Source organism: Miniopterus schreibersii (assembly GCF_964146895.1).
Source record: "Miniopterus schreibersii genome assembly, chromosome: 19".
Taxonomy (NCBI): domain Eukaryota; kingdom Metazoa; phylum Chordata; class Mammalia; order Chiroptera; family Miniopteridae; genus Miniopterus; species Miniopterus schreibersii.
In genome coordinates this window covers 10,010,308-10,154,486 of record NC_138119.1, presented here as the reverse complement: position 1 = coordinate 10,154,486, position 144,179 = coordinate 10,010,308, and the positions used below count along the sequence as shown (strand labels likewise).

Sequence of the window (144,179 nt, the reverse complement as noted above, 5' to 3'; positions counted from 1 at the left end):
CACACACACATGCAAATGTGCAAAACCAACCTCTTGTCATTAGAATCATACCTCCAATTTTACTAAAGCAGGATTGTTTGTTTTGATCAGCACTGGGTTCACTGGCTTACACAGAATGGCAGTACTTCCCAGAGAAGCATGTTTTGTTCCATTAATGTAACTGAAGACGTGTTTCAGGCTTCAAAATCAATCCCAAGTGAGGTGCATTTTCTAAAGCCCATGGATAGCTGTGAGTAATAAAAAGAGCCCCAGTGTTGGAGTTAGTACTGGGTTTGAACTCAGGTCTGCCACTTCCCAGGTTTGCTGCCACCTTGAACAGGTCTCGGTTTCTCTAGATCTTATTTTCCCAAGTGACTGACCTTTAAGAGTTGGCTCATCTCTAAAATGGTCACTGGAAGGACCAAATAAGAATGATGTGAAATTACTTTGCAAACTGTTATACCCTGTGTAAATGTAAGAGTCTTAATTCTAAGCCTAGGAAGCTTAAGTTGCATTTCTTTGATAAGAGATCAGGCTTTGGGGTTAGAAATCTTTGTATCTCCTTTCTAGGACTGCTTGCTGACCCAGACAAGTAATGTCTCTCTAAACTTTGCTTTCCTTAGCTGGAATATTGAATTAGTCATAGTATCCACCTCTTGATGTCACAGTAAAGGGTTAAATAAGATTAAGCACGTAATACTTAGACCTATCCTTGGACATAGTAAGTACAAATAAATGTTTATTGTTGTTATGTGCAATGAAAATCCTTTCTTGGTCTCATCCACACAAATTAGGCATTCCCTTTTCCTAAGATCATGAAAGTTTACTCATGAAATTACTAAAAATAGTACTCTTCTCAAAATTGAAAAATGAAAGGCCATGGCCGCACATATATAACCATATCCCAAAATCACTTATTTAACACATTGCTACCACTGTTGAGCCTATATATTAGGGGCCAGGCCCTGGCTAGACATTTTACAAACATTAGTTAAGTTAGTCTTCACAAAAAGCATACCAATTATTATTGCCAACTTTTAGAAAAGAAGGCTCCTCAGGGAGGTTATGGAATTTGCCTGAGGTCACACAGCAAGCCAGAATTTCAACTTAGTCCCAGAATAGTCTTTTCTTTCATCTTCTTGTCTTTCATTTTATTTTCTATCTTTTTTTCCCTTTCTTTCATTGTTCAAAGTTTTAATATAACAATAATATAACTCGAATGCAAATAGTTTATACTGAGTAATGCAAGCAAAATCAGCTTGTCCTAAATCTTTTGTGTTGTTGAATATAAGTGAACTGCTGAATGAAGTAAAGACTAAACAGGTACAAATATAGGCTGTGCTACTCCAACAGCGCATCCTTCCAATGGGAACATTTTTCCTGCTGTGGATGCTACTTATGAATGAGGTGTTGGCGTGGGATGGGGCAGGGAGTTGCCTTTATTCCCTGCAACAACATCTTCACATTCAGACCCATCAAGTCCCAGCTAAGCCACTATTGATTCCATATACTGGGGAACAGGACTTTGGAAATTTCTGTTCTACTCAGAAGCAGCAGGATATCTGCACGTTTTTGGAGAGATTGTTTCACTAGCAGATAGAAATGTCTTGAGCTCACTCTGAGGATCCTCATGCTGCCGTGGAAGGCCTCGTGTGATGAAAGGGACCAAGGTAAAAATTCTGTCATTCTCCATGCTTGTGTCATCAGCAGTGAACGTACCTCCTCCACTAGTCTCTGTTCCTTTCAATCAGCCCAGAGGCAGGTAAGAACATTATGAATCTTTTCTTTTACCAGCCACGGTATCTTAAAACAACTCAGGCCATGTGCTTACACATTTACCATTCTGTGACTACAGCAGTCATAACAAAGATGTTGGAAAATGCAAACAGGTGCTAAAAGACCTCATCAAGATTACTCAGTGAGAGTCTTTCACATATAAACACCCAATTTCAGTTTGTCGAATAGCTTGATGGAGCCAGGGAGACGTGAGTAGGTACTTGTGGACAACTTCTCCTTGGTGACTGATCTCAAGTAGTCCCTTGACAATGCTACTTTCCTCATCTTTGAGACCTTTGGTTACATTCAGCAGTGTATCAGCATTAAACAGGTTGGCAGAGAAACTGAACATGACCCAGAAGAAGCTGAAAGGTCCATTGTGAACTTATTAGAAATGCAAGATTGATTCTTAAATAGGCCCTGTGGTAATGGGCAGTCTCACCTCATCCACAAGTAATCAAAAAGAGCCAGGTCTCTCATTGAGAAACCAGATGTCGGCCATAGACGTGGAGGAAAATGCTTCATCAGAATGGTAGGTCAGATGCTTTCAGTTGGGCAACTCGGGACTCTGCCTCCACAATGGACTGAATGTATCCCCCAGAAATTCAAACCCTAGTCCCAATTAGAGGGTATTTGGAGGCAGGGCCTTTGGGACAAAATTAGAATGAGGTTCCCGCCCACATAAGAAGAGGCCAGAGAGCTAGCTCACTCTTTCTACCACGTGAGGACAGAGCAAGGAGTCAGCTGTCTGCAGCCCAGAAGGAGCCCTGTGATCTGGGACTTCCAGCCTCTGAACAGCGAGAACTAGATTTCTGTTGCCTATAAGCCACCCAGTCCATGGTTCTTTGTTATAACAGTCCGAACTAAGTCAGGACCCTACTGAAGAATTACAAAAGAAATATTTAGAAACTCAGCATCATAAACCCATTATTTAAAAGTATGATCTATATTTTAGAAATAATTAAAATATTGTGTAGAAATTTGGGGGCAGGGGAATAAATCAGACCTGGATCCCATCTTCCTGATCTAATAGGGAAGATAAAAGACATAAATAAATAGCTATAACGCATAATGGAAATAAAAATGACAAAGGATAATAGAGTTAGGTTCTGTAGAACTACAGGAGAGGAGAAATTCCTTCAAGCTGGAGGAGTGAATGGGAGGCGTGAGGGAAGGGGCATTTGATCTGGGCGTTGAAGGCTATTAGGATTTGCTATGTGGAGAAAGGGGGAAAGAGAACAAGGAAAGCAAAGGTGCGGGGGGCACCATGGCTTTTACAGAGCAGACCAGCGCTCTGACTAGGCTGGAAGGCATGTGAAGAACCTTAGTGGGACACTAATGCAAGGGGTTAAGCAAAACTAAATCACAAGGGACCTGGAGCCTGGTCACAACATGGCACAAAGCTGCCCTCCTCCAGCTCCCCTTTAGCCCTCCTCTGCTTCTGACAGGATTCTTTCCAGAAAGTTGCCGTTTCTGACTCCCTACTCAGTGCCATGGCCTTATACAAATCAGGCCTGACACCCAACACCTCTCTCCTTTCTTTCCCAAGACTTTCCCCAGAGCCCTGACAGGATGCGTGGCCACAGCGCAGCCTGAGCACCAGGCTCCCACTTCTGTGGATCTTGCCGAGAGACTTGTGGTGTGGCAGCCTGCCAGGCCCTGATCACTTAGCCAGGGGAGCCCGCATGGGGGAGTTAATCTGACATACGGAACGAGCCCTCTCCAAAGGCTCTGCTGGGGCATCAACACTAAATCGTACCTGACATTTAATTCCAGCTTTGGGCAGTTCCGTGTGAAACTTGACTTCAGTGAGACATTGATCAGCCTGCAGCTCTTCATGAGATTTGACACAATCAATTTTCTCCAGTGGATTGGACGATCATTAGCCGACTTACAGAGAAGCCTGGGTCACACACAGCTTTCGGCAGGCCGCAGAGCTGCACGCCGGGAAGAAATGATGAAAAATTGCTGCTGGCAAGCGACTGCCCCTTCCCTGCAGAACATAACCCACAGTCTATGAAGAGCCCTGGCTGGTGTGGCTCAGTTGGTTGAGCATGGTTCTGTACACCAGAGGGTTGCCGATTGGATTCCAGGTCAGGGCACATGCCTCCATCCCCAGTAGGGGGCATGCAGGAGGCAGTCGATCAATGTTTTTCTCTCTCTGTTTGTCTCCCTTCCTCTCTCTCTAAAAATCAATTTTAAAAAACATCTTTGAAGAGCAGATCCACCTTCAGTCTCATCACCTTGGAAGTCTGGGTCTTTGAGAGGGTTAAGGAAACCATTCAATTGACTTAGGAAGAGGGGACAAAGTTGGATGAAATACTGCTCACTTGAGGTGTCCTTTACAACCATGTCTTATGGTCCCAAACTTACTTTCCCCATCTTTCTTATCTTGAACTGTATAGAGATGGAACAAAAATGAGGCACTTGATTAATATGAGTCCATGTAACTTCCTATGAGGTTTTGGTCAGTGAATCAATAAGTACTTATCGTGTTCTTGGAAACACTGTGAATGCGAAACAGATTTTTAAGCCACTAACTCCCACTTTTATATGCAGAACTGCCCTGCACCAAGGAGGAATAGATGACTTCCTGTATTGATACTCATAAGATAAAAAAAGGCTTGCTTCTCCCAAAGCATGAACCTTATTATCAGAGGCCATGTCAACATTTGCCCCATCTCTGTGCCTGCCATGCAGTCAGCACTCATTAAAAAAAAAAAAAAACAATGAATGAATGAATGAGTAATGCAGGCATCATATTTCTGATATTCAAATTTTTCCTGTGGTGAAAGTGTTACTAGAAGAATTTCTAGAAAATTCTCATAAAAATAACATAAATACTAGCTTATTTGCACACCTATATGTGTTAGCACAGCATAGCATAAATTTGTATTTCCTGAGTGACCGAACTTTGTTGATTCAGGCATTTGGCATGTGAAATAGGATAGGTAAATGTTAAGGGGAAGGGGGAGTCTCAGAGCAGGACTGTCTGTGTCTCCAGAGCGTGCAGAAAGGGAGAGTCACCTGACTGCAGCATTGCAGGGGGGTGCGCGCTGTCCTCCCTACCTGGACAACTGGGTGCTTTACGGTCGCCCACTGCCAGCGGTTTGAAAGACTGTTAGTTAGTGTTCTCTGAGCGGGTCTCCTGTTCTTGCTCACCTAAGCCCACAGGTACTTCTGCATCCTCACCCAGGATGCAGCTTTCCATCCTTTGAGGGAAGATCTGTGGGCCCTGAACTAAATGGGCTTTGATTAGCCTCCCCAAGGAAAGCGGGCACTTCCTAAGGCAGAATTGATCTTCCATAAACTGGCAGATGGTACGAGACAAGCCAAGCTCAGCTCTACCAGGCACCGGGATTCAAGAGGGTCTGGAACATACCAGGCACTTGGTAGGTATTCAGTCAAGGTTGCTGAGGGAATTCATTTCATTTCATTAGGTATTTTAAAATCTATTTTATTACATATATGACCGATGTTCTCATATTACATGTCTTAAAGCACATGGGGAAAGAGCTTCAGGTTTGAAATGAAAACACATAGATTTCAATCCTGGCTCCACCCATCTTGGACATGTCTTGAACTTCTCTGGCTTCAGTTTCCTTGGCTATGAAGTGGGTATGATCGCTTTGCTGACTTGCTTGCAGAGTTTTACAGGGATTGAGCAAGATAATAAATATGAAAGCTCTGTGGAAAACTGTAATTTACTCAATAAATTAAATGTAGCTTTCATTAATACATAAATGATATAGTTTAACAGTACAAATACTTTGTATTTGAGGTTTAAATGGTACATAATTTTACGTAGACTGCTGAAAACACTGGTTAGCATAATAAGCACTCTGCTTAAGGTTAAGGGGCACAGTAGGAAGTCAGACAGGTTTCTTTCTGATCCCAGCTGTCCTGTTCTCAGTATGACCTTGAAAAAGCCACTTAGCTTCTTCTAGCCTCAGTTCCTCTATCCCTGAAAATTGACAATACCTGTCCTGTTTACCTCACAGATACTGGTGAGAGTCAATTCAGATGGTAAATAGAAATACACTTTGAAAAGTATTAAGAACACTTGTGTTTTTCTTTTAAAAAATGTGAACTTTTCCTTGATAGGATCCAGTGGAAAAAAGCACATTTCCTGCCTCACAAACTGTCTGCCTCCAAGCACAGCTCTCCTGTTTGTTTAGAAGGCTAGGAAGCATGCTCATCAGTATGGAAAATATCAGCTATAGGTATTAGCTGGAATTTATTAAAAATACTCGATGCAGTGGCAATAAAGTAATTACTCTGGCTTCCATGGTCATTCTCAGGTTACCACCCAAGTCCAGTGCGTCCCTCAGAAAGGAACAAACTCACCAGCCATGGCCCACTGTGTGTACCAGGACAATACCACCAGCAACTATATGTAACCCCCAACTCCCAGTGGTTTAATACAACTGAGACTTACTTCTTACTGATGTCACATTCCAACACAGGTCAGATGGCTCTCCTTTAAGCATAAGTCTGTGATCAGATGGGGGGGAAAGAGAATATGGAAAAGCCTATCAAAGACTCGCCCTCTCAGCCCTGAAGTAACAAGCATCACTTCTCACAATCCATAGGCTACACTAGTCACATGCCAACTAACTGAAAGAGAGATTATGCAGTGCAGAGGAGAGCACAGGGACAGCAGTGGGCACTGTCTCCATGGGACCCCGTGATTACGAGTCCTCCTTTCTGGTCCTGCAGTCATAACTGCAGCACATCCACCCAGATGGAAACACTCAGTGGTGCCATTCTTCATGAAGATGGGATGGGATGGGGTAGGAAGTGATGACATAGCCTATATAGACCAACTCCTTACAAGTGTTTGTGTACCACCAGCATCTGCACAGTGTCTGGCTCATAACCAGTGAGTAATTTGTGTCTGTTGGCTAACTCAACAGAAGAATGACAGGAGAAAGTGACTATCTAAGGAAGATGTCTCTTTCACCAAACGTAGGCTTAAGTTGCGTGGTTCTCAGCAGATTAGGATTGTGAAAGCATCACGATTGGGATGAGGGGGAGCAGCGGTCCTCCTTTCTTGTGCCTCAAAACTTATTTCTGTTGTATGGTGCTGAACTACAGTGCAGCCTTTTGCCTCCGCTAAAGTCCTTTTTCATGCCACAGTACTGTTTTCATCTGCTTTGTCCATTTGTTTGCTTGATTACTTTCTTCAGCACCAGTCACAGCCTAGTCGGGACCTCATCGCTTTTGTCAACCTTAAGTCAAATGGAAAGATCTGACCATCCTGCTGAAGTGCAAATCTGAAAACACTGCTCTACACAGAGGCAATTATTTGTGTACCCTCCTTGTGTCTGTCTAGTTTTGCCCAGCAAAGGTATAGTGACCTTCGAGCTTAAGCTCCATGTTCTAACCTGCCTCTCATACCGAACATTTTGCTGGGCTTAATGCCTGCTAACTCAGTGGGAACTCGTGTGCAGGCCAGGTCCCAGCCAGTGCCAAGGCTGTTTGCCTGTCCTCGGAAAATCTGGCCCCATGGTCCGGGGAGTTTGTTGTTACTGAAACAGGAAAACAAATGCTAGCCCAACTACCCAGTCTTCTCTCCCATCACCCCCTGCTTGCTTTGTCATCTTTGCATTGAGTTCCTCCTTGATAGGAACTGAGATAGGAAAGAGCTCATAGGGCTTCAGATCGGTGCCTTCAGTTCCACTGTGAACTCAGAGGGAAGGATAAGGGGGAAATTCCCCTAAAAGGAAGGAGAGGAGACAAGCAGGGGAGATGCAACTTTCTGGCGCTGTTGTCTTGCCTTGTGTCCCTTTTCTTGGCTTCTCACTCTCTTTTATTCTGGCCTCACCCTCCCAGTCTATTTTGTTCTCAGTACTTGTCATTACAGGTTGGGTTGGTAGAAAGGAAGAGTAGCTATTAATACAGCCAGAATCAGAAGCTATCTCGTGTACACAGACCACTTGCCTACTTTAGCCAGTAGGACAGCCTTTGGGTCATACAGAATCTGATTGGCCTACTGAATGCAAAAGGCGCGATGCTGTGAAATTCACCTCATACAGCCAACCCTGCAACATCACCGCCCTGTGACATATTCAAAAGTGTTTGAACCAACCCTGCATTCAGAGAAAGTGAAAAGTCCATGTTCTTAAGGAGATTACTTCTGTACATGATGTCCTTGGAACTCCAGCCCAGTCAGAGATACCTGATCAGTAGTTAGCTGTTTTACTTTTATTAATTTCCATCTCACTGATCCTGGTTGTAATCCCTTAATAGGAGCTTCTCTGTTGTAAGGTCATGAATTAGAGGTTACGTTGCCACCAAGGAGTATCATCGTCATCAGGAAACACTGCCCTTCTGAGTTTCTTCTACATTGTAGGTGTCTTGTGATACCCCTGTCAACTACTGTTGAGTGCCCCTTTTACTTTTGCAGTAACTTCAAATGGAAGTATTTTCTTAAGACACATGTTCTGAACCTTGCAAAGGAAGTCTGGGTGTGTTGGCTGAGTAGGCATTTGCCCCTCCTTCAAGATTTATCCAGTGGAAGCACAAATGTTGTTCACTTAGCAGCCACTGCTCCCCTTGACCCAAGAAATGAAGAACAGAGGTGATTCTGGAGAAAGAGAACCAGTCTCAACTTAGCTAATCAGAAGGATTTTATAGTCTAAGGATAAACCTAAATCTTGCCCCTCCCCCAAAACAACAGACCCTTCCCAAATTGTCACCAAAACCAGGCCATAAAAACAACAGCTGTCACCTGGGTCCCTACCCTGCCCCCCACCAGCTTCTGCATGCCATCTTGGGTGATCATCAGCCACATTTTGGCCCAGACTCCAAGGGCCCCAGCACATTCTCCTCAACATTCTGTCACGTTACTCCCAAGTGCATCTGTCCAGGGGCATTAATGTCTCACTTTAACTCAAATCACTTTATCCCTGCTTTACTCTGAATAAAAACAAGAAAGGAGGTAAGAGGGGATGGAGGGAAATAGGGTGGGTTTGTAGCAGAATGCAGATGTTATGTTACCATGTGACTAGCTCAGGGAAGGGGGGAAGAAGGAATAATCGGTATTGAACCCTAGCAAGCAAATTTGCTGAATTATCAAACAAGGTAAGAATAAGTCTTGATTTTACAGAAAGCGTAAAACAAAGAGTATAAATCCACCTTTTAGGACACTATTGGGAATTTAACTCTCTTGGCCCCTTAGTTTTAAATTACTTTATAACAAGTTACTCTAAAATTTAGAGTCTTAAAAAAAAACCCAAACATTTATTATTTCACAGTTTCTTTGGGCTAGAAATCCAGGTATGGTTTAGATGAGTATGTTTGGCTTAAATTTTCTCATGAGGTTGTAGTCACAGGGCTGTGGTCTCATCTGAACACTTGGCTGTGGGGAATCCACTTTTAAACTCATTTATGTGATTGTTAGCTGTGCACAATCCCTCACACCAAGGATTCTGCTAGGCCCAGTGTATGGTCACTCAGTGAGAATCCCAGTTCAGGACAGGACACAGCAAATGCTGAGGCTGTCCACCTGTCCTCCGAAGTTCTGGTTTGGAGATTTAGTTGTTATTAAAACAGAAAAAAATTACTAGTCTAACTACTCAGTCTTCTCTCCAGTCCCAGCCTGCTTTTTATAGGATCTTTATATCAAGATCTCTTCACAGGGATGCCTCATAACATGGCAGCTTGCTTTTCTCAGAGTGAGCCATCTGTACGACAGCCAAAGAGTGTTCCCCAAATGGAAGTCACAGTGTTTTTTCTAACCTAATCTTAGAAAATTATAAAAGGTTATAAAAGAAGGATGTAACTTATAAGTATATTTCAACACATCTGCCACATTCTGTTCAGTAGAAGTAGATAAATTAGTCCAGGCCACTCTCAAGGAGAGAATTAAACAAGGACATGGAAATGTGGGATCATGAAGATCATCTTGGAGGCTGCCTATTACATTCCCTTTCCTTGATTCATTCTAATGTAAAGCGTTTTGGTTTTATGTGAATTTACAGAATGTGTTTCTTAAAGTTTTATAGATCAATTAGAGGTAAGACATAAAAAATACTACCATGTGATGATTTAGCCAAAAACAATTTGGCTAAAAGCAGTCTTATTAAAATAGAGTGGTTCAACAACAATTGGGTCAAAATAAATCCTAGTCACACTAGAGAAATAGAAATATAAAAGCAAGTAAAAGAAGAATCTCCCAAATTCTGAAAGGTAGATGAAAATTTCTAAAGATCCATAAGGAGCTACAAAAAACTTTCCATGACATACCAAAATAAACCATACCTTAAACCTAGAGACAGGCTATTTATATTCCAAAAAACTATTGTAGTGGTCAGCTTGCTTCATAAGAAATTGCATTTGGCCAAATTACCATCAACTGAATCACCCTGTCCCATGGAGGGGGGTGGGTGGGGAGGTAATTCACTTGGGAGCAAGCTTGTTTCATTTCATATCAAGATTTCCAGGGTAGGTGACTAGTTTTGGAAGACTGAGAGATGGTGCTAAGTAACAAATTACCCCCAAACTTAGTGGTTTAAAACAACAACAATAATTTATCATCTCTCATGGTTTCTGTGGGTTAAGAATTTGGATAGGACTCAGCTGAATGCAGTTGTAGTCAAATGTCAGTTAGGGCTGCAGTCATCTGAGGGCTTGACTGGGGCTGGAGTCACTTCCTAAGTGGCTTAATCACATGGTTGCCAAGTTAGTTCTAGCTGTTTGTGGGAACCTTGGATTCTCTCAACATGAATGTATCCATGGAGCTGCTTGAGTGTGCATTGTATGGCAGCTAGTTTTCCCCAGAGTAAGAGAGCTAAGATACCTCGACACTAAGGTAGAAGCTGCAATACCTGTTTTGACAGTCTCAGGAGTCACATACTTTCACTTCCACCACATTCTATCAGTCACACAGAGCCAGCTCTGATTCAAAGTAGGAGGACACTACACAGCGTGACTTCCAGGGGGCCATTGGATCATTGGGGGCCATCTCGGAGGCTGGCTGTCATATAAACAAAGAAGATGGGCCACACCCAACATAGTTTTCTATAGATCTTTTTCTCTAGAGCCCTCTGTCTCATCACAGAGATAAATATTGGCTGCCTTGGTTTCCATGGAGCCTAAGTCAGGGTGAGTTCAGGCTTTTGGGTCACATCCAAGATGGAAACTCAAGTACAGTTCATGGTAAGAGCCAGTCTAATACTTAAGAGCTGCCTGGTGGAATATCAGGGACATCAAGGAGGGCTTTTACCTAGTAAAATACCAATCCCACCATGTGGTGAATAGAGCTTAGATTCCTCTAGAAATAGGCAAAATGTTTTTTCATATTTAGAGGAAAAATCTTAAAGTGCATACACCCCAGGGAGGGGTAACATACTGGTCTAAATTTGCATCAAGGTGTGAATGATTGGTGACAGATCTTTTCCTGAGAATAAATTTTCATAGAGCTTGGGCAACAAATAGAAAATGGAAAGACTCTACAGAAAAATATGGGAGAGGCTTCCAGGGAAGTGGAAGTTAAATCATTGACATCACTGTTTTTCCAGGACCCACACTTATCCCACAGCAGTTCAAAAAGAGAATTACAGAAAATAAGATACAGTAGCCAAAGAATAGTAATGGATCCTAAAATAGAGTCCAGTTAGAAGCTAGTAATTGGAAGGAATGTAATTTTTTAGGGATTATAACTTATTTTTGCCTTTTGATAAATGGTCTCTCCATGCATGCTGCTCTACTATGTCAGACCTTTAGTGGCTCTTACCTAAGGAATTATTGATAGGCGAAGGACAGAGATAGAGGAGACAACATGGAGCTCTGTAGAGATGCAGTCATAAAACCACACTTGGACCAGAAATAAATTACTGCTGCCATGCTTCTGCTGTTTCTATACACCACCTGGAAGAGTCCCAGATGGAAAGAATAAAAGTACACCAGCCTTGGCCTGTATTCCCACAAATGACTAAGAGCTGAAGTGTAAAGACTGTTTTTAGGTCAAATCCCATGACGATGAGCTTCAAGGAACAGGGAAGGGTGCTCAAATGCTTCTTCCAAGGTTCTGCCATTTGGTTGTACCAAATATTGCTCAAGATCATTCCCAAATACCTGAAAACCATTCCAAGGCAACAATCTCTGTTTGGATTAATTATGACTTAAGATTTATAGCTCACAGACTATAATTTTCAAAAATGTGGATATTGTAATGCTTAATTCCCTTGCCATGTCTCCCTTTTTCCTACCAGAATCAATTCTGCTACCACATCCTCTCTTTATTAGCGGTGGCCACAAATACCATTTTTACCGTTTTTATCATTACCAGTGAGTGCTCTCATGGACTGCCTTGCCCATCCATATACAACACCATGCAACCCAGTGTTTTACATTTTGACTTCAGAGGAAAGTCAATTCATACATTTAGAAATTCTACACATACCCCCCCCCCCCCAAAAAAAAAATATCTTAAACTTAGTGCTAGCCCAGCGTGTTTTCCTCAGTGGAGGAAAGGAGACACTACCTGTGAAATATTTGTCTCTGGTCAGAGACTACAGAATATAGAACTTGATGTGGGAACAGATTTTAAAACGGTGTCCCTTTGCCCTCTTCTTTCAACTGGGCTTTAAAGAACTGTATCTGACTTTTTCACTGTTGTATTTTGGTAAGTAATGAAATGTCTAACATACGGCAAATACTCAATAAATATTTATGGAGTGAATAAAGGTGGATAAATAATGAAGTGTATTATGACTCTTCTCTTTAACTGTGAACTGCTACCTCACAAATTCTATGGAAAACCTATTTTTTCAAACCCCAGAATCCAGCTCTATACCCAAAATTCATCTAGATTCCCACACTCTCTCCCATATTCCTGCTAGCTGGCCCTGGTTTCCAGATACCCAGATACATCCCCTCTCCCTTCCCAACCTCCTTCTAGTCCTTACTGATCCCCACAGATAAGGCATACAGTTTTTATCTGCAAGTGCAGAGCAAATTTACCCATGTCCAAGAGAAACTAGAGTCCAGGAAAAAAACAACACACCTACTTGTTGTATTATGCGTCCACTCAAACACTGATTTCACACACTCATGTATTCACTCATTCATTCTTTCAATAAATTCTTGAGTGATCTCTCAGTGTTATTATCCATATTGATTACAAAGGCACATCCACGATGGAACCTCCAGGAATTACAGCTTGGTAATCAAAATCTGGCACAACACAAGAAAAGTATTCCTATGCTGAAATGCCTAGTTGTTCCTTGTGCTGAATCCCATTTCAGTAATGGTGATTATAGGAAAACCAACATTACTGAGTCTCTAGTATGTGCCAGGCACTGTATTGGACACTTTCCATATGTCATAAAGAATCATTACTATGGAGCATGGGTGATGTCCTTGGATACAGTTTTATTACTTGGGTCTGTGTGTCCAAGACTTTCCTCCAGCTCCCCACACTTCCAGAGTCCCCTGGCTGTTGTGAAGCCAATAACTGAGTCACAGCTAATAGCAACAACTGTAACTATCAAGTCACATATCTTACTTGAGTTTGCAGAATTTTGATCCCAGCAGAGTAAACATTGGTTTGGGATATTATTTGATGTTAGAAGATTAGATCTGCATTACTCCCAAGTTTGGCAAGAAACCTGATTTCAAGTTGGTCACAAGGGAATGACTATCTGAGAATGAACATTAATGAAATCAAGTATAACTCACTAAGATAAGTCTTTGACTTGACTGAATTTTGACCAAATGAGTATTTCCTTATCTCGTTTTCTTTTCTCATTCGAGCCTCTTGTCTCTTTTCTCTTCCCCCACTTATCCTCAGCCCCATCTCTCCATCTCCAGATGTCAGTGGTTGTTTTCATGCCGCTTAGATTTGGGCACAAGGAAACATAGCTCAGCATCCAAAATGTTTCTAGGTTTGGAGACCTCCTTCTGAGCGTCAGGAAAGTCGAGGTGGTTTGCCAGGTGTGTGAATTCTCCGTATGTGCCAAAATAATGTGCCAAATCACTTGGGAAAGAATATAAGATTTTCCAGTGTCCAGATGAGCCAATAAAATATGTTTTAAATTCCTGAAATATAAATTCACTAAGTTTTGTGAAAAGATTCTCTGTTATAACAAACCTGGCAGAAGGGGGAGCAACTTGAGGGGACTTTCTCCTCTCTGACTTGAAACCCCTGGGGAAATGAGGTTTCACCTTTAAGCTGGTCTGGTTGCCAATGAACCCAGTATGATTGGACTTCACATTTTAGATTCCATGAAATTCCCTTTAACAAGAAAATATTTAAAACTTGACCTTTTATGATCATAAAATTCCACACCATTTAGCACATTTACCAGCACCTGAAATGATGAGTGAACATCTTGATTCAGTTTAGCATAATAAGCATCTGATAAAACAGGACCCTTAGGGGCATCTCTGAGGTCTTATAATTAGCTTGAGCTGTCATCAAAACATTATCTCTGTTGTCTTCTTGATTCATTATGATTGTTACAGCCACACTCACTGTGGGTAAAATGGTGAAAATGAAAGTATCTACCAAGTATCCCATTTAGACAGATAAACAGAACCAAAAAGGGCACATAAAGGCCAAATGCTAAATGTAAGAGACAGAAATGATTTAGCTTTCAGCTGGAGCCCTCTAGACTGGTACCACTTCACAAAACCTATTTCCCACCACTCTTCCTCCAAAAGCACAAGACGCCAAAAGGAAATAAGGGTAAAAAAAGTGATATGTCAGAAGGTTTCATAATTATATAGATGTTTGTTTACACTAAGTAAAATCATAATTTTCCCATTCTTTCAGAGTTTCAAAATCTTTTTTAAATTTATTGATTTTAGAGAGAGGAAAGGAGAGAGAGAGAGACATCGATTTGTTGCTCCACTTATGTATGCATTCATTGGTTGCTTCTTGTATGTGCCCTGACCGGAGATCGAACCTACGACCTTGGTGTATCGGGAAGACACTCTAACCAACTGAGCTGCTCGGTCAGGACCTGAGTTTCAAAATATTCTCATCTTGTTTTTATCTCAACCAAGCCCTGACATATAAATACTTACAAAATCACAGAGCAGGTCTATTGTAGGGGATTGAAGAACTGAGAAAATTCTCCAGATAATTTATTATAGATTCTTATCAGTAATATGTTCTAACTCCTGAACTTCTCTTCTACTAGAGAAAATATGTTTGGATGATGATGATGACCCACACAATCCCAATTGGTTACATTCTACTTCTTTGTGCCTATACTGATCACAGATACTAAGTCCTTCCTTCCCTCCTTCCTTCCTTCCTCCCTTCCTTTCTCCATATACATATAAAACCCTAAAGGAAATTCATCCAAATATTGACCACAATTAACTATGGATAGTTACTTGTTTTTAATATTTTCAAAATGTTTGACTAGAATAGTGTACCACTTTTCAAATAACAGGGACAGGGTAAAAAGGAGAATAGACAAAAGAGAACAGGCAAAAAATCCACATGAAATTTAAGTAAAGATTTCCATTTAATTGGGCTTTCTCCATCTAGATGCTGTGAGACTCAGTTCTCTGGGGCTCTTCACACAGATAAAGGATGCTCCAGTCTGAGTATTCACAGCCCTGAGTTCTTTCCACCACCATTCACCATCTGTACTTCTCCATGTGCTGACTGCATGAAGTCTGCTTCTGAATTGCTTTGGACCCACATACTTCCCCAGTGAGGGTGAATGTAGGTAGCTGGAACCCTCTCTTCTCCATCCCTTACCAATGCATGCAACAAGACCCTGAATACAACCTTCATCATTTGCATATGTTCAGCTCTGACTGGTTGGGTAATACTAGTTTAGAAGGCTTGGCAGATTCCAATCTGGCAACAGTATATTCCATTCCTGTCTCCTAAACTATAGAGGGAGTAGGATTCAGAATTCTTCGTTCCCTGTCTTCAAGTCTTCAAGGGAAGCCTCTCAGAGTTAAACAGCTGCCACATTCCACCTCTAATGTAGACACAATGTAGTGCAAGGTAAAATGATTCTAATAACAAGAGCTTGTATTGAGCACAGTGAAAATTTTGAAGTGCTTTGAGATTGTCAAGGGTGGAAACATGCATTTATTAATAGCCCCTAATTAAAAGAGATAGGCTTTGTTGGATATGAAACTTCAACATTCTTCTTAACGGCCTTACCTAACAGCCAAATGAGATGGATAGAAGGAAAGCAACAGAAACTGATTCAGCAAAGCATTGGATTTCAAAAAGACCTGTGCAGCTGACTAGCCCTTTTGACTTTGCTTTGATGTTAGTTATATCTATTCTGGAAGAAAATGGCAATTAACTTTATCTGAGATAGACTAAGGCCCCTTAGCACTTGATGAAGTGATATTTGTTACGCAGCAGTGTTGCTACAAGGGGGCCAACCAGTCAATAAAATTTACTGGGAGACGCCTTAGAAGTAAAATGATCTTCCCTTTGTTTGTATCCATGTTGGGCACATTGGAATGGATAAGAACAGGGGAGCTAGCCTCTCCATAAGGTCTTTAATATTTTGTCTGATGTACCCAATTTGATTTTCAAAATATCCCAGAATACTGACAGATCTTAGAAATTACTATAGGATATTAATCAACAAGCCTATGAAAACTAACTTTTAAATTTAAACACCATAAAGTGTGCATTTTGGTCTCGTTCAAGATTTCTGGTCATTAGCCTGTGGACCACAGAAGGATTAAAAACCTGCTGGTTATCCTGTACAGTGAGAAAAATCCCAATAAAATGTAGTGCTATCTAAATGTGATTCAAATAAGATGTTTAGTTTTAATTAAACATTAGAAGTAAATCTCTAATTCAGAATAGTAACTTTAAATGTATTTTTAAAAACATAAATGCTACCTAAGACCAACCTTTGGGCTACCTGGAAGCTTCTCAAGACAATATTACAAGGATCATGGATCTAATGGAGGACATATAGGATCAAAAAACTAGAAAACAGATCTGTGTTGGATCTCACCTTGTTTATGACCTCATGTGGGTCACCTTGCTCCAATCAAATTGTCTCTATATGAACACTTAAAGTCTTTGTACACGAAGATGGGTATTCTACTTATAATGAGTCAAAAAGGTCCTCTGGTCCCAAGTGCCACATTTGGATTATATTTCCTTTGAGTAAATATCAGCATGGAAGTTGGAAATTTCTACAAGTCCGACCTCTCCCACCCAAAGCCAGTTGTTAAACATTTACCAGCACACCACTAGAGGGAACCAAGAGTTGTAAACAAAACTGTCTACCATTGTTTCTTCGACAGTCAGAGCCTCTAGGTGCCCAACAGTAGCAATGGATGAATAACACCTAAAAATCCTTCCAGGCATGTCTCTTCTCTGTACCAAGAGGTCACAGGGCTGGTTTTTGCAGCTCACAGGAAAGAATCAGTGTCATTTAGACCCTCTCAAATCACCTCCTGGCACAGCAAGTTGAAGCAAAACCAAGGAGGTAAAAACTCATTCACCCTCCCCTATCTTTAATGAGCTCAGTTTAGGGTCTTCTGTTTCCTTGGCAACATACCTGACACTAAAACTACTTCCAGTTCCCACTTCTCTCAGCTACTCTGAGTGTTTCCAGTAAAACACTTCCATGCCTTTCTGCTCTCTTGGCATGCTCTACTGCTGTCGCCCCACATAAGCTCCCAGGATGGTTTCCAGGCTGGGCCCCCTACTTCAGCACACAGCCCCTTCCTTAAACTGGGCTCTAATTGAGTCCAACACTTTTTTTCCTACAGTGTGGGCTGGATAGTGCTAAGTGCTGTCACTTAAGGAACCACAGGTGCAAAGCCCGGGCCTCCCCCAACCCCACACTGTCATCTGTCCACCTCCCACACTCACCAATTGACCTACACTGTCAAGATTTCCTAAGCCAGTGCCTGAAGTCAGAGGTATTTGGGGATTTCCCCAGAGACTAGCCCATCCTAAGTATGATGAAAGGATTACGGAGAAACCAGCTTGAAAGGATACCAATAGGTTTTGGCAGAACGGCCCCCAGAAAACACCAAGGCTATGTTTCTGCGCAAAATCCGTGGCCATTGGCCTCTTTTGTCCTTCTGTTTCTCCCAATTTCCCCCTCTCGGGCTCGGCCTCGGCCTCCATCCCCCCCACACCTCCACCGCCCCAGAGGGCTGGTTCCAATTGCAAGGCCGTTCCTGCAACAATCTCTGGCAACTGGAGTGAAAGGTGCCGACAAAGAGGCCCTCTCCACGGCTCCCTTTTCACAAGAAGCATGTATCCAATTAAAGGATTTTAATTAAAATGCTTTCTGTAGCATCCTGTTTCTACTCACTGTTATAAATTAAACTTGACATTCTCTGATTTAACAGGTGGGTGAGATTATTCTGAAAGCTGCCAGATGAGAGGAAATAGAAGTTAGGCCGAAGGAAGCTGTGTGCCTGGAAGCATGAGTTTGTGTGTGTTCACTTGCGTGCACATATGCAAGTGCACAATTATGTGTGCATGTGTCTGTCTTTAAATTGGTTTGGAATTGTTCAATTTTAAATGTAGAAGTCCTGATACAGCAAGAGGCACACAAAAAGAAAACAGAAACCCAATTTAAAAAATTAGAATCTCATGCAGCATCCTTAAAGTCTCAGCACTGCCCATTTGCACATTTCTCACTGGTGACGCTCCTCCTCTAAGGGCCAGCTCAGAAAGATCTGTAACCTCCATTCGTTTGTCCCTAGAAATGATGTTGGAATCTGCGTCGCTCCCTCATGCAAGGGAGTTTTGGCGTTGACCGTCACAGGTTCCACCTCTTCAGTACTCTACAGTCAGTCCTCAAAGTAAATGCTCCAAGGACTCTTATAGCCTGCACATTACACCGCTGATGCAAATTGGCCACCTCAAGTGCCCTGTACGTTGCTGCCAAAGTAGTTTACTCACAAACCCTAGACGTGAAGTGTATGATCTAAACGCCATGCTGTTGCCCGTGACCTTCTCCCTGCCTAGACCTCTTTTCTCCAAACTCCATTTCCTTCCAGATTCTGCTCCTGTCTCTCCTTCCCCATGAAACTCTCCCCGACTGTTCCAGCACATTCTTTCTTCTTTATCTATCACACTCATTCATTTAGTCCACAGGACCAGGCAGTGTTGTAGGTGCTGAAGGTAACGCAGTGAACAATAAAATAGCCAGATATGAATTTGTTCAGTCATGGATAAGTACTAGGGAGAAAAAGAAAATGAACTGAGCAGGCAGAGTGTTTTTCTCTAACTCTGTCGTCGTTATTTAGAGTTTTATATGTTTACATCCCATTTCTCCATTCGGTTTGTCATTTCCTTGGTGTAATGTATATAGGGTATCGGGGGGGTATATATTAAAATACTTTATCGTCCTACTGAAAATTCAGGAAGCACTAAGGGACCACAGCTAATGAGATGCCCTTGAACTCTTGCCATAGTTGTCTCTTACTTATCCTAAGGCCAAGCCTGTGAGCATTGATTGATTAAGTTCCCCCCTGCTCTGACCCTGCACAGTGCTTGGCCGTACCCACAACTGGAGTTAACTCAGCTGCCCCCCGTCAGATGTGCTGGAGTGGGTGGAACAGCCGTCGGGCAGGCCGGCCCTCAGTGCGGCCAACACTGTGACGCGTGGCGTCCGTGTAGGGTGCTGGGAGTGCGTGAGCCGAAGCGGGGAGCTCAGCTGAATAAAAGCCGCGAACGCTAGGGATCCGTTACCGTGTCTCTCAGTTACTTCTCCCAGCAAACCTACACGGAGTTGTTGGCAAGGAGCCAGGCGGGCTGATGGGGGTTCCGCACCCTCTCACTCCTTCCCCAGCCCAGGTCCCTGGCTGAGGTGCCAGTGGGGAGTAAAAAGGCCAGAAGGCAGCGTGGAGGAGGGGCAGAGAGCCTGGAGTATCCGTGACCTGTGTCATCAGGCCCTGAAGATTTGGCTTACCTAGATTTTCAGAATACCCTTTCTACCCCAGAGCATGCGGAAATTCAGAAGAGACGGTAAAGTCCCGGGAGCTGAGACATGGCCTTGTTAAGAGTGTGCACACATTGACACGACTGCCATCAAATGTGACTCGGGAAATGAGGATGGGTATTAAGTGTGTGTCAATGGGAGTTCTCTGGCTGCGGAATTTTTTATAGCTCGTTCAGTCACAAAAACTAGTATGACATAGTTCGGCAAAGGTTTCTGGAAACTATGTCTCTTCACCACTCCCATGGCTCCGTTCTGTGATCTTCCTCTTGAGAGAAGCAGTTTAGCACAGTCCAGCATGCAAAGTGGTAAAATCAGGCCTCAAAGGGGACAAAGGCATTTGTAGGGTGTGCAGATTTCCACGGTGTCAATACAGGATTTCAAACTACCAATGTGAGGTCACTGAAGGCAGGGTTGGGAGGAGGTTGGCAGAATCAAGTCACAAACTAGTATGAGCTACCTCCGTCACACCACCGATACATGCATGGATTTTAGGAGTCAAACAGATCGAGCCCCAGTGCCGGGGCTGCCCCTTACTGGCTGTATGACCTTGGACAAGCTACTTAACCTCTCATATACTTCATCTTTTAAATAGGGATAAAGCAAATCAACTACTTATTAAGAATATAGGTATAAGGAAAACAGTACCAAGCATATAATAGGGGCTCATTAACTGGTAGAAGATGGTGGTATTACAGATGATCATTTACGTCAGCTAAAAGGTCCATGATTATTGTAGCCGAGGGTTCCTGTACTGGAAAGACCCATATAAACCCCAACAAACTAAACTGTTGAAGCACAGTGGCCACTAGACCACAAGCATCTTTCTTGAGAAAGAATTGAGGAAGGAAAACTGCAATTTTTTACTAGAGATATCGTTTGAATTTGTACAGCAAGAAACTATTTATGTTTTAAATATATAGTTGTTTTGAGTTTTTAAGAAAAGCTATGGAGAGAAAATTCCAGAAGTAACACTTTCAGAGTAGTAGAAATAAGCACTGAACTTTTTGTCTGAAAGTTGAAAATTACATACAGCTCATTTACTGCGATCCTCTAATATAGACCCAGATAAAATTCCTGGGAAATCTTACTGGAAACTGTGAACTTGGACAAAGACATAGGTTCAGTGGAATCCCTAGAGTGAATTTTCACAGATTTATTGAGAGGATTAACTCTATGGAAATTGTAAAAAAAAAATAAAAATAATGATCACAAAACAAATTGAAAACTAAATCCAGTTGGAAAACTACTCATGGTAGAAAAAATGTAAAGATAGTATGGAGTGAATACATTAACCTTCATAAAACTACTCTTGACAGATATCCAGACTTATCTAGCAATAACTCACTAAGTTTAGGAAAGGATTGTACTGTTTATGTGGACATCTTACAAAAGGAAGGAGTCAGGATGGTGAATTGCAGTGACTGAGCAACGCAATTAGGAAAAGTTGACATGTCAACTATGTATGTTATCAGTAAGGCTTCCAGTCAATAAGTGCAAAAACTTGTTAGATTGCATTGGTAGGCTATTAGTAGTTATGTTCTTGGGAGAGTCAAAAGTTATGCCTGAATTTTCAACTGTGTAGGGGCTCAGTGCTCCTAACCCCCCTGTCGTTCAAGGGTCAACTGGACTTCACAGCAGGAGTTCAGTGACAAGGGAGGCTGTGAGGAAACCAAGATCAGCCCGACCCAGGGCATTGATGTGTCTACATGCTATGCTGGTGGGCCCACTTTAAGAAAAGCCAAGATATGGAACTCTTAAATTGATTTACAAGATAAACCAGGATTTAATTACTCTTATCACAAATCTTTCTCTAGAAAACTATTCAGAATAGGGTTGTTGTATGTATGCCCTCCATTAAATCCATGAATCCTTGTAATATTGTCTTGAGAGGCTTCCAGGTAGCCCAAAGGTTGGTCTTAGGTAGCATTTATGTTTTTTTAAAATATAGCATAGCTGAGAAGTAGTTTGGGCAGCTGCTAGACAGGGATTAAGAACACAGATTCTGGAGTTCTACTGCTTGAGATCAAATCCTGCCTCTGCTTGTCTGATCTCAGCAAGTGACAACATCTCTGTGCCCTGGTTTCCTCATTCATAAATGGAGAAAATAATAGCTCCTTGCTCATAAGGCTATTGTGAGAATTAAGCCAAATATTGAAAATTAGACACTTTCAGTGGTGTCTACATTCTTATGGTGCCAGTACCTCTGTCTGCTGCCTCTGTCCACATCTGTCTGATGGCCCTCTGCTCAGGGTTTTTACTCCCTTAGATCAGGAGCATTTATATCTCAAACTCTCAAACTCCCCTGGAAATTCTAACTAGTCAAAACCATTATGGCAAAAGCCTTAAGACCAGTTATCATGAACCAATGCAATCTAACAAGTTTTTGCACTTTCCATAAGAAAAAAAGTGTTCTATTTAAGTCCACCCATCTTTCCTCATGGAAATTAAACCTGAAATTCTGGTAAGCATGATATTCTTTTCATTGAAGCACTAATTATTTTCTTTATATGGCAGAGGTAAAAATGTTGCCTCCATACAGGCAAGGATCCCTTGAGGAATTTTTTAAAAGAAAGTTTAGTTTACTTTAGTTCGGTTGCAGAGAGCTTCTGTGATTTTTGTTTTCACGCGCTGACCCCTTAGCCAGCAGTCAGCTAGTCAGCACCCATTTCCTGAGCACTTATCTTATGCTGAGCCCAGCGATAAAACTGCAGATTCAAAGATAAGTGAGAAGTGGTTCCTGACATCGTGCCCAGAGGGAAATTGGAGAGGCAGCTGCCCCCTAACTGGGTATCCACATGTTCCTATGAGTAACCTCGTTTGAAGAAATCTGATTTGGAAATTTGAAAATCGCATGCTGAGCTCACTTCCTGTGGTGCTTGAAGTAAGTTAAACGTGCCAAGAAACTGATCAATCTTCTAGGTGCAATGACCTCCACGGCAAACAAGAAAGTAATGGACCAATTCTGCCTGTAAAGTCACAGAACCGGGGGGAACCCTGAGCCTCATGTACAGAATGGGGAGATGCTTTGGCCAGGTGGGGAGCCCCTTGACATTGGCAGAATGTCTTGCAGTAGGATTCTCAGACCCAAGATCCATGTTCTTTTGGCAAAATAGCCAATTCCTGCTTCAAAGTAAATAGGCTTAAAAGGCTAAAGGAAATGGTCCTGAAAGATGCTTGGCTAACCAAAATTTCTTACAAAATAACATTTCGATAAGTTAAGTGTGAAAGAATCAGAAACAGATGGATTAAGTTTCCCACAGAATACCCAGGATTTAACAATTAACAACAACAAAAAATGGCTTAAAAAGGGAAGAAGGAAACCATGTTTGGCAGTTGTCCAAGTCAGAACCCTTGAAGAATGTTTGGGGATGTCCTGCCAAACACCTACCTCTGGCGGGTCCTTCATTTCCTAGCTCACCGCAACTATGGAGCGTAAACGCAGCTAAGTCTGTACGCCCGCGGCCTGCTCCCAGTATGAACCATGGAAAATGCAGTCAAATGCCCTTTAGTTGTGTAGATCTGTTTTCCAGCATGTGCCCTGTGGACCAATGGTTTTACAACATTAAAGCCCGCATGCCCTTCCGCATACCATCCTCTCTGCCAAGGAGGCCCTTCACTGCCAAATGAAATTCCTCGTGTCTCTCAAGGCCCACCTTCAGTGCTCTGGAGACATTTTCTTTGACCCTCATTTGATCGGGTCTATCGCACAGACTGGCAACTGCATTTCTGTTGCATGGCTCCAGACAGCTGTCACCAAAGAGAAATCCTAGTTGTCCACAAACCAAAGAAAAAGCAAAGGCCAGTGAGCACCTCTGAGAACTAGGTCTGCACTCCAGTACTCTCCACTGCACAACTCCAGGGGCCATTGTTAACATTGTAGTCTATGACAATGGCACCCTTTATAGCACAATACAATGTGCAGGATGCCTCCTGGGCAAGAAGGCAGCCCTGCTGTACTCCTTCATGGCCCAACCTCCTCACACTTAGCCATGCGCATTGATGGCCATGCTACCCAGACACAGCAGAGACGGAAGCACACTGTGGTTTGAAGTGGAGAGAAAAGTAAGACCCAGTTTCCATAGGAGAAACCAAAATATGGAATGGTCTATACCCTTGGTCCAGATTTGACATAGCTCAGTGTTTCCCAAAGTACATTCTGTGGGATGTTTGAGGTGTTATACAAAAATAACATTCTCTGGTCAAATTAATTTAGGATTTCTCCAGATTTCTTAGAGTATGTAATATGCTATTTTGCACCGTGAATTTCCTAAGTGAGAGTGTAGAGAGAACTGGGAACAGTGCTTCCCAAACTCATTTCACCAAGGAACCTATTTTTGTAAAGCATCATTGTGGCTTTCTTTTTTTATACAAGTATAATTGGCATACAGTATTCAGTTAGCTTCAGGTGTACATCATAGTGATTGGATATTTATATAATTACAAAATGATCACCACTGGCACCCTACAGAGTTATTACAATATTATTGACTATATTTCCTATACTGTACATTACATCCCTATGATTTATTTATTTTATAACTGGAGGTTTGTACCTCTTAATTTCTTGACCTATTTCACCTGCCCCCCAACCCCTCCTCCCTCTGGTAACCACCAGTTTGTTTCCTTTATCTATGGGTCTGTCTCTGTTTTGTTTTGTTTATTTGTTTTGGTTTTTAGATTCCACATATAAGTGAAATCATATGATATTTGTCTTTCTCTATCTGACTTATTTAATTTAGCTTAATACCCTCTAGGTCTGTCCATGTTTCGCAAGTGGCAAGATTTCATTCTTTTTTATAGCTGAGTAATATTCCATCTTTATGTAATATACCACATCTTCTTTATTCATTCATCTATTAATGGACACTTTGGTTGCTTCCATATCTTGGCTATTGTAAACAGTGTTGCAATGAACATAGGGTGCATATATCTCTTCGAATTAGTGTGGAATTGCTGAATCAGATGGTAGTTCTATTTTCAATTTTTTGAGGAACCTCCATACTGTTTTCCATAGTGGTAGCACCAATTTACATTCCCACAGTGAGGAGGGCTCCCTTTCTCCACATGCTCACTAACACTTGTTATTTTTTGCCTTTGATCACAGGTGTGAAGTGATATCTCATTGTGATTTTGATTTGCCTTTCCCTGATGATTAGTGATGTTGAGCATCATTTCATGTGCCTGTTGGCCATCTGTATATCTTCTTTGAAAAAAATGTCTGTTCAGATTGCCCATTTTTTAATAGAGTTGGGTTTTTTTTTATATATAAACTTGAGTAAGTTCTTTCTAAATGTTTGATATTAACCTCTTATCATATGTATGATTTGCAAATGTCTTCTCACTCAGTAGACTGCCTTTTCATTTTCTTGATGGTTACCTTTGCTGTGCAAAAGTTTTTTATTTTGATGTAATCCCATTTGTTATTTTTGTTTTTGTTGTCCTTGCCTGGGGAGGTGTATCCTCCCCAAAATATTACTTAGGCTGATGTCAGAAAGTTTACTGCCCATGTTTTCTTCTAGGATTTTAATCATTTCTAGTCTTACATTTAAGTCTTTAATCTCTTTAGAGTTTATTTTTTAATATGATGTAAGAAAGTGGTCCAGTTTCATTGTTTTGCATGTTGCTGTCAAGAGACTGTGTTTTCCCCATTGTATATTCTGGTCTTCTGGTCCCCTTTTTCATAGATTAATTGGCCATGTGTGTTGGAGGTTATTTCTAGCCTCCCTATTCTATTCCATTGATCAGTTTTTGTGTCAGTATCATACTGTTTTGATTACTATAGCTTTGTAGTATAGTCTGAAACCAGGGAGTGTAATGCTTCCAGCTTTGTTCTTTTTTCTTAAGATTATTTTGGCTATTCAGGGTCTTGTGTGATTCCACACAAATTTTAGCATTTTTTTGTTCTAGTTCTGTGAAGAATGCCATTGGTATTTTATGGGGATTGCATTGAAACTGTATATTGATTCAGGTAGTATGGACATTTTAATAGCTTTAATTCTTCCCATCCATGAGCATGGTATAGCTTTTCCATTTAGTTGTGTTGTCTTACATTTCTCAATGCCCTATGGTTTTCAGAGTATGACACTTTCACTTCATTGAGGCTTTTAGAGAAATATATAAAACAAGAAAAAAATGTGGTTTCTTGCCTTTTTATAGTATCCTACCTCAACCTGACTGCCTTACTTTGATCCCATAATAGTTACTGTACATCAGTTATCCTTAATGTGAGGTCCATGGATGGATTACAGGAGGTTTATGAGTGCTCTGAAATTCCGTGCAAAATTTTATTCATGTGTGTATTATCAGGAGAGGGCTTGTCAGATTTGGGGAGGAGATCAAGACTCCAAAGTAAGGCAAATTCTCTGCAAAGCCCCTCTTCAGTACCCCGGTGCAATGCTGTTAGGGGAGGGGTGTTCTCTTATATGCCCAGGTAAATAAGCATGCAGAAAAAAAACTCCAAGAACATAAATGTTTATCTTAATATCATCATCCCTTGGTCTGTTACAAGGTGAGTGATGTTCCTAATTTGGCCCAGAGTCTTTTCCTAGCAGGATGTGAATTTCTACTTTGAAAGGCAACCAGGCGTTTAACCTCATGATGAGAATTCTGGTTTCCAAGGCCCTCACTTTCTGCCATTCCACCATCAGGCTGGCTGGCAAGAGCCTGGATGGCAAACCTATTGAAGGGGCCCCAGATGCCTTCAGGCATCACAGAAATGGGCTTCAATGTACAGGAAAAGGATCCAAGAAAAAATGAGAGAGTTCAAAAGATCAAGATGCATTTTCATTGATCTTGGACTTGTAAGAGCTACACCATCAATCACAGTCATTTAAAAATTTGTATTAATGGCCCAGAGTTCTGGGGTTCCCATATGGTTTGTCTTTGTAACATTTGGTTTGGGCATCTCTTTGGAATCAGCATGAAATTCTGTCAGTGTCAGGTTCAGACCCATGCTTGCTCACTCCTGGGCATCAATGTAAGGGAGAAATGGAAGAATGTATCCTTAAATATATGCTTCGGGACAATGAATATTGGGGGCTCTGGGAAGGAGCCAGAAGACCGAGAATCCATTGTCTCTGGGAGAAAGCAGAGAGCTGGAGCAATGTTCAGCCAGGCCAAGGTCCTAGAACATAGAAAGCAGCATATCTGGAAAGGAACTCTGCCCCATCCCATCTATCCCAGATGTGCCAGTGGTACCAGGGGCAGGTCTGGACCTGATGCTCCCTGGTAGAGGAACAGTGGATATTTGAGAAGCTTTGTGTTTAGGACAAATCAATAGGAATTGAGAGAGCACCAGAAGGCACAGCACAAAGGGCAAAGGTCTACCATTTTGCTCTCTCTGGTCTTTAGTGGCAAAGCAATGCACACCAACCTGACCCAGGGAGGGGAGAGCTCAGCACTACCACCCAAAATGGAAGCCACTAGTCACGTGTGACAGTTACATGAAAAATACACATCAAATTTAAAGACTTGATTTGAAGAAAAGATTGTAAAATATAGCATTACTAATTTTATATTGATTATGTTAACTTTTTAAATTTTTTAACAGTTTTATTGAAGTGTAATTGATAAAAGAAAAACTGTATATATTGACTATATACAATTTGATGAGTTTGGACATATGCATATACTCATGAATTAATGAATGACCCAGAGCTTGCCTGCTTCTGCTAGACTCCCTCTGGTTGAGTCCCCAGGATTGGAGTAAGGCAAAATAAACAGATCTTAGTTGATGAAAGATTTGAAAAATTGTCTGATGTTGGGAGGAGGAAATGGGCACTATGCTACCTGGAATATGTGCAGCCATTCAGAGGAAACCCGGGCCACCTAAGCCAACTGTGAATCAGGCGCAATCAGCTGGGCTAAGAACAGCGACTTCTGCGAGACCAGGCTCCAAGGGCCCATCAGAAAGAGGAGACCTAGGGGAAGCCTGAATTAGAAACACTTGCCATTTCTCATTAGACCTAAGAAAGTTATTTATTTTGTTTTTCCCAGGCTGTTTGATTTGGCAGATCCTGGGTGAAATGGCATTCTCTTTTCCCAAGGTCCTCAAAGCTGCTTGTTTGTTTTTGCAATTGGCCATTTTACAAGGAAGGGTCATAGGCACTCACAAGGAGACCTGATGCCACCTGTGACCACATGATTCCACTGAAGTACAGGGCTTGGTAGGGTCCGCTGAGCAGCAGAATGCTGGGCCCAAAAAGGGCAATGCATTTCCCACCTTCATTACTGATGGCTACTGTTTGCAGCTCTGCCAAGGTGCCTTCCAAAGTCCCCCTCCCTCGCTATGCACTGAGAATCTCTAGGTCAACTGAATTTGCTATTGATGCTGCCTACGTCCTTGGCAAGATTCTCCGTCCATTCCACCTCCTCCCTACAAATCCCAGTGCGCCAGAGCCATGCCATTCAGACTGTTCTGGGAGAAGCTAAGCCTGGAGGGTGACCAGATGTCCCCAGTTTACCTGAGACATTTCTAGTTTACACTTGTCCTGATGTAATAGCGCCCCCTTTCCTCTCAAAATGGACCTAGCTTGAATGACAAGTCATAAAGACACTCCATTACAAATTGTTTTCTAAAGAGGGTTCTTTTGAATGATTGTAGCAAAAGATGCCCAGAGCAGTAAGTTTCCTTAGGCAATGAATTTCCTTAGGCAGTGAGTTTCCTTAGGCAGTGAGTTTGGAAAATGCCACACATCTTGTCATAGTCACAGTTTATGTTAGCAAATTAAGGGTTCTGAGAAGTCCCTGAGTAAAGCTGTCCGTTTAACTTTGTTTAACCCAATGCCCCCAATTATTAAACCACAGCTCTGATTTTTAATAAACACCTGTTAACAGTTCATTGGAAAATGCTTCTCTGAAGTGTTAGAAATGCAGCATGCTAGTCCTCTCAGATACCAAATTTCAATGAGATCCCTAGGGAGAAGGGCATGATCACCTGAAGGGTAGATGGTGCCCTTTGCAAACTATCCATGTTGGTCAGAACCATATTTTTTGAACTGAAAATCAGACAGTGTGATCTGACACATAGTCTAAAAACGAGACGAGAGATTTGAAAGCAGGACAGATCTAAACACATCTGAACCCAGGGCAAACATGAGGTACCATCGCTTCTTCCCCAGTCTCGCCTGCTATACTGTGCAGAAATCAGCCACCAAGAGGCTAAGTGATCAGACACAACGGGAAGCTTTGGATGGGCTGGCTCGTTCATTTATTTCTTATTCATTAATCACTTAATGAAATTTTACTGACTTGGACACTGCAGTCCTGAAGCTTATGGAGACCAGGAAGAACAATTCCAGCTCTTTGGATATTCATGGGCTATTTGGGATGACAACATGTAAATGAATGATGACTGTGTGTTAGTACTAAGAGAGGGGGATAAGACCCCAGAGGATGGAGCAAGCAATTGACATTTCTGAGAAACATCTTAAAGAAGTGGCTGTTCCTCACAGGACAAAGTAGACAAGGGCATTCCAGGCCAAGCAAACGATCTCCACAAGAGTAAACAAGTGTAAAACAGTATGGCATTAGTTAGCACAAAAAACAAATGGGGAGGTGGTGAGAGATGAGGCTGGTGCTAGATTGCCCAAAGGCACAGGGATGGACAACTGAGGTCCCTACCATTTAATAACTCTAAGATTCATGACTATTTTCCTCCAGGTTGTCACCAGCTTTTATGCCTTGAAATGATAGAGTAGCTCTTGTTAACCATGTCAAAAGCTCAAAGTGGAAGGTCAAACCCAAACAGGAGAGGACAATGCTGATGGATTTCCCTGCCCAATTTAAGAGGATCCGTATGCTCACTGGAAACTAACTGCACCAAAGACCAGAATCGAGTGCAGATACACACACACACACACACACACACACGCCTCATGCTGCCTTAGAAGGAAGCTCATGTAGGTTTTTCCAGACAAATGGATGCAACCAGAGATGCCCCAGCCACTGGTATGGAGAAATCATACTAGTGTTTTGCCTGCCTTAAAATGTCATAATCATACTATATCCAGGGACTCTTAATGAGGCTGCTTTAATCTAAAGCACAGAACCATGGAGCCACCAGTCTGCAAAGTGGGTGTGAGTTTCTGCCAGGCCAAAAATAGGATTTGCCCCATATTTGAAGAAAGCAGCATTGCCCTCAAGAAAGCAAGCTGCCTCAAAAACCGAGCCCAGAACTAATTAAGAAGGCAGGGCTCTATAGAGCTCAGTGGGGAAGGCAGCAGGGCCTATGCCTTTCCATGAGCTTAAACTTGGAGCAGAGGCCCCTGGATGTCTTTAGAAGAAGCCTAGGCATCCAGCCCCAGAAACAGTGGAGTTGGTAAGGAACTACTACAGGCACATCCTGCCCTGTGTCCCATGCTTTCTCATAAACATTATTGAATCCCTTTGGCTCAGAAGTCCCTATTTTGTTTGAAATGTGTGGTGACTTCTCCCAAAGACAGCCAAAGATCATTTCTGTGGCACTGAGAGTCCCAGGGAGCTGCGAAATTTTGTCTACATTATCTCTGTGAGAAATCAGCTTCTTGACTTATTCTTCTAGAAAATTCCCTACAAGCTCAATTTGATGGCCCCTGTATTGACAGTTCCACTGTTAGCAAGGCTGGCTTCAAGGGCCCCATATTCAGAAGGGCCCACACTTGGTTTAATTAATTCTCTGCTGTGCCATCTTGAAATTCTCAATAAATTTTTCTGATCCTCAGCTTTCTCTTCTGTAACATAGTAATACCACCTGCTATACAGTAGAGTTGATGTGGTAACTATTAAATAAATGTGTGTGACTGGCACATGATAGACACTGAGTAAGTCCACTCCTTTCTTCTCACTGTTCTCTCTTTCCTCTAACTCTCCTAATTTGAAAGATATGAGAATGGAAACAGAGTTTTCAGTGATCTACCAAGTGTGTTATTCTGGGTCCTCTGAAAAGCAGAACTCGGACTCAGATTAAATGTGCAAATATTTTATTAGGGGAAATGCCTATCTCCTGTCTCTCAAGGAAGTGAAACCTTTTCATAGAATGCTTCTCTCACTGCTCAACTCAAGTCTGGGTTTTGGAGCCCCAGAGAGGAGACTCATTCAGTCATGGAGACATGACTCCTTCCACACATTAAAGGTCATTCTGGGGAAATTGTTTAAAAGTTAAATAACCTTTGGCTATAATGGTCCATGAAATAATCTGAAAAGAAATGGGTGGGGACAGGGAGAAGGAAATGAGGGTGAGAGAGGAGGAAAGCAATTTCTTACTTACAAAGAAAGTTCACATACACTGCAATGTTGACCCTTTGCTCTGAGCAGTGTGTGAAGATTGGCTGGATGATCTTACTGTTCCCATTCTAAAAATGTGGAAACTGATTCAGAAAGGTTAAACTTCTTGCCCAGATTTCCATAGCTCATGAAAGGCAGAGCTGGAACTCCAGCCCATGCCTTCTGCCCTCCTCCAGTAAGAGTGGGTCTACTCAACACCAATAAAGTTCTTCAAATAAATCATAGAAAATGTTAGTCATTTCAGCAAATCCTTATTCTGATAGTTCAAGGCCCTCCCCCAGCTTTCTTAGGGCTCTAGAGCCCAGGATATATGATCACTGCCACCAGGAAAAAGGGAAGTTCACACAAAAAACCACAAAGAAAACACAGTCAGACTCAATCAAGAGGTAGCAGATGGTGGGCTAAGGAGAAGAGGAAGGAAGGAAGGAGAGGATAAGGGGTCCAGTCCTAATTAGGCATGAATCCAAATAAAGGATGTTTCCAGAGTAATTCAGTTTTACTTTCCTATTTTTACCTAAGTGAAGTTTCAGTGGGAATCCTTCAAAGATTTGCCCAGGGAACAAAAATTACTTATATGCTTCTCATTCACTCAAATGGCCCTAATTCAGATGGTCCTAAAATTTGCAGTTTTTTAATGCTTAGAGCAGGGCCTGAAACTTACATTTTTAGCACATTTTAAGAAAGATGCTCTAAACCAATTAGTGGAGGAAAAATACAAGAATGTGGGGAATTTGCTATTAACTCACTTGAATAAAAAGTAAAAACCATTTACCCATTTATGAACATTGATTTATTTGCCTAAAAAGGAACATACATAATAAGTTAGGCTTATTCATTAAAAACATGTAAAACGAGGTAAGATTTAGTTGAGTTGAAAATTATAGGATAAAACCAAGTTGCTTTCAAAAATATTATCTCATTCTTAATACCTAATTCAGAGCAGCCTTCTTATGCCCGACCTAGTTCCTCTTGACCACCACTCACACAACTTCACACATGCAAACCCTGCTCAGTTCATCTAAATTAAAGACATTTTACTGTGTTTGCATGGTCAATTTGTAGAAGCCTGTTTCCATCCAAGATGCCAAATGAGAAAGTGGAGGCCCATGGCAAACATTTTAAATAGGCAGAGTGTCTTTTTTTTCCCCCCACCTCATAAAATCATCAAACCAAAGCTTCCACCAGATTAGGGAATCCTTTTAACAATATCTTTCAAAGATACTCCTCCTGTCTCCATGGGAACTCTCCAGGGACCAAGAGCTCTTAGAAGCAATGCCAGGAATCATGGCTTTATAGAATGACTTCAACTTCTAGAAAGTCATTTCTTTGATTTCAAGTTCAAATCCACTCTTCAACTACTGGAAGATATTTATCCCAGCATCCATCTTTTCCTTTCCAACTTTCACATAAACAATTCTGAAAACTCACATGACATCTAGAAAGAGGGTGGTCCCATTTTTTTGAAACATGTAACTTGTCATTCCTCCTTAAGTATGACAGAGAGATCCAAACTGTGCCACCGCTGAATCTGTCTCCCGTCTTTAAAATGGGGTTAATAGTAGTATCTACCTTATAGGTGTGTGTTGAATATTAAAGGGAATAATCCGGGCTGAGTGCTTACCAGCAACTGTGTTCTGGTCATCGTCTCGGACACGCAGCTGGAGTACACATTCCAGTCTCCCTTGGAGTCAGCAGAGGCCATGTGACTGAGTTTGGGCCATGGAAAGTGGGCACGAGTGATACATCCCACTTTCAGATCTACTCTCTCCCCCCAACAATGTTCTTGTGTGACTTCTCTTCTCTACTTTCATCTGCCTACTGGAATGGAGATCATTCCAAAGACCTAGAGGGAGATGGAACCACAAGATAGAAAGAACTTGAGTCTCTGTATGACTGCATCGCCTACCCCTTCTCCTCTGACCCACACCAGGGCAGGACACAGCCAAGGATAAAATTTTATTATACAAAGCCACTGAGATTGTAGTTATTTCAGACATTAGCCTAATACTGCTATGCGTGTTCATTCATTCCTGCCAAAACACAGTGCCAGGTGTAGATAAAGTGCTCAACAAATATTAGCACCTTTACCTCTAACAGCACCTCAGTCACTACTAGTACTGCGATTACTCCTACTGCAGACATAGTCTGACTGGAGTCCAATGTATTATCTCACTTAATCTCACTTCAGCCTGAGATTGAATCCACAATTTTGGGAGTCACAATATACTTTGACTTATATTAAAATTTTGTCAACAACTCCAAATACAAAGAGAAAAACAGATCTTTTCTTACATGTGTTCCTTTCAGTATAATTCTCCTTTTTGTACTTTCAAGAACTGAACATTCTAAAGTTTAAAACTAAAAATAAATAAGCACCTCTAATGACTTTGCTGGTTTCCATCATTGGCCCATTTTGAAGATTAGCAATATATTTTTGGATCTTGATTCCTCACTCAGTGCGTTATGTACTCTCTTGGTTTTTATATGAACTATGAATTTGTCTGACATGTAATCTGTTTTCATCTGTTTGTCATGAGGATAAGGCCAAGTAGAGATTCCTGTGGTGTATCCCAGGGCGGGCGGGGGATGGGAGGGCCCCCTTGAGGATTGAGAGTGATCTCCTTATGAACAATATTTGAGTACAAGCTTTCAACCCAAATCTCACCATCTTGTCAACAAAATATCTTGAAATCTTTGTCAAATGTCACACCAGTGGCGTGATTAGCTAATCCAAAGTGTTCTCCTAATTAATTAGTCACCAATTTTGACAAAAGTTAAAGTGAGATTTGCTTAGAATAACTTTTTTTTAAACAACCCTGGGCTGACACCTAGTAACCATTGTTGTCTGTTCTAAACCATCTGTTGCTTTTTCTAAACCATTTGCTGTCTTTCTCTCAAACCATCTGCTTATTAATATATTCCAGAATGTTGTCTGGGTTTGACACCAAGTCTCTCATATTTATACTCTCTTCCTTCCAACTCTTCTTTCAAAATAATGACATCTGCCCTTCTCCAATTTTTCTAGGGCCTTTCTCAATATTCATGATTTCTTAACCATTACCAAGGGCAATTCCCTCAACTCATCTATAAATTCTTCTGGTACTCAGGGTCTGATTCATCTGGTTCTAAAGAACTGAACTCACTGATATCTGAAGTTCTCTCCTCAAGTCACAGAAAGTGCTTGCAGCTACCAAATACTGTAACCATGACTACAAATAATCCCAGAGATAGGTCAGGAAACCTAATCTTATTTATGGAGCACTTCCAGGCTGGGAAACCTGCGTGTCCACTCAGCTATGTGCTGAGGGTCTGCTATATGCCAGGCATTTAACACACATAACTCATTTAATCCTAACCATGAAAACTGAGGTTCAGAGGAGAAAGTTGACCAAGGTTACACAACTAGAGTCAGGCTGAGTCATGAGTCAGACCTAACGCTGTCCAAGTCCAAAACCTAGGTTCTGTCTACCCACCGGTTCATACCTACCTTGTTATTAGGACTCTCGTTCTGTCTTCTCACCTATCTTGGCCTTCAATTCCCTTTTAATTATGTCTGTTCTCCTTGGTGAAGAAAGTGGGAACTTGTCAGAAATTGAGGTACTTTGCTCCCTCTCATATCCTACATTCTAAGCATTCACCAAATGATTGAGCGTTTTCTGGCAAAAGGAGTTTTATCATTTTTTATTGATTTTTAAAGATGAAGGGAGAGAGAGAGAGAGAGAGAGAGAGAGAGAGAGAGAAACATCTGTGTGAGAGGAAACATCGATCAGCTGCCAAACCTGCAACCCAGGCATGTACTGTGACCGGGAATCAAACCCATAACCTCTCAGTGCACGGGATGATCCCCGGCCAACTGAGCCACACCAGCCAGGGCAAGTTTTGTCATATTTTCACAAACTTCAACTTATCTTGTACTTTTTTTTTTAAGATTTTTAAATTGATTTTTAGAGAGAGAGAGAAATAAACACATCGATGTGAGAGTGAGACATCCATCGGCTGCCTCCTGCATGCCCCCTACTGGAGACTGAACCCTGACCAGGAATCGAACCTCTCAGTTCACAGGATTATGCTCACCAACCAGGGCAACTGAGCCGCACCAACCACGGCAACTTATTAATATATCATGAATATTGAGAAAGGCCCTAGAAAAATTGGAGAAGGGCAGATGTCATTATTTTGAAAGAAGAGTTGGAAGGAAGAGAGTGTAAATATGAGAGACTTGGTGTCAAACCCAGACATCATTCTGTACTTCTGTATCGACCTCAACCTCAGTCCCCATCTTTCACCTAAAACCCCTTGGTCGTGTTGGTGATCCTTGGTTCCTTTAGGTCCTCAGATTATGCATCCTGCTCTTTATCAGAAGGCGGTATTTCTTGCATCGACACTGTTCTTTGAATCCCACTCTCCTAAACACCAGGGCTCTTTCCCTGCCTTTCTTTCTGTGCAATTCTAATCTTCACCTGGAAGATTCTTCTCAGTGCCCTGCCCACCCTTAACTTCAGGCCCATTCTCTACCCCCTTAGGTTTATAAACAAAAGACATAGCTGTCAACTAACTATCTTTTGGTATCAGTTGAATTCTCCAAGCCTCCCTTTACCTGGAGGCATTTTCACCTTTGAAGGGACTGGTGAAGTGTGAGGCACAGCTTTTGGAGAGAAATTGCCTGGGTCCAAATTGCCTGACTCTGTGACCTTGGGCAATTTACTTAACCTCTCTGGTCACAGTTCATTTATCTGTAGGATTAGGATAATAATTTTGCTAGGATAAATGTTGGCTATTACTTATCACGAAGTGAATCTTAATGTTGGCATTTTTGCCCTCTGGGTAGGTGAAAAAAGGAGACATTTGGGAGTCAGGAGCACTGGAGGTTGTCACTAAATTCATAACTGTGTGAGTGGTTACCTCTTCTACTTAGCAATACCCAGCAACATAATTTCTGATTTGTAAATGTCACCACATCCAGGCCAGAGGCCAGAAGTTACAGACTCAAATGCCAGGGAAGCAGACCAGAGGGAGGCTCTGTCGAACCAGAGTGCTCACCACCCTGCTGAAGAGGGCACCCATGTGAAACACCAGCCATAAGGTTAGCAAATCTTTTTTAATTTTTTCCCCAAGAGATACCAAAAGTCCAGATTTTTAGGTAAAATCTCCCAATTTTTAAATATTGGTAATCACTCTTTAAATATTTAACACTTTACATGTTTACTAACAACATACCAGCAGTTTGCAAGCTCTGGTCTAAACTCTGAAGTCTGAAGCCCCTCTCTTCTCATCACAGAAAGGACTTGTAGCTACCACATGCTGTAACTATGACTACAAATAATCCCAGAGATAGGTCAGGAAACTTTATCTTATTTATGGAGCACCTCCAGGCTGGGAAACCTTCGTCTCCACTCAGCTATGTGCTAGAGTCACCCTTTTTTTGTCACAGATATTAATTTACCGCAAGACTGCTCTTGTCAGATCCCCCAGAATCTCCAGGTCAAATTCCTGGCCCATCCCAAGATTCCAGGCACTCACCGGTGATCTTATTTATGGTGTCACTTACTAATGGTGCTGAGATTAAGAACCTGGTGAAACACATGCCAGGCAAGCTGTTGCTAAAATTGTCTATGTGTGGTTAGAAGTGGGAGAGCCCACCCCTGCCCTCCGTGTCTGTGGAGGCGAGGCTGAGGTTGTTGGAGCCAGCACCCACTGCGTTCACGGTCAGGTCTGCTGAAGCCCACAGGATGATCCGTTGGGGGATTCCGGGGCTGGTGGCAGCTGTTGAGTAGGCCTTGCTCATTTGAGCATTATGAGGGAGCTGAAGAAGCTTTGATAAGCCACTAAGAGCCAAGTCTATCTTTGGAATCCAACATAATTTTCCAACAGATTCAACCCATAAAGGCTAGAGCTAGGGTAAGCTAAGATTTCATGCCTACAAGTAGCCAAAATATATACTTAAAATTTTTATTTCAGCATTCTTTAGATTGGTGTGATAGATAGATGATATAGATAGATAAATGATAGATGATGATAGACAGACAGACAGACAGACAGACAGACAGATAGATAGATAGATAGATAGATAGATGATAGATAGATAGATAGATGTGACCTAAATGTTTATTTATAGAGAACTGGATAAAAATTATAGTATATCCATGCTATGGAACTAATACAGCTGGCTATAGTATAAGTGGAATTAATTTTTAAAAGATATCTATAGAATAATATGTATGGTATTATCACTTTTGGGTTAAAAACTTTTAAAGAAAATAAACAGAAGGAAATAAAAGCCTATGTGAATGTATGTGTAAGGGTAAGTAGACAGATGCGTATGTGGGCTGAACAGTCCTAGAAAAAGAATCTGGAGAGACATACCAAACGACCAATAGTGTGCCAGGAAAAAAATTTATTTCTATTGAATATGCTTTGTTACAACAAGCAAGAAGTCGTTTTGTAAATTTAAAAAGTGGGTATGTAAAGAAAATATTTAATCCCTTATCAGATAAAGTCAACTCATAAGTAATTTAGCATCTATTGTGACTCCAATATTGTGCTATATCCCATCAAGAAAATAAAGGAATAACTCCTCCTATCCTTGAGTATTATAATTCACTAGGAGAGCATAAATAAGTAAATATATATATACACATACACATTTATATACATAAACATATACACATACATGTACATATATGTACAGGGTAGGCAACAGTAGGTTTACAGTTGAGTTGCAAGTATGCAAACGTTTGTTCCTGTACAATTATGTATTATTGTATTATTTTCCATACAAACAGCCGTAAACCTCCTCTTGCCCCACCGTGTATTTGTGTTCCCCTAGTGGATATATATACATGTGTATTTTTAAATACTGTTCTACCCAAGTTATGGAGTCCTCCTTTCCTAAGCAAGAGGGCGATAATTATTCCTATTTTATGGACGAAGCTGAGGTTCAGAGAAGCTGAATGACAGCAGGCTTAAGAACTGCGCTCTGGTTCTAAATCCAGGGACCTTCACTACCAAATGCTTAAGGGACACGACTTCTTTGGGCTTCATGTTGGTCGGAGTGTCATGGTTGTGAAGAAATAAATACGAAGCATTCGGAAGCGCTAAGGCGGAGATGAGACACCCAAGTTCCAAGTTTGACTTTCTACACAAGTAAGATTTGTCAAGTTATTGCTGATCTTGCTTTCCACTTACTTCTTGAAGCAGAATCTACTCCGAAGATTGACCAAAGCTCATGGACACGGCCCAGCTATCTTTCATGGAGCATCAGAGGTGTCAGAGACACCTCTTGATAGAAATCACCTCTTTGATATCTCTATTTTAAAGACAGGAAAGTGTGGTCCAGAAAGGCCTGAAGACTATGTAGTACAGCTGTCTGGGACTTGGCAGGGCTGAAACTTGAACCTACTACCATTTGGGCCCATGCATGCCACGCTCATTCTCATGAGTGACCCAGTGAGGCATTCGGAGGTAACCCCGTGTACCAGGCAGGCGCAGTCTCACCTAGGCAAGATTCTCACTGGTTCTCAGATCAGCTTGAATGGAGCAGGCAGTCATGCCATTCAAATCGTGTCTTTTTTGAAACAGCTTTTTGCCAGCTTATTTTAGATCAGGAAGAGAGGTGGACAAACACCATCACAACTAGCATTTATCAAGTGCCTATTATACAGCCCTTATTGAGAATGGGGCTTTTGATTCCATTCTTTTAACAGTCTAGGAGGTGGATTATGATCTCCATTTTACAGCTAATAAATGATAGAATCAAAGGCTTAAATCTAGATCTTTTAAAAACATTTCTAGGGCATGCTCCGCGTGCTGCCTTCCATGGCCTATGTAGCAGGAAAACCACTGGATATGGCCCAACGACTGTAGCTTCTGTAGAAACAAAACATGCTAATAAAATCTCTGCTTCCAGGGGGGAGTCAATGGAAATCAATAAGAGTGAATTTCACTCTGTCATCTCCTGACCTATAAAAGTGAGTTAGAAGACCAGACTCCTGGAGAGCTGCTGCCTCCAGGCTCTACAAAAGTCTCTGCTCATTTCTCGTTGTTCCAGATCTCTGGGTCTTGTCTTCAGGCCAGCTTCCTGCTCTCTTCTGATCACAGCAGCATTCCGTTCTGTGCTTGGACAGTCTGTGAAATCTGTGCTCCCTTGGAACAGATGATAGGTCTTAGGCTTAAACATCCTATAAATGTTGTCCTCCAAGTTTCTGGAGGTGGACATTCAGGAGAGCTGAAACCAAAAATAGATGCTCCTCATTTAAGTCTAAGGATTACTCTACCCTCCTCCAACCTCCTCCTTAATGTCTCTTAGTTCTGATCAGGTTTGCTGCTTAATGCAGTGTGAGAATAAGGATGGCTTTGTGTTCAATAGCAGGTCCCATTGGAGCTTGAATTCCTGTAGTACAGCTCTCTTTGCAAAGCAGCATTTTCCCAAGAGAATGAGCTGGAATGAATATATCCCCTACTACCGATTCTTTTTTTCATTATTTCTCTAAACAGAAAGGACTATGTCATTGAAAGTATAAAATGCACCTAAAAAAATATTCTTCAGTAAAGCCCAATAGAAATCAAGGTGTGACATCCCCAAGAACAGCCAAGTCACAAAAGAGCTAGTCATGCTGGAGGCCAAGTTAAATAACTCATAATTTTTGATCTCTGGGTTTGCTAACACTCTTGAGTGTGGGCTTATGAAATGCCTGGACAGGCAAGACGGCCCCTGTTGAATCTTGCTTGACTTGGCCCTTGCCTGGGTAACTCTTCTGCAACTTGGCTTTCCCTGCACATCTCACACCTTCCCACAGTGACCTTTCACTCTGAGCTTGGCTTTTCCATGGTGGGTTAAGTGCCTGCACACATTCTCATCATCAGGTTCTTGGCGTGATGATGACGTGGCTGTACATGGTTTTGCTCTCCAGACATGAGAGAGGGTTGAAGTTCAGCGTGGGTTCCTGCAATCCTTTCTGGAGTAATTATGGATAAAAATGTTACGGCAAGATGACGTGTGCCTTGTGTGACTTCGTGACACTGCCTCTTGTATCTCCTTGAGCTAGCCAGTACGTGTGTGTGTGTGTGTGTGTGTGTGTGTGTGTGTGTGTGTGTGTGTGTAAAACTGAGCTTCCACATATCTATCGGCACCTAGTCCCTTGGACTCTAAATGTTAGAGCATGTACTATTATTTCCTAACATTCCAGAGCCATTTCCTCTTACAGGAAGTGTCCCAGAATTCCACAGTCATACTGCAGTGTGTGGCAGTGGGCTTCTGCATTTCCTTGGAGCATTACCACAGGCCAGCTGGTCCTCAGCTTATCCTATGTCCTCAGCTTATCCTATGTCCTTGAACTCTGGATTGACCCATCTGCTTCTCTTCTGTATTCCCATAGCATCCATGTATACCTCTATCATAGCATCCATGTATACCTATATCATAGCATCCATGTATACCTATATCATAGCATCCATGTATACCTATATCGTAGCATCCATGTATACCTATATCGTAGCATCCATGTATACCTATATCATAGCATCCATGTATACCTATATCATAGCATCCATGTATACCTATATCATAGCATCCATGTATACCTATATCATAGCATCCATGTATACCTATATCGTAGCATCCATGTATACCTATATCGTAGCATCCATGTATACCTCTATCGTAGCATCCATGTATACCTATATCATAGCATCCATGTATACCTATATCATAGCATCCATGTATACCTATATCATAGCATCCATGTATACCTATATCATAGCATCCATGTATACCTATATCGTAGCATCCATGTATACCTATATCGTAGCATCCATGTATACCTATATCGTAGCATCCATGTATACCTATATCGTAGCATCCATGTATACCTATATCATAGCATCCATGTATACCTATATCGTAGCATCCATGTATACCTATATCGTAGCATCCATGTATACCTATATCGTAGCATCCATGTATACCTATATCGTAGCATCCATGTATACCTATATCATAGAATTTCCTCACTACATTCATTGTTTCCGTTTCTGCTGTCTCCGCAGGAGACTGAGCTCCTGAGTTACAGGACCAGCTCTTATCTACATATTACCAACACGTAGCACTATGCTCTGCCCAAAATAGATGTTCAGGACATGTTGATGAGCCATTGTTGAAGGCTTAGTCGAGTAAGTTTGAGTGAGTATTATTTCCAGCCTGTGGATTAATTCTATTCCAGAAACTCTTTTTGTTGCCAACATTACTTTGTCGTGAAATATTAAGTATGGCTTGCGTTGACACTCAAATAGAAGAGCACACACCGGATGAAGCTGTCACCATAGAAAGAATGACAAGTTTAACACTCAAAGGGTAACTTTATTTACCAGCTCTTGTGGAGGGCCACATGGAGGGGGATAACTGGCATCCCCCTTGCTTTCACCTTGTAGAAACAAGGAATTTACCAGCCACTTTGGGTTGGCCTTCAGTTTGGTCTATAGCTTAGTATCATCTGGCAGAATCTTCTTCAAGTCCTCCCAAAAGGCCCTGCTGAGCTTCATGGACCTTCTCAAACCACCTGATATGACACACTGACTGCTCACCTTCTGTATCAGCTTCCCAGTCACACCCCCACTACACAAGCATGCTGCTGTCTTAGGTACAGTTTGGGTGCCCCAGAGATAATCTTTGCTAATCTCAACACCGTCAGTTTGCTTCAGGGTAGCTCTGCTCAGCCACATAATAGAGAGTGTCCCTGGGTTATGTGGATTCCTGCATCATGGTGGTTTAAGCAGAAAATGAAGGCTTTCCTATTCTGGGCCTTCTGGCTTTTTCCCTGATTATTTTACTAGGGCCTCAATCTTCTCTGATACTGAATGGTTAAGGAAGGCCTTCCCTGTCCAAGAGAATCAGCCTATCTCAGGGTGGTGCTTGGAGAGCGCTAATGAAAAGATGCATGTAAAGCCCATATTGCAAAGAAACAAAACCAGCACGTAGGAAAAAGGCTCTGTTGATGAAGCATGAAACTCTCCTCAGACCAGCAGACTCTGGAAATGAGACCTGGAACCTGTGTCAGTTTGCTTACTTGTTTCTGGAAAACATTTCTGGATGAAGAGATTGGTGAACTAGTTTCCGTCCTTTATCTGCTGCCTAAATAGAGAGGTACTGTGCTATGTGTTGAAGATATGGAGCTGGGAAGGAGCCTGGTTCCCAGAATTACTGCTTGGAGAAGAGCCACCTAACCAAGGAAGCCCATATTGGATTGTGAGATGAGTGAGAAATAAACGTTAATGTGTTACTATTTGAGGGGGTTATCTGTTATATCATCTAGAGACAGCTTAGGAGGGGCTTTGCCTTTCTGTGGGTGGAGAAAGGTGTGCAGTGTGGAAATATGGGGAGAACTCCAAGAATCCTCTTCATGGAGTCCAGAAACCTCTCCTAGAATGAAGAACTCCTGGGGGGTTGACTTGGCAATCTTCTGGCAGCCCCCTTTGTCTGTTTCAGCTTTACTGGATGAAAACACTAAAAAAGACTCCAAACCTCTTTGCTTTTCTGTGCTTCTGCAGGACCTGCAATAAAGTCCTAATAGAGGCAGAAAGAGTGAGAAGGAAGCATCTGAAGTGGGAAACGCCATTAGGCTGGCCCATAAAAGATGAGTGCTCTGGGCAGTAAAATGAGCTAAGAAGGAAAGCATGATGAATGTTTTCTCGGCCTTAAGCAGCAAGGTCCCCTTTCACCATCCCACGTGGCACTGCCTCCTGGCTGGGCAGAGCAAGGGGCTGTGTGCAGAGCTTGATTTGCAGGCAGCAGTGGGCCTATCCCGGGGGCCCTGGCCGGGGGAGGGGTGTGTGGCAGTGTTGCGGGGGATGTAGCTGGACTCTGCCATCACCTCCCAGCCCCCACTGGTCCTCTCCAGGGTGGATGTTCCCAACGAGACACAACGGAATCCAGAACTGCCCAAGTTACAAAGCGAGGGCATCTCACATAAGTAAAAGGGAATCCAGAGTCATGGAGTTGGGAGCAGCAGGGAGAACATTTGACTTAAGAGATTTGAGATTTGACTTAAGAGAGTGAACGCGCTCTCCCCCAACCCCACTGCCGTATCCCATTGCCCCATATGGAGAATACTTTTCTTAACTGTGCTGCGTCCCACCCTCACACCAGCACCCCCTCCTTTCTCCTCAGCTTACGCAGTTTTGATGAATTCTTCAAAGGAAAATTCAAGTTCAACCTTCTCCATGAACACTTCTCTCTTTATTATAGTCCCTATAAATCTCACTTTTAGAAGAACATAGTAGTGGAAAGGCCTGGGTTGGAGCCCTGTCTTTGTCACTTGCAAGCTCTATGACTTTGTGCACATTACTAACCTCTATGAGTTTCAGTTTCCCCATCTATAAAATAGGGATTGAAATACAAATCCTACAAGGTAGTTGCAAGGATTATAGGATAACTTTGCATAATGTGTAACATGTAATAAACACTCAATAAAAATTTGTTCCCTTCTAAAATTGTGCAGCATATACAGACATGCCTCAGAGATATTGCGGGTTTGGCTCCAGACCACTGCAGTAAAGCAAATATCGCAATAAAATGAGTCACAGGATTTTTTGGGTTTCCCAGTGTGCATAAAAGTTATGTTTATACTGTAGTCTATTAGGTGTGCAATAGCATTATGCCTAAAAAATGCTGTACAGAACTTAATTAAAAATATTTTGTTGCTTAAAAATGCTAAGCATCACTTGGGCCTCCAGTACGTCATAATTTTTTACTGGTGGAGGGTCTTGCCTCCATATTGATGAAAGTCAACATCTGCAAAATGCAGTAAAGCAGAGTGCAATAAGAAGAGATATGCCTGCATGATTTTTACCAGCAGTTTAATCCTTTATTGTCTACTGTTTCATATGCATACATCTTGACTCCTTAACCAGGCTGAAATCTTCTTCAAGGTAGAAATCTTCTATATCCTCATAGAACACAGACTAACTCAGAAAATTGTAGAGTACCAAGTTGTATTTAATATTTTTCTTATTAATTATTGCTCACTGGTAATCTGATTGTTATATATTTAATCTTCTATAGGCCTTTGTATATAATAATATCTAACAGCCCTTTGTATGTAATCAATTACAATAAATGTTCACCATTACATTTAAGAGAATTGGGTAGAGCATATTCTTGACTATTCTTTATCCAGTTTTTGTTAAGATAAATATTTTTTATTACTTCTCAGTTACAGATAGAAACATATACCATAATTCAGATGTAACTGATTTGGATTGTTCTAATTCATCTAAATTACTGAAATTTTCTGTACCTAATCCTCTTAAATACTTATTGAAATTCTTATTCTTACTATTAAATGAAAATATGGAGATTTCTAAGTTAAGTGTGCTACTTGGCACATTATGATTCTCTGTCACCGAAAACCTCAGACAGACCAGTGAACGATATTTGCTGTACTGCTAAATCAGACAGAAATAACCATGAGTTTCATGTGTAGTTGTTTTAGGTCTACCATTTGAATCCAAGGGTTGACTAAAAGATTTCCAAATAGAGGAGTCTTTTTAAGTTTTGAGACATGTCATATCCAGAGAGCCTAAAACCACTAACTAGGTCCTCAGTCAGCCATTGTCTAAGCTGTTCAGGCGGTGGTTTGGTGGCTTAATGGAATTAACCCACATGCCACTCTTTGAAGTTATTTATAAACCCAAAGCAATGATTGATTAAGGCTTTTGCTCCCCCAAATCAAGCTCCATTTCCAACGAATGAGTGTGATGGTCAACAACGTGAGCCCTGGTGAAATGGGTCAGTGGGTTCCCAGTGTAACTGTCCACCAGGAAACGGTCGGGGCAGGGGTAAGAAAGGAGATTTCAAGTCCTGGCTCTGCTGCTTCCCATCCTCACTTAAATACAAGTATGTCACAACATTTCTAATCCTACCCTCCCTTTTACAAAACAATACTTCCTGCCCTGTCCACATCTCATGGTTACTGCAGGGTTCAAATGAGATAATATGGGAAAGTGCTTATATGTGGAAGAGCCCTAGGCACTTCATTAGTCTCTTAGAAGTCATCATTTGGTGCATGACAACTGAAAATCCCTCCTCCCATGCGGTGGTGGTATAGTCCAAAGAGAGGGTATATATTTACAATTAAACATACCAAGTAAATCCAGCCACAGAGGCTCTTCACTCAACCCCTTAGGATGTAGCTTCCTTCCTGATTATTCCTCAGGGGACTGCTGGGCTCCAGAGGGATGACTCAGTATTAATTGCACAGGCCTTATGGTCCAATTGCCAGCTCAACCACTTGCCACCTGAGGGGCTCCGTTAAGTACTTAACCTTTTTAAAGCTTATTTCCAGATCTCTGAAATGCTGATGAAAATATGTATCTCACAGAATTGTGGGAGGATGCTAGAGATAGTCATGTAATGTCTAGCCCGTGGCTACAGTGAGGGAGGCTCTTAGACTCACGGAGGCGTCTGTAGCTAATCTGAAAAGGGCAGGGCCCACTGGAATCAGACCTGGCTTCAGTTCTGCTTCCCTCTCTGACAGGCTGTCTGATTCTGGATTATTCGCTCCACCTCCCTGGAGCCCACTTACTGATCATAAAATGAGGATGGTAGTATTTTCTTCATGGGGTCTGAATGGAGATCACGTAAAGTAGTGGAGATGAGAGTGCCATGCTCATCGTAAAGCGCAATGCATGCGCACGGGCTGCTATTCATGTTTCCATAGAAACAAACACGCAGAAAACAATGGCAAAGATTTTATTTAGCGGCTTTCTGTGCTTGGCACTTAGAAACAGAGTTCCGTGCATAAGGGCAAATTTTTATACACTTTTTCTTCATACATATTTTACATACCCTTTTTATTGCCCCCTTTTTTTAATATTCATAATATGAATTCCCCCACTAGGCACATAAATACACTTATCTACAACACCTCAAAACCAAAAATCTTAATAATATCTGTATTACTTTACTTGGTATTATTTGCATTTCCACACCATTTAAAAAGTTTAGCTTGCACCAAACTCCACTTGTTTTATCATTAAAGGACTTGAAGGGGAAGGGAAAGGGGAAGGCAAAAACCCAAAACATCAAAATGCAACGAACTATTTGATAAAAATGGAGATCTAAGGGCAGGTGGAAGGATGTAGAAGACCTGTCTGCAATTCCCTGGGACATGACAGGATTTCCCTGCCACAGGGACTGTGGGGCAGTGGATCCAGGCCAGGTGTCTGGATCCGAAGTGCGAAGGCCAGGCCTCTCTGTCGCCTCTGCGCTTGGTTTCACCTGCGGGGTTGCAGCACCCTTCCTTCGCACTCCCTCTCCGTCCCTTCCCCTGCCAGGCCTTGCGCTCCAGCATCCATCGGCACTTCCCACGTGGCGCACCCTCTTCTGGATCACAATGGTCAGAGCTGCGGGATCCAGATGCATCCCTCGCCTGGTCCCTCTCATCATTGCCCTTGACCACGCACAGTGTCCCAGACACGTTTCCTGCTCAACACCACCGTGATTCTTTCTATAACCTGTAGGGGGGATGGGGAGAAACAAACACAAACCAAATTTCCTGGGTGAATTAAAACTCTCGTCACTGCGCACACTTGCTCTGTCAGTCTTGCTCGCCGCCTCTCTCTCGCCCTCTGTTCTTCTTTCTCTCTTTCCATCTTTTCTCAGGCACCACTGGGAACGTCACCGATAGCATATTGAGTGCAGACAGACAAAGTTTAAAAGCAATTTTCTTCAAGAAGCCAAGTCCAGTTGTAGTACTGATGTCTCTCCACCCTCATGGATGGGAAGGGGTTCCAGGCTACACGGTTCATTCCAGAAACGGGGTAAGCTGCAGGGGAGAAAGGTCCGTCTAGTGTTGTACACAGACAAATTCTCGGTGAAAGCACCCATTCCGGGCCTCCCTGCACAGAGTTCGCCCAGTTCCGAGTCAGTGTACATGTGTATGTGTGTAAGGATGAGTCTGTGTGTGAACATGTGTATATGCATGCACGCACGTATGTACGTATGGGTAGGTCTGTATGTCGTGTGGCTAACTTCATGGCTGCTAAACGCTAGCAATCTCCCTTAACATTATTATAAAACGATTATTCATTTTCTTCAAAGACCACTCTGGAGCAGACGCTGCTTTATAAAACTAAGCTTTGGGAAGGCAGGAGCATGGCCACTGGGGCAGAGATGATTCCACGCAAGCATAGCTTCAGTGGCTCAAACGTCTCTCGTTGTTCTTGGGGATACGCTTTCCTCCTCCAGAAAAAAACAAAAAAAAAACAAAAACCACCCAAACACGCAGCTGCTGCGTTTGCAAGGCCCTGGGCTCCGAGGAGGAGGGTGCGCCCGTGCAGCCCGGGCCGGGCTCGGCGGGCAGCGGCCGTCACACCATGTGCACCGACATCTGCGAGGAGGAGCCGGGCACGGCGCCGTACTGCCGCCCGTCGCAGGCGGCGCCGGCCTGCTGGCCGCTGGGGGAAGGGCTGATCATGTGCATGCCGTGCTCCACGCCCGCCGGCAGGTACTGCCGCTCCGCGAAGGCCCCGCTGGGCGGCGACGAGCAGAGTAAAGTGCTTTGCGAGGCGCTCAGTTTCTCCGGGCTCGCGGCCAGCCGGGGGGAGGTGGGGAAGTTGTATCCGTACAGGTTGTAGGGGTTGTGGAGGGAGAAGGCGTTGTAGGAGCCCTGCTGCATGTGGCCGCCCCCGAACACGTGCGGCGAGCCGGAGCCCGAGGCCGCGTTGCCCGCCTGCATCACGTACGGGAACTGCGAGGCGGGGAAGGAGCCCAGCTGCCCGCCGTACGCCTCCATCTTGCTGTTGCTCGGCAGCGAGGGCGGCGTGGGGATTCCTGAGATCAGGGAGGGAGTCCTCTGAGGCATGAAGGTCTCGGAGGGCTGCGCGGCGGCGGCGGCGCCGCTCTGGAGCCGGTTGTAGCCGCCGTCGCTCAGGCCCGGGTAGCTCTGCAGCGCGGCCATGTTGCTGCGGGCGCAGGGCGGGTAGTCGGAGAGGTTCAGGTTGCACAGCTGGCTCTCTCGGCAGCCCACGTTGAAGGTGTTGGGGGCCAGGTGAAAAGTCGGAGGAGAACAGGATGGAGATAAAAGATGAGACGAGGCCGAGGGGGACGGCGTGCCAGTGCTGGAGGTGGTCGGGGAAGTGCCTGTGCTGCCCCCTGAAAAATAAAACATGAATTCCACTGAGACGGCGGCCTTTTAAGTCGTGTCTGTCCGGGCCAGATGCGGCCGTGCAGGAGGCTCCCTCAGGGGGCCAAGATGGGCCGGTTTGCACAGAACCACTGCTTTCCCTTAATCCCTTAACTCAGCAGACTTACGGTAAGTGATGCCACCTGTGTGCGCATGCGCGCTTGCACACACACACACACACACACACACACACACACACACACACTCACTCACTCACTCACTCACTCACTCCAAAAGAGGGGACGAAGGGGGTGACCAAAAAGAACACTAAAACCGTTTGTTTCTCTGTTAAGTAAGTCTTAGTAAGTCTTTTTGTTTTTTTTTTAGAAAAATAATAATTAACCTTCTAATCACTCTGTCATTTCTATTACCTGGCACGGTTGCTTAATTCATCATATTTAGTCTTCCAGCTGAAAATATAGGATACCAAGTCTCAGGACCTTAATCTCAGAGGAAATGGAGAGCTTGGGTGGGGTGGTCAAGTCAAGGCTGAGGCCTGGGAGGGCTGAGCAGAGGGGCCCAGGTAGTGGGAGCTGGGGTATGAGACTGAAGTTCTGTCATATGAAAGACATTATGAGAGCAATTACAAGAGCATAAAGCAAAGCTAACCCAAAACGAAATCATTACGATCCAGAGGCTCTGCTAATCTCCTTTTGTAAAAGCTGCCCCGTCTCAGAGACTGGAACAAATACTGTAAATGTCAGAATGGGTAATAAAGGCCGGAGATCTGCATTCTACTCACAGCTTGGCTACACTAACCCTCCATCTGACCCTAGGCCTACCACTTTCCTCTCTGGGTTTCAATTTCCGTACGTAGAAGATCAGAACTTGAGTTAGATCAGTGGTTCTCAAGCTGGGAGAAGCTGCGAGCTTTAAAAGCTGCTGAGGTTCCAGGATCCCATCCCAGATCAACTAAATGAGAATTTCTGCGCATGGCAGCTCCCCAAACTATTCTAATATGCAGCCGCAGTTGAAAACCAATGATACAAACTAAATTCCTTATTTCAAAGTACCCGAGTAGTGATTCCTAAACTTGAGTGTGGTTCAGAATCACTGGAGGGCTTGGAACACAGGTCGTTGACTCCGACCCCCATAGTTCCTGACCCTCTAAGTCTGGGGCAGGGCCTGAGGATTTGCATTTCTAGTAAGTTCTCAGGTAATACTGACACTGCTGGTCTAGCGAGCACATTTTGAGTTAGAGGAGGACCTATAGGTCCCTTTCAACTAATAAAAATCCCTGAACCTGTATCTGTATCTGTATCTGTATCTGTATCTGTATCTGAAAGGGTTGCTCTTATGATGTGTGGATATTAGAACTGGACTGCTGGCAGGTGCACCAACAGATGAAGGGCCAGTTCAACACAACCTACTTTGGCCTTCAGATAGCTTAAGAAGGTGAAATATGACCTTTCTGAGCCTCCCCTTTCCTGGGCCAGGAAGCAACAGTGCAGCATCCACTTCCTGTCTCCCCGCTGGAAGTTCAAAACAGTGGTGAGTGCTGGGGCTGCTGGACCTTTTGTTTGAATTCCCCAGAATGAGCGGATGCTTTGTTTTCCATAGGGACTCTCCCATGGTGGAGCTTCTCCTTCAGGGCAAGGTTAGGAGTTTCCCAGAACCATTGAGAGCTATGATTTCCAAGGAGGTGGTACCCCTTAGGTCATCCACAACTCATGTAGGGACTCTTAGCACCTGAGCTACTACAAAGGATAAAGGATATTTTAAGTGGAAAAAAGCAGGAATACAGTTTTTATCAGTGAGGGAAATAAGAAGGAAATGGCAAGAAGCCAGATATTGGGTTGCAAAAAATCATCCATAGCATGCCAGGGAAGAGGCCCCAGATGTGCAAAGAGAGAGGAAGATACTCAAAGAGAAGCCAAAGTATATTTTTAGCAAAAACAAAAAAGGTCTGAGCCTACATATACAGAAATGGTAGTAGTATTGGGTGTAGAAATACAAATTTAGCTCTTAATAGTTCTTTTCAGTGTTAAATATTTCCAGAGCCCAACTAATATCTCTTCCTTGGTCAAACAAATTTCCCCAATGAATTTCCAAGGTAAAACTGGATTTAGTTATAAATAGCTGCTGATTTTAGAGTCATTTCAGGGAGGAGTCCTTCCTAGTTTCTTTTTATGCCTTAAATTCCTTTAAGAGAGGTACAAAGACTTTTATTCCATAAATCGAGATAAGACCAACATTGTAACTACTTCTGGAAGACATCAGCCAGCAGCTGACCATGGTAGAAGAGCACCAAGCCCTATTCCAGTTCCACTGGCATCCACCCAGCTCATGACCACAGGTGAAGTGGGCTACCTCTTCATTGCTCTCATCTGTGAAAGGAGCTGAACTGACTTCAGTTTCTGTTTTTCTCAGAATTACATTTGTGTCTGAGGATTCAATTGTGCTAAAGTGTGAATGGCCAATTACAAGTACTTTCCAGGAATCTTTTAACATAACAAAGGCCTTCTGGAAGGGGAAGACTGGGAAAGGCGAGAAAGAACCTTTCATGCCTTGTTTTTGCACCTCTCAGTGCCCTGCCTGCAGGGCCTGACGGGAAGCTCAGGAATTCATTTTCTGTAAGCCTGTGGTTCCTCTTAGAGGCATTCTACACATTTTCCCTTGTCTTTCACCCTAATGCAGGGAGCTTCTGTGAAATAAATGCTAAGGCACAAATGGAGAAACTCGACTCCAGCTGTACAGAGAGTTGTGTTTTATGGGCTATGTATCTGGTCTCCTCCCTTTGAAAGCCCGTCCTTGCTCTCCCAGATCTGGTGTTTATGTGGTCCCCCAGGAGAGGGAGAGCCCCTGCTCAGCACACTGCACTGTCCTCTTACAGGTAGGCTCCAACAGGCGCTGGCCCTCGCCCTGCAGCAGGAAGTGCAGGATGGAGCAGATGACTTTTTACAACTCTAATGGTTTTCTCGGATGGCCCGAGATGGAACGAATGGTACTGATTTAAGGCCTCAATTGGTTTCACTACAAAAAAAAAAAAAAAAAGACGGGAACTATTAACAAGTTACAGGGATTTCTGCTGAGCAGATGAGAGGCACATGTTAAAAAGTTTGTAGTCAGCTTGCTTTGGCTTTTAAATGACACTCGCTGGAAATGAGACTTGGTGGCCTGCTGGGCTTCAGGGGGTGGGAGCCCCCCATATGAACTAGTGTTTGAAGGGGGAGAGCAAACCGGTCCAAGAGAAGGTCACAATGCTTCCATTCACTTTGAAGAAATGCTCTAAAGCACTTAGAGTGCTCAATACAGATAGCAACGAGTTCTCAGAGTCCACACAGAGAGAAAAGACTGTGGTATGCATTTTGCAGAGAAGCAAACCAAGATACTGAGAAGTCTTTACTCTCTCATGATCTAACAACTTGTCAGCTGTTAAACGAGATGAGGAGTGCCAGCCAAGTGCTAAATAAGGAGGCAGGCTGCCCTCCTCATGCATTTCAACACTCGGCTGCCTGGAGGCCTCTTATCGCCGACAATCTCGGGCCCAGTGGGAGGCCAGGCTGCGCTGATGCGGAGGGGCAGACTGCCTCTCAGAGAAAAGCATGCCTTCCTTTCCTGCATCCTGTCTCTACCCACCAGGTCCAGATGCTCTAGGGTCTTGACTTAAACTTGATTTAAAGATGATCATGGTCTATGGAGTCAAACAAACTCAGTCCAATCCCAGCTGTTTTCCTGGCTTAGCAAGTTAGCCTCTCCATATAGATGGAATTACGAGTCTCTACCTGGTACCGGTGTTTTAAGAAATAGCTGAAGTAATATATATGGCATTAAATATTTGTTTCCTCTTCCCATGTACGAGTGGAGTGAGGGAAGGAAAAGGGGATCCTGGTGCATTTGGGTTCCAATGGGATGGCTCTCAGGTGTTGGCCTCTGTCCGTGGAGCTGAGCATCTCAGCCTCTCCACAGGTAGATGCCCCGATGTAACAGGTTAGAGGACAGAGCACTGGGCATGTGACAGCTATGGACCCACCAGGGCCATATTCCCAAAGGGCCATATTCCCAACTCTGTTTCCTCTCTGAACTGTCTGCCCCTCCGCACTCACCTCTGCCCCAAGGGACCCGGGATGTCCCATGTCTCCATCTCTTCTCAGATCAAGCAAAGCAGAACTGAACACAAACAGGTAGATTGAAATCTTTCCCCAGTGGATTAAGACCCCTGACTGTACTCAGAGGATATAAATGTTACTCCACTTCTGAGAGGTGATTAAAACATAATGTCCATGACTTACTTATTTCAGATCTGGAAGTTTGTACCTCTTAGTCCCTCACCATTTTCAGTCCCCCCACACCGCTGGCAACCATCAGTTTGTCTTCCGTCTCTGTGGGTCTTTCTGTTTTTGTTTGTTTGTTCCTTAGATTCCACATATAATTGAACAGGGATGCACAGCACAGGGAACATGGTCAATAACACCGTAATAACTTTGTACAGTGACAAACACTGACTAGACTAGTCATGGTGATCATGCTGTAAAATATATAAATGTCAAGTCACTGTGTTGTACACCTGAAGCTAATGTAATGTTTTTAAAACCATAACTCCCTAAGTAACCAAAAAGACTCTTCCGTTCCAAGACCGATCCCCCACCTGGCCCACCTCCCTGTACCCTATTTTATTTGTTGACCAAAGTGAGGAGGGGCTCATTAACATTCAAATTCGACATTAATTTGCTCCAATATTCAAGACTAAGAGCCAGAATTAACCAAAAAGAACCCGTGTTTAGCAGTGATTCCACACCAGGGCAGTAGCCCAGAATATACTTGTGCACCATGGAGACAGTTAAACGTGACTGTGAAAATCCTGAATAGCAAACCTGCTGACTTTTGCATCTTTAAATTGATCACTTCCAGGCTGTAATATGGAGGCTTTCAGATACAGCTTCCTTTTGGGTTCATTTTGTTGTGCTCCTCCCCCCCAAAAAACTTGAAAACATTAAAACAAAACCCCATCTGGGCCAGTAAAGAACAAATTCCATGTAATTACTTGGTTCCACGAGCCAGACTCTTCTCTCATGTAACACTCGATGGCATCTGTCCCTGAGGAGTGCTGATTCACTGTGTGTCCTTGAGTAGCCTTCTTTGAGGCTTTCAAACAGGTAAGAGGTAAAAAGTCAGCACCCTGTGCACTGATTCCAGGGAATCAGCCCGGTAGCCATAAAGTTTAATGATCACAGCCCTGATCATCCCAACCAAGGGATTACCCTTAGTGGAAATGAATACCTTTCTCCAAATACAAATGTGAAACATTAGAGCGCCGATGGGAATTGTGTGGTTTCGGTCTTAGGAAGACTCCCAGTGCATCACTTTCCATACGGTTTAAAGATATGCATAGATCCAAGCCTCTTCCCTTTAAAACGGCTTTCGATATAGTCGCTAATTCTCGTTTTTCGCATTGGTCTCTGCTTCTTAGACGGCCCTGTTTTATGCCTCCCACATTCCCTTAGGGGCACTGCTCCCATTTTTTTCACTTTCCATAAACCTGTTTGTGTCTCAGTCACCGGTTTTACTGCCTTCCTCACTGCAGCACATATCCGTTGTTATTGTCAGCAAATTAGGACTAGGCTGCTTCTCTCCTGGCAGTGGTACCCGGTTTCCCACTGAGAAACACCCTCTCTTCCACTCTCGCCCCTTTGCCTGACCTCCAGGAAAAGCATGTGACTCCCACCTGGACAACCCAGGCATCGCTTTCCCCACCCCCACTGCCCCGGCAGTTGGTTCCGGTGACTCGATTAGAGCCAATGAGACTCAATGGGATTTTGCTAGAAACCTTCGAAGAGAGGCACGTGACCTTTCCCAACAGATTTAAACCTAAAAAGGCCTAGGTCTAGGGTTGCTGACAGCTAAGTTACCACCCTGGGGAGCCTGAGAATGAAGTCAGCTGAGAAATGAAGACACCTTGGAGTAGGGTGGTGGCAAGGGAGATTAAGATGTGGATGGATCTAAGAACTTGGTGATGGCCAGATACGGTGGAGGTGGGGGGACCTCCAGGCAGATGAACGGATGGTGGTGTCCTTGCTCCAGGAGAAGGCACCAAGTCTGTGAAGTAAATCAGACTCAGTTTTTGACACGTTGAGTATAACGGACTTTTGGGACAAAATAGAAAATGTAACCAATAATTGTTTGTTTTAGTGATAACTGAGATGTTCTCTAATCCCTGTCAGGAGCTCCTCATGAGCCTTGTTTCTTATCTCAGTGATAAAGGAAATTGGCTATGTTTGAATCATTATAGTGGTCACAGAGGAATTCCAAGACTGCTATCCATTCAACTGCTCTCCTTTCCCAATCTCTTCCTAGTGTACATTTGCTCAGTAACTGATCCTTCTCACTGAACCACATCAAATTAATACAAATCCCCCAAACCAACAGAGACCCTCATAACCCTAACTTTAACTACCTGACAAACATTAAAACAGCCAATGGTGTTGGAATCTGTCTAGTGATGTCTGCTACCAGCTGAGGAGAGGGAGGGCTTCTGTAAATGGCAGGTCTCCTCATTCCCACAGAAGGAGACATATTGCATCTCTGGTGTCACTGGTCCAGGAGGGTGCCTTTTAGCACAACAATTGTGAGATACACTCAGAGACTCTGCTCACAAAAGCTCTGCTCTCAGTTTGGGCCATACAAATAGCTCCATTGTATATGTCATTATAACATCATCATCAAAACAACATCCGAACATCATCAGAACAACAGCACTGAACTTGGCTATAACTGGCCTGGGCTGTTATTTCTTTCCTTCTGTCTCTATATTTTCTCAGTCAACTTCCCCAAGCATAGCTTAGTTGGTTAGTTCCTTTTGTCCCTGTCACTAGCAGTGTTCAAAGAGAAGCCATTCCAGAAATAAAATTTCTATCCCCATATCTCCAAAAGTATAAACTCCCTTGTTAGTTCTAAATGAGTATGTCTGAAGATCAGGCCATACATACTTGACTTCATTAAAATGAAAGATGGGCCTCCTTAGAGTTAATGCACAAGTTGTTGAACAATAAACCATCAACTGGAAGAGTAAACTAAATTTTTGTATAGAAAAGTAAAGCTGTACTAAATAAGAATGAAGAAAGGTAATGTCTGGTGGAAACTGTCCTGTCAAGTATGAGATCCACTTTCGAGTTCTCAACTCACTTCCACCACTTAACTGCAGGTACGGCACTAGACGGCTATATGCCTCAGTTTCTTTTTGTGTAAACGGCAGAGGATAATGAATCCCAGGTATTCTTCTTGTAAGAGTAAACAGCTTTATAGAGCACCCATTCAATGTGAATTTAAAAACAAGGATTTGGGTTTTTGAAAAACTGTGGCTAATTCACCTAAGGGCTTTCCTTGAAATTTTATTAAGGTGGATCTTAATAAAAGAGAACTGAAAATGAGCAGGGGCAGGATGAAAGAAGCTTCCTTAACCTCATCCAAGCAGTTAGGTGGGTGCAGCCTCCAGCAGCATGGATCAGACATGCCAGGGGGCCATGTGTCTGAAGCAGTGAGGAAGGTGGGCACCTTGGTAGGTCAGTCACCGTTTGGATGTTAGCTTCAGTGCCCACACTGCCAGTACTCTCCTCCCTAAAAGGTAATTGCTACGCAGTCGGTCTGCCACTGAAGTTTCCTCTAGAAGCTTGCCACTCTCTACTTCTAAGACACAAAGACAGTTCAACACAGCTGGCTGTGTCTCTTTTCCTCATTTTATCAGTGACACTGTCCAGAGTTACTGGAACTCTGAGTTCTTCAAGGGAGAGGAAATGGGTATGTTACTTTTACGTCCATTGTTAACGTCAAGAAACCAAGCCACGTATTTTTTAATAATGAGAATCTGGACCACGTTCAGTATACAGTTCAAATATGTATTTCAATTAAACTATTTAATAGTCTTGGCTTTTCCTCTAGCCTGTCCCACTGCCATATGTATCCAATAATTCAAGCTCATCCCCCCGAGCCACCACCAATGAAAAAGGGAGTCACTGAGTAAGTGTGATGTTTTACTTCGAAAGTTCAGTTTCTTTTAAACCATTGTTTGCAAAGTATCAGCAATAAGTCTTCGTATTGATACATTTTTAGTAGAAGCACCATGAAACCTGAGATGTTGTACATCTAAGCAACTCATGCAGGCTCCCTGTGCTGCACTGTGCCCAGCAGCCCCCCATGCTGGCGAAATGAAGTCTGCATCCCCGACGTCACTCCACATCCACATCCACATCCACACGTTAGGTGGTTGTGCTCCAAGATGTAATCAGACAGTGATCTTGCCTACCTGAGCCACAGTTCCACCAAGTGACCTCATTGATTGTTCATTAGGTACTTCCTGGGTACCAGGCCCTGCAGTAAATCTTGGGGACACCGCAGTGAATACAATGTCACCACCAATTCCCATTCTCAGGAACTGGCGGTATCCCTGCCAGCCTTCTCACAGCAGCCTCCATGATACAGACTCCCGCCCACTGGAGCTTGGAAAGTCAGTGAGTGAGGTGTCAGGTGAAATGCTGCCTCTGGACCCGGCCTGTTTGCACAAGTGCTGATGCTGTAGTTCTTTACAGAGCAACCAAGTTCTCTTTGTTCCAGGAAAATCAAGCTTGGCGTGGGGCTAGATGTGCTATATTCAGTTCAGTGCCCACTCCCTCCCGGCCCTGTCTCTGAGCAGAGGCCCTGCCCGGGGCTTTACCTTGCTGCTTTTGCATGGTGGTGAAATCCTCAAAGGTGAGTGTGCGCACAGGGGGTCTCCAGAATGCATAAGTCTCCATGATGGCTTCCAGTCCAGTTCTGCAGAGAGAAAAGCCAGCAAAGGAAGTTGTAAATAATCCCCAGAAACACACTGACTTGTCACAGATCCTGGGTGATTCGTCTGGCGAGTAGTATATCCAGAGGCACTGAGAGACAGCAGACCAGTAAATGAGCCTGGAAGAGCACGAGGCACAGATGACGCTGGGTGGCAAGAGGAAGAAGAAATGGACCCAATCAGATTATTTGCAAGCAAGTCATGACTATAACAGAATTTCCTTCTGACCTTTCTTCAAAGGAGGTGTGGTCTGCATGAGAAAAAGAGCACGTTAAGGTCAGGGTACTAATATCGTGAATAGAGTTGAGCAGAGAGTAGCCTTGGCTGTTTCTCTAGCACAAGACAATGTCATCATCATTACCAGAGTGCATCGTGTGTCCCAGAGTCAGCTCCACCACTGGGTATGTCACGTCAATGAAACTGACAAGCAGGGCAATAGAAATAAAAGGCAAAGTAAGCAATCAAATAGACTCGAGTTTCTGTTGCAACAAGAAATACCTACCTGAAGGCAAAGAAAGGGGTTGATCCCAGAAATTATACGTCAAGCAAAAAGACTGATACATTTCTGCAAATTTTTATCTGTATTTTGTAATCTAATAATCAAGCTGGCCTTTGAGGGTCAGAAATTGGGACTGTCAGACTTCAGAAAACACCCAATAGTTTGCAAAAACTACTTTAAGGTTTCTGTTTCATTGGTTTTGGAAATGCCGTTAATTAAGCTATGCACGCACTACTACTTAACTCTTCAATGAACTCTCTATATCATTTATATGAGGTGTTGACGGACATCATGTTAACATAATTATCCAGGTTATCTCAGACATTTTCTTGCTGTTATTCCATCTCATCAAAACAGTATTAGATAGGGTTTCATTTAAAGCTTTGAACACAGCTTCTGATTACTGACTTTTCTGTAAAATTAACTGCTTCTAAGTGGAAGAAGGGAAAGCCCAGGGACGTTGGAGAAGGTTGGAGAAGGAGGGTAGGGAAATGGCATAAGTCACTGGAATGTAACATGGTGTCCCTTCCTGGAAAGGACAAGCTTTCCCTCTTAAGATGAAACTTAGGCTGCCTGCCCTTCTCCCTGGGTAATACAGTTCCAGAGTTCTCTTCTGTCTTGCGTACCAAGAAGAAAGTGAGAAGTTTTATTTTAAGTGAGAACAAATATCCTTTCCTTATAAATGACAGTAAGATCCCCTGAGGTCCTTCTCAGATGAGCTGCTGATAAACTGATTGGCCTTTTGTGTTGCAAAACTTCCTCTCTGAACAGGCCTTACTTGCACAGTTAACTTTCTAAAGTCTTCTCTGGAATCCTGGAGGCTTTAAATACACCAATGTTGGCAAATCAAACTCTGTATTTTTAGAAGAGGTGGAGCGGAGAGGGTGTTGCATGGTGTTTATTAGCTGTTAATCTGTTAAAAGTAGGAATAGAAGACATCCCCACATAGTCACCCTACGTTAATGTTGAATGCAGTACATGAAACTATTTGTGGAGAGAAAGAGCCCAAGCAATTAGGAAGTTCAGAATAATAAGGGGATAGGCTGGTGAAGCCACACTGAGCCTTCATGAGCATAGAAAGAGGACAGGCTGGGCTCTTACTGCCTTGTTTTGGAATGTCGGTGGCTCATGAGAACATCTTGGGGTTCCCTTTAGTGGCCTGGGAGGCTCACTGGTAGGGCAAGCTGCTGACTGTTCCACCTCCTATCCCATTCTTCCCAAGAATGTGTACCGATCGTGGTGACAAAAGACTAGCTCAAGAACAAAGAACAGTCCCTTCTCATTTCATAATAAGGTGATAGAAGACTGTGAAGTACCAATAACACACTGATATACTGCCAATATTATAGTTATTGAAGGAAGAGAAAATGAACTTTGATTTCATTTTCATAACAGGCAAAAAGACTGGCAGATTTATTAATAATTTTATCTAAAGCTGTCAGCTCTATATAGGATAGTGACCATTTAGCCATTTATCCAAATCCAAAACCCAATTGACTGATTTAAATAGATTTCAAAAATGGGAGGGATATTGGGTGTCACCCTCTGATGCCATCTTGGGTGGTTAACCAACCTCTGTTGGAGTATTTCCCAAGGAAAAGATTCGGGTTTTTGACACATCTATTAGAAAGTTCTTTCTGACCTTGGGCTGAAACCTCTGGTGTAACGTTTACCCTCTGGTTCCATGACGGATGGGTACATGGTGAGAGTGCCAGACATTCTCACATCCTCATCAGGGAGACTTTCCTAAGCCATGGAGAATGTAACGTATGACAGGCCACATGTGGATGCAACTATGGTCCACCCAGTTCAGGGGGTCTCACAACAAGGGCCATTTGGTGATAGAATTGTGGGGGAGGGGCTATGGCTACCCAAAAATATTGGCTAAGACCACACATTGCTAACAACACTTCACTAATCCACTGCTTATGCATCTCTCATAGATTTATCCTAGGCCCTTAAGGAATCTAGTTATGTATTCAGGGTGTTTCTCTTCTTAGAAAAGTTAATCATATTTGTTTACTGTATGCCACATCTTATTTGTCCTCAAATTCCATGAAGCTTCATTGGCTAGGTCTAGTTGTTAGAAAGTACTAGTTCTATATATCAGGATTTGGTGAAGTGCTGTGGCAAGATAAGGATTAATAATTCACCTCTCTCACCACCAGCCTGTGTACTTGGGAGCCCATGGCTTTTTACGTCCCCGTGCTTAGCCCAGTGCCTGTTGCATGGCAAGATCTCAGTGGATATGAGTCATTATTTCATGAACTTTAACCAGCGTTCATTTTTCAAAGCCTAAAACTGAGGAAAACAACTTGATGTAAAAGTCAAGACTCTGAAGACAGTAGGAATCATCTAGTATTGGAGACTTGGGAATCATTTCTATAGCTGATTATGCCTTTCTTGACTAGAGTCTCAGAGAGGTTTCAGTTTTCCTTTGGTTTCTTCCGTTTGGGTCATGGAATTTCTGACCTTTAACAGAGTCTGAGTCCCTGAGCTGAGGCAGTCAGCCCCACCCTCATCTTCACTTACAAGAGTCCTTGCCAACCACCTATTAACATCTTCAGCCACTTGGCTGTCTGTTGCAGAGTTTATCCCGAGTAACTCATTGTTGACTTACTCATCATCATAATAACTTATTTTTTGTAATATTTTATCTCAAGGTTCTTAAATGTGAATTCATTGTCTAACAAATAAAAACGTGGTCTTAGGTAACCACATATCGTTAACATGTTCCACATGGTGAGCCACTCTGGGTTTGTTGCACACCAGAGACTGATGTCATCTCTGAGGTTTCCAATCAGAGACGATCAAATTGGCAAGTGTCCCCCTCTTGCTTACTTTCCCCTGTTTGCTCCAGTGACAACAGAGGCCATATCCAAGCCTTCTTTGTTCAGTCCTTTGGCCGTAATCGCCTCTTTGATTTCCAGGCCTTTTCTCTTTAGACTTTTCAGTCTGCTCCTTGGCCAAGCCAACAGAATGTGCTGAAGATGAGGGAGAAAAAGAAAGGAAGGAAGCAAGCCAAAGAGCCTTGGGATCAACTGATTTGAAAAAATAGCCAGACTGTAAAGAAATATTCCTCCAACCTTCTCATTCAAAAAAAAAAGAAAAGAAAAATGCTAGGACCATCCCTTTGAAGTTCAGCAAATATGTAATCATTATAACAAACAGCTACGTTCATGAACCTGTTAGGTAGCACACCAATGCATGGTTTCTGCTTCTTATTTGTCCTGAAACAGAGAGCTACTTCCTATGTTTCTCCCACTTATTTTCTCTGTAGTTCTGCCTTCCGACTCTTCCCCCATCCCATTTGCTGATAACAAAGGGAACATGTGCTAGGAGTTGATAAAACCACTGGTCACCTCTCAATAGAAGACAGTCAAGAGCTAAGGGAAGCCTACTGATCAGGATCTTGAAATCATAAAGGAGTGATCCAACCTAGGAAACAATTATGCTAGCTTCAGGAGCTATTAAGGTAAAAAAACACAAGAGCTTTACCCTATAGGAGTGTCCTATTCTACAAAAAGAGAACATGTAAATGGCTAATTTCTGAACTGTGTGATAAATGCTACACTGGAGATATGTAGGTGCCATGGAGCACTGAGCAGGAAATACTTAATATACCTGAAAACTCAAGCAAGAGTCCGTAAAAGGCCAGTTATTTAAGCGTAACATTAAAGGGTACTCAGCAGTTTTCTACACAGACAAGAGGCAGAAAGAACTTTCCTGGTAGAGTTAACAGTATATGCAAAGACTTGGAGGTTTAAGAGAGAAGGCATGTTCTGGGAACTGAAAATAGTTCAGGGTGAGTGGAGCTCGTGGTACAAGATCGGGGGAGCAGGGGGCACACCATGGGTATTTATTTCATGTTAGGTGCTTGGATTTTATCTAATGGGCGGTACTGAGCCTCTGAGCTCCTTTTCTTTTTCTTCCTGTTCCAGCGTTTGAAAAGACAAGAACATACTGTTCTTTCAGATCTCGTTACTGTATCTGAGCTTTCCACTCCTTTTTCTTAGACTGCCCTTGGTCCACCGAGGTGAGGTCAAGCCTTCCACATACCCTTCTCCTTCGCTGGATCTGGAATCAGCTCCTACATCTAGAGAGATTCCTCACAGTATTTGTTGTCTGGGGAATATTCTTAAAAGACCTCCCAGCAGAGGTCTGCAAATTGGCGAAACAAAACAGAACAAGCCAAAATTCACAACTGGGCTTTAAATGGTACAAAAAGTATATCTACATGATGACTTGGCTGCCACTGATGTGCTCAGGATAGTTTGGAAGAGCAGGCAGGTGTCCAATGGACAGATGCTTGGAGCGGAGTTAAAATAGTTTCTTACGCAGTGATGCCAGCTTGGGAACGCTGGCCCGTCTGAGTCTGAACAGGCAGTCCGCAAAAAGTCTTCCCTGCCTCAAGAAGCACAATGGAAAGCCATGAAAACCCGGAGCGAGCTAACTGAAATATTAAGTTTCTTTGCATTTGACTGGAATGGTCTGACCTGACTTCGGTAATACTCCAAGATGGTGCCAGCTGTACCATCGGAACAGAAGAAACTCATGGCTGTGCAAACAGGGGAGCCGCCAAGCTGAATACTGATGCAGGATTTCACCCCAAAGGCACGGCTGGAGCGTTTCCAAGAGGTTACTCCCAGTATTTACAAGTATGTCAGTGTGAAGAAAGGGAGCGTTGCTGGCGTTTCTGTGGCGCTGGCAGCTTATGTGCTTTTCAGCTACCGCTGTTCTTCGAAGGAGCTCAGCCAGGGCGTGAGCAGGTACCCCTGAAGAGGGCCCATGTGGACTCCACGCTCCCGATCGTGACCTTTGCCCAGCACCTCTGAATCCTTTCATACTGTAATGACACCTAATAAAAGATGACTGGTAAAAAAAAAAATTGGTAATACTAAATCACACGAGGGGCAGATTCGCACAGTGGTTAAGAGAACGAGCTCTGGAGCCAGACTGCCTGGGTTCAGATTGCAGCCCCGCTGCGTTCGGATGCCAGCTTGGCCAAGTTACGTAACCTCCTCATGCCTGAGTCTCCTGTCTGTACAACGGAGGTCACGATACTGCTCCCTCCTAATTGTTACCTAATAAATGCAGGCTGATTAGAGACAGAATATATCCAAATGAGAGAAAACGATGAAAGCTTGAGGACCATTAGTCTAACTCAAGCCAAAGAAATCCCTCCAAGTGCTCAGGTTGCAACCTGTAACAAGAGAAAACAGTCTTACTTCACTGGAATTCAAAGCGGCGTCCGCCCTCTGGCTCTGGATTGAATGTGTAGGGACCTGTGTGTTACCTAATTGCATTTCTCATTCTCTCCTCCAAGAACCAAAAACGTGTCCCTCAAGCCTCTGTAGGCCTCATTATCTCGCAGATATTTCAGACTCCAATATGTTAGCCATTAAAAAGACGTCACTCTGTTAGATGACACCATCGCTGGGCAAGAGCCATAGATAATAAAGCAGCTGCCAGCCTTCCTTGGCAAATCCACACGGCCAAGAGGACAATGGTGGAAAAGGTTCACGACGGAGGAGGGGGAACAAATAACAAGGCAGAGAAAATTGTTAAATACCATAAGCCAGGGGACATGATGAACAGCTCTGGCCTGGATGAGTAGGAGGAGTCTGGCAGGAGGCGGCCGCCAGGGTCCAGAACAGGGCCAGCCACCTTGAACTGTAGATGCAGCCGTGCCGGCCGGAGAGGGAGTCCAGTCCTGATTACTCCCATAGCTCTCCTAAATGTTACCCATGCCAGGGATAACAAAAGACTATGCAGAGTCTACGGAGGCTAGAAAGATTGCCAGGAAAGAACGGGAGGGGATTGGCTGGAAAATATACAGCCAGTGGCTCTAGGGAAAACAAATGAAAATACAGAAATTGAAAGTGAGACACTTGGAAAGTCATGCTGGTCGAAAGGAGGCAAGTGGTTAGCTCATTGGGCTCTACGCTGGCTACGTGAGCCTTCGGGAGCGACGGGGCTGGAGGTGACGAGGGCAAGGCTGTCTGTTGACTAGCAAGCTGTTCCTAACAGAAGAGGGAAACATCAGTCTCTGGATGCTGTCCATGCTGGATTTGCAAATTCTGAAAGCTCCTATCTCGCTGTACTCGGTTTTGCCATCAGTAAAACGGGAAACACTGTACCAATAATTATCAACTTGGAAATAAAAGTAGACAACTCGGACCACAGATACTACATGAAATGATTATTACTATTATTTGTATACTTATAATTTGAATGGCTAGAAATAAATACATGAGGTTGAACTGTAAAAATTGCTGATAGTTTACCTTAGTGACTTTATATGTTTAGCTTAACAGATAGAGTGCAGACAAGATCTGAGATACTTGGTCGTAACAGAGAACTCTGCTAACCAGTTGTAATTGAGATGCACCCGGCACTCTTCCGCCTCTGACTCCCAAAGAAAAGTTGTTTCTTGGGGGATCTAAGCAAAGATGAACTGGCCCAGGGCTCATTTCGAGCTGACTTTTCCTTTTCCTATCTGTGAATTTCAGCCACTCTGATTCTCATCTCACAGTCCTGTTTCTGGGTGAACATTCATGTTGAGTGGGTGTTGTGAGGAGGGGCTGGGCCTTGACAAGAGGTCCTGTCTGTGCCCAAGGAGACAGTTTTTCCCCCTGTGAACATGGCTTTGGAACAGCAGCTGCTTAAGAGGGGGCCACAGGAAAACTCTTTACTCCCAGATATTTCCCCACCACCAGTAGAGATTCCTTCCACTGGGTTAAGTATGAGTCTCGTTGAGCACTGTCTTCGAGCAAATTCACCCATCCCTACAATGCAGTTAATGGCTCCATTTTTAGATCACTATACCCTGAAACATTATGTGAAGGGACACTAGGCACCCAGAAGGACTGCGTGTGACCAGCCACATTCCCAGTACACGGCAGTGCCGGCTGACAATTAGCTCAGACTCCGACTGCTTCCTACGCTTTCTCCCGCAGATCCTATCATTTTCTCAGTGAGGGGCAACCTACGAAAACCAGTTGCCCATATAAACCAACCTCCCCGTCATTCAGGGCCTGCCCCCAGCTCCTTTCTGCTGGTTCCTGAGATATGAAATTTGAGTGCCCTGGCTCCAGCCTCCAAGGGTGGACTCCACACAGAAACAGATACCCTCCTAAAAAACTGCACCAACCCCCTGAACCACAAAAGGGCGGCTGTTGTGGTACCAATAGCAGGACTTCTGGGGCGCCATGCCAGCTAGGGGCATGTGGAGGAAACCACATCACATGACACAGCCTCCTTTACAGATGTCCTGGGTGCAGTGAGGCTGGGAGGAAGGACAAGGTCAGAGAACAAGGTCAAAGACAGGATGGAAGGTGCTGACAGAGGAGGACCCAGAGGCATTTACTTTATGGCACTTTTAAAACAAGTTCGTAGAACCTCTCACTCCCCAGACAGATCAAAATGCTAATCCTCTCCTTTTTATGTATGTGTTGGTGTTGGAGGGAGTCCCTAGGAATTATATAAAATTTCCGAAGCTGCCTTGGGCTTTCTGTAAATTCTTGGCAGCCACCCTAACAGCAACAGGGCTTCCACATCAGACGTGGGCGAGCGCCCCAGGAGTCCTCTCGCCTTCGGCTCCGCTGGCTGCCCCTTCCCTGCGTGAGGTCTGTGGGTGCGACGCTCCCTCTAGCTGAGCGCGGGCTGTCCAGGCTGGTGGGCGGACGCACCTCCTGAGGCTGCTTCTGGGCTGCGATACTCGGTGCAAGGACTCTGCTTCTCTGCCCTTTTGTCACTTTTGTCTCCTCTCTGAAACGGGCTTCCCATTGGGTAGCAACCCCCAAAGATGTAATTTTAGCTCTTAGTTTGCTACTGAGTGGCCTTTCTCAACCAAACCTTACTGTGCTTGGGCTCAGCCCCTGGGACCCCCTGCTTCCCTGAGGCTCACAGACTCCGAAACTCACTGGGTGTCCTCCTTCAGGGACCCAGGGAGCATAGACCTGTCCCCACCATCCAGAGCAAGCTCAGGTGGCCTGAACGGAGGGAGGTGGGGGGCGGGGAGTCTAGTCTGCAATTACGGTAAATCGGTGTCTCACAGCAGCAGCCCATCTCGGACTGGAATCAAAACTGCCTTTAGACTTTCAAACCAAGCCTATTTATAAATCCACTCTTTCTTCCCTTCTTATTTGGTGTCTGAAGCTGGCTCCCCACTGTTGCTGCACCAACTTGGCCTAGATTGGATCAGGCTTTCTGGCTCCAGAGTCCTGGTTTTTCATTTCTCTGCCACTCCCCAACTCTGTTTTCTGTTTTGTAACTAAGCAAACGAGTATTATTTTACTCTGTATACCTGGCACTATAGGGAAAAAAATCTAAAAATAGAAAGCTAAAAAAGGTATGGTCCCATTCCAAGGAGCTTATTTTCTAGCAGGAGGCAGAGCCCAAAACTCAGACCACAGGACACCAAGTCACCTCAAGCTGAGGGACTCCGTTTCCCCCAGGAACAGGGAGGGGTTACTGTCTCCTCCCACAAGGAGCTATCTCTGGAGATAACCCTAGAAATTGTGCCCCAGAGGTAGGTCTGATTAAAGGTAAGCCTATACTGACCCACTCGCACCCAGAGCCAGATCTGGAACAATTTGGAAGTAAATACAATTTCCCTCCCATTGCAAAGAGAATGTCTGGAAGCAAAACTGGTAAGGGTTTCCACTCCAAGAGGCCTGGATGTCTACTACTCTTCCCCACAACATGAACACACACACTTGCACTCATATACATGCACTCTCATGCATTCACTCACATGCATGCACTCACACACATACATGCACACTCTCACACAAACACACACATGCACACTCATGCCCGCACGCATGCCTTTCTGGTGGAGAGTTCTCATCAGGGAAATAGTTGTGTGCAAATGAAAAAGTTGAAGCTCTATGACTAGAGCTTGAAGGGCAGTGACCTGCTCACACTGAAGTGTGTGAAGGACGCTTCCTGAAGAAGCAGAGGGAACTGTGAAAGGCTTTGATGATGGTGACACCACAGGGCTGACACTGTGGACTCACTCCGGCTCCTGCTGGGGTTCTGGGAGGCCCCATGAATATCACCTCTTGTCCTTCTTTGAATTCAGAATAAGTTCCAAGAAAGGCCTAGGAGCCCAATGCAATGGAGACCAAAATACCAGTGTGACTATTGACAAAGGTGTCTGGAGACTATGGCACAGGCATGAAGGCTGAGTGAGTGAGCTAGAACTCCCCTGAAATAAGCTGACTCCCCCAAACTGTGGACTTCCTCTGCTGGGCTCACTATACAACCGGAAGAGCCCAGAAGGCCAGCTCCCTGCAGGCGAGCAGGTCCTGAAGTGTCCCTCCTCCTAGACTCAGCAATCAGATCAGTCCCCCTGGTTCCCATCGAGGGGAAGGAGGAAGCAACAGGGCGAGAAGCCAGGAGCGCTTCTCCATGGATATCTCTTTCCATTGCACAGCAGGAATGGGAAGTAAGTATCCCCACCCCAGCGACCTCAGCGGGCACTGCACCCAGAGGCTACTGGCCCAGGGGCTGAGCGAGGCATCTAAAGAGAACCGGGGTGGCTGTGCCCTCCCCGTGCTTCCTCACACCCTCCCTTCCTGGGCCTCTGGGTCTCACCGGGATGGATTGAGATCAACAAACCTGAACGTGTTTTGGTTTGAGGTTTGGCAAGTTCTGGAACTCCAGAGTATCCCACAAATGTTTTGTGTTCTGCAAAACCAAAAAACATTGGCCGAGCACTTTCCCCCCTAATTTTTAAGCCCATGTGTTTTGAAAGGAAATGTAATCCGTATGTTTGGGGTACATTTATATGCAACTCGTCAAGCCATGCTCGTCAGTATGAGTCACTTAATGTCTAAAAGGCATGGGGAAGACCATAGATTTATAAGAACTCTGTTAGCAGGAGAAGGCAACAGACGAGGCACTGGTTGGAAGGTGACGAACTGGGCTCTGATGCTGGCATAGAACCCCCAGAAGATTTATAGGTAATCATCTATATCCTCACCCATCGATCTTTCCCATCTGCAAAATGGCATTAATCATTCTTGCCCTCATCAGACCCTGCAGGCAGCTAATGAGAATTAAATTGTGATAATCAGGTAATTTCAAGCTTTTCAAAGAGAAAATACAAGGGCCACTGTACTTGCCCCAACAAGTTTGTTTTCATATTAACCATGTCAGAAAAATGGTTAATTTTTTAACAGAGTTTTAGCTCTTAAAGGTAATAATTGTATAAAAAGGTTTACTTGTCCACAATTCCTTATTTACTGATGAAGACAAATAAATGAGACATCACTGTAGGTTCTGTGGCCACATGTAGATGCTTATCAGAAAAAGCAGCAATCTTTTGATGACAATAAATCACCATAAAATGTGTTTTAAGTGACTAGTAGAAGGGGAAACACCATGAGGGATCTGATCTGGTACTTTAATTTACAGTGCGTTGACAAAGAATCTGGACAATTCAGCCTGTAGGGGGCAGCTTTTTCACTCTTGGATCGGCTCTATTTCTCTCTGCACAGTGTCATAACATACAGGTATTTTCCAAAAAGCAGGAGCCAAAAGCCATCAATGGGGTGTGGTGGGAATACTGTCCCGCAGAAAAGAAATGTCAATGAGTCTCTTTCCCAATTACTCTTACCTATTTCTTCCAGAATCTCTGAATCCTTTAGCAAAGGGGTTTCGGTCGATTTTTAATCTGGTGATCTGGAAACAAACAAAAAAGCATGAATTATATTTTCATCAATGGACTTCCTTTTCAGTTGCTCCTAGTAAAATAACAAGTCACTCTGTTAATCACAGCTAGTGTTTTTATTTCATTTCCTTTTAGTTGGAGATTTAAATGAAGTCGATAGAGGACTAGGGCCTGGCACACAGATGTGTGACCCACCTCACCTGACCCATTTCTCCCTAAAAACCAAGGTTTTCCCCGTATGACTCCGGAAACTCTTTTCCATTCACCTTGGTTGCCCCCCAATGGTGATAAACAAAAGTATTGACATGGAAAACTGGGTCCATGGCACATGACACACAGGAGGCCCCTGAAAAGTGCAATGAATGGATTCGGACAATCCAACCAGGTGGCTGCCTCACCTGAAGGATCCAAGTAATTGGCCACATTACCCATTTTACTTAAGCTGTGTCTTTCCAGCCACTAGGGATTGCTCCTTGACTGACCTGAAATGGTCTCAAGAAAGACAGAAGAAGCAGCTATTCTTTTGTCAAGGTCGCACCCAAAGGAAAATCTAAAAACATGTGATTGGATGGGGCAGAATCCAGCACATCTTATCCAGTCTCTAAGGTTCACAAGAGAATCAGAGGAAATAGAGAGGCAGCTTCATAAGGCTGAGGAAACCCAGGGAAACAATCACGCGACCCAGCTTGAACAGGTCCCTAGGAGCCATCTGGTCGACCTCCACTCAGTGCCTAAGTCCCTATCGCATCCTATCCCGGTTCCCTCAGTCTCTGCGGCGGTTGTACGTATTGGACTAGCACAAGCCTGACCAACAAATCCCACATGTGCCCTAGTGTTTCCACTTTCAGCCCTGGTCATGGGACGCATTTCGATACCTTCATGTCTGAACCACATGTTAATGACTCACTGCATTCAAGCAATGGAGACTTGGGGGTGGGAACTAGGGAGCTCAGGAAAGGAAGGAAGGCGCTCTCAATGGAAAGTAATTCTAGAAGTAAAAGAATCTCATTATCTGAGATCATCTTCGTTTTTCTGATAATTGCAGAACTTATCACTAGGATGGTTCAAGTTCTTACCAATATTGCAAATTTTCCCGAGACCCTCTTCCATCACAATGGACTTTCCCAAAGCCACAGTCTTTAAAGGTTTTTAAAATGCAATATGAGATTCTGATGAAAAGACTTGAAAGTACCAGTTATTTTCCCCCTAACATCCCTTGCCTCTAGAATGGCCTATTAATAACATAGCACTAATAACGCAGCACAAGCAATTTTACATCTATTTTATAGACCAGAGCAGGAGCCCAAAGCCTCGGCTTTCCAGCATGCACTGTCTGCCACGTGAACACTGCACGGAGTTTAAAGACTGCCACTGCGTTCTGTTCTTGCCTTAAAATCGGTTCTTTCCTCCTCCATAATCCACAGCAATAAACCACACACCATATTTTCTTTTCAAGTCGGGGTTATAATATTTTATTTTCTCTTTCAAGTTGGCTTATCCTGTCCGACTCATTTATGATAGGGGTTTCTGATATATGATTGTGCTGCCGTGTTTCGGGGGTCTCCCCAGGCCCCTGTAAATATAACGACATTCTATTTTGTGGGCCCGGGAGAGAGGGTTGAAAACCCGTTTCCCACAATTCACTGGATCGCAGGCCAGGGGCCGGTACGGAGATTTAATAGACAAATGTCACCAAGTGTTAGGAGAAACCACACCTCTGTACTTGTCTCAAAGCTTTTAATGTGAGATTCGGAGAACTTTATGAAGCGTGTGGTTGCACTACTCATTACTGATTTATTATCAAGTGCCTTCTGTGTGCAAAGCACTGTGACAGGTAGCACAGGTGGCAGAATGGTGGACAGTCAGTACATGGCTGTGTATTGTCTTCCCCAACCCAAGAAGCTTATAATCTAGAAGAGAAAATGAGACATATACACTAATAATTACAATAAAACAGAAAGTCATTAGGTTTGCCATAGAGCCAGAGTGCCGTAAGAGCTTAGAGAAAGTTGGGATTATTCCAAGTTGAAGTGCTCTGAGGTCTTATCTTGGAGGTAGCATGTGAGCTGCATTTGAGTAATTTTCAACCCTCCTCCATAATTACATTTATCAATTAGACCCTCTTGTGGCTGGCTGTCTCTACCTCCCGCCTTAAACCAGATCACCACCATCCATTGACTAAACCTCTCTAGATAACCTTCAAACTGATCTCCCTTCTTCCACTCTTGTCCCTGTCCTATCTCTTCTTTGCACAGCAAACAAAGTGATTTTGTTAGTGTGTAACTAGATCACGTCATTCTCTTCAGTGGCTCCCACTGTACCCCGAATTCAATCCAAGCTCCATGCCCGGCCCTGCAGGGCCAGCCTGCCCCACCCACACCCCTCTGCCCCTGGTTCACGGCTCTAGCCCAGCAGAGCAGCTCTTAGTGCTGGAATGTGCCAAGCTCTTTCCCTGCTCAGGCCCCTCACACTCACTCTACCTCCAGACAAAAACGCTCTTTTCTGTGCTCTTCACATAGCCGATTCCTCCTCCTAAGTCTCTAAATGTTCTCTCCTGAGAGAAGGCTTCCTTGATCACCCCTCCAAAATAGCATACTTCTGCTACTCTCTGTAACTGCACTCCCTCTAATTCCATCTTTGCTCTTAACCCGGTTGGCAAGTATACTTTTTTTTGTTGTTCACATATTTACTATTTGTCTCTCCCCCTGGTCTATAGTATGAACCTGTTTATTTTATTTTTATTTTTTTGTCATATTAATCCTCACCCGAGGGTATTTTTTTCCATTGATTTTTAGAGAAAGTGGAAGGGAGGGAGGGGGAGAGAGAGAGAGAACACCAATGTGAGAGACACATCAATTGGTTGCCTCCTGCATGAGTCCCAACCAGGCCAGAGGTCCAACCTGCAACCCAGGTACATGCCCTTGACCAGGAACTGAACCCATGACCCTTCAGTCTGCGGGCTGATGCTCTAACCACTTAGCCACACCGACCAGGGCACCCTGTCTATTTTATATACCATTTTATTAAGCAGAATCTAATAAGACATGCTTTTCATGCTTAATAAATATTTCTTCAATGAATGAATGAGTGAATGAGTGAGTGATGATGTGGGAAACAGGGATCACCGGTTCCAAAGCCGTAACAAGCCTTAGAAACTATAGACCAAACAATTCCCTCAATCCTATTTGCTTTCCCTGCAGGCATTACAGACACAAGTCTTAAATGTTCTTCCAGTGAGAAAAGGTCTATTAGTAGCTTCCCGTGCGGCCAAAGCTATTCTACAGGAGTCGTGTTCAAACTCAGTCCAATGATAATGAGGAGACATGGAAAATGTGGAGGTTAGGGAAGCATTTTTGTTCACTGATTTTATTTCCATAACTTTACACTGATTTGTGTAGTCTGAGTTTCAGTGGAAGGCTGGGGCACATGAGGGAGTGGTTGCTGGCCTGCCACCATTCATTTTAATCATTTTCACTGACTTTTTTTCCCTCGTAACATAGAGGCATAGAGGCAGTTAATAAATGAGATATACCTCACAGTGCACAGTGCAAACATAAATAGCACAGCGAACAAAGAAAATTAAATCTTGAATATGATTTCACAGGACCAAGACTGCAAGGGCCTGCCCTTATTAATACTCTCTTAGTTATGCTTATTTTTTATCATATTGCTTGAAGGGTATTCCATTGGGATCTTTTTTAAAAACCTTAGCCTATATGAAAAAAATTTTATCCTGATTTGATTGGAAAGTTAGGGTAAAACTGGCTCACTCACTAGTTTAAGATATAATGAGTGACTCAGAAGTCCTATTGGATTTGCTTACACAAACCTGGCTGTGGTTACAGACTTCCTAGCTTGTTCCTGTAGCCAATTCTCATCAAGAAATAAGACTGTGTTACCTGAGGAGAATGGGGCTGTATCTTTTTGAAATCTAGTTTCCTGTGTGGGGGGGAAAAAAAAAACCCTCAGTGTTCAGCAGGCTTTTTCCCTTAGAGAAGACAAAAATTCTGTAATGGAAATTTCCTGCTAATTCCATGAGGACATGTTGGCGTCAGCCTCTTCTAAGAAAAAGCATAAAGTGTGGAGTCACCTTTATTCCAACCTCTACCACCGTACTGTACACGATGGGGTCCTGGGCCTGGTGTACCCTCCTCTCTGGCCCAGGCTGGCCAGGTTGGCACTGCGAGAGCAGGTAGCCATAATAATAACTTCAGTATGCTAGCAGCCGGGGAGTCTGTGGGTCAGTCAGCAAGGGTGGGAGGGAGAGATGGGAACAGGGAAAGAAAAGCACAGATATGTCATGACACAGAAACTCTTTCTTCACGCCTCATTACTATTTCTATCCAAAAAAGCAGAACCAAAAATATATAATGAAGCTGGTAATAGAAGAGTGTTGACTAATCATGCATTCAGCCATTTTCCAAGGATCTATTCAGAGCTCTGCACCATGGGACAGACACAAATGTCTTGAATTATGGAGCTGGAAGTGTCCTTTGTCTCAGTGAGTGCTGGGCTTCGAAATTTCATAGGCCAATTCTAATTCCCCCTCCCAATATCTGAGAGATTGACATTGATATTCCAATTTTTTATTCTACCAAGTGAAATAGGGAGTTAACATCTACTATCTCTTGCCGTCATTAGTTCATAAAATGACATTCTAGCATCAAAAAAGTTAAAAGGAAAAAATAAAAAATATAGAGTCTATTAAAATGAATGTTTACATGTATAAAAAGCCTCCATTTTTCTCATCTTTCAATGGATCATAAAAGCCCTGTCCACTGAGTGGTGACCGAGAAGCGCTGATTCAGCCCAAACCGCCAATTCACAAGTGAGAATGGAGGGATTTGTCAAAGGCAGCACAGTCCCCCAGCTGCAGAGCTGGGTCTGGAGCTCAGTTCTCTTAACTACCGACCTGGTGTTTTCTACCATGTCACACTGATTTTCTGTAGAATGTGCAACCTCTGCTTTCAAAAAGCTTAAAACCTTGAGAGGAAGATTGAACAAACTCACACAAGTCAGCAGGTGATAGGGTCACGAGAGAGCTGCACTCGCTAACACTTCCACGAGGGGAGGCTCACTGGCAGCTGAAAAGCAAGGAAGGTGGGAAGGGATGGCATCTGCGCCAGACCTGAGGAGGAGGAGGAACCTGGACAGATGAAGGTGAAGGGGGCGGGCATTTCTGCACAGACAAGAGCGTGGGCGAAAGTAAGACAGCTACGAAGTACAAATAATAAAATTCTAACTAGATTCCTGAACTCTTGTGGGTGCCTAATGATTAACGAGAAACAAACCTAGAAATTTGGTTGGTAATTAGCCACAGAGGATCTTAATTGAAAGACTTGGGATCCTGGACTTTGCTCCCAAGGCACTGAGGAGTCACTGACAAGTTTTGACACAGAAATGACGCAGTTAGAGCTGTGCTTTGGGAAGATCCGTCCGGCAATGAGTTACCGGGTGGCTGGTGAGACACTGAGCTTGCAGTGCAGGTGACTCTACCGGAAGCTGTCACAGCAGCCTAAGACTGGGGGCAGGGGGACAGGTTCAGAACAAGGGCGGCCGCAGTGAGATTAGAAAGAAGAAAATATTGCATCAGTAGAAGCAACAGAGTTTAATGGCAGACTGGATGTGGGAGAGTCAGGTGCCCAGCCTGGGCGACAGATGGAAGCCAACAGGAAGCATCTGTTAGCAATGGAGAGGGCTGGGAGGAGGCACAATGAATAGTATAGTTTAGAGTATTTTGTTTAGCGGTAACGAAACACCATGTTCCCCCCCCCTCAAGTGTACACGTACTAAAACTGCATTGGTCTAGAATAGGGTTTAAACAAGTGCACAGACGTGAACACTCATAGTTTTCAATACTTGAAACTCATGTGCCGGTTGCCTCTGTTTGATGATGATAAATGGCTCCCAATCCTCATTTAGAAGCATACAGGGAATAAGGAGGGAGGAATTATAAATTCAGAGCTAACAGAGGACTTAGGAAGCGTAGGCCAACTGCTCATTTTCTTGAAGAGGAAACTGAAGCCCAGAAAGAGACAATGTCTTGCTCACAGTGACACAGGGAGCTAATGGGAAATTGAGGACGAAAGCCCAGGTCTCTGAATGTCTAGCCCACTGCTGTCTGTGGACAAGACACCGCCTTCCCTTAGGAAACTGGGTAACATTTCATCTCAGCTCCACTCCGTCTTGTCCTTTCTTCGTTGGGTCACTGCAAACAAGCTCCTGAGAACAATGATCCCCCCACTGACTTTTTTTCTCTTTACTCTCATAGGCCTCCTAACCATTCCCTTACAAAGAAATATAAGAAGTAAACAATTTTGCCATAAAATATTAATTGTTCTCATTCTGGAAGGTGGAAGGCAATAAAAACACAGTAATAGGTGCATACAGCTCACAAAAGAGAACCGTTTCTGCTACCCGGCATCTTCAAGACAGGCTGGAAATTACTGATCGCTCACAGCTCTGACTTACAGGATGCAGACCTCACAATTCCTGGGGGAAGGAACTGAGGTTAGTTTGTTTTATTACAAGTCACTGAATTATATTAAATCATATCTACACAGCCAAAGGGAATGTTAAACAATCGTGCTTGTTGATTTATCCAGGGACAGGAGGCTTGTTAAACAGGCAAAAGCTGTTATCTTGACTTCAAAACCTGCAGAATTGAGTGTGACTCATCTGTTTTGAATGTCAGCACTTCATGAATTCACCAACGTGACTTGAGAACAAAGAGATCGAAGTAGTTACCTATTGATTACAGTATCTTGAAGAGCCAAGGCGCTCTTCCAATTCCCAACAATCCCTTTTCTCCATAATGAGCAATTTATTGTTATTTTTTTAATCCTCACCTGAGAATATGGTGTTTTTTTAATCGATTTTGGAGAGAGAAGGGAGCGCCCTCACTAGGCATGTGCCTTGACCAGGAATCGAACCCACCACCTTTCAGTGCATGGGATGACACTCCAACCAACTGAGCCACACTGGCCAGGGCTGAGCAATTTATTCTTTAAAATGGCCTCTGTTCCCCCCTCTCCTTTGTGTCTGTGTGGACCCAGTCACCAGCAATGTCTGACTGCCATTAATTGGACACCAGGTTTGTGTCAGTGACTTCATGCACGTTCCCTCTTCTAGTCTCAATAGCTCTGTGAAGCTAGGACATCCTCAGACCAGGAAACACAGATTGAAAGGGGGTGAGGAAGCTGTTCAAGGTCATACAGTTCATCAGTAGAAAAGTCACAAATCAATCCAGGTATGTCTGCTGCCAAATCCCATGATCTTAATCATGGTTTCCCACCCCCACCAGATCATCATGGCCCTGCCCCAGTCCGGATATAGACAAAATATTTATACAACGAGAATGTAGTCAGACGCAGGGCAATGCCTGTGAGGGAAGGTCGAGGGAGAGAAAGAGACCTCAGGCACCCCTGCTCGGTTTTCTTTCATTGTCACAGTGAGCTGTGCTTTCTAGTTTCAGCCTGAGTTACAACAGTCACCCTCCTGGTCTCTAGAACTGATGTCAATGAGTTCATTCATCAGTGTCCTGGTTTGTTCTACAGACTAAATTCCAAAATTGTAGTATTTATTACCATATCTCTGCCTTCAGGGAAACTAATGTCTAAAATGGTGGCTGGGGTAGTGTTGGGGAAAAGTCCAATTCGTTATTTGGAGAACTGAGACTTATACTCTCCTTCCCAGGGTTCCAGCTGCTCCAAAGGCCATGTCCACATTGCTGCCTGTCTTGTATCAGAGCTTGAAAAACCTTGATTTAAATTAAAGTTTTCTATAAGGAGTCTCCATGACCTCTGCAATTTTACCATCTAAGATGTTCAAGAGGGTTTAATAGATTTTAAATGGCACCCAAAGCCATACCTCCTTTGCAGGCTCAATCCCCAGGCATGGGGGGAGGCAAACAATTGATATGTCTCTCCCACCTCTCTTCCCACCCCCTCTCCCTTCCATTCTCTGAAATAGCAATTGAAAAAATATCCTCGGGTGAATATTTTTTTAAAAATTAAAATAAAATAAATGGCGCCCAAAGCAAACTAAAGCTCTTCCTCTACTTTCGATCAAAGGTGGCCTCCACGAGGGGAACCTGAAGTTGGGAATGCTTTATAGCTGCTGAGAAAGCCCAACAACCACACAGTACTTAACATTAACCAGCCTAGGGGGTTGTTGAATTTAAAATTCCTCTAAAGACAAAGAACATCTAAGGACCCTCATCCATTGTGAAAGAGAAATACTCTTCTTATATGAGTCCACTCTAACTCGCCTTCCCAGAGGAAGCACTCGATAAATATTTAGCAAATACATGCTTTTCCTCTACTGCTTTCTTTGTCAGAGCATGAGGCATAGTATCAAATACAAAAGGTGGTGAGTGTTGCAGTATAATTTCATTTTACTTCAAGCAGGTCCAAAATAAAACTATGCACACTTTCTAGCAAAACAAGCAAAAACACGTTGTTTCAAGGAAAAGGATTCATTGCAGGATCCTATTAATTAGACAATTTGCCAAAAGATGAAATGCAATCTAATTTACAAAAACGGTATTCACATGCAGCTTTTAGGGAATTGCACTAAGTGAGATCACTTGTAAATCCGTCTAGTCACTCTCCTCAAAATAATAATAATAATAAATAAATAAGACCATTGTTCAGAATGCCCAATAATTCCAGATTTGGTGTCTCCCCCCCCCCCCCCCCCCAGCCATATACCTCCTTCATTAGTCTGGCTAATTCATAGGTTGTGTCTCAACATCAGAAAAAGCATCAGCTCTTCCAGGAAAACTTCCTGAATTGTCCCCAAAAACAAAAAACACCCTGTCTACATCTCTGTTCTCAAATTATTCCACTGTATTGACATATGTACATATGTGTCTTTCACTCAACTAGAATTCTGCTTAGGGAGAAGCCTTGATCTGCTCAATTTCTCTGCTAAGCTTGGAATATTATAAGTTCTCACTAAACATTTAAGGAATGAATGGATATATTACTGACATTAAAACATACAGATCTTAGGGTGTAGCTGGTGATCGCACGTAAGGCAATTTCATCTGAAAGTGTCAGTGAAGCTGAAGCTGTGGGTCTTAAATGGAAGTTTAGAGGCCTAAGGACTTGACTGTATCCAGGTGCAGGGATACACAGGAAACTACAGATACGCGGGAAGGAAGGACTCAGACCTCAGTACTTGCAAACAGTGAGGAGCACCTGCCAGGATGTAGGAGCGATTATGAACGTGGGTACACGTACAGAGACACATGAAGATGACTGGGAGGGTTGCTCCTCCTGGGCAAAGATCGTGTCTCTGATCTAAATCTAGACCATGCCAGCTGCTAGTAGGCATTACTGCCTTGTCATCACCGGTGCCTTGTGTGCCCTGCAAGCCTGCTGTCTCTCATTCTGTGCTCCCCGGTGCCATGTAGAAGGACTAAGCATTTCTTACGAAAAGCCTGGATAAGCTCCTTTAAGAGCAGAGACAGCAGGAGACTCTCAGAGGCAGCCTCTTACCTGCTGGTTCTGATAGGCCGTGACTGTGGTGAACACGGTCTCAGGAAAGTTGAACGTTTTCACTCCGTCCCCAACAGGGACAGGTTTGGTAGGTGAAAGGTCGCTGCTGAAATCCTTGCGAATCACATGAACTCGAGGCTGGTATTTGTGCATGGAGTGCAGAATGATCTGGAATGAGAAGGAGAAACATTAAGCCAGGGTTGGCTCTAAGATCCCTACATCTTTTCAAGCTCTCAGGCAAATAAAATCACGGGCTAGAAGCATTGCAGGAAGAGCACAGATTCTGGGTGGGATGCACAGGAAACTGGAAATCGGTGTACTTGCCATGGCAGAAAGGACTAAGTGATTGGAGGGCACTGCATGGAGCCACATAGAGTATCCCGATACGGGTGGTAGATGCGATATGTTTGCTTCAACTGGGTAAATGCTGAATGACTGTTCTGGTACCAGTAGACTTCACTCTACTAAAAGCTCCCAGGACTTGTGCCACGTGGCAGTGGTTCCCTCCTGCTTCAAATTTGCAACTTGGGCTCATGCTGTCTTTATATTCTACAAGCTCTTATTTGCACTTTGTTACTGAATTTATAGACATTCTCTTATATCATGTGAGAGTGAGTAGTGTGTGTTCTCCCTTCCTCAAAAAGTTGTCATTTCCTTCAAGACAGGAGCCATGGTTTTAGCTTCTTTAATCTTCCCATAGCAACCAGTATGGATCATGGAATTCAGTGAGAATTCGGTATACATTTTACTGCAAAAGGCAAATTAATAGCATCAGGTGCTCCAATTATACTTGGAAAGCCTTAGGGCCTGTTCTTCTCTTGTAAATTCAGCCAGAATTTATGAATCCTTCTCTTGACAATCAGCCAGAACTGTCACTTCAGTTGTTTCGCTGTGAGTTGCTCCACTGAATGTTGAGATTTCTTTCACCACTTTTTAATTTGTCCTGTGTTTCTGTCTCCGAATCCTCCCCTGACTAGACTGTGAGTACGTGGAGCACAAGACTTCTGTCTGATACACACAACCTGGTGCATAGCAGACGCTGGCTAAACGTTAGACTTGTAATAAATGAAATTCCACAGGAAGAAAAAACATCTTTTATGCTTACTTTCTTAAGATGACTTAAAGTGGCATGGAGACTCTTATTTTACCTGTTTGCAAAAGCCTGGGGCTAGTCAGCTCTAAAGCAAAAAGGGGAGCAGGAGTGAGAGGAAGGCGGGGTTCTCCGACTCACGTGTCCTTGATCATCCAGCTCATTGTTGGTCAGCTTGAGTTTGTCGAAACTGACCACCTGTCTCATCCACGTGTCTCCAGAAGCTAGAGAATCAGGGTGTATATAAACTCTTGGGGGCACGGGGGAATCAGCGTTGCCAGCCACCATCCACTTGGAGCTATGGTACACGTATCTGAGAGAGGGAGAGAGGAGAATTCAGAGACATATGCAGAGAGGGAGCAGAGGCCCAGGAAACGGGGGGGGGGGGGCAGGAGAGAGGGGACAAAGAGATGACAAGAATGGAGAAGTAGCAGAGATCAAACAGAATACCAAGGAAAGAAAGAGAAAGGTAGATGAGGAAGGAAAACGAGATTGAGAAAGAAATGGGGATGAGATGGGGGGGGGCGCGGGGATGGGGGGGTGAGCCGGGTTGGGTAGGGGGAGCCGAGAAGCGTTGTCGTGAATGATCAAAGCTGCAGCTCTCACAGGGAAAACATTCTCACAGTCATTTTCCTTTCTTCTCCCCCTCCGTGCCTTGCACCCCTGTGTGCACACAGGCATCCTGAACCCACGTGGCCAGCTATGGAAAAGGTATTTTACTGCAACCTTTCACCTTCCAAATGCAAACCATATAATCCGTTGGCCACTTGTTCAGGATTTGGTTCCTTATTAGAAACATCTTCCATATTGTCCTATAAAACACAGCCATGTGCAGAGACCCTCCAAGCAGCTCACTTGTTAACCATTTCCTTGCCAAGGATCTCAAATGTGAGGCATTTCTATGAAAAGAAAGGGCCTTTGCCTTAATGCCACTATCCCCACAAACAACCTCAAGCCTTCCCAGTTGGCGTTTTCTTTGATGAACCTCGTTTTGAGCGTCATCATCTCCCACATTATTTTCCCGCAAAGCCACTGGAAATGAGAGGCTGTTGGTAGAAAAGGAGGTTTTCTAGACTTTGCCAATTGCCCTGTAGTTCTGAAGAGTGCTCGCCATGGATGTGACACTTCCTGCTTCTCAGTAAAGGAGCAAGGGGGCCCTGGACCTGGCAAACAGAGGCACTCAGTCCAAATCTCAACTCCCAAGATCCTCTCCAACAGATTAGAAGCCTCTCCCTTCTGAAGTCCTGCAATCAAGACCACTTCTCTCTTGGCCAGCTCTCTCGCCCTACCGCACTAGTCCTGGTCTTTGCCATTCATTTCTCTCCTCCAAATTCATGGGTGCAGGGCCAAGTTCTCAGACATTTCAAAAATAAGCCATGATTCTGCTGGTTGGATTGAGATCTCAAGAGATCAATTAAGTCACAACTTGATTCAGACAAGAATTACATGTGGGCCATCCAAGAGACACAGAGACTGTGTTGGCTTTTCATGGCTTTGAAGGAAAATTAGTTAATAAAGTCACTCACCACCCATATTAGTGGATAGTAAATCTTCCTAACTAGATGTCCGTCTTGAGTCTTGCTCCGTTCTCCTGTTCTCCTCCATCATCCACAGGGGAATCCTCAAATATACCACCACTGAAGGTGCTGCACTGGTCCACTTCTCCTTCCCTCTCCAAAATCAACCATTTAACTCAGCGTTTCATAAACCAAATCATTCAATATGTTAGTCACTTCCGATGTTAACTGAATTCATTTGAGACTTTTGATTTTTGCTACCCTGGCAGACACTGTACAATCCCACTCTCTGCAGAGGCAGAGTGGGGGTTCCAGACCCAACTATTACTGAGCCCTGATTTCCTGCCTCTAGTGACTGCTTCCTGCTTGGTCTCTGGCACAGGCCATTGGCATACCCCCCATTCTTACTCCCTATACAAGTGCACTGTCTAAACTCACTGAATGAGCTGAAGGGGTAGTTCTGGAATGTTAGTGACACCCACAATTCCACATCCCAGAGTCCTTCATTACCTGTATCTTTTATTGTCCACAGGCACAATGTCCATTGCTATGTAGTACTGCTGGTGTGGATCCAGACCAGTGATTTTCACTCTCATGGCAGGAAACATCCTCCTGTGAAGAGAAATAAAGCAGGAAGCTGAGCGATCAGAGGGGGGAAGTAGCAGGAGTAAAAGCTCGGAAAGTCCCTTCTCATTAGGCGCTTTAGGCACACCGAAGTCCAATGTCCTCTCATTCTCAAAGTTGGCTGATTTTTCCCACTTTGGAAATTATCACTATAAAATATGCTGAGGACTTATATTGCTGAAATAGCATCTCTTCTTAACTTACATGGACCTATTTGGTGATTCATACACTCAAATGGTTCATTCGATACCCTGCTTTATAACTGTGATCAGATAGACGATAGATGATAGATGATGGATGGATGGATGGATGGATGGATGGATGATAGATAGATAGATAGATAGATAGATAGATAGATAGATAGATAGATAGATAGATAGATAGATGGATGATAGTGGGTGGATGGATGGATGGATGGATGGATGGATAGATGATAGATAGATAGATGATAGATAGATAGATAGATAGATAGATAGATAGATAGATAGATGATAGATAGATAGATAGATAGATAGATAGATAGATAGATAGATAGATAGATAGATAGATGATAGATAGATGATAGTGGATGGATGGATGGATGGATGGATGGATGGATGGATGGATGGATGGATAGGTAGATGGGTAGGTAGGTAGATAGATAGATAATGTATATATCCACACATACATTTCCTATTAGACTATAACATTCTTGAATATACTTATGCTTAACATACTTGAATAACTTAAAATTGTCTTATTCTCCAAGTAGCTTATCACAGTTGACTGTTGCCGATCACAAAATATTTCTGATTGACTGAGTCTATTTGAAAATCACAGCTCTAAAAATAATGTCTCAAGAAAAACAAACAACAACAAGGAAGGTGCTACCAGCTCCCAAACAAAGGGCCACCAAAGTGTTTGTTTTTCTTAATGCATAAAACTGTAGAAAAATTTCTGCAAGTTCTCAGGCTGTCAACATGTGTGTCAGAGGAAAGACCCTGTGGGATAGGGAGCGAATGCCAAATGAATTCTCGTGGCCGCGGGGCAGTACCTTGTTTCTACCACAACGGCTTGTTAAACTTGCCAAAGCAAGCGGGGTCAGGATATGGCACTTTACAGCTACTCTCATAATTGAAGAGGGGCAGCCCAAAGAGGTGTTGGGTTTCAAGGAGTCTAGAATAAAACTCGCCATTCTTCTTTAACCATAAGAAAGCAGCAAAACATCAAGCTCTTTCTGCATGTCATTCATTTAGGAGCCAGACATGAAAGGTGCTCGGTTCAAAATTTTGGGTTGCCCTGAATGTTCCGTTAGGGTACTTGTGCACAAAGTGCTACATTAAGTTTTACCATCTGGGGCCATTTAGTTGGGCTGGGCAGAGCACGGTGCTAATGAGGTCAAGGTCACAGGCTTGATCCACATACGGCCTAATTGGCTTTGCTTCATTTCATGGCCACAGACCATACCCTGGCCCGAGACAGCCATCTTGCAAATGTGCACTGGTGGTTTATATGAGGCACTTTCTGTGCTAGTGACACATTCCACCAAAAGCAACTCAAAGAGCACATGTCCTCTGGAGGAGGTCAGTGACATCATAATCATATTTGGGGAAAGCATAAGAGGGACCACAGTCCTTATAACAGAAATGATGGCTAATTCTTAAATATTCTCAAAGAATAATATATCTGTTCCTTCTTTCCCACTTTATAATTTTTCAGAAGCTTCTATTGGTATATTTATATTTTCTCCCTCTACCCTCACAAGTTTAATTAGAAAGCCCTATATTTTAGTCTTATGGTGGGCTAATGAAATTTGATGGTGGGCTACTCATGATGACTAAATCTAACATTTAGGCATAGGTTAGATCCACACTAATTCTTTCCCAAAATTTGAGAGCCTTGATCTATAGATTTAAATATAGATCAGTCATCCCCTTCTTAATAACAATGACTTACAATTGTCCCGTATGTATAAATAGTTGGACAGCATCTTGCCAGAGATGGAGAGGAAGTCCTCTCACTTGCTATCTAAGATTTTTCTTTTAATGTGGTTCCTTTCAGCCATCTATAGAGATTTGTTACATTGAAAGAGATAAATGTCTTTTCTTGGTGACTCCAAAAAAAGGCATTAAATGTGTATAAATTGATTACTTGTTTCATCTGGAACATTTATATGACCTAAAGTAGAAAAGCTACTGCCTCTTCCCAGTACCCAACTTCTAAGATGAATGAGCTGTGTGACTTTGGATAAGTCACTTAACCCCATCACCTAAAACACAAATGAAAGGGACTAGATAATCTCCCAAAGTGCCCTCTTTCTTCAAAATTCTATGACTATATTTGAATTCTCGTCTTAAAAAATGTATCAAAAGTTGCTTTTTCTCTTTCAGTATTTTCGCTCAGAATATCAAGTGAAATCATAACACCCTAGAGAAAAATTAGTCTTTTATGTTTACAAAATGAGATGTGTTTGGTTTTATTTTTATGACTAAATTTAGGCCAATTCTTTTGTCACCCAACCCATTAATCCTTACAAGCACCTCTGTCCATGGTGCTGATTGCAGATTATGTTCCTACATTCGAAGACTGAAAGCTTTGTAGACAGCAGTGGTTCTGAACCAACGGAACACAGTTTGGGGTGTGAGGGGTAGAGAGTGACGAAGCTCTCCTGAGCAGGAGAGAGAACAGAGGGTCATACCTAACACTCACTAAGAAAGTGGGAATTGGAATTAAAACTGAAAAGGATACTACATAGGAAGGAAAAGGAAGGGGAAGGAAGAAAGCTGGGGGGATGGGGAGTGAACAAAGTTCATAGACAAAAGCCTTCTGTGTATGCTTCTGAGCTGGTCCAGGGTTATTCGGGCAGAGTTTCATGTAGCAGCAGCAACACCTGGGGCGGTCCAATACAGAAGCAATGACTGTAGCTTCTAAACCTAGATAAAGGGATCTGACTAAAGAACAAACTGTACACCTGTGCTGGGAATATCTGGATATATTCAGGTATCAAAGTGAGTCTCTGAAGGTAGAGATATGGACAGGAAAACACTGCAGAAGAAATCACAAAATGAGGTCACAGGAGAGTGGTCGATGAGGAGCCCAGGTGAACTGAATTCACTCAAGTGCAGGAAACTAGGGTATGATATCAATGACAAAAATGACCAGAATACACAGACCCACTAGTAGGAAGTGAAAACACAAAATAAAAACTGGAAAATCCTACAGACAATAAAAGTAATTTTCCCTCTCTCTCCAAACCAAGCCTCTTGCCCGAAACTAGGAAAAAGAAGAAACACTTTGAATTGCTCTATTTCCTTCCAAGCCATAACATCTCAAAATGTAGACCAGCAGTAGACTGAAACCCAAGCAACAAAAAGGAGATGGTATTGAAAGTAATTCTCCTTCAAAGTTGCTCCTCCTAAGAAGCCTTTCAATAGTTTTATCACTGCTAAAACTTAGAGAAAGAAGAGAAACTCAGTTCTTGAAGAGAAAGAAAGTGAACAATACTTCAGGTTCATTTTAATCTCATGTTTTTGTGGTGTCTTACTATATTAGGTAGTTCCTCTATATTCATGCAAGGGAACTGGACCCAATCAAAATATTCTTTTACTTTAAATGCCCATGTTCATGAAGACAGCTTTTGATCAATGAGGTGGGTCTTTTTGGTTTCCATGACATGCGACTATGCACATTGACTTGGAGAATATGAAAGCAGCATTGTTTTAATTTCAGTGAACTATCCCTATATACTCAAGAAGTGTAGCCCCAATTTATGTTTGTTTAAATTATTTTCATTTTGATTCCAAGGGGCAAAAACTACTGCCATTTCTTAACAGAGAAGAGTTATAAATAGTTGAGACCATTGTTTTAGAGCCAGGCGGAGTTGTGTAGAATTCTGGAGCTGCCCTTTACTGCCCATGTGGCCTTAGTCAAGTTAATTAACCTCTTTTGGCCTTCGTATACTCATCTACATATGGAATTATCATGCCCTACCTCATAGGATTCCTGTGAATTTTAAATAATGTAGTATACATTGAGTATCCAGCACAAATGGATACCTAACAAAACAGTATCTTCCAAGAAAACTGAAAGACACCAATGAAGGAGTAGTTTAATGAAAAGTTTATTTCAAGAGAAACTGTGTCTTAAAAAGTTTTCTTATCCTACATAAATAGTTTGTCAGGACTTTCCACCAGGTTGCCATTAAAGTTTTATAATAATTTCAAGCCCACAAAAAAAAACACAATGGATTGATGACAGGGCTCAGAAGATAAACCAAGCCCAATTCTTACCCAAAACAAAATTCTTACAAAACCGTCTGGCTGCTGTAAATGCCTTAGACAACGCAAGCTGTTGCTTGGGGAGCCAGCTTGTTCTGTTGGAAACAATGGATGGTGAAGTAACACTTGCTTTGGAAATTGATTTGGCTGTTGTTACAGCCCATGGATCTCCAGTATTAACTGAAATACATTTGTAGGCAAAAAATGCTGGTGAGGGTCAAGGTGAATTAGGTTTCAGTGGGCCTTGGAGGAAAATGGCAAAATCACAGAAAACACAAGATCACTTGGCCAAGATGTCCAGATGCAAAAATGTGAGTGTACGTGCCTTCGGCTTCACCAGTGCTACCTACCGTGAATAACTGAAAAGGCGAAATGGAACAGCTCCTACTTTGCCCTCTGATCTTTGAATGGGTCCATTCAAAGGAACTTGTCCTTACCTGCCCGCTTTGGTGATGATCATTTCGGTGCCAATGTCATGGAACCTCTTCCAGAGGTCAGCGCACTGCAGCTCCACCTGAATCTCCTCCATGGAAGACATGGCAGCAGGCACAGGGCCTGCAGCCCCAGGGCCCAGGTCAGCGTGAGTGTCAAAGGAGCAGGAGGTCCGCTCGGTGAGCACCTCGGAGTCGGAACCGGTGCTCTGCTCGGAATCTGCAAAACAAACCATGGACCCTCAGGCGAGAAACTGCTGGACGCCCCCAACACCCCGACCCTAAAAGGTGGGAGACGGGGAGACGGGGAGAGGGGCATGGTGGAGTGGGAGAGGCGAACAAAAGGAGGCTTGAAGCTGGGAAGCTCCAGAGCACGGCACTCAGGGTATTTTATTATTTTTTTTATGGTTTGTTTTTGTGATTTATGACCTTCTTTCAGGTTTCGTGTTTCCAACATGACATCTGGCATTTTAGTAAGTTTTAGCAACAGCTGAAGAAAATTGGTCCACAACAGGCAATATAAAGAGTACTAATGTCACCAGATTGAAGGGCTTGAAGCCAAACGGGGCAACAAAGTAAAGGCCACATTTTAATAATAATAATAATGATAATAATAATAACAATAACAGACTCTGGCTCCAAATCTAGATGGACTAGTTCACTTGGTGAGGGGGAGATTCAGTGCTAACAGCAACGTGTTCTCGAATTCCATCCTACTCCACATCACTGCCCACCAGCCAGTTCCTTTTAAACACAGCAGTGCTCCCCACCCCACAGCCAGTTCCTTTTAAACACAGCAATGCTCCCCACCCCCCATGTATATATCCTGGTCATCAAAAATAATGAAACGTTGTTTGGGATCTTTAGAAGCACTTTGTCCTATATTCCAATAAATGGCCTTTCCTACGAGTTCAATCAGGCCATTTTGGATGGGGGAAAAAAAAAAAAATCTGTTGTGAGGCGAGGACGTGAGCATATGGAAAAAGTTACCCAAGAAGGCGGCTGAAACAAAGGGAATAAATGAGTTCAGGAGACACCTTGATTGGTTTCTGAAGTATGGGCAGAGGGGAGGGGTGATCCAAACAGGAAGGTAGGATTGAGAGCAACCAAATAAAAAGCTGGCGTGCTGGGCCAGATGGTCCTTTCCGCCTGTGTCTTCTGCACTCACGGGTGGGGGCGGGGAGGGGGGAGTAGACGGATGGAGAAGGCCAGCATCAGAGTTACCAGAGAATTTTCTGTAATTTTTTAAATATCTTACTTTCAGGGACCCAGTGCCAAGGATTGTCTCTCTTAAGAGTTTCTAAGCTCGGATTAGCTAGGACAATTCTCTTAGGTCAAATGCCACTTCAAGCTGAGCCCAAGAAGCTGTTTCTCTAAGCCACCCTTCACGTCTGATTGCTCCCCCTGGAAATAGGCACGCACATAAATAAAGGCTGGAAGCAGCGGCGTCTTACGCTGGCACCTGACTCTGCAATGCTGTCAAAGGTCACAACTCTTGGGCATCCGTCCTTGACACCAGCAGGGCAGGGGAAGGATGGCACAGAATGCCAGGCCACCTTGCTGCCATGCTCGCTCACCTGCAGCAGGCCCTAGGCCTGGGAACAACCCAGCCTGGGACCCCTTTAATTTCCTTTCCTTCTAGCCCTGACATGTTCCTCTCTCAAACCCAGGCAAGAATTTCCCACGGCTTTGCCAAAGGCCCCAGGGAACAAAGTGCCATTTCTCTGCTTCCACCCTGATTGCTAACCCTCACTTCTGAAGGCATTCGGGGGACTGCGGGCCTGAACCAAGCCCCCAAATAACAGGGAGGCCTCTGCCCGTGATCTTTAGCGTATCCACAATCACTAGTCTAGTCCAGTCACCACCCTTACCAAAAAAAAAAAAAAAGTTTTATGACTTAGTTTTACATGTCTAAGCATATAATTTTATCCCCTGGACTTAACAGGAGCTACCAATTTTGGTGTCCTTCAAGCCCCGAAAGTGGAGCTACCATCTAAGCCGAGCGCTGCGGCGCAGCGGCCGAGCCTCCCGAGCCCGTGCCACTCGCCTCCCAGCAGGGCCCTGGCGCTGTCGCCCGCTCGGCCGAGCAGGCTTCCCACCGACACGCGGGTTCCCAAATCCCACTTTGTCTCCGTGAGATGCTGAGAGCGCCTCACTTATCACGAACACTGTGAATTTTTCAAAAACGTCTCAGCAAGATTTTTTTTAAAGTGGTGTCCTACCTCTGTTATGAAATCCCCCTGCCGTGGGGTGCTGTAAAGAGAATAAAGCTGGAAACAGACATCCTACGTGGGGCCCGGAGGAAACTTCAGGCACGGGAGTCCCCTGATGTGCGTTCAGGAAAGGGGGATGATAAATATTTAATGGCAGCCAGACTGAGGTTGGGATTGGAGCGGGGACTGTGGCTGGGGAGTTAGGAAACAAGAGGCTCAACTCTTAACTCACCGCGTCATCCGGAATAAAACGGGTGCTCAAATGCAACGTTAAGTGGATGAACAAATAACCTTGGACAAGTCACTTAACCGCGATGGACCTATTGCCTTTATGCAATGAGAAGGATTGTACTGAAAACCTTTCTAATCTCTTCCGCTTCTGATGACTTGAAAAATTAAGAATCTCCTCTAGTGTAACTTTCCGTCATAACCCAGGCAGCGTCCGTTAGAAGCACCAAATTTAAAATTGCTTGGGCCAGATGCGTTAAATGAGGAAAAAAGACTAGGGGCCCAAATTCTCATCATCGCAGGAGTTAAGAATCGAATGGGTATTCTGTTTATAGTTTCAATCAAATCAATCAATAAGCACCTATCAGCACGTGGCTTTATATGAGGTACCCTGCAGATAATTTGAAACAGAATCCCAGACTGTGAGCAGTTTCCCAGTTAATGTTGATTAATTACGTGTTTATTGAGTGCTTACTATGTGCCCAGCACTGTGCTAAATTCTGGGAAACATCCGAGAAGAAAATGGGACTCCTCTTCAAGGCACTTACAGTGGAAGCTGAACACATTTACACATAATCAGAGACAAAGACAAATACTCTCACAGTTTCCCACACCGTCACATATAGTCTAGCATGTCTTATCGGAATCCAGGAAAGAGAGGGATCCAAGAGAACTGGAACAGTCCTGGGGAACCCATGGTTACTGGCAAAGAAATGGAAAAGTCTGTGGAGGCACAGGCCGTATTTGCCCATGAGGAGGATTTCCAGAGACAGTTATCTGTTTCCTTGGAAATATTCAGAGCTCCTAGATTCTCAGCCCCTCACAAAATACAGCCCAAGTGACTATTATATACAGAACACAGGCACCCGTCCACATTTGCAATAACACAAATGCACCATGTAATTTTCCAGTCTCAATTGTTTCTTAGATGTCATAATTTGGAAATAAAATTAATATCACAGAGTAGTTAGGGCTACCTGTGACATAAGCTACCTACGATATCCTTAAAATAGTAACCTCTGAGTCAAGATCAACAGCTTAGGTGAAAGTAAAGTTTATTTCTTTTTAAAACACATTCTAAGTCATAGTTATGTAGAATACTTAGGCTAATCAGACCAATTATTTCAGCTGTTAATCAGAATGTATAATCAAGTTATCTAAGTTGTGAATGTAAGAAATGCATAGCAGGTTATTTCAATCAAATCAGGCCATCCATTCAGAAATATAATCAGTGCCTTGAAGATCAGAAAACACCTCTGTGTTTTCAAGTTCTTTTATTCTTGGCAATTTGTGACTTCCTGCCTTCAAAAAATAACCATTAGAAACTCATTTGAATGACCTGGAAAGACTTCTTGGCTATCAGATGTCTCCTGTGAATAGCATTTTAACAAGGGGAGTTTCAGTAAATCAGGAGCATAAATGATAACATTACACATAACTAAGGAAGTTAAAGAAGAAAACTCAGGGAACCTGCCCTGAGCCGGTGACAAGTTACTGTAGAACACCATGTGACTCATAGGGTCAAACCAACACATCCATTACCATCAAAAAATCCCTAAGAAAGAGATTCTAGCCATCAGTTCATAGTGTCACTCATTTTCTATATCTACCTATCTCGTGCAGATAAAATGGACACTCAGTTCCCACAGAAAGTGGGGCTTAGCTTAGAGCAAGTTCAATTCTCAATTCATGCAAAATACTAGCGATTATGAAATTGTTTCTTAATTTATATTTTCTACATTATCTAATATGTCCTTCCATGCAATGAGGTAGACGTGGCATGTATTTTTATGTCCATTTTATAAATGAGATAATTAAGACTAAGAAAAATTGAAAACAACATAGCCTAGAAGGTAGGTCTCCCCAAGTTCATACCTGGTTCAACCCTGGCCAAGGCGGCCAGCAATTCTGTAACGCTTCTCAACTGTTTCGACCGTCCTTACAACTGAAATGGCTTAACATGTTTGATCCTGGCCAAGTCACATAACTATTCCGGTCCCCATATTCCTTAATCTTTATAGCCCAACATATGCACGTTTAATTAGGGGTGCTATAAAGCCCCCTTTAAGTCTAATGTTTAATGATGGATTTGAAGTGCAGATTAAAGACCACCAAGTCTAACAACTGCAAAGAATCCACAAGAAATTGATTTGGTCAACATGTATAGAAAATGCCTGAATTATATATACTTTGACTTAATATCAAAGTTAGACATGATTAAAATAAATTTTACAGTCTTCCAGATGATTTTCACCTCCGCGTAATCAATAATTTTAAGAAATCATTCATTACTACAGTGAACAACACACATTTGCTCCTGGGGCTCTGCTCCTCACAGGAGTGGGGAAAATCAGTTCATTTCATGGCATCTCATTTTCCTTACCTTTACTATTTACTAATCTTTCATACTATTTTCTTATCTTTACTACTAGGGACTAGGGGAAATATCTTCCTGGTCAAAAAATTATATTTATATCTTTAGGATAAAATGGAGTCGAATGACCCTGTTGATAACAATGTCAGTGACTTTGGACAGTGAGATGCATATGAGCTCACAAGATCTTAACCAAAGAGTTAATGGGCAACATCTATTGAGCACTTACTATGCATCGGGCACTATGGTAAGGCTTTATATATGAAACACCATTTAACAGAACAAATCTAAGAGTTGTTACTATTATTTCCACTTTATATATTATTGACACCCAAATCCACATTACATCAGTTCAACCTCCTTAAGGATTGCAGGCATCTGAGACTACGTTTAATTCCATTTTTATTTCACCAAACATTTCTGCTTTGTGTAGATCGGGTTATATGTTAATGGACCAAGACAGATAGAGCAGGTTCTTGCTCTGAAGGAGCTCACCATCCGGTAGGAAGGACACGGAATTGGTAAAGAAGACCAGCTGTGCTAGGTGCTCTGGAAGATGTAGCAGCAAAGTGCTAACGAGCTTCGAGGAGCAAGCAGGTCAGTGATGGGAGGAACAAGGAGACTTCACAAAGTGGAGCTTGCAAGTGAACTTGAAATAGAAGTTCAGTATGAGCAAGCAAAGAAATTATAAGGACAGAATTTAGAATAGTGGAAATAGCATGAGTAAAGATTTGTGTTCATAGCACATGGACACGGCCAGAGCTAAAAATACATAAGGGAAGAGGGCAGGGGAGATAAGAGATAAAGGTGGAAAGTCAGGTGCAACTCAACTAAATGCCTATTTATTTAACATTTACTATGTGCCAGTTACTCTTCTGGATTTTTGAGATATCATCAGGGATAAAAACAAAAATCCCTGGCCACGTGGAGTTCATATTCTAGGAGGAATTTGGGTGTCATAATATGGAGCTTAGACTTTATTTTATTTATACCAGTTTTCTTTTAAGTGAAGGGTACGATGCTACTGTCTTCCTTTCCAACTATGAATGCCACATGCTGAGCCGCGTGCTCCGCCGCGTCTCCTGGCTGAATGCTGTGTGACGCCTGGTCATTGTTGAAGGCGGGTGATGGAGATCACGTAGCTTCAGATAAGATGTGGGTAAGAGGTGCGCACCTGAGATTAGATGCCCGGTGCCACTTCCCGAAGACGGGATCTCAGCTGTCATATTTTACCCCAAGGGAAAAAAATCGTGAAAGACCCGACCCATATGATAATCAGACAGTCGTGGTGTTTTTGCTGGGGGGTTTCCTGCCAGTAACTGGGACATGACTATACAGAGCAGTACTTCTATCTGATATTGGCAGGGCAACCATTCTTTGGTCTCCTTCCTCAGTCCCAAAGTCTGTAAAACCAACACCCTCACAGCCATCTCCAGGCTCCCCTTCACACCAGGGCAGACCTCAGAAGCTTATAACCCAGGTAGTACTCTCTGTACCAGGCTCAAGTAAACTCCTATTTCCAGAGGGCCTCTCCAGTGGAAATTGGTTCTGGGACGTCAGATTTTATCAGGGAGCTTAGAGAAATCTGGTGATGAAAGTTTTCATAGAGTAATTCTAAATATGGCAGAAGCAGAGCATTTGGCATTGAACTGAGTACGGACTGAGCCCAAATTTGATACCCAGTCCAGAGCTTCAAGGGAATGAACTATAACCCAGGTTGGATTAAAATAAAATTATGATGATAGCAAACACTCAGACGAGCCCATTAGATGATTAGTAATGGAATGAAGTCTCTGAGCTCTCCATGCCCTCTGAGTTCTATTTGGGAAAAAGGGGGAGGTAACCTGAAGCCTGCAATTCTCATGCCAATAAGCCAATTAAGGAGAGAAGGGCACATATCTCTCCACCTGACAAGCAGCACCTCTCAGTGATACAGAGAACAAGGGGTAAGGACCCAAAGTCATCCCTGAGACCTAAGCCTTTTAAAGAGGCTTTGCCAAGAAGTGACAGCAGTAATTTTTATATATATTTCTTGTTGATCAGACAAAGGCTCAATGTCATCCAAGGTTCAGCCTTTAGGGCTCCAGCACACTTTGAAGGTGGAAGCAAAAAAAAGGAAAAATGGTGGCTAGAAGTAACAGGCACTGCACTAGATGGTTTTCTCTATTCTCTCATACAACTTTCACAGAAAACCCTAGAATGTAGGCATCATTGCTGCCATTTTATACATGAGGATGCTGAGGCTTGGCAAGATGAGGGGCCTTTTCTCACATTACCTAACTAGGAGGTGTCAGAGTGGGGCTCGAGTTAGTCTGACACGAGAGGCGATGCTCTGGCCACCATACACTGTTGCCCGTTTCCAGAACCAGGCCTACAAAACTCTGTGCTCCCCACTCTGAACTTGGCACTGCAGGACTGATGCTCAGGCTGCTCAGTCAGAAGATAGCTGTGTGGAAACTAAGCATTGTCAGTTCTTTGGGGAGAGAAGAAAATTCAGACCAAGGTCATCTGGGACTTTGTCTTTCTCAGCAGCATGATAGCCATGTTCATGAATACTTTAGGTCTCTTCATGAACTTAACATTATTTAATAAGTAAATATGATGGTAAAGGCCCTCTTTGTTGTATGTTATTTCCTGTCCCTAGTTTCCCCTGGGCAAAGCACCCAAATGTGATCTGAAGATCACAGTCTTTTGCTTTATCCTAGACCATAAGCAAAATAACATTTCAAGCTACAGAATAACATTGGGCGGTGTTTGGACTTTGAGAAATGTGTGATGACAGCATTGAAAGACATAACGGGCAGCTGACAGAGTTCCTAGTTGTGCAAAACTTGGTTGATTTAGGCTTAACTCAGGTCAGAGTTCAGGGCCCAAAAGTTGCTGATCGTTTTAAGTGGGTATCTGTGCTGGAGGAGACTTCATCTGGTAATAATGTATGTGAAAGCCCTTTATAAACAGTGAAGTATCAAATTAACAATATAAGGCTACATGCCAATAATCAGGTTAATCAGAAAGACCAAGAGAAAATAAGAACACCTACAAGTCCTGGAGTTTCTAGAATGGTCCTAATTTCAAATATTTTCTTTCATCTTCCCCATAAAATTAAAATTCTTGAGACCAACTTTTGGTACAGAAAATGTTCCTGATGAAAGCACAAAAAAATACATAAATGAAATAATCAAAAATTGGTCACAGGCCACATGGCAATAGTCAATCTAAATACCTCTTGCACCAGAGGTCCTCCAAAAGTTGATCCTGATTGACTGGGTGGTCTTCAAGATTTACCAGTCAGTGTTAGGTCAGCAGCTGTCAACACAGGCCCCTCCCGAGGCTCCTGGCATTTTTTTCTGGGAGAAGTGGCACATTAGCTCATCCCCAAACTAGCAATTGTTTGCTCTTTGCAACCACAACTACTTGCAACCTCCCACCACCATCCTGACACCACCACCGTCAGACATGCTCCACAGTGCTCTTTAAATGTTCATGAAGTCAAAGGAAGCCTTCCCCCAAAGGCCCTACAAGAACCTTGCCTTATACCTTGTTAGGATATCCTCACTGTGCACCAATAAATAAACAAATTCATGCTAATAACTTAAAAGGGAAGAAAGAACTAAGCGGCCAGTTTCTAAGCAACAAGTGTAATTTAACTATGACTTCTGGAGACAGTCTCCTTTGGAGGTGGCAATTTCAGACATGTAAGTAGAACATTTGAGTACAGCCAGGAATATGCAATGCCCTTCAAATTATACTTGGGAGACCACCAGCTACGCGAGGTTTAAAATCCACCCAACCTGATTGAGAAAAAAAAAGAGAGAGAGAGAAATAACTCATGGACATGGAAAACAGTGTGGTGACTGCAGAGGGAGGAGGGTAGGTGGGTAGATGGGGGATAAATGGAGAGGAAAAACAATAATGACAATAATAATAATTTTTATTATTATCAAGCCAAACCTAGAGTACCATCCCGTTTAATGACTATGAGAGCTACATTGCTGGCAACTATATAACAACCTCTCCAGCAGTCTTTTAATTTTGTCCATTCAATCAATCATTTATTCAGCAAATACTTATTGATTATCTAGTCTGGGCCTGACAGTGCATTATGAGGGGCATAAAATTGAACAAGATATGATCTGTGTCCTCAGGAGCTTACAAAAACGACTTGGGAGGCAGGACAGGTTAATAAATAAGCTAATAAAATTAGAATAGTCAAAATCCAGCATGGCACATAGCGTGTTGAGGACTGAGTTCTAATGCTCACCTCCTCTTTGTTCACCTGTCTGATCTTGAACAAATCGCTTAACCTTTTTAAGCCTTAGTTTTATCATTTATAAAATAAGGACATTATTATTTCCACTTTGTGAAATTTTATGAATCACTAACAAAGTGTGTGTGTCTTGTGTGTTTGTGTAAATACTTCATCAGTAGTAAAAGGAATATATGAATGCTAATTTTCATGTATTGTTGTCTAAGAGTAGTATTGACACAATGCTATGGGAAAAGCACTTCTTCCAGCCCAGGGGACTTCTCTGGGCCTAATGAAGAGATGTGTGCAAGATGAAAGGCAAGTTGGGGAAAGAAGAAGGATCTTCCAGGAAAAGGGAGTTTTATGGCAGAGGCGTGGCAGTCAAGTCTACCAGATGGGTTTAGAGAACAGCAAGTGGTTCAGCCATCTGTGCTCTTCCTCCTGTATCCTCAGCACCTGTGACAGGGCCTGGTACCTATTACGCACTCAGTAAATGCTGTCTTAGTGAGTGAATGAAGGAATGAAGGAATGAACTGCTGTATATTTAACCAAGCAAGAGGAGAGGTGTGGCCGGAGAGAGCTGGGAGGGAGGGTGAGCTGAGCCAGATGAAGCACCTGGAATGCTATTATTCTGACCTTCTTTAGGAAACCAATATACCCCTAATCATGAGGTGTCTTCATTGAAGGCCATGTTCCCAGTGAAATCCCAGAAATGTCACCTCCACACCCAGTCTGAACTATTGGAATCCCACTAGCTTTTCCTTCCAGGACTATGAGTTGTATTGAAACTGATTGGCAGGGTCTGACCTGCAATCTTTCAGGGACATCAAATGAGTTCAGTAAGTTCAGTCATTTCTATGGGAGGAGTCAGGGAAAATTCTCTGGCTATGGGAAAATTCTCAGGTAGTAACCCAGGTAGGCGCCTGTGGTCCTGAGGATAAAGGGGGGAAAGGAGCAAGGTCTTTCCCCAGGTGCTGCAGCTGGTGATGCTGTTGGGGGTGGCAGGGAGGACGGCAGAGATGTCCTCTCCTTCAGGAACACGATGACTCCTGCACAGACAGCTGCTGTGCCCTCTGCACCCCTGGCGTCCCTACTGTCTGCAGTGAGGTGGGGTTTCCAGAGAAGCTGCCAGGAAAGGGAAATAGCACCGTCCTATAGAATCACACAGGCCCAGCTGTGTGACCTTGGCGAGCGAGTTAACCTTTCTGAGCCAGTCTCCTCGTCGAAACAGTAGAGATGCTGATGGCTCACAGTAAAGCCCTAGCACACGGTAGGAGCACATTAAATGTTAGTTCCTTCCGTCATTTGGAAAGGGAGGTGACCACAGGGTTAGATCTTTCCCAGTCACTTCCTTGTCCATATACAAGGGAAAAAGAAGGCTTGTGTTCTTTCAAATGGAGAAAAGCAAATCCTAATAAAGAAAAATTTAAGCCCAGCTGGTGTGCCTCAAGCAGTTGAGCATGGACCTAGGATCCAGGAGATCCAGGTTCGATTCCCAGTCAGGGCACATGTACTGGTTGTGGGCTCGATTCCCAGTAGGGGGTGTGCAGGAGGCAGCTGATCAATAGCTCTCTCATCATTGATGTTTCCATCTCTCTTCCTCTCCCTTCCTCTCTCTGATATAAATAAAGATTTTTTTAAAAAAAGAAAGAAAAATTTAAATATAGAACAGGAAGCGATCGCATAGTGAAGGAAATAATCCAGGGCTGGAGCAAAAACTATCAAAACTGAATGGTGTTAGAAGGAGGAACTGCAGAAAGGCAGGAAGTTAAGCAAAGAAATAGCAAACATGCAGCTCAGAGGGCCTGCTTCTGTGTGGATCTACTTAAGCGACGCTATTCTGGCCCATGCTGGCTGCCACAATATCTGAGATGGAAAATTATTAGCATCTGAAAGAAGACAGAACAGGGTGGTCCATTGTAAAAAGCTGTATGTGGGATCTTCAGTAGGGAAATGGGGCCGGGGAAGCCAACCCTGGCCTTGAACAGAGAAGCACAGAGATCAACCTTGGCAGAGGAAGTAGCACAACTGCTCCATGAGCGATGGGAAGACAGAAAGACCCTGGGAGGCTGCAGGGTCCCGACTCCAAACTGACAACCTTGTCGAGAGCACACACCCTCTGGGTCAGGGTGGGAAAAGTACACACTGAGAAGCCAGAAAAGGTCTAGTGCCTCGGGAGACTCCCAGACAGCGTGAGGGTGAGGCCTGACCGAGACTCGGGCGTGATAACCCTCTTTGACAAGGGGGATCGCTGAGATTTAGCCAAGGCAACGTGCCCAACAACACCCACCCAGGAGCTTCAGAGAGAAGAGAGGAGCCCTGGTCTTACTCCAAAGCTTGAGCTCATCCACCGTCCAGCACCACCTTCAGACACCGTACAACCAAATGCTATGACAACGGAAAGGGCCCCACTTTGGGGGCACGGGGCAAGCATTGAGCGTGAAACAAATACCCTGGATTAACTGTATTCATAGCAGTGTCTTTATATTTACAACTCACCGACCCCAGCTTGGGATGCTTGCAAAAGTTAGAATCCCACCCTCACGTCCCGTGTCACTAGACCCCTCCCGTCTCACTTTTCCTCTAAAGCCCTCCCCAGAAGAGAACCAGTTATCAAGGGAGCTAACCCCAGGGTAGGTTGACCGCACAGGAGACGGTGGAGGGAGGTAAGGAACTGCCTGACACCGTCCTCTGTGTGAAGACTGATTCGGGGATCCCGAAGTCCACCTGCTATTCCTACCTCCACTCCTGACGCCTTGAGTCATCGTGATCAGCTCACTTAATCCCACTCATTCCTCAGCCACCACCTCGGCCACAGAGCCCGCCTCTGCTTTCCCCAGGCCTACCTACCTTGAAGGGTCAGAATGACCATCGAAGAGACGGTGTCCTCCAAGTGTGTCAGCAATTCAGAGACTGACCACTTCTAAAATAGCTGAAGCGTGGCTGGGTGTCTGTCGCCTCCGAAGGAGCGGCCGTGTTGCCGAAGCGGCAGGATTTCCTTGCCAGAGCTGCTACCCGCCTCCCACCAGGCCCTGCGCTGCCTCTCCCTGCCCGGCCCAGGAAGACGGCGGGCCCAGGGGCTGTGGCATTTAAGCGCTGTCAGAGTTCCCACTTCAGCCCCTGTAGTGGTGCCAGTTCAGCATCTGTCGCAATGACCCAGCCTGAACTGTATTTAGAAGCTTCGGACATGGCACCGTGTCCCAGCCCATCTCAGAGTGACAGGAGATTTCCTGAGCACCTGGGCTTGTGATTCAAATGTGCCTCCTCCTCCCGGGAATGGGGGTCACAGTGACTTTCCTAATGGCCTGTTTTCTTCTCGGGGAGGTCCCTATCTGTGGGAGGCCTGTCTCAGAGAGTCCGTCTCCATCAATGTTATTCTATGATGTTATTTGAAAAATCCATGCTTTTTATAAAGCTTGCAAAACATGGCAGAGGCAAGAGAAAATGATGGGAAAACCCATCAGAAAATGGGGTTAGTGCTCTCTGTTAGGGGACTATTCTTACAAAGCTCAATTTCCCTGGAATTATATCCTGGGAGCTCAGAATCTACCAGATATTGCCAGTAAATAGAGCTTGCCTATGACCCTTGACTTCCCGTGGGACAGTGAAAAATAATTCACTTCATCTTGGCAGCCCCTATGGCAGCCTTGAAAGTAGCCTAAAGGAGTCCAAACAAATTACAAGTGATTCCTGGTTAGTGGCAAAAAATAAAATAAAATCTCATTCATTTACTTTTAATGTAACCTCCACCCAGGCAGCTCACTGAGTGGGCTCTCAGCTTTGAGGGTCACTGCACACAGCGTGGCCGAGGTCCCCCACTCCCAGCCCCAGTGTTCCTGATCAGAGTTCCATGGAGATACCCTGTCATAAAAAAGGCATCAGTGTCTGGCCTCTCCCCATTTCTGGGCAAGGACCCAACATTCAGAGAATGTGGTTTTAGGATCATGGCATCTAATCCATTCAAGGATTATTTTCCCCCCTACTGCTCAGATGGGTGTGTTAATCATCACCTCCCTTTGTTCTGTAATAAATTCAACCCCGCTAATTCCAAACCTCTATGCATCACTGAAGTTTAAAGATGGCGTTTTGACAGGTCAGATATTTAGAATCAATAGACCACCAACCAGTCAAAAATCTTAAGTAGTTTTAGGAACATGTGGAAGTAATTTTTTCCAAGAATTCACAAGTCTGGAGGATGAGATCTTATTGATGGCGTGTGGGCTGTTGTATATATTAAAGTATTACTTTATATGCCGTATTCTACATGTAATCAAAATGGATTTAACAGTGAAGGCAGATTTTCCTTATTATACCAAATATTGCTCATGTTATCAGATACAAATTACAATGGGGTACACACTATATAGCATCTTTAAAAGAACCAGTAAAGGGCTAAGAAAAATTGTAAGTGAATGTACAATGGCTACATATGTAAAACATAAATGTTATAGGCTGGGGAATTTCACAAGAATCAGAATATTTTGTGGGACACTGGCTACATACCTACATTTTCAATTACAATCATCCCACCTACATGCAACGAGTCTTTTGTAAAGGAAAAAGTATTCCATAAAATATTCATTTCTAATTTCTTAAATGAAGAGCTTATTCACCTAAAGTCAATCGATGGGGCTTTAGGAGTTTCTAAGTGACCTAAAATTTTAAGTTGTATTTGTAGAAGCTTGCATTTTTCTGGGAAGAGGATTATGGGAATTATGGGATTCACAATGGAATCGATAACTTGAAAAAGATGACCACCACTGGTTGCCTAGTGTTCCTCACGTGGGACAAACATCCATCTCCAGTCTCTTCTGCTGTCATATAAAGCATGTCCCCTCAGCCAGATATTTCCAACGGGAGGAACAGTCCAAAGAATATGGCACAGAACCTAGTGTTGCATCTGAATAAAAATATATTCTTTATCTCTTTTACGGAGACAGAGTTGTTGTTTCTCTGTGAGTGTGAAATGGTATTGTGGGACCACCCCAGCTTTCCCAGTGTGCTTCCAATTTTAACCACATACACATGTATGTATAAATGGGTTTGTTTTTTTACTATAATCCGTATCAGATCATTTTAGGAAGTAGGAGATTATTATTTATTTAATGTTTTTATTGATTTTAGAGGGAGAGGAAAGGAGAGGGAGAGAAACATCCATGTGAGAGCAAAATACTGACTGGCTGCCTCGTGCACGCCCCTTACTGGGGATCGAGCCCAAAACCTGGGCATGTGCCCTGACCGAGGATCGAACTGGTGACCTCTTGGTTCATGGGTCGACGCTCAACCACTTAGCAACACTGGCCAGGTGGGGATTATTATTAATTATTAATAAATTTATTATTAATACTTATGAATATAAATTATCTTTACATGAATGAAAATGAGGCTTTTCCTTTGGCCTTGCTGCATTTACTCTTCCAGACTCTCTCGCCCTCCATCCCCCTTCCTCTCAGAAAAACCTCTGGGGCACAGGAAGCAGGGCTTGCCAGGCTGTTTCTCCCTGTGTGTGCCACAGCCACAGCCATAGCCACAGCCACAGCCAGGCTGCTATTTTGGGACATACAGTGTGGTCCGGTCCCCTCACCAGGGATGGGCTCTCGGCCCTGGTCCCCACACCTCAAAAGAAGTCCTCCTCCCCCCACCCCTGCCCCAGGGCCTCCAGGGCAGCTCCTCAGGGAAAGCTGGGCACAGCGAGGTGACGCTGCCCGCAGGGGACTGTCAAGGCTTTCCTAAAGGCCATGGCCACCAAGCCTGCCCGCGAGAACACCTTGGTGAGCTCAGTTTGTTTGCTACCAGAACCTCCCTGTTCTCACAGTCTATTTTTAGCACACTGTGACAAGAAGGCTCTACTGTCATAATAAACACAGTAAACTCTCACTCTCTGTCATTCCATGGGGAAAGGAACCCTGGATTCGGAACCAGAAGGTAGCAGTTTGAGCCCTGGTGCTGACCTTGGTCTGACCTTGAGGAAGCCTTTTAAGCCAGCTGAGTCCCGGGTGACGCACTGTGGAAAGTGGTTAAGGGATCCCGCTGCTTGCCCAGCTCAGTGAGCCTTCAGCAGGGTGGAATTACGGAGATGGAAGCACTTGGAAAACTGCGAGCCTCAGAAATGCACGCTATCGGCACTGCGCTTAATCGTCCAGCCCACAGAGCCTTCTCCCTGCGCTGAACATCACGCCACCCCACGCACATCTTAGTGCCGCTAACGACAGGAACTGAGACCCGGGAGCAGAGTGGTGACGTCAGAAGGCCCGCTTGCCGGGAGCCCGGATTCTCCCCTGGCCCCCCACGCCTCCCCATGTTGCTCACTGCGCCTACTGTTGCTGAGCAACCACTGCCTCCTCCTGAAAATGAAGATTATAATCCCGAGCTCCTGCGAGGCAAAGATCTAGACATCTTGTCCCATGACGTATGACTCCACTGGATGTGACTAAGGTCACAGGGTCCCTAACGGTGGAGTGGGGACTAGCACCCAGGTCTGCTGACCAACTATCCAGATGCCATCCTATCTTTGCTGCCATGGCCTTGGAACCACAGCAGCTGCCCAGCCCCCAGTGACAACCCTGCGGTACAAAGATCCTGAATCACCAATGAGAAATCACAGGACAGTGAGGGTCTCCCCCATGCGAAGTGCATTTTACTACATTCTGATTCTCTGTTAAGCACATTATGTAGCATCTCTTCACTGATGAAGCAAAATAGCCCATCCCCTAATGGGGCAGGCAGATTCATTCTTCAGATGATCAGGTTCCGCTCCACTCCAGGAGATCCGCCCTGTCACACACCCCTGGATCTGGAGGTCACTGGGCTGTAGGACAGTGATTGTAGCCAAATCGCTTTAATCATTACCAGTGACAAGAGGCCCTGTTCCAGCCCATGGCAAAGCGCTTTGTGCATAGCCCCTGGGAGTCCCTGGCCTTCTGTTCCCTTAGTGTGAAATAAAGGCCAGTCCCAGTGAAACCTCGGGTTTTCCACCAAGTTACTCAGCTTCCCCGGGGTCCAGCATTCCCGTCTCTCCTCCCTCTGGGCCTCCGCGCAGCTCTTCTCTTAAGGCCAACCTCGCATCTTAGCCCCACAGAGCTGCTGCGGCGGCAGGACTCAACCTGTGTCCAACTGTCCTAAACTCTGCAAGTCCGAGCCTAAGGAAGGGCGCCGCTGCTCGTACATTTCCTAAAAGGACCTTCTGGAGAGGGCTGCTCCTCGCCTCGGAGGAAGTGACTTCCCTGCTTTCCCAGAGACCCTCCCCTGGTTGGGGCGGGGATTACACATCTGGATTCAGTTCTCACAATACTGCTGTCCCTGGAGATAGATGTTCTGCTAACTCGGCCTTTAGAAGAAAGAATGTGGCGTGTTTCTTGTCATGCTCCTAAAGCAAACTACCTGTGAAGGGCTTCCTTTGTGTCGTTATTTACAATTTAATTAGGAGCCAATGTGGTCCATGATAAAATACATCCTCTTAGGCACAGAGGGCGAGTGAGCTTTAACATCGATGTCAACTCTGGTCATTTGACGGTGGCAGTTGAGAGCCCAAAATTAAAGAGTGTGAGGACGGATCCAAGCTTAGAGAGAAGAATATGGGATTGATTAGTGATGTCTGCCATGGGTACAGGAGAAGGGGACATCACCCCACGTCTTCCAGACTCACTATCTTACTCTTTCCAAGGTTTGTGCTAAAATGCTGCCATGCACGAATTGCCACCCTGTCCCTCCTACCTGTTTTAAGGTGATGAAGGCAATTGCGTCATTGTCTGTATTTTGTGTCATCCTTTCCAGGTGGGCCAGGCTGCCCAGAGGCAGCAGACAGGCCACTGATCTCTGTCCTGTAGCAAGAAGGTCACCATGCTAGCGAGCTCCCTCCGCTCTGACACATTTGTGGTTCTAATGGAGAACTAATGTCTTCATCAGTATCTGTGCTATTTCACACTTCATTTCCTTCCTCCACTCTTGGATGAAAACCATCCGGTCCTGGTGATTTACTTCGTGGGAGTTTCTTTCAAGTTAGTTCCCTTCTCTAGCGTGCCACGCCAGCATTTTCAGGACTCCAGCTGGGGAGCACCCAGCCTTGAGACATCAGTGTGCGAGCAAGTCATTCAAGAAAGCAAAAGGCCCTGGCAGGCACCTGGCGGGGAGGCCCTCAGCTGGGGCCTCTGAGCCTGAGGACAACAGAAGTAGGTGCTGCCTTTTCTGCCTCTCGGTCAGCACGGGCTCGGTGGCTCAAGGCGGTCCAGCTCACCAGGACCCTGAGAACTGGGAGCAAGTGGGAAGAAAACGTAGAAGCTTTGAAACTGTGATTCAAAGTTCAGGCTGTCTCCAGATCTCTCACTGAGTTTCACAAACAATCTCAAGAGAAAGATGGTCTTGAACTTCTTTCACGTGTCCTAGAGTTATAGCAATCGCCCAACCCAGATTCCCTACGACAGTCCTAACTTCAAATATCCCATCCTGTGGTCCTTGAAACACACTGGTATTTAAAATATATAGAAAGGAGATGGTAGCCTAATACGTTGCTTGAAAAACTATCCCTTAGCCTAAGTACACAATGAATACTTTACTTTTAATTGGGTATATTCTGGCCACACGCCTGGACAGAATGAATAGGGAGGGTGAAGGAAGGAGTGTCACAACTTTAAAAAATTGTAAAGGACAGAAACAGACAGTAGCCCTCCACTGTCACATGCAGCCCGGGGGCTGGGCACATGTGGCTTATGAGGGGCAGACTCCTCTGCTGCCTTGAGCTCTGAGGCTGACTTGAGTCTGGGCAGGGTCGTATCTGACTTGCTCTCCACTGGGAGGGACAGGAGGGGACTGAGGATGAAGGACCCAGGTGGAAGCTGGTTGATGCAGATCCAGGGCCCACTGGTATAAAGAGAACCTCTCTCTTCATGGATCTTTGGGGCAGAAGCCCCCAAGATGTGGTCTCATTTTTTTGCTTTAAACCTGGTTTAAATGAGGACCAGAGCCATGCTGGACCATTGAAGTATCTGCCAACAGCAGCAAAAGAAAATACATAAGCACCTTCCCTCAGAACAAACTCCAAATGTAAGGCCAAGCTGGGGCCTTCCAGAACAGTCCATTTCGTGGCACTGACCTGAGCCACGTGACCTCTGACATGGTTTTGCTGCTGTTTTTTTTTAATGAATATCTGATATTTATACCTTGATAACAAAGGGCCTCCCCTCATCAATCCCCAACAGGTATGTTTGGCTCAGAATGCCGGGGACAGTTCAAACACCATTACCAAGAAAAGTAAGGCAAAAACAGCTTCAGGGTCTCCAAGCATGCTGGTAGGAAAGCACAGTGTGCCCCACTTCTCCTGGGAGGAGCAGGTGGGTCAATGTCAACAGCAGCCTGTGACCTTGCTTCTTTGTCAAATGAGACTGTGAAACCTGAAGGCCCACGTGGCACTCTGACCAGGCGCTGACATTTATGCCCCAACACAGCACACAAGAGCTGCTTTCATCCTGCAACAAATGTCAGCTTCTAAGGACAAAATCGTTACCCAATCAGGCATCGTGCATCCTAGCTACATGCAGTAAGAACGGAATACTCCAGAAAACAAATAACCAGGGGAAAAACCTCATCAGTAAGGTCACAAAACATGGAGTTTGGAACAAATTTCCTTGACAGCAGACAAAAGTGTCTCCTTCCTCAAAGTCTAGAAATGTCCAAATTCCAGCTGTCAGAGGGTAACAAAATAGTGGGGAAGATGCTTAACCTCCCAACAGTAGGAGGTGCTGTCCCCAATTGGTTTGGCGGTCTAAGTTGTCAGCAGAGTCCTACTTTGAGGTGTGTGGTGTGCCCCACACAGGCCACTGCCACAGTCAAGTCCACAAAACGAGAAATAGGGACGCGTCTGTGCTGAGGAACAGCAGCGAGCTCCTGCTTCTCCCTGCTGGCGAAGGGCTGGAGGGGTTTGCAGTAACAGTAACCGTCCTGAGCTCAGGGCAGATGTGTGGAACCCAAGGCTCTGGTCCTCTCTCTGGCTGGCAGGGTCTCCAAATGGCTCCTGAGCTACCCTTGGCTGTCATGAAAGTTCACCTGCTGTGGCCACAGGTGTCATTTCTGCTTTGCCTCATGGCCTCAGTTGCAACACCCCATTGTTCCTGATCCCGGCGGTGAAACCTAAAGGTCACCATTGACCTGGGCCAGCACTGCTTCCTGCTCCCATCCCTGCCAGTCTGCGCCACTCACTCCGAAGGTCACCAGCCTGATGTCAGTGTCCCCTGTCCCTACACCGGCCTCGATGCTTCTCCAGACCTATGACCCCTGTGAGGTTCTCTCTTTCCTCCATGCCATCCCTACCACAAGTGTGAGGTGATACAAGTATACAACAAGCAGTGGAATTTTTAAAAATAATTTTCTATGCTTAAAGCCAACCATGCCTTCAGACTGAAACCAAGATTCCCCATTCTCAGTTATTTTCAGGGTGAGTTCTCTCTTCACCCAGGGCCTTCACTGAGAGACAATGGTATTAGGCCCATTCTTTCTATATGACTTTTTAACAAACCTGGAGCCAACCATCAGATGCAGGCATTTAATCCCTCTGTCTCCTGGGCAGCCTGCCCTACCATAGCCTTAAACACCCACCAGTGCCCAGACTGGGCACCCTCACAAAGTATGGCTGAACCTCCCCAGTGGGCTAGTCATAGGAGGCTCAGCAAAAGAATCAGAGCTACTCTTTGGCTCTGGGAAGCCTGACAAGGACTTTTTTCTGGGCCAAGAACCTGCACTAGAGCCCACAAAAGACAGAAGTCAAATACTTCTTTTACTTGAAATTCTGCTGTCTCAGAAAACCAAGCATAGGAAACCACCAAGAAAAAGCCCTTAGCACTTAAAGGAATGGTGCATCCTATATTTAGATCTATGCTCAGCTCAGGCCTCTTAGAACAGTATAGAAATAGAGCAAGCAGCCATCAAAGAAGGCTGGAGGAAAGGGGGGTATTTTTTAAAAAATATATAGACCCAATATACTGATACTTTCTTCTATATTGCCATGGACTTGCTTCTGGCCTGTGGACAGCTGAGAATATTCTCTTTAAGACTTTAATTTGTAACAAAATTCATTAAGGCCACTGGTTCTAATTATAAAACATTTTAAAATGCATTTTCATTGTTTCACAGTACACACACAATAAGATTTCAGACGGGAATGGAAGGTATGAGAGAAAGGTTATATGCCTATAATGTATATAATGTTACACATATGGGAATTATATCTGAAACCCATGTCCCTCTAACCCAGCACTAATATACACAGGGTGTTCCAAAGTTTCTTTCTTTCCCTCTTTCTTTCAAGTTTATTGGTCTTCATGCTCAAGGAAGTCAACAATCTTCCTCTTTACTACATAAAAATATTTAGTACATATTATTTCAGCAGACCTGAATTCATTCTAAATAAACATTCTAAAATAAATAGGACCAAAGAGTTGTCCTTACTTGGAGTGGGAGTGGACTTCATATAAATACTGTAAGCTGCCTATTGTAGCCCTTGCCCACCCTCCTAAGCTCTCATAACCAGGAAGACCAAATAAAGCCCAATGTCCTATTCCTCAAGAATTGTCACACGACAGCCAGGTGGTGACAGAGAAACACTGATCTTCACGTGGACACTTGGGAAAGCCTGACTCTCATCAGCTACTTTCCAGTAGCCTGTCAAAGCCTTCTTTCTCTCCAGCCGGCAATCAAATCAAACTCGAATTTGAAGACTAAATGTCACAAATCGGCAAAGTCAGATGAACCTTTGGGGACCAAAGAAAGCTAAGGAGTTCCCCTACTTGGCTTGCCAAGGCAAGGATCAAAGGAATCAAAGAAGCTTGGAGTGGGTGCAATATCACAGCCCTGGAGCAGAGGTCAGGTATTTGGCCTTTTCCCGGCCTCCAATGATATTGAATACAACAGATAAATTAAGATCAAGGCGCACGGCAGTTCTAAAAGCACCAGCCTGTCCCCAGCAGATCCCAGGGGAGAGCCGTCATCCACCACGGGACAGATCTTGTCGTCACTTGGAGGCACGCCTGTTAACATGGGGATGGATTACATACAGCAATGTCTAATCAAAAGCCCTACAACCTGATCACAGAAGGGAGCAAACTCATCGAGAGTATGCACTTGGCCAAGGAAGAGACCCTAATGCAGCACAGGACAAAAGTCACCATGCCCAGGCTCCTGACGAAGCGTGTTCGTGTGGAGAGGTGATTACCCAAAATAGCAAGAGAGCTCAAGTGCTTACGGGAAAATCCAACCCCTTAACTTAAGGCGAGCATGGCCTACCAACAAATCTCAAAGACAGGAAATATTTCTGGGCTTAATAACTCAAACTGATATTCATTTCAGGTTGGGGGATTTCCTTAATCCAACTGTTGGTTTTCACAAGTGACGCTCACGAACATCCCAGCTGGGAGGCCGCCTGATCCAATGGGTCCAACACAGCCTTCAAGTTTCACCAGCACCTACCCCTCCCATTAAGAGGACAGAATTTCAACACCTCCTTGGCTGGAAGAATTACACAAAACCAAGCTTCTGGCATCATCAGGCCCAAGAGGAAGGCCCCAGATGGAGCATGAAGTATGGAAGCCATCTTTCCAGAAGACATCTTCATGGGCAGCACGGAAGTCACCAACACCGTGTCGTTTTAGGGTTGCCAGGAAGACCTCTCTTGCCCTAAGTTTGCCTACAACTCAACATTGGAACTCATCTAGACTGTGGTTCTATTTTTATTTAAGAGACTTTTCAATATATAGGAGCCCCCTTCTTTTAAAAGGCCATCTGCTTTTTAAATAAGATACAATGTAGTTTTTTAAAAAATTTTAAGGAAAGTGAGGTCCGGAACTGCTCTAGTAATTTTGCTCCTATGAGGGAAAGACTAGAGCCACTCCAGGGCCATAAGGTTAAGCTAACACAGCCAAAGCTTTGTACTTCTACGAATCAACAAATCTCATCACTCTGTATCTCCCATCTCACACATCCCAAAGCGGTCAGGGCTATTGCAGAAAACCAATCAATCAATGAGTGCATATAATGGAGGGGGGGGGTCCCAATCTATATAATGCAGGGCCCTGTTTCCAAGGCATTTACAACCTGGACTGTGGACAGCATGGAACTATAAAATTGCTGGGCCAGGAAAAAAACCCAACAACCTGGCATGCTTTTCTGTTGGGTGATACTCTTTCTGCGAGGATCTGGAAATAGCTCCCAGAGCAATTTTACAAAGAGTAAGAGCTCCCTGCTCTAGGGCCACCAGAGAGTGAGAACAGGCAGAGAATCCAATAAGGTGAAGCTCTCCTGTTTCTCCGTGGAAGGCTTATATATGGAAATTTAGTGAGACACAGGGCTTAGCTGGCCACTCTTCCTGATGTGTCCCATTAGATGTATAGCTCAGGTGTGACAAGTGACCTATAAAACAGTTTATCTTCCCAGGCAAGGTAAATGTCACAGAGTTCATCCTAGGTCTGCAAAGCCCTCCTGTCCTCCAGTTATGAGCTGCGGGGTCCCGCCTGTCTTCTCCATCCCACCCATAACCTCCTCCTCAGAAATGGCAGACTTACTGAGGCACCCGCACAACACGGCGATGGTTTACACACCTTCATGTGGTATTGGCCATGGTTCAGTGGATGCTCTCACCTTCCCTACTAGTGTATAAAACTTCATGAGAGCAGGGACCGTGCTCTAAAGAATTAACAAGGTCTAAGCACAGAGCCAACCATCACTAGCCAGAAGCTTATTGAGGTAATGAGGGCGCTTATTGCAGTTCTTACCAAACATGCCCAAATCAATCGGTCACCTAAATCAAAGGGATGCATCAGTGCACCCTGTGAATCACACCCAGGCTTGAAATGTCAAACCACAGGAGGACAGGGGATTCAAAGAAAACTAACCGATGAACCCTCTGCACGGGAAATGCTGATGAGCCCTCTGCACGGGAAATGCTGATGGCGTCACACAGAGGACGTGCTGCCAAATACAGTGAACACAACGAATAGCACCCAGTTTGGACACCACATCCAAACCCCACCCTCAGCTAGAATAACCTTCCCCAGAAGGAAAATAATGAATGAAAATTTAATCAGATTGTTTTAGCACTGGGGCAGAAAAACATACAAGACCAGCCTGGAAGATCTTGTTGCATCAGAGAGTGAGAAAGTGCCCAGAAATAATGAGAACATGCCAAAGCTCACAGACGCTAATTTGGATGCTATGAGTATCAAAACAAATAATGATAAGAGATTATAATCCATTAAATAAAGCAGGTCCATGAGTCCCCGAGTCCATAGATACATAGGTAAATAAAGAGATTATTTTAATTAACTAATAAAAAATAAAAGCTCCTCCTTATAGTAGAAGGCCAACTAATAAATATGGAGGCAATGGTGGAGATGAAAATATCACCTTTGATGGACATCCAGCCTCTGCTCCAGCATGTAAGAGCTTAGACATCATCGCTCCATCTTAGCAATGAGTAAAAACCCAAAGAAACTGGAAAATCAGCAACTCTTCTTAGGCGTGTCAGGGAAATGAGGTCACAGAGCAAACCACTTCCCCCAAAATTGAAGAGACAGTCAGATGGATCCCGAGAATCATGACTTACTGGAGCAGAAACCCATGAGCACAGACGCCCACAGGCACCACAGCCAGGTAGGAAACGCTGAACCGTAACCGACAAACTGCTAGACGCTCCGCATGGATAAGCGAGAGTTAAAAACTTTAGGGGGACACAGTCATAGGGGGTTTCCAGACTTTTGTGAGTTTTTTTTAATCTTCACCTGAAGATACATTTTTATTGATTTTTAGAGGAAGGGAGAGCGAGTGAGAGAGAAACATCAATGTGAGAGAGACACCCATCGGTTGCCTCCCCTATGCACCCCGGCCCAGGATCCAACCATAACCTAGGTCTGCGCCCTGACCCGGAATCGAACCCACAGCGTTTCGGTTTACGGGACGGCGCTCCAACCAACTGAGCCACCCAGCCGGGGCCAGACTTTTGTGAGTTTTACCTCCAGGAGCTCTTCATAGTGAAAATCGGAGAAATAGCTCCTCGTGCTTCTGTCAGGGGGAGGAAAGAGGAACGATTTTGAAACACGCCAGAGCATTCCCTTGTCAACAAGGCCTGCCCTCAGAAGAAACTGTTTGCCACAGCTTACCATGCCTGGGGGGGAAACACCAGCGTCAGACCCCTCTGGCTAGCCTGTGCCACCCATGGGAGAGGAAGGAGGAAACAGAGAAGCACTGGCGAAGTTTACAGTCCAGGAGCCCAGCTTATGTGTACATGCTTGTTTATGTATGCCTGTGTGTGTATGTACATGCATAAGCATATATGGAAGCGATATGTAAGCATACATATAGATAAGCAACACAGAAGCATATATATATGTATACATACACGTACATAAAGCAAATAAAGCAAAATATAAACAGTTAGTGAAACTGAGTGAAGGGCATACAGACAGAAGTTCCTTGTACAGTTCCTATAACTTTTCTATAAACTTTGTAGTATATCAAAACCAAAAGTTAAAAAAGTGTTTAATTTGGGGAAATATCAAAAAGACTGATGGAAGTCACTACATTATCAGAGAGCTGAAGAGACATTCATGGTCTTTAAATGAATTAAATCGGCTGGCATGCCCAAACTAGAGAAGTCCTGACAAAAGTTTCCCTGACAAAGCTGAAGGTTCCAAATGGGCTCTCTGGTTCCTGCCTATCTCCATTCGTATGAGAAATTTAGGAAATTAGACTTGATTATAGAATATTATATTTGACTAATTACTGCAGTGTGGGATGAACTGCAATGCACAGTGAAACAATGAAAATAATTAAGTGTTGAAAGTGCAACCAAATACTTGACAAAATCAACACAGAAGGGGGAAATGAAGGATCTGGTCAGCACAGCAATGAGTGGTCAGACCTCCATCCTTTAGCTCATGGTGATGCCTTGGCCCAGTGCTCAAACCCCAGATCCAGGAGTTGGGGTTTCCCTAGGGCAGGTCGAAGACTAATATGAAGTGAGTGAGGCACTGGCCTGAAGTGTAAAATTTAAGGAGGCACCAAAAAATTCAGTAATCAAATAATATTGAAATGCAGTATTTTTTTTAATCAAAATTAATACAAAACTCAGTGATGAACAAAATATCAGAATATTAAATAAGAACTGTTCTGTACCAAATGTTTGTATTCCCCCAATGTGCTGTTATTTGGAAATGGGACATCTGGGAGGCAATTAGGGTTAGATGAGGTCATGAGGATGGGGCCCTCATGACAGGATTAGTGTCCTTATAAGAAGAGACACTGGGGAGTTTTCTCTATCTATCTATCTCTCTCTCTCTCCCGCACTGTGTGAGGACGCAGTGAGAAGGCAGTCATCAAGTTGGGAAGAGAACTCTCACCAGAAACCGACTCTGCTGGGCCTTGGTCTTGGACTTCCCAGCCTCCACACTGGGCTAAATAAGCGTCTGTTATTGAAGCCACCCAGTCTATCATATTTTGCTGGGGCAGTGCAAGCCGACTCATACAGACAAGATCAGTATTGCTAACTTCCTTTTGCCTCAGGTGCCAATTTCACTTCAAATTTTTGATATTTAGTTAACCATGGATTTTTTTTCACATTAACTTTGATTTTTCAAAAATGCTGCCCTAAAATATTACATATATTGATTAGTGAGGAAATTTTGCCTCACCCTAGACCTGGCCCTGCCCTAGGAAACAGTCTAAGGCTTTCTCTCTGCTCCCACCACAATATCCTCACATATCGCCAGTGCCCACACTCCCACAGCAAAGTAGCCACATCCCCGTGGTTTCTGGTCTGCATTTTATCAATATCTTGCCTCGTTTTACCCCACCTGGCCAGCCCTGCCTCTTCTGCTTTCCAATGGCGTGGTTCCAAAGAAGGAAAATATTAAACAGATGTCTTACCCCAGGAGACGCAAAGAAAGAGGTTGGAGTTGTAAGTGAGATGACAAATTGATAATGGGTGACAGAGCAGGGTTGGTGTCCCAGTAAAATCAATACTATTTAATAGGGGGTCTGACTCCGAGAGATGATGCCTTACCAGACAGCAAAGAGTATAACATCTTCCATTATATATATGTAGTGGGAAAGTAAACGCAGGAGCTGGTAATGTTCCTCGAGGGATAAGGTAGGATTAAGAAAAGGGGGGTGGAAGAGAGGAAGGAAGGTCAGCGATGACGTGCCTGCTCGGCATCAGGACCTGTGCTCGGGGCCTCTTTCCAAGTGAACCCTCCCCGGAGGGCACAGCCCCGATGCCAGAAGGCTTTCGGGCAAATAGGAGTGTGTGTTTATAGACATCCGGAGGGGCCACACCCCTCCCCGTTGGAAGGACAAAGCCGGGGCCTGCCAGGTGCGCAAGGCCTTTGCACCTGAACGTGAAACGTTCAAAAGGTCTCGGGCCCCAGGAGGGGGTGGACAGCTTCCCTGCGTCTCCCCCGCACCCCGGAAAGACCCCCAGAAACTCAGAGATTGGCAAGACGACTGCAGCCTGTGGGCTAGCTGGCGAGTCCCTGGAGGGAAAGCAGAGTTGGAGAGAGAGAGAAACAAGGAAGGGCAAGTGGGAAGGGGCGGAATAAAGGAGAGGGATGGCCGGCAGGAGCTGGTGGGCGACAGGGAGGCAGGACGGGCCGCCCCTCAGCTATCTCTGCCCCCGCTTTGGGCGACCTCTCCGTCTCGCCGGGTTTACAGGCCTGACGTGACCTTCCACCCAAGTACGCTCGCTAGGCTTGCCCTGGAAAACGTGCCACCTCCGCACAGTTCAGGTTTCATCTGATTCAGGCCAGGGAGCTCTGCTTTCAAGAGCCCAACGCATCGTTGCCCCTGGATGGGAAAAACAACGTAAACCAGACCTGGAGAACACCTGCAGCCCGTCGGGGCACTTGCCACCAGCTCCCCCGCGTAACCTTGGAGGTGACCGAGTTGAGTGACGAGATGCAATGACTGAGCTTCTCCAGGCTCTGGTGTCCACAGCTGCCAGCTCCCCAGGACCCCAGAAGAGGGAGCCAGTCCCAGGAAGCACCAAAGTCTGTGCTTTGGTGAGCAGGGGGCCGCTTGGGGAATGAAGGGAGGGCTGAGGGAACGCACGTCAGGGCAGGAAGTCCAGGGCTGTAATTTATAGGCCATGACGCAGCCCCGCGGGCAGGCTAGCGTGTGAGCCGGCGGATCTCCCTCAGGATCGTGCTTTGTGTTCCGAAGCGGAGCGGGTGTGAGGAAATAGAGACGAGCGGCCACTCTGACTCAAACCGGCAGAATTTTTGCTAGTCATTGCTTTGAAGTGAAGGCGCGGGTGGGGCCGGGGCAGGAACCAAGCTCTGGGCAGCCCAGCAGTGGCCTGGTTAATCACCCTGGGCTTGGCCCCACCGGCCTCTTGGTGTGAGGGAGGGACAGTTTGTTACTGCTGGGTCACGGACACTGGGCAGCCACAGCGCGAAACCCACAGACAGCAGTAGCAGGAGAGGCTGGGAGCAGGAGAAGGGGAATGGTAGTGATACCAGGGTGTGGGGACAGCAGGAGAGGGGTGACCACACAGGGACAGGTCTTCCTTTATCCAGGCCGTGCTTTCGGGAAGCTTGGTGGGTATCGGGGAACTAAAACTGACTCCCTGGCCCCTTGCCCACCTAGGCTGGGCCAGGTGTCCTTGCCCTGTGCGTCCCCCTGTGGGAACACGCATCACCCTGGCTTACCTTTACCTGTTTACGTATCTGTCCTCTTGAGAGCAGGGACTGTTCCTGCACCTCTCTGCCTCCCAGCTCGCAGTAGCCTGTGTGCCTAGGTGAAGCTTGCTGAATGAGGGAATGAACCACTGCCATGGCAAAGCATGCGTCATTCCCTCCCCTGCAACGGAGGGTGCTGCTGCGCTGGAGAGCATCCAGCCGGTGCGGCCTAGCCTGTCCTGACTAATCTCGGGTCCCCTGCCCGGCTGGTGTGGCTCAGTTGGCTGGAGCATCATCCCATACACCAAAAAGGTGGTGGTTTTGATCCCCAGTCTGGGCGCTTGCAGGAGGCAGCCGATCGATGTTTCTCTAAGTGTTCGATGAGTAGTTGCTGGATTTCATTGAATGAACTGTTTGTCTTAGGCTTCTTGTAAAAACAGAAGAGCTGGTGCACGGGTCCGAAAAGGCATGAGCACAGGGATCAAATAAGCAACATGATCATAACTGCTCTCAGCCATCCTTTGGAGAGAGGTGGGAACAGTCAGGTAAACCTACTCTGGGTGCCCCTCCAGGCCTTTCCAGCCGTTCCAATTCTTTCCTACTACAGGAAGGGATAAACACCCTTCAGATATTTCCTCTCACCCCCAACTGCAAGGAAAACAGTAACACTAATTAGTTGTAACAGGGTGTTCATTTCACACAGTTCTCAGCAGGTTGCCCTGCTGTTCTTTGAAATGGTCTGGAAACAGCCTTGATTTTAAACATCTGAAGGTAATTGAACCAAAGTTGCGCCCAGAAACCCTGAGTGACATGCCTTTTATTCTCTCCCTCACTAACAAGACATGTTTGCTGCCATATCTTATTTACTCAATACCTTGAAAGCCTCCGGCACCGATGCCTTGCACCCCGGGATCCTAAAAGAATAAGTTAAAGTAATGACTGGTAATAAGTGGAGGGGCAGGGAAGCCTGAGAGATTAAGCAAAACCCTCGGCCTGTTTAAAGGGAAGAAAGAATTGCCCCACGAGCCTATAAACTTGAGCTCTGTACCTGGACAGCATGGGGAAGTGGAGGCAGAGCTGAAGAGGGCTTATGACAAATCAATTTTGCAAACATTTTTCAGAGGCAAGGATATTAGCTAGCAAAGGTGGAAACATTTTCTAATATACTGTTGGCAAGTGAGTGGGAAAGTAGGTTGTCATACCCTGTGGGTGGAAGTGTAAATTGAACAACCTTTTTTCAGAGGGGAACTTGGAACATCCATCAAAATTTTAAGTGACGTAACTTCAACTACACAACTCTACTTCTGGAATTTATTCTATAGATGCTATCGCAAACATGTTCAAAAGCAATCATGGAGCTTTCTTTATAGAAGCAAATGATTAAAAACAACCTACAGGTCCATTAAAATAGGTTCCATAAAAATTGTGATAAACCCACACAATGGAATATTTTGTGGTTTTAAAACAGCAGGAAGGGGGGACCTATAAGTATGTTTATTTAACAATCTCCAGTATAACAGTTCGAAGCTAAAGTCATAAAGTCCAAAGTACTATGTTTATTATGCCACAGTTTGTGTTTTCAATTTTAACGTTTGTATATGTACGTATAGTGATTCATATACATCATTCATATGACTCATATACATCATACATATGTCTGGGATTGATGCACAAGAAACTGGTAACAGCGGTTGATCCTGGGATAAACTAGGAGACTGGGGGTGGGAGATTACTTTTCAGTTTTTCAGTAATTTTTCAGTGCTGTTTGAATTGTTTATATGTGTACAAATTATCTGAGTTTTTTTAAATTATAAGTAAAAGAGGAGAGTAACAACTGTCACTTATTAGACTGTGGAATTTCGCAGGCCAACATGATCATCTAGGTCACATAGAGATGGGCCTGGTACTTTAAGGGGAAACAGAATAGAACCCATCTTGTGATTTGGGGGCTTTGATTCGGCCTTTCAGGGAAGTCATACAAACACACTTGCCAAGCAGTCAGCGATTTAACAGGTATAGAGGTAGCCAGAGGCCCTTCCCCGGAAGGAGGTACCTAAGATCACTGTGGCTCAGCAGGGATTTAACTAACAGTGCAGGGCAGTGCTCCTGGGCCTGCTGGGCACAGCTGCGGAGACGGACAGCACACATTCTGGGCCCAGAAACAGTGGCTCCTCAGAAAGAGTCAAGGGAACCTCCCACGTTCCTACCCCCCGCCTGTAGGCCCAGCCCCCAGCCAGACCCTCGTACAACTACAGGAAAACCCACTGCACAGTCAGAGGCCCTCGGAGTGGAAGGAGCATCTGCCTTCCTCCAGCACGACATCCATCCTCCCACCCATTGCTGGCCCAGGGTAAGAGAAGTGGGGTATACTGAGGCTGGGAGAGCGGGGGTGTTCATGGGAAATCAACAAGTCTCTGAGGCCGGCTCATGCCTGGCTGTGATCTTGGGCAATTTGTCTTCATTTGTTTTACCACTTCTTTTTTTTAGTTTTAATTTTTTTTTAATGTCTTTATTGATTTCAGAGAGAGGAAGGGAGAGGGAGGGAGAGAGAAACATCAATGATGAGAGTCATTGATCCACTGCCTCCTGCACGCCCCCCACTGGGGGGATTGAGCCTGCAGCCCAGGCCTGTGCCCTGATCAAGAATCGAATCGCGACCTCCTGGATCCTAGGTCGATGCTCAACCACTGAGCCACACTGGCCGGGCTGTTTTTCCACTTCTAAATCAAGATGACCATTGGCTCCACTTTGTGTGGTTCTGAGAGAAGAGTGAGATTACCAACATGATAGTGCATCCTCAGTTTATAAAAACAAACCTCTATACAAGGGTAAAATATTAGCAGTATCACACAGATGACCTTTTCAGCAACTTGACTAAATTGTCCAGTCATTTGGTTCGGTCAAAACAGTCATTCTGAGAGTCCAGCACGAACCCAAAGCTATGATTAATTCATTAACTACCACACGCATTTACTGAGCACTTACTGAAAGCCAGGGGCAGTGTGAGGACTGAAAATACAGAGATGGAGAAGACAGACTCCTGCCCTATAGAAAATGCCAGGTCTAGTCACAGGGACACATGAACTGATAATCGTACTCCAACGTCATCACTACAGAACTCCATTAGAGGTACGAGCAAAATGCCACCAGAGATAAACAGTAGGGTTGGCCCTGTGATACCTACAGTATCAACCGTCAAATGCAGACTCCCCAAATACCAAGGATATAGACTAATAACAAATGCTTACTAAACTGTACCTTTATTTGTAGGGAAATCTGCAAGTGATCAGTAGTAATTTTTTGTAACAGCATATTAATCAATATATGTGTTTAGAACTGTTTTGATTTAGTCAATCTTCTCACTGAATAATTTCAAAACTAAAGGACCAAAGATGACCCTGTAATTAGTGGCCATTTCAGATTTCGCAGTGGTAGGAACACTGGGTAATTAAAGAAATGGCCTGTACATGGCAGCATTATTAGGCAATATTTCAATCAAGAGAACTTCAGATATTATGTTCACCACCATGGAGCTCGGGTTTTATGTTCTCCACGTGCCAGACAAACGTAAGCTGTATTCCATCAAAACAGCAGCCCATACACCAATTCAGTAGGTCACATTCATCCATCAAGCGAAGGAGAGGGACAAGCAGAAGACAAAATAGACAAAACAGTTGTTTAAAGCCACGTAGACCAAAGGAAAGGTTAACCAAATATTTCACTTTTAAACTTGTGTTTTGTTCAACCTGGTGTTTCATTCAGGGCCAAATATCATTCTGAGTTGCAAATGTCAGGCAGAGCTCCCTGAGTTAACCTGCATAAAATTAAATTTCATTCTAATTTAATTCACTTCCAGAATGGGATTCTGTTGCAAATGTGGAAACCCTGGAGGAGTTTCATTTTCCATGACCTCTATAAAATAACATGTTGCATTTGCCACAACCAGAGAAACATCCTGAGCCTCATTTGCCTAGGGAGCCAGGAATCAGATATTACTTACTGCCCCTTCATTATTTCAATCGCCACAAGTCATTCCTATTAAAGCAAAAAGTAATCTTCTGGCCTTGCTACAAAAATGAATGTTCTCAGTTGTGACATTTATTTAGATGCTGGTAGAACTGTTACAATAATTATTAAAATACAGTCTCCAGGGCACTCTTATCACATGCCAATCATGCACTAACCCATCCCTTGTCTCCTAGGCATTCCTTAGGAAAAGACAGGGGCATAAAACAGTGGTTTCCGAATCTGGTTGCCCGTCAAAATCATCTGAGGGCTTTTCTAAAACATGCACTTCACTTCTCCCCATCCAGACCTCCTGAATGGAGTCTCCAGGTTGGGGCCCCAGAACCCATCCTGGTAAAATACCCTTCAGGCAGTCAACCTAGTATAGAACCTTGTTTGGTAGGAGGCATCCTTTAAAACAGCAGCTAAGTGCCCTGGCCGGTGTGGCTCAGCTCGTTGGACATTTGTCCCACGCACTGAAAGGTTGCTGGTTCGATTCCCGGTCAGGGCACATGCAACAGGTAAGCAAATCAGAGAGGAAAATTTGGTGGCGATGAGGGAATAACAGCTTCTAAACAAGTCAAGGAAATTCGCATGATTGACTAAGATGATACCAAAGAATTCGTATTAATGTTATGTGTGATGGTGGCATTGTATTTAGGTCAGAAAGTGGCACTACGTACTCCGTGGTGAAATGACATAAAGTCTGAGGTTTGCTTGAAAATGCTCCAGAAAAGAGAGAGAGAGAGATCCCACATGCAGCAAAAATATGGATGTCATTGAAGGTGGGTGATGGGGTCCACCGGGATCGGTGGTGCTTTCATGTTGAGAGATTTTCATAATGAAACGTTTTTTAACTGTCTGAAAGAGAAGGCCCGGAGCCCGTCTCTGCCGTAGGAAGCCGTTTTCCACCATCTCTGAGAGACAGCGGGCTGGCAGGCTGCGCTCTCCTCCCTTCACATGCGGTGCGGGGATGCGGAGAGAGTAGTCGCTCTCCCTGTATCGCCAGCTGCCTGATTCCTGCAGGTCCCTGGCATTTCCCCTTGGAGGGCTTTCATTCAGTATCCTGCTCTGCAGATGGAGCTAGGTAGGACCCTTTCCCTAGCCGTAACTTAAGCAATGGCTTAGAAGCTGACCTCTGCGGAGTATTTTTAATTTTTCTTTAAGAAATCCCCTGAAACTAGGCATCTTGCTTTTCAATTAGAAATACATAGAATTGGCGAGCTTGGCAATGCAGGAGGTGAAACCTAAGTCATCAAGTGTATAAAACGGGCCCATTTCCAAGCCCCAACACAAATACAGAATCGGGTGCAGGAAGGCATGACATCATTTTAGCAAATTTGGAATGGGAAAATGTGGCATTAACAAAGTGATAGGAATTTGTCTTCATTTTATCAATGGATTTATTTTTTTGCCCTCATAGCATTTCATGCTGGAACACCCCAAAACAACACTCTTTGTACTGTGAAAAGTAAGTTTATCACCCAAAGAGTCTATGTATACACTTAGTGAAAATTTACATACTCCAAAAAGCGAGGTAGAGCGGCACCTAGCTAGATTTTAACAATCCCACTGATTAAGTATCAGTTTGTTTACAGAGACTACTCAGATATCAGAAGAAGCGGAGGTGATAACATTTTGCACTTGTAGGTAAACAGGCTGTTTTGTGTACCTACTGCCTGATAAAGAAGGACAGGCCTGGATGCCCTGAGCACGGAAACTTGTTTGGGGGCTGGCGGTTCATATTCCCATCTACAGAGAAGCATGTGATGTGGGTGTGGGATTACAGGCTGCAGTGGACACAGGCCCGAGCCAGGCACAGGGAGCTTCCCTCTTTGACCAGATAAAGACACCAGGCTTCAAATTCAATCTTGCGAACCAGGTGCTTCCAGATTTTGTGACATGTATACATGTGGGTGGGATTAGAAAGTCAGTGTTTGGATCTTCCTAAGACAAACTGGCCAAATGTCATAATCGCTACAGCGGGGACTGCTGACAAGATCTGAGTTACGCTGTCTTGCAAGTAATGAAAGGCAACGGGCATGAGGATCAGAATCTCTCTTTCCCCAGAGCATCTCCACTAAGCTCCTTAGCATCCTGGACAAATGCGCTTACTCCCTGTACCAGGTGCAGCTCAAAGTAGAGGCCTCTTCTAGTATCCTGCAGCCCAAGATCATCCCATGCTCTCCTCTCAGTAGGGCTCACATCTTTGTGAAACAGAAGAGAGCTCAATCTGTGTGATTATTACAGGAACCATGAGGTTATTTTTAATTCTGACCTTCTGGAACCTGTGGTCAGGTAGGTGGCCCTGCTGGATCAATGGCAACCACAATTTCCCAGATCAGCTCTAAATTCAAGGTAGTAGCCCAACTGGATTGGGAGAGGAGAGAGTCAAAGTTGTTGACTATCTTTCTCCTGCTTATGGGAAATGCATGCCCCAGAGCTGATCCAGCATCCCTGACATCTGAATTTTATATACTGAATACAGATCAGAATAATTAAATCAGATGTCATCTGCAAAAATGTTTATAAGCAAATAGCTTAGGCGTCTTGCACTTTGGTATAAAGCTGTGAACTTCATAACTTTGTAAAGCAAGGTATAAAGCAAATACAATAGGAAAATACTTTTACTAGTTGTTAATTTAGGGGCCCACAAACTCATCTTGAAGAAGTATCCTCATGTTTCAGGATCAAAGTTAATCACTAGACAAAGAGACTCAGAGTCGCCTGGTCACTTACACACACAGCACAGAGAAGCTCTCTTTTCCCACAACTTGGAGCTCAAGGCATCACCTCACCCCCGTCTGTCAACCTCCGAGTAAGTCGGCCTCCACTCTGCTGTGTTTGCAACGGGACAATGGCTTGGAGGCCACGAGCCCTGCAGAACCCGTAATGGTACTGGGTGGGCCTCGGCCATCAGCCACCACGGTGGACCTGGTAGCTGAGAGCCCACACAGGGACAGGTCTGGAGAGCCTTTTCCTCCAAAGCAAGGTCCAGCTACGCAGAGCAGTCAGGCAGGTCATGACACAGGGACAAAGGGAAACAGCAAAGGAAGGCTCTTTTTCTCCTTGACGATCAGAGCCAGACCCAGGACAGTAGTAAGGGTCTCATACGTAATTTGCCAAGTACCAAAAAGTATCTGGCGGCACTTTGTATGTCTCTGTCCCTGACTCATCTCTGAGGCTGTGCTGGCCCTGAATGTGACCCCGTAGAGCTGTCCCACCTTCCTCAGCCCCCTCTCGCTCAAAGATTACCGGTGTTTCAGACAGTTTCCTCCTGACAACATGCTTTCTCCCCCATCACGGGGCTGAGCCCTGAGCTGGGAACCCCCTCCCGTCAGTTCACTCACATATTTCCCACTGCCCACGGGAAGGCAAGAAGAATTTCTCTCATTCTGCTCCAGCTTAACCCAACCCTACGCTCCTAGGCAGCCTTGGGCAATCTGGCTTTCATTTAGAGATACTTCTGCACTTCTGTTTAACACTGGGGGTTTTTAGGTTGCCTTTTACTCTATTTCCTTTTCTCCCTTGCTGGGCAGAAAACAGAGGCTCCCATGAGCATAAGACCTGGAACGAATAGGGAAAGATGGAGTACAGTTACTCCCACGCACTAGCTGTACTTCTAAATGCTAATGCCCGTCAGGAGAGAGCTCCACGTAGAGAGCATTCAGCAATTTCTAGCTACAAAAATGCCTTGTTAGTAGTATAATTCGATATCCTTTCCTTCTGACTCAAATCCACTGGTCTTCTCTCCATTAGAGATAGAGGCTTGAGAGAATAAAGATATCAATTGACAGGTCCAAGATCACACCTAGAGACAACTGGCAGACACCTCCTGCTGGGCCTCCAGGACCATCTTGAAGCCAAATCGTCTGTAAAGTGGCTGTAGTGGCTACAAAACCCATCGCTAACCTCTGAGAGCCACCGGTTGGGTTTACCAACCGCTCAGGGAGCACTAACAGGGATTCGGAGATTAGTAAGACAGCGCTCGCCAGGGATCCCCATTCTCCTCGGCTTGTAAAACAGTGCACCCTCCGAAAAGCTTTCATTCCAAGTGAAATGCGCTAAATGTTGTAAGAAAGGTACAACGTGTTGATTTTTATAGGCTTCTACTTTACCCACTCTTCTATGGCTGATTTTAAAATGTAGAAAAGGTCAATCAAAAGCAGTGTGTGAGTATGTCTGTGCGTGTACATTCCCACAAAGAGGGCCACAGAATAGAGTCGGTTAAGGTCACTCTCTCCTTGGCTACAGGCATCAGTTGTCCAGGAGCCTAAAGGTTAGCACCAATCCAACAGGACAACCAGAAGAAAACAGGTGCATATCCTTCCAAGGAAAGAAAGGACTGAAGTCGAGTTACTGGCCAGCTGGGAATATGAAGCCTGCAGGAATTCTAGTAGCTAAAGGCAGGACAGGAGTCTTGCTTAGAAACAGTCTAATTGGGCTGCTTAGTGAAGACCCCCTCTCAGGAGGAGCTTCCTGAGCATGGCTGCCAATGGAAAACCCCTGTATTTTTACCATCTTGGCTACACCGTTTTTTCTTTTTATTGATTTTTAGAAAGAGAGGAAGGGGGAAAGAGAGAAAAACATCAATGTGAGAGTGAAACCTCAGTTGGCTGCCTCCTGCACGCCCCCTACTGGGGATTGAGCCTGCAACCTGGGTATGTGCCCTTTTGGTGCACAGGACAACACCCAACCAACTGAGCCACACTGGCCAGGGCTTGGTGACACCTTTGAGAGTTGCAGGTTACCTCGCCCTGACTCCCTTGTGATTATAAAATCACAGAAGCACACTGGCACTACTTTGAGAGGAAACCGTAGACAGGCCCCTAAAAAGATTCCCCTGTAGCAGGCTCCAAGTGAAAATAAAGTTGGTGACAACTGAGGACTTTCTCCCATTGTGGCAATACCCAAACTGTATGAGAGCTCTGCATGGACATAGGCAGTTTTCTTCTGAAGTCATTACGTTTGAATCTGTACACCCTGTCAATTAATATTTATGTCAAATTGCCCTTTTTCATCTTGGAATAGTTCTGTAGCATTAAGTACTTCAGACGGGTCTTGAAAATAAGATAAACTTTCCAAAGGAAATGAAAACAGAATCTTGAAAAGGTATCCACACTCCCATGTTTACTGCAGCATTATTCAAAATAGCCAAGATGTGAAAACTACCTAAGTGTTCATCAGTGGATAAATGTATAAGGAAGATGTGAGATACACACACACACACAATATGGAGTATTCAGCCATGAGAAAGAAGGAAATCCTATCATTTGTGACAACATGAATTGACCTAGGAGGTATTGTGCTAAGTGAAATAAGTCAGACAAAGACAAATCCCGTGTGGTGATACTTATATGTGAAATCTAAAAGAGCTGAATTCACATAAACAGAGTAGAATTGTGGTTGCCATGGGCTGGGGGTGGGAAAATGGGGAGATGTTGGTCAAAGGATACAAACTTGAAGTTAGAAGCTGAATGATTCTGAGGATCTAACCCATAGTATTGTGATTAGTCAACAATACTGTGTTGTATACTTTAAAGTTGCCAAGAGACTAGATTTCAAATGTTCTTACCATAAAAGGTGGTCATCCTATTGCAACATATAAATGTGTCAAATCAACACCTTAAACTTATACAATGGACATGTCAATTATAAAAAGAGGCTGTGTTAAGGGATGTGCTCTGAATAGGGCATGAGCGGAGATAAGCTAAGAAGGGTAGTTTGGGGCCATCCTGTGTCTGACACTCATCAAATGGTTTCTCATAAGAACACTAAAGAGTTTCTGAGTTTTCTCACTTTTCCAAAAGTATAATTATGGGCAAGGTAGACAGGTGATAATACTGAGCACTTTCTATGTGCCTGGCACCATGCCAAGCAATTTGCACTTAATTCCCACAGCAGCCCTGCAGCAGATATCATTACCCTCATTTTTACCTGTACATGACTGAGGCACAGAGTGAAGTCACTTGCCCAAGGTCACAGCCAGAACTCCGTGCTTGGGTCAGGTATCCCTGACCCGGACCCCATGCTATGTGTTGGCTTACACCAGCCAGTTTCTTCTGCTTCTGGGATACGAAGGGCCATCTGCTTTCTATAACGAGTCACACTCATTCCCTCACAAAGGCCATCCGATGCAGAGAGTCGGTACTCAACCAACAAGACGGACAGAAAAGGCCTCAAAGTTCAGGCAAGCTGGTGGGTGAAAACCTCTCAAAAGTCTACCTCAACACATGCCCCAAACTGCCCCGGCGAAAGAGCCAGATCTGTCATTCTCAACATTCGCCAGCAATGAGCCACACAGCTGCGGAGGCCTAACAATTTGGGCAGGAAAACAGGCAAAGGAAAAGGAGAATGTAGTCAAGCCCCAAGCAAAAAAATGTTAACATCCGGAACCAATTCGCCCACGCAGGCTGGGGAACCGTTACGCCCAGCCCTTCGCAGCACGCCTCGGGCCTCTGCCCCAGCCCCCCTCCTCTCCCTCTTTCTCTCTCTCTCTCCTGGGCTCAGTTTACCATTTGCTCACCCCTACCTCAGTCCTGTGTCTGTAGGAAGCACCTCCTGCGGTCCCTACCGGCCAGTCAGAATGTCACAGACACATCTCACATCTCTGGGTAATGCGCCATGGCACCACCCAGGTGAGACCCAGCCTTCCCAGGATTGCTGCCAGTCATGCAACTAGTGCTCCGAACACTGGAGGGAAAACGAATGGCCTGGGCCTGGCTGGCTTCCTATCCTGCAGGATCTACATTTCCAATAGGACAGATCTCCTGGGTAAGATCCAGTAAATCACCCAAGATTGCAGCGTTCACCTCATCCTCTGCCACACTCTATATTTCAAGAGTTTGGCTCCACCTGGGTTCTTTGGGAAAGGAAATGGACCCGGAGATTCATATGCTTCTGTTGCTATACGAGCTTATCAAATCCCATCAATCGTTGCCCGCGCAGAGTGGGGTGGGCAATGGGAGGAAGCAAAGATTTAAAACAGACATGGGCCTTACGTCTTTCTCTCTTTGATTCTAAAGGCCACTCTTCTATCGCTGGGCACAACAGACAGGAATGCGATAGACCGTGCAGTCCCACAGCCAAGAAACACATTAATGCTGAAGTCCGCCCACCCAAAGCAGGGGGTGTAGCTTTTTCCCAAATCCCTGTTGGAGACACCAGACTTCCTAAGAGAAAATGGTTAGTGGGAGTGGGAGGAAAAGTGATGGAGAGAGAGAGAACAGGTGGGCCAAGAACCCCCGAAAACCAATGTTAAGTTCCCTAAAAACTAACTGCTTGGGATCACATCCTCTCACACCATGCCAGCAGAGCAAAGGAGCGCAGGGTGTACATGGTTGACAGGATGAGATTCCTGCAAATAACTGATCTCATCCATACCAAACAAGGCCACTCTAAATAGAGCTGTTACACAATAAATGAATCAGAGCAGTCACTCAGAGGTTAACTAAAGCCACAGCTCTGAGAGCGGGTGTACTCGCTGTGGGTCCTCAAGGCGGTTTCCTAATCCTCGGGCATTAAAAAGAAGCCACTGTGGAAATCAGAATCTCTTCCTTTGTAAATTCAATCCATGGCAAAGGGATTTCAGCTGTGATTGCTGAGTTTGAGAGGAAAAAAAAAAATCAACAGTACTTAGAAATGCACGAATTGCTCGTCACTGCAACTGATACATTTCTAAGCTGTTCCATTTTGAATCAATTACCAATCAGATTCTTTCCGTCCCACGTTGTGAATGGAGAAGGCGATGGGTAAAACAGAGCTTGCTGCATTTCACTGCATAGGGGGGATTTAGGATGTGGAGGGTTTAGATCGAATTCGGTGTGTAGCCACCGCATTTCAGACACTGAGATTTCTGTGCATTTAAAGTCGGAGGAAAGCAAGTCGCGCTGGGAAGGCTGTGCATGCGCCGTTGCAAAGCCGTGGCTTAGAAACTCAACCCTGCACCATCGCTGTCACACACCGGCTTCTACTAGCTGGCAGGGAGAAGGCACCTGAGGAATGGAGGGACTAATAACAACAGGAAAGGGAGAGACTGTTACCAGCTCTCTTGCATTTATGAATTTATACTGTGTTTGGGAGGGCAGAATCACACAGCAAGCATACATTTCCATCTGCAAAAGTTCAAAGCTCTCCCCAAGCACTGAAGAGCCAATGTAGTCTAGTGGTATTGGCGGGGGAGCCAATGTAGTCTAGTGGTTAAGGCCATTGACTCTGGAGCCACAGGGAGCTGGTCTTAAATTCTGGCCACTTCAAGTGGACTGGAGCTGTGTGTGTGCAAGTTATTTAATCTATTTGAGCCTCAGTTTGCTCATCTGTAAAATGGAGAAACAATGACCTTGTTTTGAGGACTATTGGGGGGATACAGTGAGAGAATAGTGCCTGGTACAAGGTGTACCCTCAATCCAGGAAAGTTCTTATTTTGGTTTGCATTGTGGGCACTTAGAGATAAGATGATACCGGGGGGTTAGAAATATCTGTCCTGAAGGTAAAATGGGGGACAGAGAGGCTGTTTTGAACTCTGAGTCCTGCATTCCAACCAAAGCAGAGCAGATCACGCCTCTGCACGGTCAGGTAAGGGCTGAACACTGCTGACTACGACGTGCCCTGGGCTCCCTGAAGAGGGGAGGCCTTGACAGGGACCTATCCTCTGCTCCTCTCCCTGGGAATGCACCTTTGCCCTCCACAGCCAGGAATCAATTTAGACAAAATCTGGGGTGTAACTAGTTTTTAAAAAAAAAAAAAATAGTAAATGATCAAATCCAAGCTTCTGTCTTCTGGAAGAAAATTGTGCAAAACTGTGCAGCCAGATGTGAGTTCTAATGCAACGGCTGGGGCTTCTGCTGTTTCCCGATAAAAGACTCCCCCCTTTCTCTTCTTCCCACATGGTCAGTTTAGTTAGAGGCTTTCCTTTCACTTAGTCCTTTACTGAAAAAACACTCAACCAGGCAACACCTACATATTCTTTACTGCAGCCCCACCTAATTGATTCAACCGGCTCATCTTACGCAGAATCCAGGGGTCCTTACAAACAAAGGCCTTATGCAAATGAATCTTCCTTATTTCCTAAACCTGACCTGAGCTTCAGGTAAAAACATCAGAAACTAACCGCAGAGGAACATGCGTGTGTTATTTTACTTCCCTGCATTCAGAAAGACCCTTCTGTCTTCTGCCAAAGCCACGCATGGGAGCTGGTAAAGCTGGGGCTGTGCAGCGCCACCCTCTGCCCACTAGCTCTTCCTACCTTATGCCAGAGGCTGATCCCCACCTGTGGAAGCCTTGTCCCCTCCCTCAGGTGCTCCCTCCGGTGCTGGCTTTTTGCCTCAGTTCTATTTCACCTCATTAGCACATGCGCTCAGATTCTGCATTCTGTGTCTAACCGTAGGCTATACAAGGGTGACTCCACTCCCAGTCTGACATCCCCTTTAAAGCGAAAGACGGGGGAGCGAGCGCTGGAGCTAGATGTGACAATCTGCAGCTCCTTCTCCAGGTCAGTCAATTCAATTAGACAGGAATTACAGGCAAGGGCTAAATCCTTTGTTCCTTTCCGGATGTTATCTCACTTAATCCTCTCGACCATTTTTTGATGAATACATTTATTAGTACAATTCCACAGATGCAGAAACTGGGCTTGGGAGAGATTTAGTAACTTGCCCAAGGTCATACAACTAGCATGTGTTGGAACCCGGTCTCAGACACAAGCAGGCTAACTAACCCCAAGAACCTGAGCCTTTAACCACTATCCTGTATCACTCATTCATTCATCCCACCAAACAGAAACGATAAAAAGATAAGAGTATCTATCTCATTAGAGTGCTTTGGAATTTTATGTATTATACATAAGTAATTATATATAATATATATACCAATGTGTAGAACTATATAGTATTATTTGAAATATATAATTGTTATATATTATTATTTGAGGATATATATTAAATACATAGTTACATATTTGGAATATATATAAACATATACACATATGTATATATATAACAGCACAGTGGCTGGCACATAGTGTTCAATATGTTACTACTTGTCATTGGTTTTGTTGTTTTATCAGTATATTTTTATTATTTACTAAGTGTTTGCTCTGAACCAGCCACTTGTGCTAGGCTCTGGAGACATGAAAGCAATAAAGACAAGGCCCCTGCCCCACAGCAGTTGATAGGGCAGCAGTGAGAATGGAAGACCAGTCAATCCACAAGCTCCACGATGACTGCCGTCTGCACGGGGCGGGGGCTGCAGAGAATGGGGGCACCCACTGAGGGTAGGGAGGTGTCACTGTGGTTTGAAGCCCAGCTATAAGGAAATAAAGTCCCCCAAAATAAAAAATACATGAGAAACCCTCCTAGGTGAGTGCCGGGCCCAGTTTTTTTGCCTGACCCTGCCTTCAAGTTCAGCAGCTATGAATAGAGGTCTTGAATGCTAAGCTGTCTTCTGATCTATCTTGTTGACAAGCGTTTTGCCTGTTACTAAGTCATCCTTTTAGCATTCTCACTCTCTGCCAGATCGAGATCTCGGCTTAGCAGACTAGACATGGAAAATAGTTACTAGGGCTTTCCATTAGGCTCAAACAGTAATGAGGGGCAACTGATTTTTTTTGTAGGGGGGGTGGGATTCCACCAATTCAATTTACCAGTGATGAAAAAGTTGCTTTTCTCAGTCTTCATTTTTCAAATCCACAGTTCTTCCAGCTATTTGTGGGAATGGCACAAAAATGTTCAAAGCATAAAACAACTTACATTTCCTTTAAGTTCACGAATGCCGTAGAATTCTTTTGGCAAGAGGGTCCTGGGCGTCCACACAAGCAACAACAGGTTACATCAAACACAAAGGACTCGAAGTCACCGACCCAGGACTCCTGAACATGTGATATTAATCTAAAAACTTTTCAAGAGCTTTATGAAAGCTCTTAATTCTAGCTGTAAAAATCTTTTTTTTTTTTTTTGGCTTTGTGTGGCTGTACTGTTACTTTCTACAACTGCAGCAAAGCTTTCCTCGTTGCAGCAAAGTAAAGGCCGAGCCCAGTGATGGCCAAGGCGCACTGGGAGAAAATTGTAATTTTTAAAAAGTTAATAGGATCACAGATTCTTATAGCAAAAGGGGCCTCAGGTGTCATTTGAGCCTGTCTCCCTCATTTCACAAACCAGGAGCTGAGGCCCCATCAGTGGCTATGAAACAACTTTAAAACGTTTTTTTCAACATTTATACGTCTGCCTTTAAAACAAACATCCCTGGTTCCAGGATCAACGACAAAGCTAGCACTAGAAACTAAGTCTAATTTAAGCAAGCCAGCCCTCTTCCTACCATGATAGGTAGATATAACTTAGAAGAGGAGGGCCTGTGTTGGAAGCTTTGTAGTATAGTGAAGACTCATAGACACGTGCACAAGAGCAATTACCGTTTCTGAAATGCTTTACAATTCAGTATTCCTCTGCAGGCTTGCTTATACGATTCATTTTCTAACTAAACTTGTTCCCCCCTAAATTGTGCGTAGATTTATAGCCCCTATATATAACCCTTCCACAGTTTTGCCGCAAAAAAAATAAAGAAATCAAATTATTAGGCTTCTGAGTTAAGGAAGCTTTGTCAAACCCAGGGAGAGCATTGCTGTGTTTAGTGACTTATTGGCACAAATGCCTGACCCACCCCACTGTGAAAACCAATTATTAATTTTTAGAGCCACCCAAGTCACCTAACCCCTAGGTTACAATTCTGGTGTGATTGACGCTTTGAAGCGAGGGCGCCTGGAGGCAGGGCTCCTCCCTGCTAACGCTCAGCTCGGGAAGGGACGCCAGTCCCGCCCGCCCGCTTCTTCCAGGACTTGGTCATTTCTCAGTCTACTTTGCCAAGTTGAGTGGTTTCTTTTTTCTTTCTTTCTTTTAAAGAAAGGAATTACTTCATTGTTTTTAATCTCCAGGAGAGCGTGGAGGACCGTGGCTGGCTGTCCCTTTGTCTCGGCGGGCAGTGCGGGTCTCTGGGCGGGGGCACCTCCGCCTTTCCCGAGCCCGCGCACCCGGGCATCCTCTGCGCCTGGAGCCGACGCAGGACTCGCCTTTTTGACGGGCGGCTACGATATTTACTGACCCCAGAATTACCCATTTGGAAACGGTTAGGGATTAAAAGTTCTTCAGGCCGGGGATGCTGGGTTCCTAATTGCTAATGTTTGAAGTCAGTCTGATTCCTCGAAAATTTGTTCAGCCTGATGAAAGCAAAAGCTCAACCTCCCCTCGGGCGCGAGGTGTGAGACCCGTGGGTTCCGCTCGGTGTTGGTTGGTTTGGGGACATTTTCCCCCGGATCTTTTTCTTTGGGGGTGGGGGGCGGTGTCTTTCACCAAGGCCGTCCGGATCACCCTAGAGTCCCCGCATTTCTCCAGAGCCGAGAGGGCACCCACCATCCCTGAGGATAGGGCCCTGGTTTCAAGGCCCCGCAGCCGCGCAGACCCGCGGAGACCAGGCTGCAGCGCTGCGGCCTGAGCGCGGGGCACTAAGCGCGGGGCACTGAACGCCGGGCCTGAGCGCGGGGCACTGAGCGCGGGGCACTGAACGCCGCGGCCTGAGCGCGGGGCACTGAGCGCGGGCACTGAATGCCGGGCCTGAGCGCGGGGCACTGAACGCCGCGGCCTGGGCGCGGGGCACTGAACGCGGGCACTGAACGCCGGGCCTGAGCGCGGGGGCCTGAGCACCGGGCACTGAACGCCAGGCCTGAGCGCGGGGCACTGAACGCCGCGGCCTCTGAACGCCGGGCCTGAGCGCGGGGCACTGAACGCCGCGGCCTCTGAACGCCGGGCCTGAGCGCGGGGCACTGAACGCCGCGGCCTCTGAATGCCGGGCCTGAGCGCGGGGCACTGAACGCCGCGGCCTCTGAACGCCGGGCCTGAGCGCGGGGCACTGAACGCCGCGGCCTCTGAACGCCGGGCCTGAGCGCGGGGCACTGAACGCCGCGGCCTCTGAACGCCGGGCCTGAGCGCGGGGCCTGAGCGCGGGGCACTGAACGCCGCGGCCTCTGAACGCCGGGCCTGAGCGCGGGGCCGCGCGCACGGAGGCCCGGCCGCCACTCCCGCCGCCAGACCCGGGCGCGGGCAGACAGTCGCGCTGACTTGGGAAGCGCCCCTGAGCTGCCCGCTGTCCCCAGGACAGCTTCGCAGGACGAGGTGTTACCCCGATTCCTTCCTCCGTGAAACGGCACAGAAACTTTTCAGAGAATGGAAAAAAATGGGCGTTTTCTACGTGTGCGTAGGAGGCTGGGGGAAGGGCACAGGACGTCGAGGTGGGGGGAGGGGACGGCGAGGAAAAGGGGGTCCGTGCTTCGGAGCCCCGCTCCGGGCTCTGCCCGCACGCTCCGGGCCGCGGGGCCGGGAGGAGGCGGCAGGGTTCGCAGGAGGGCCTTGCACCCGCCCCGCGGAGAGCCGGGCGCCGAGACGCCGGGCGGGCCGGGGGCGGCGACGACCTCTAGCGACCCCTTCCTGGGCGACGCGAACGTATTTTGGTTTTTAAAAGGCGACTCCATCGGGCTCTTCCGTGTGCGACCCAGAATTCGGGGGTTGCTTTTTTAATCCCCTAAAGTGTGTGACGATTTGGAAACGGCCCATTGGAGCCTCAGCAGCTGTATTTTCCCCTATGCCGCCTGTGTTGTAAAATTATTTTCCCCAGATCACGACGTTTTTCTCGTTACTTCTATCAACCATTGTTATTATTGTCCAGGTTCCTCGCGGTGAGTCCACGAACACGGGAAAACCTGACGTTAATTACTCTGCAGAGCAGAAGGCCGAACCCTACCCATCCGAGGTGAAGCTGGCATTCTTCACAAAATTCAATGCCAAGTGGAGGTGGGAAAACTCCAGCTCTCCCTGTTCTTTCAAATGGCATCTGTAACCGGTTCGTTTTCTCCCAATAACTGCAGTTTTCAAATTTGGGGTTCTCTTGAACTGTCAAAGGCTATCTAGCACTGACAAAATTTTTGGCCTCCGAATTTTATGTGTTCCCCATGTGTTAAACTGGCTACACACACAGGGCAGCTTCTTTCCTCCGAAATATTTATCTATGTCCCAGCCAGAACGCGGTGTTCCCACATAAATTTGTGTATAAACACCTACGTCTGTGCATATGTACTCTTTAATGCATTTTCTATTCTTCTGTGTGATTGCAAGGCCTATTTTCACTCCTGGTATCAAAAGCTCCGTCATCAGTCTGTAGTCAGCAAAATGTCCTGCCTCAGAGTGAAGCCATTAATGGCACTGAATAAATGCCGATTTGTCGTCACCAGTCGCCTGAATTCCCCACCTCTTCCCGTCTCACCTCCGGTCCTCTCTAGTGAGCCTCATTTTCCACCCTGACACTTAGAGCGAGGGCCTCCCTTAAATTAACTAATGATTATCCTGCCCCAAAGAAGTGTAAACAGACCCTAATTTATAAATTTGCTAATTGCTGTTCCCAGTGCAGACCCCTGAGTATGTCAAGTCATGCACATATAAAATTCAAAGCTCACTAGAAACCAGAAAAGGCAAAGCAAAAATAAACCACATGGAGGGGGAGACAGAAAGGGGGGGAAGATTCCACATTCCACCAGTTCCCTACTTTTTCCCTGTGGAAAAGGATCCCCCAAAGTCAAAACTAGAAAACCATTTAAATATCCTCTCCCGCTGAAGGGCTTTGTCTTTTGGGAGTAAGAAAGCAATAACCAGCTACACCCCAGAATAATCACTGGGTGGATTTCTCTATTTCCAGAAAGTGAAATGCCAGTCCGCTAGTTATCCCTGTGAAATGTGCACAGTTCAGCCAGGCTTTAAAAATAATAATAAAAGAAACAAAATAAACCCACAGTCACCTAGGTGAGGAACTTAAGCACTGCAATCATTTTCCTCCCTAGTGCGAGAAATAAATTTTTATCAAGGTCCATAATCAGAATCTCAAAAAAAATTTTTTTTCAAATAAAAAAGGTTCTCATCTTCTTAATATTATGTTTTTGGCAACAGAACGATTGGGACAGACCTGGAATATTTCACTCAATACTGCTAGCAATGCCCTTGGAGAGGCTAGGAGGAACAAAATGTTTTGGTCTCCAGAGCCAAAATGTACTTGTCCCTCTCTCCTTGTGGCCTAATATGAAGGATTAATGATGAGGGACTTGCTTCCATGAAACTCGAGTCCACAACGCGCCAAGGAAATTACACAGATCAGTAGGGGGACAGGAACGACCAATCCCCATCATTTTAGTTTCTGCTCCTGGGTGAGGCACCTCATACCTAATTCTTGCTGCTCCTCACCTACCCGGTGCGTTAACTGAAGAGATTTTAAACCAATTTTCTTTAAAAATTAAAAGATGTTTATGGCACAATTTAAAGTAATTGGTATGGGGGGAGCAGGTCCGTGTGGGCATAATTTCAGTCCGAGCTCCGCTGTAAGAAACTGAATTCCGCCTTCCCCCTGCCTGAGTGTCACCTTCTGAACTTTTCTTTCTGGGAGTTTTACCTATAAAATCAGGAAACCCAAAGTGGCCAGCTCTGAACCCAGAAAAAATGTGTTTAATGAGAAAGAGCGTTGGGTGGGCCGTGGGAGTCGCGAATTCAGAGTCGCCGCGCCCCCAGCCTGCGGGCCCATCCGTCTAGGGCAGCATCGGTCGCCCGCGAGGCTTGCGCTCTTGGGACGGGTCTCCGAGGGGCAGAGGTGGGTGTTGGAGTGCAGCGAGGGGCTGTCCCGCACTACATAGTCGAGAAGGGAGAGCCTGTTTCCCGCACACCTTCCCCACCCATCACACGGGTTTCTGAACACCCCTGGGGGGAAGTGGGGGGACCTAAGGAGGTGCAAACTGCAGCACACTCCACCGTCTTTCCATTGCAGTCCAAACTCGGGGGCACCAGGATTCTCCCCCATTTCCCTGTCCCCCCACTGGCCTCACGCAGTTTGCGGGATGGAGGACCTTAGAATTATCTCCCTCTACCTAGTAGCGTCCATTGGGCCACCGCGCTAGGGCCGCAGTGTCCCGCAGAAAATCGCCATAACCCTCCCCACGCCCGCAGGCCCTCGCGGTGTGCCCTCCAGGCCCTGCACAGCCAGGGGGCGTCTGATTTAGCCACTGTCCCACCTGCGCGCGAGAACATTGTTTGGCAGTCATCCCGAGCGAAGCAACCTCCTCAGATCTTGCCTACCCCCCATTCCCCTTCGCGCAAGGTCACTTACCGAAGGGCCAACCACCGGGGAAAGCCGTTTGGACCTAGCCGGCGGGAGCCTCGGGCACCTCCGAGGCCTGCACGGGTGCAGGGCCGCGCGCACCGCGGGGAAACCAGAGCTCCCCGCGCAGGACTCTACCCAGGCGGCCCTCGAGCCTCTCACCGCGTGCGCTGCGCACCCTCGCACCGCGGCCCCGCGGGCCTGCGCCCTGGCTGGCGCTCGCCCCGCGTAAGCGCGTTCTCCCCACTGGCTTCAAATTTATCGCTGATCGATTTCTCTCCTTAAACGTCAGTAAAGAGTCACTTCCTCCATTTTGACCTTGTGTTTTCCCAATGGGGGTTGGGGATGGGTAGAGGGGTGGTGTCGGGATTAAAATCTTGGAGCTGTACTCTGAGCAAACCAGCCATAAACCGGCGTTTTAATTCTAGGGGCCAGTCGGAAACTCGAGGGAAGGACGCGCTCCGAGGCGCTGCGACTGACCGCTTTTCTCTTCTCGGTTCCCTAGGGGTTGCGTAGACCCGTGCGAGGGAGAAAGCGAGGGCGAGCGCCTGCCGAGTGCGCGAGTGTCCGCGGACTGCCGACCTCCCCGCGTGCCCCTGCGTGTGCCGCTCTGTGTGCCCACCCGCGTGTTTCGCCACCACCCCCTTAGGCCGCCAGAGCGCCGCGGCTGCAAAACTCAAGCCTGCGGGCTCTGTAGGGGGAAACGGTCCCGCAGAAGGTTTAAATTATTTCGCTCCGCGGGAGACCGGGCCTCGGCCGCGCTCGGCTGTGGATTTGGGCGGGAAAGGCCCAAAGTGGAGCCTGAGAGCCGGGTGGAGCCGGGGTTGCCGTACGAGCGCCGTTGGCGCCGCCACGTGCCTGAAATACACTTCCAAGGCCGCCGCGGCCCGGGCAGCTGTTCCGGAGAAAGTGTCCTCTATTGCCCGCTGGGGCAGGCCCAAGGGCCACGCTCCTCTAGGACCGGGTTGGAGACCCTCCCCAGCCCACAGCAGCCGAGGGCTGGCGGCGTCTCCAAAAGACGCGGAGTGCTGGCCAGGATGTAATAATGAAGGCACCTCGCAGGCCCTTCTCCAAGGCCCTGAGGGCCTCAGGGAGTTTTCGGGACCACCTGGCTCGGTGGAAAATTTTGAAATACATACTGTGTGTCCTCTGATGTGTGAGTGTCTACAGTGCGCGGGCCCGGCTGGTCCCCCGCTGCCGCAGGTTGGCGCCCCAGGCTGCGGGCGCTCGGCGCCAACTAAAGCCAGCTCTGTCCGGACGCGGAAAGAAAAACGGGCTGCGGAAAGGCGAAGGCCACGTCTTTGAATAAAAGCGAAACATTAAATCTGCGCCGTGGGTTGTCTGAGGTTCCCGGGTTTTGACGCGCGGACAGGGAGGACAGGAGACGATGGTACCCGGTCAAAGAGAGGGGATGCGGGGAATGACAAATACCGTTGCGCTAAGCGGCCGTCCCGTGTGCGCGCGCGAGCGAGCGCATAATCCTACCCCCGCCCCGTGGCGATTTTGTATTTGTCTTAGTTTTGTTTTGTTTTTGTTTTCTGTTCCTGACTCTCATCGGCCTAGGCGGGAGATCCACGCCGCAGGTCCAACCCCCCCCCCCCCCAGTTGGGAAAAGAGAGTAAAACGGAATTTTGAGGCCCAACGCGCAGAGCGGGAGAGACGTGGCCCTGGGCGCAGTGGAGCCGCCAGGGCCCCATCTCCCACCTCCACCACCATACACACACTTTTGAATGTGGCCCTGTGTGCGTTTGTTAGGACGCTGAATTAGAAACAAAAAGAAAGAAAGATCTACTTGGGACCCCAAGCCCTGGGCCGGCCTGCCTGCCGCTGCCATCCCCGCGCTGTCAGAGCCCGCGCGCAGCTCGGCCTCCGCTCCCGGGGCTGCCGAGTCTCGGCGCCACGGCGCCTTTCCCGAGAGATCTTTTCTCATCCTGCGTCCGGCTCCTACGAAAACCTTGGCCACTGCAGGAGTGCCCTCAGCCCACGACGTGGCCAGGCCCGCCGGGAGCCCGGCTCCGCAGAGGCCCGCGAGGGCTATTTCCGGCTGCTTCCTACACCCGGACCTTTGCCCCACAGACGCGCTTCCTTTTCTCCAAACCAAAGGTCCATACTGTTTTTTAAAAATAAGTGATCGGGTAATGAGAAAGCGTCCACTGAACTCTGTTATGTAAAGTTCGGTGTTAGGTCCTCACCACCTACTCCCATCCAGCTGGAGAGAGGGGACGGCATTCCGGATGCCAGGTCCTCGCCTTCTGCCCCTGGGCTGGTCTCTCCTTGCCCAAGCCCTCACTGTGCTCCCCTGGCTAATGGCTGGGAAGACCCGCAGAAAAACAACTTAGAGCTGAGTCTCTGATTATGTCCCCAAATGTTGGTCCTTTTTGAACATGCAACCCTAGGCCGGCTCCCTAGAGAAAAGTACCCGGGGACGGGCATATTTTAAATGCCACTAGTATATTAAATAAGTTGCTTTTTTTCCACCATAGAGAAAGTAAAATAAACCCACCCCCACCCCGAAATCGTCAGTTGTCATAAGGCCTGAAAGAACCTGCACTAAACTGTGTGAAGGCCCAAGCGATATTTTGACAACAAATAAATACGGTGAGGAAGGAGGGTCTGGCCAGAGGTGGGAAACACATTAGCCACGCGTTCCTTTCTGCTTTGCCCACACAGTGGTCCGCGTGGACAGGCACCGCACCCAAATACAGGGGAAAACTTGAGCGGATGAAATAAATCTCCTTTTAATTTTCTTTTCATCGACTAATAAAAATAATTCCCCAACACTAAACCCAAATACCATAACGGGCCACAAGAACACGGAGAATTCATAAAACTCTGTCTCTGCAGGTCACCCGCTAATCGCGTTATTATTAGCCTCCGGAGCATGGAAATTGAACTGTCACTGCCGAAAGAGAAAATGTAAGCGACAGCTGTCCCTCCTTGGGTCGGCCAGTTTTCCAGCCCCCAAGTTCCTGGGCCCAAGGCCTCCCCCCAACCCTATGCAGGCCACCACCGCCTCCGCGCCCACCCCCTTGCTTGCCTGCGCGCTGACCCAGGTTTACTCCCCAGCCTTAGCTGGTCAGAATGGAGCACCTCCAGAATAGTTTTAGAAGTCCTGGCTGGAAAGTTTCTGAAGCCGCTAACCCAAGCTGCCAGCGGGGTGTGTGTGTGTGTGTGTGTGTGTGCGCGCGCGCGCGCCTGTGCGCGCGCGCCGCAAGATTCCTCTGACAACAGCTGTTCCCAGGGGCTGTTTTGCACAGTTGAAATCTTGGCACTTAATACAATACGTGAGGTTGTACCCCCACCCCCACCCCCACCCCACCCCCTGGATTCTGTTAAAATTCTGACATAGACATCCTCTGGTGTTTTACGCGTTGTGTGCATATGGATTCGAGATGCAAATTAATCGAAACGCTACCCCCAAATACACGGAGATGTGGACCCTCAAGAGTGACCCAGGGCGCAGGGTAAGAGATCTAACATACTCTTTCCGTAAAAGCCAAAGAAGTGGAAATACGACTACGCTCCCTCATCGCCAGAGGGGGGGGGGGGGAATTCAACAATTTAAACCCCAGAAAAGTTGGTGGGGGAAGGGCGAGGGCCGAGGTTGAAAGCTAAATGGGATAAACGGGGCCTTTCCAGAGGAGGGGGTGTCGGCCCAAGACTTCCGCGGTGGTCCTCGCGAGCTCTCAGAAGCGAGTCCCAGCCCCGCTCCTCTCCCGTCACTGCTGGCGACCCGCGCCCCTCCTAACCCCAGGGCCCCGCAAGCCCCTCAGCTGCGGGCGCCAGGGACGCTGAGATCCGCTCCCGGGGATGCGAGCGAGGAGGCCTCCTTACTGGAGGTTGGCGACGACACGCGAGGCTTAGGCCAGTTCTCCCAAATTGGTCCGGGCGAATTTGGGGAAGGCTCAGGGCATTTGTGCAAAGGAAAAGAAAGCCGCGTTGGAGCCGCGCAGGGCGTCGGCGGCCGGGCCTTGCTCCACCGCACGCTCCCGCCGGCTGCCCGCCCGCCCCCCGCGGTCCGGCCCTGCGCACTCACCCGGGTGAGGCTCCAGGCCGTGTGCGGCCGCGTCCTCTGCGTCTCCGAGTGGGCCCGCGGGGCTCAGCGCCTCCATGGACAGGTCCAGCCCCTTCTCCTCCCAGTCTCGCAGTTTCCGTTTTTTATTTGAGCCGATCAAGGCTTCAACGGAGAAGGCATGTGCTCGCGAGCTCAGGGCGACTGCAGATCTTCTCCTTTCACTCATCTTAGCCGCCCGCACCCTGGCCCCCGCTCGCCCCCGCTACTGAGGGAGCAGCCCGCGCCCTCACTCTCCGAGCGCCCTCCGGGCCGGGCCCGGGAGAGGCGGCGGCTCCGCGGGTACTTGGCACCCTCCCCTTGCGCCCTCCCCCGCCCTTCGCCGCCGGCGAGGACCGGCGCCCCTAGCTGCCCCTGCGGCTACGCACTAGCGCCCGGAGCGCCGCCCGCTCGCAGCATGAGCGCCCGCGTCCTGCTTCCCACCCACCCGGGCAGGCGCTCACAGGCTGCGTACACTGGACTTCATCTTTTTTTTATTCCCTCTCTCCTCCCTCTCCCCTTTTCTCCTCCCTCTCCCTCTTCCTCTCTCGGTCTTCCCGTCCTTCCTCTGATCCAAACTTCTGGGAAACTTTTTTTCTAAATTCCTCCCTTCCCGAGGAGCTGGGGGCAGGCGGTGCGCTCCTGTCCTTGGGGCGAGGGAGAGGGAGGGGGGAGGAAGAGAAAGACTGGGGGGGGGGGAGCCAGCCCCCGACCAATGGCGAGGAGGGAACAGGAGAAACCCTGAGAGCGCGGGCCAATGAGCGGAGGGGAGAGACTGAGGCTTGGGCCAAGGCTCTGCGCGCGTCGTCCGGGCGATGCTCCGGGGCCGACTTTAACTCCTGGCTCCCCGGTGCCCCGTGGGTTCCTCGCGGGGGGAGGGAGGGGAGCTGAAGGTCGAGGTCAGATCTGTGCCGTTACAAACTCCTGCCAGCCCCCAATCTGTACCTTTTCCCTCCCAAATGCGCTAGGTTTCAAAGACGCTGCAAGCCCAGAGTCATTTTAATTACAGATCTGGGATTTGGGGGGCTCAGACAAAGTGCCAACCTGTCCAAAAACGCCAGAAAACGACTCTCATAATTTCACGCGTGCCCCCAGATGCTTTTAGAGCTGCTGGTTCCTAAGGATTTCCACACACAGGTTATCTGCCTGTTGACCGATTTCTGAGCAGCTCTGGTGAGCGCAAAACGAAAGAGAAAAACCAGAAAGCCCCGTTACTATCCAGAGTCTTGTTGAAAATCTAAAGACCGCTTCCTCCTTCCATCTCTACCTGAGAAGGAGGCCAGGAGAGTGGGCCCCTCCAAGCAGGAGGCCGGCTGGGCGCCGGGCTTACCGCGCGCTCTGCAGGCGGGATCCCCACTGGGCCCGCAGGCAGCAGAGGGCTCGCCTTCCCTTCGGCGCGGATGCGGAGCCGACCTGCGCCCGCTCGGGGCGCCTGCTCTGGAGACCCCACGGAGAGGGGCTGGGCGAGGGCGGCCCGGAGCTTGGACAGCGGAGCAGGAGGATTTTCAAAATTCCCTTCAAATCCGATCGTTCGGGAGTCCGGCTCTCCCCGCCCCGCTGACCCTCCCACCACCCTTACCAAAAAAAAAAAAAAAATTAAAAAAATATTTCAGGGCAGTGCGGTCGCTAGGGATTTATAAGGAAATTAAAGTCCAATACTTCTTGGCCATTCTGATTTCCCACACCCCTTCCCAGGTTGCCATACTGGTCTCCCGGCCTCAGGGAAACCCCGAGCCCAGGCCAGCGCAGAGCAAGTTCAGAGGGACCCAGAAGTTGATCTTACCAAGCTGGAAAAGAGTCTCGGGTTTCGCAGACGAAGACCTCGCCACAGCCTGAAGCTCCCGTGCCAAAGCTCTGGTGGAGACACTTCTATGCCCGCGAGAAGGGGCAGGAAAGAATCAGCTCCCTAGTGCTTGTGGGCAACAGATCCAGAGGCCCAGCAGACTCCTCTCATGGACAGGCAGGCCCTGAGCAGGGTCTGAACCGGCAAGCCTAGGGCAGAGGGGTTCAGGCGTTTCATAGGCCCCGTCTGGAAGGAGCGCCCATCGGTCCTCCCACCCTGGGGCGAGAAGGGAGGGCCTCTGAAACGCCACATTCTCCACCTGACCACCGATGGACCAGGAAATCTAGTCCTTGCTACTGTATTTGGAAGCGCTCTGGTGCTGGAGGCAACCAAGTGTCCTGGATGTACTTGGGCCTCTTCTCAGGAGAGCAAAACAGGCCACTTTTGGAGCCCCCTCAAATTGGGGTCCAGCCCAGATGAGAAGCGGCTAGCAGGGCAGCACATGCAGAAAGGGTAATGGAAAAGCCACTGGATAAGTGTGATTCAGCCAGGCTTGGCCTCCCCTCCAGGGCCTTCCAGGAGCCTGCGTCTCCAACTTGCTCTCTAAGAACCCTGGGATGTAGAAGCCATGTGCTGAGCCCCTCATTGTCTCTCCCCACGCTGCCTAGCAAACTCGCCAGGAGCAGGGGTGGCTAGGCACAGTGTCTCCCACCTCAATCACCACCTGGCATTGCTTCCAGGAGCCGCTGCCTAAAGTGAGGAAGCATTCACCAGGGGCTGGAGACAGAGACGCAGGCCAAGAGCTCAGACCTCTCTTTGGGTTCCAGATTCTGGTGTCACTGCTGGTGGCTGGAGCCTGCCAGGACCAGCCCCGATGGGGTCGCCACAGGCCGGCTTGTATTCTTTCCCAGAGATTTCCTTCCCCCCTTCGTCCATACCTCACATCTCCCCCGTCAGCCTCCTGCCTTGGCCTTCGCACACAGACCTGGTTTGGATCGAGAAGTAGATGCACCACAGGCCACACATTCTTCCTGAGGCCATTAGAGCTTCTCAAAAAGAGGGATTTTTGGTTATCCACACACATAGATACAGGTCCACAAGGCCTGCTCTGTGTAGGTGCGCATAGGCACGTGTCCCAGAGACATACCTAGAGAGGTGAGCAAAGCCTTCAGGTGCAGGTATCTGCACCCCTCCCCCAAAGCATTTGCTCAGCAGGGAGTGCTCAGCGGGGCCCCTGCATCCTTCCCTTCAGGTCACATAGGTTGTCCCCACCCCCATTCTATATACACTCAGGTCCTACAAAAGTACTTAGGCCATGAAAACAAATCAGATGGTAATGAAGCCAGGCTGGCTGGGAATGGTCAGGAAAATAAGAGTTTCCCTCTAGGTAAAGGGAGGGGCAGGAACATTTTCTTTTCATCACTATAGGGGTCAATCTAAGTTTCCTCCCAGGGGCATGCACTCTTGTGCTGAGGGGAAGACGGTCTGGAGAAATATCAAACAGGGCGGTTTACTGTCTGTGAGTTCACTGTGTAAGTTTATGTGATTGGGCAGGAGAAGAAAAAGAGAGTTTGGGGGTGAAATATGAAAAGCTGGGAGTAATGAATGCATTTTCCTCCCAAGAATTACATCAGAGGGTTTTCAGATTCTCCTCTGGTTATCCAGGTTTCTTCCCTCCTTTAACTTAGCCTGGGGTCCCCGGTGCATGAGGTTACGTCCTGAGGCAATCCTCAGGTTTCCCAGCCATGGGCCGAGGACACAGGGCCCTGGGTAGAGTCTGTTGAGTCCCTGGGTAGCCCTGCTAAGTCCAGTTCAGGTCTATTTTAGGCCTGAAGTGGATGGGCTAGGACCAAACTGGAGGCCCCACCCTACTCCCTGCAGGGCCCCCAAGAGGATAATTAGTCTGTTAAGCAACTGAAAGGTCTCGGGTGGGGGGGGGACGACTCACTGTCGGACTGTCGGGACACTGGAGAGGTAGATACCCAGGACTAGCCTGATAGGAGGAAAGCCAAGAAGGGGACAGCAGAGCGCCCACCTAAAACTGACACTGTCCAGATATTTTGAGGTTCCAAAAGAAACCCCGGACAGAATTCTACAGCATAAGGACATGAGTCTGGAGCCCCTGCCTCCTTCACATACCTGTCCTTGCCGCGGGTTTCTCTCCACACTAAACACCACCCGAAATACAACTGCTAATGCCTCAAGGTGAGCCACTGACTGTGCTTTTGCAGTTTTGAGTGAGTAATTGACAACAAAGTTAAAATAGTTGACCAGCAGGCCACCTCAGGCTGCGCTGAAGCGCCTGGGCTGGACACCCTGCGGGGGCGGGGAATGACAATGAATCGGCCTCACCAGGCAGGTGTCAAACACGGGGATGGCCGGGGTGGGAGGAAGCCGTGAGGACTCCGGGCGAGTGGCGCGTAGGTAGCAAGCAGGCTCCCTCCAACTCTAAGCTGTGACCTTAGGCAAGTCACTTGAATGGCTTGTGCCTCAGTTTCCCCGTCGGCAGGGTGAAGGCGTCCAAAATACTTTACAACCGAGCAAAACAGCAAAGATAATGGATGGGGAGACCCGGGGACTTAACGGCTGTGATTGAATCTTTGGGGAACAGAAGGCCAAGTACCCACTTTTCGCTTCTTTTCCCAAATTGGCGCCCAGTTATGGGGCGGCTTAGCTGCCCGGGAGCCTTCGGGTGGGCGCGAGAGGGAGCTGGTTTCTGGAGCCGGCTGCCCAAGGCCGGTGCCGCGGAGACGGCGCGGGCGCGCTCCTGCGCGCCGCATCCCCGGCCGCCCGCCGCTGCGGGGCCGTCGTGCGTCGCTGGCTAGTCAACTAACCCCTCACACTTTTAAAAAATAAAAGTCCGTGGGGGCGAAAGGGTCATTAATGATGTTTTTTTGTTTTCGCGAAATAAAATCTTTTGTTTTTATTTTAAACCAGCAGCGTGCCCTCCTCTCGGTCCTTCCAGATGTTTGCAATAAAATCGCAGGTTTTGCCTTTGGGACTGGAAATAAAATTTAACGGCCTTCACTCTGTAATTATTCTCTTAGCTCGCCCTTCATAAATTTATCTGCTTTCTATCGGCGCTGGGGTAGGGGGGCAGCGAAAGGGGAGAAAGCCCCAATTTTATATTTGCGGCTATAAAAAAGCGCCACCCGGTTTCCTCGCCTTCGGCGGCCGCAGGGTAACCCGGAGAGCCTGGCCCGGCGGGCGGCAACATTGCGCTATTGTTCGCGGGCTTGGGTCTGCGCAGGAGCTGGGCCCTCCACAAAGGGGGCCTGTGCGGCCTGGAGGCGAGGAAATCCTGTTCCCCCAGGCCCAACTTCTTTCTCCCCTGGGCATATCTCGCAGCCCGGCCTCGGCCTTCAGTGTTCGCCCGCCCCCACCGGGCGCCAGCTGCAGCCCTGCCAGCTTTCGCAGGAAGCGAACCTCCAGCCTGCGCTGAGCCCACCGAGCGCAGAGGAGGAGCCTGGCTCTGGATACCCAGACGCGCCGCCGCGCAAAGGCCGCGCTGGCGCTCCAGGCGAGGGGACTTCCAGGAAGGCGCCCCCCCCCCCTTTGTCCAGTTTGGCCTGGGCGGAAAGATAGCATTCCACACCCTAGACGACTCAACCCAAAGTCAGGGGATTTTGAGGCCACCAGCGTGCCCTCTTCCCGAAACAAATGTGGGTACATCAGTAACTACTATGTCCTTGTATGGTAAGCTTATAAGCACAAGGTTCATGGGTTTTTCGTGACTACGCAATGCCATGGTTATATCTGTCTATCCAGCAGCATGCACATACATGTACACACTACGCACAGCTACGCTCCTGTCCACACGTATCTTTCTAGAATCAAACATGCACAGAGAAACCACCATTGCTTGGGTGCACAGCATCATGCCCAGGCACATGGGGAAACATCCTGGCCACACACTCAACCGGCCCAAAGTCTGCAGAAATGTACACAGATTCCACCGCCTGCTTCATATCTCCCTGACTCCACAGCTCCCTCAGGCTCTCCCTGGCCCCCTGAAGCTTAATCCATGTTGCTGTCCCCAGGCCTCCTGTCCTTTATCTGCACAGAGCTACCTGTGAGGTCAAGGTCTCTTGGGTAACAAAAGGGAAACATGCTAAGCACCCAGCTTTGAGGCCTCACCCCTTAGGAGAGCCATCCAAAGCCCGGGAGACCCAACAGGAACTGGCAGACTGGACATCGAGAAACACTGGCACCAAGCATGGGCAGCAAGGTTTGGTTTTGTTTTTAAGCACATGCAGCCCATTCCGCCATCTAGCCAGCCGGCCTCCATCCAGAAAGCCAAACTCCTGGAGCCAGACATTTCCTAGGCAGGGCATTCTTTTGAGTTCCTTTGACACAGGGAGTCACTGCTTCTCCAAGTTTGCCCCCTAAATGTGACTCCATCTCCCCCTTCCTGCTGGGTTTGCAGGTGCTTGGCTGGCTAAGCAAAGTTAAGAGCTCCCTTTGGTTTTTCCACTGAGAGGAAGGATTATCTAAAGTTTCTGGGAGTGAAGGGAGGAAGAGCCAGGATCTGCAATCTAACAGCCAGCTGGGACCTAAAGAAGGTAACTGGGTTCCTGGGGAAGGGGACTGGCAGGAGTTATGCAGGTGAGAGGGGCACTGTTGTGGGCTGCCCATGAGGACCAGCAGCTAAAGTCAAATGATTTGAAGCATAGGGCCTTGATGTGATGACTTTTTTTTTTTTTTTTTTTTTGGCCAGGAGTGTTTAGATTTCACTTGTCGCCAATAAAAATCGGCCACCCAGGAGCAAAATGTCCTTGGTAGAACTATGCCAGCTGGGCCGGCCCTGAGCCAATACCCGCAAATGCGGATAAGGAGATTTTTACAGCCTCCTTATGGATCAATTGCTCCCTCCACAAGTGGAGAACGAATTGTCCATTATACAAGGAGAGTGGAAACAAGCTTCCACGCCCAGCTCTGAGGAGGACCTGGGGAATTAATCCTCTGCGTGCAGAGGTCTGGGT

General features: G+C 45.5%; 1 protein-coding gene across 3 annotated transcripts; it reads right to left on the bottom strand.

The window, feature by feature from the left end:
- Positions 1–45,662: 45,662 nt before the first annotated feature.
- On the bottom strand, positions 45,663–139,284 carry TBX15 (T-box transcription factor 15). 3 transcript variants are annotated; one of them, XM_081122131.1, is made up of 8 exons: positions 139,198–139,284; positions 85,481–85,694; positions 80,674–80,775; positions 78,788–78,959; positions 77,557–77,724; positions 68,000–68,064; positions 56,760–56,857; positions 45,663–48,081 (listed from the first exon to the last, which is right to left on the bottom strand). In XM_081122131.1, the coding sequence occupies exons 2-8, from the start codon at positions 85,579–85,581 to the stop codon at positions 47,297–47,299; spliced, it is 1,491 nt and encodes a 496-aa protein (XP_080978257.1). In that variant the 5' UTR covers positions 85,582–85,694; positions 139,198–139,284; the 3' UTR covers positions 45,663–47,296. The 3 variants fall into 3 exon arrangements, with proteins under 3 accessions (XP_080978257.1, XP_080978255.1, XP_080978256.1); XM_081122129.1 differs by lacking the exon at positions 139,198–139,284 and adding an exon at positions 137,400–138,048; XM_081122130.1 differs by lacking the exon at positions 139,198–139,284 and adding an exon at positions 97,386–97,598.
- Between the last annotated feature and the right edge of the window lie 4,895 nt (positions 139,285–144,179).

Bases quoted from the DNA above. Each gene is read 5' to 3' on its own strand.
- TBX15 (XM_081122129.1), bottom strand. From the start codon at position 137,604: ATGAGTGAAAGGAGAAGATCTGCAGTCGCCCTGAGCTCGCGAGCACAT. The intron at 85,695-137,399 runs GTGAGTGCGCAG...TTTGTTTTGCAG, and splicing joins CGGCCTGGAGCCTCACCCGG to ATTCCGAGCAGAGCACCGGT. The intron at 56,858-67,999 runs GTAAGAGTAATT...TTCTCTCTGCAG, and splicing joins AGAGATTCTGGAAGAAATAG to AACTGGACTGGAAGCCATCA.